The following is a 123,320-nucleotide window of genomic DNA, read 5'->3' as shown; positions in this document are numbered from 1 at the left end:
AAATGTTACTAGATAAAATGATACTAGATAAAATGTTACTAGATAAAATGTTACTAGATAAAATGTTACTAGATAAAATGTTACTAGATAAAATGATACTAGATAAAATGTTACTAGATAAAATGTTACTAGATAAAATGTTACTAGATAAAATGATACTAGATAAAATGTTACTAGATAAAATGATACTAGATAAAATGATACTAGATAAAATGTTACTAGATAAAATGTTACTAGATAAAATGTTACTAGATAAAATGTTACTAGATAAAATGTTACTAGATAAAATGTTACTAGATAAAATGTTACTAGATAAAATGTTACTAGATAAAATGTTACTAGATAAAATGTTACTAGATAAAATGCTGTCAACATAGCAGGAATTTACGCCTCGACTGAGATTTATTTTTATTCATTGAACAAAATTATTTGGCTCTTTTTTATTACCGAGCAGACATAGAATCTCGTGGCTGGCTCAAGACAAAATTGGTCTCCCCCACCTCATTATGTGGATGTAATCAAATGGGACATCAAAGCAATGGACATAAATGCTTACTAATGGAAAGACATAGTCTTAGACCGCACTAAGACTAAGACTGCTTTATTGATCCTTACGGAAATTTGTTGTGATTACAAGGACTCTTTTCTCATATAAAGACAACACAAAAGAAACATACACATAAATACAAGACACAACATAAAGAGTTCATTCAGCGACTACACACAGGCATCTTGGTGCTTTTCATGTTCCCTGACCAACGAGTGGCGTTGATAGAGTCTGACCGCAAAAAAGCATTGGCATCTGCTTTGGAAGAAAAGCGTTCCAAAAGAAAAAATGGCTGGCTCCTCTACCACCAAAGTGAATGTCACCTTAATCTGGGGTACATGTTGACGGAACGTCTCTTGAGACCTATAATTTGTCGGGGTGGGGAGACCATGCCAATTTTATGGTCTCAGGCAGGAGTTTGACCTTTCGTAGTTGGTATATTTAACATTTCTCAGTATTGAAGATTAATACTTCCTAGCCCAGATCTCACATGGAATGATGGTGGATTGCAGCGGGCAGGGTTCGAAACCAGGATTATCGAAATATGCCCAAAGCACATACCAACAGATAGAAAAGACTGCGTTTTGAACAAAATCTAGGGACATATCTCAAGTGCCTAAACCCTCCCAAAAACGAGCCAAAATCATATAATTCTTTTCTACAAAGCATATGCCTCATATGGGCGTTTGAGACATCTCTAAATTTCCCTTCATATAGTGCACTGGTGACTCTGCTCCCAAGAAGATATAAAAATAAAAATGTAACAAAATTAGTTCTAAGAGGTACATAACCCATATTTACAATTTCCCATATTTTGTTATTGGTTCTCTCCCTTTGACCATTCATCAAATTACACACAGACACAGACACTTTATGAGGGCTGTTTATTTGGCGCTATTTGTATTTTTTTTTTTTGCTACATTTTTGAAGAAGATGGCGGTTTCTATTGACTAATTAAATTTCTAATCAAAACCACTCTCCAACCTCATAAGGTGTAACACGTAACTCCGTACTTGCAAGTGTCCTTATCATGGGCGGACTGGCTATATGGGCAAACGGGCAAATGCCCGGTGGGCCGGGACCAAATGGGCCGGTCTGGTCGCGACCAAAGAAAAAAAAAATCAATGCAGACAACTTTTAAAAAAAAGTGACAGCAAGACACAAAGGTCCGAACACATTTTCTAGTTTTTTTTTAAATTCTTATTACAATTAATTTTGTTTGAAATTCAACAAGAATAAAATTTTAAGAATTACACTATACACTGTACGTGTTATCATTTGTAAAACGTTAGACCGTACTTTCTGCTATGCACGAGCGGCATGGCCTTCGACACTACTTTGATGTCTTCAAGACTGTCTTTGGCCTGATCATTTTGCTGGTCGGCATGGGCCTTTGATGGCACTCCTATTTTTGTTTTGCTCCTTCCCTCACCCGTTTTTTTATTGTTCCAGTGAAAGTTAACGAAAAAGAGGGATATGAGAGGTTAAGTTAGAAAACATTGATATAATGCGGCAAAGGGGGAGACAATTAGCTCTTTAACAAAACTTAATAGAAGTTAACTTAAACACATACACACATAAACACAGCCGAAAAATTGCAAATTTGCTTACATATTCATAGCTCAATATGGGTATAACCGTATAAAGTTCTACTTTCTGCGATTTGAAAAGAAAAAAGTAAGTTTGTTGTTGTTTATTTGTAATAACATAGATCTAGATCTAAAAATACTACACATAAATCTAGATCGAAATCAAGATTTGTACAGTTATGATTAATGGCAAATTTATGCTTAGTATATAGTCATTAATAATGAAAATTATTACAATAATTATAATAATTTATATACCATAGCGCTGTCACATCCAATATTTAATGCAGATTTAGAATCATTTATATTATTAATATCATATTCATATACAAATCGCGTTTTTGAGAATGTACTAGGACGAAGCAAAAGCTTTTCACATTAAGTAAGTACTTCTCTAACCGTTCTGCTTTCTCTTATCTTTTAAAGGAATATATATAAATAGTTCGTCCATCGTAGTTCGATTATGACCACTTTGTCATCCAGGGGGCTGAGGGCTTTGCACTGGGGTTTTATGTCTCCTCGTGTGGCTGGTGAGACTTATGTGAGCCCGGAATGTTCGGCCGCACACTGGGCAGGTTATTCCAGCTGGAGCTAGTGTCATTGGCCTTGCTTTTCTTCTCTGGCGTTTTTCTTCTGCCAGCTTTGTTCTCTTTTCCTCAGCAACATGTGCGCCAGTTTTCACAGCGCGACGTCATGATGTTCTGTCATGTGCCTCTGTCTCCCAGGTGGTTGGTTCTGTGCTGAACGCCTTCAGAGAAGCTTTGAGGGTGTCCCTGAAGCGATTTTACTAGACAACTGTCAGGACTGAGTTCTGGTCAGCCTGGGTCTCCTGTTTACTGTAGAGGAGAAGGGGGGCAATCCAGGTTGTTGGTTTCAAAACTGTTATTGTTTTGGGTTGTGTTTTATTTTGGTGAGATGTTTTGAAAAACATAATGTAACTCATGATAAGGGGTGTGTTTTTTGTTCCTAGTGCTGGACGGTTGGTTTTTTGGATATATAGTCTAAGTGTAGGGACTCTTAACTATTTTTGCTGTATGAGAGTGAAAATAATGGAATTAAAGATGTTTATATGTCGGTAAAGTGGCATTCTGAATCTTATTTTATCGTTGTATGTGTCATTATGATATTATCCAGGACTTGGGTACATTTAGCATGAAAATGAGTCTTTGACATTTTGGGGGCCTGTCCAAAACAACTACATGCGATGGATGCATCAATCTCCAGTGAAGTATCTGCTGTATCCAGACAGCATATATCTCTGAGTACTGCAACCTGAGGTATCTACTGCACCCAGACAACGCATATCTCTGAGTACTGCAACCTGAAGTATCTACTGCACCCAGACAACGCATATCTCTGAGTACAGTAACCTGAAGTATCTGCTGCACCCAGACAATGCATATCTCTGAGTGCAGTAACCTGAAGTATCTGCTGCACCCAGACAACGCATATCTCTGAGTACAGTAACCTGAAGTATCTGCTGCACCCAGACAACGCATATCTCTGAGTACAGTAACCTGAAGTATCTGCTGCACCCAGACAGCGCATATCTGAGTACAGTAACCTGAAGTATCTGCTGCACCCAGACAGAGCATATCTCCAAGTGTGTACTAATGAAAGAGTTCAAGTCCATAAGGAGCGGAAACTCGTCGTCTGTATTTTAGGCTGTTACTATCTAATAATAATGATTTAACATGCCGAATGTGTTCACTATTAGCAAGTAATAGTAGCACCCCTTCGTACGTCTAAACATAAGTGTATATGCATGGCCAATTTCGTTCCTTATAATTGGATTACCAATACGCTCATTCCTTAGATTATACTGAAGAAGCTGCTGCTGGATCTCATACTTATATGAATTTAACTTTTGTGGTACATTCTATTTGGATTATACTGAAGAAGCTACTGCTGGATATAATACTTATATGAATTTAACTTTTGTGATACATTCCAAGTACCGATACCGCGCGTAGGTATAAAGCCATGTTGGGATTACCTGTTGGATTATCTACCTGAAATAGACTAAGAGAAATCACATTATTGGATAACCTTGGACAATTGTCTTTAACCTGTTGGAGTACCAGTTGAACAACATAAGTAGGAACAGAGGTATTAGTATTATTTTAATTTTGCTTTAATTTTTTTTGTATGTATATCATTTTGTGAGGTAATATTGTAATAAAGGACACTGCTCTAGGAAAATGTCAGAGTTTATACCTCGTCCATTTGAGGAGATAGTAGCCCAGGCTCAGATGTTGGGGTTTAAGGGCAAAACGTTAAAGAAATTTATAGAGGCCCAACAGAAAATTGACTCAGATAGACTGACAAGGGAAGCGGAGGAGAGAAGACATATAAGAGAGATGGAGGACAAACAACTAGCAAGACAACATGAAATGGATAAGAAAGACATGACAGTTAACGACAACCCACAACAGAATAAACAGTTAGACAAAAACCTAAAATGCATGACAGACAACGAGGACTTGTTATTCTACTTAGAACTGTTCGAAACGACTGCTACTGCTAACGACATACCCAAGACAAGATGGCCACTTGTCCTCACTCACAAGTTAAATGAAAAACTAAAATTGTTTATGATACAAACAAAACTGATACATAACACTGACTATGATTTTGTTAAGGGGGAGCTCCTAAAACAAGCCCAACTCACAGAAGAAGCCTGTCGAACACTGTGGCATGAACTTTCCCCAAAGACGGACGATATGAAAGATTTTTATGTCCATTTGAAAAGGACATTTGACAACTGGCTTAAAACATCACAAACCCCAATGACAGTAGACGGTATAATTGACCTTATAATGAGAGACAGACTTTACAGTGTGCTATCTTCTGAGGCCCTGAAAGATATTTTGCTACGAAAGCCTACTTCAGCCCAAGAGGTCTTAGACTGTATTGATCAATTTAGAGATGCCACGAAAGGCTCCACACATATTGTAAAGGGAAGTAACAAAGTAACTAGTAACGATATCCCATATGTAGCTTTTGGTGCCACTGGTCAATCTAACAGTCGTCGCCCGAATAATATAAACACAGAGGGTACACAAGTGATATGCTATAGATGTGGAAAGGGCGGACACATTGCTCGATGGTGTCGGGTAAAGATAAATGAGAATAGAGGGCCAACACAGCAATGACTAAGAGTATTACCAGAAAGGGGGCAACAAGTGGGATTATTTGCATGTCACACTGATACATATAATTTTCTAGATTATAAAGATAAATCAGTTGGTGGATTGAAAATAGTTGAGGGATTTTTAGGAGATCGAAGGGTATCTGTCCTACGAGATACAGGGGCGAGCATAATTGGGGTCCGAGAAAGTTTGATAGAAGAAAGTCAGAAGATAGATGGGTTTTTCACTTTAAAATTAATAGATGGACAAACTTTTCAGTATCCACTTGCTTGGATAGACATTGATACTCCATTTTTAAAAGGAGTCTTTGTAGCGGCCATGTTCAAGGACCCAATAGCAGATATTATTATTGGAAATGTTGATCAGGCTAAAGCATTTTTATATGGGAATGCTGTTACTAGGGCCATGGCGAAAGCAGAAGACAATAGGGTCAAATCGGAAGATAATGACAGGATTGGTCTAAGTAAGTGGATGGAATTGGACAGTGATTTTAGAGAGGATCAAAGAAATGATAGTTCGTTAGTTAGATTATGGGAAAAGGCGAAAGCAGGAACGGTGGAAGATAAGAAAAAGGGATTGGTATCATTTATAGTGGAAGAAGGTCTACTTTACAAAGAATTTGAGAGAAAAGATACCCCTGGGGTAATAGAACGACAACTTGTAATCCCTACGAATAGACGTGAACTAATATTAGAAATAGCACACTCTACACCTTTAGCTGGACATATGTCTATAAATAGAACCAGATATCGGGTATATTCGCATTTCTTTTGGCCTGGGGTAGATAAAGATATAAAAACATACATTAAATGTTGTGACCTTTGTCAAAGAGGTAGACACCCAGGAAAAGCTGGAAAGGTAGAACTAGGGCGCATGAATATTATTTCCACTCCATTTGCTAAAGTTGCTATTGATATCATCGGACCACTCCAAATGACAGATCGGAAGAATAGATTCATTTTAACGTTGGTTGATTTGGCAACAAGATGGCCGGAAGCTGTACCACTACCTAATACAACAACACCAGTAGTAATAGAAGCTCTAAGTGCTATTTTTTCTAGAATAGGATTCCCGGAACAGATACTCTCAGACAATGGATCTCAATTCAGATCCGAATTATACAAAGAAATATGTCAGTTTTTTAAAATAAAGATTGTTAAATCAACACCATTTCACGCCATGTCAAATGGGGGCGTAGAACGCTTTAACGGGACTTTGAAGTGCATGCTGAGAAAGACGGCCGAAGCAGAACCTAAGAATTGGGATAGAGCTATAAACGCACTTCTGTTTGCGTACAGAGAGGTACCAAATGAGTCTACTAACATTTCCCCTTATGAAATGTTGTATGGAAGGAAAGTCAGGGGGCCTATGTCAATTCTAAAAGATCTTTTTACTAATCAACAGGTAGAACCAGAAATAAAGAATGTGTTTGACTATTTATTAGACCTAAAAAGTAGGCTGGCTGTGGCTTGTCAAATAGCTCAGAATAATAGCTCAAAACGTAAGGAAAATTATAAAAGGTATTATGATAGAAATAGCAAAGAAAAAGATATTCAAACAGGTGATTCTGTGCTTTTACTGAAACCACAGAGACAGAATAAGTTAGCCTTGCACTGGGAGGGGCCTTATAAAGTAGAAAAAAGAATTAACAAGTTTAATGTAAAAATAAAGAAAGGCAATCGAGTAAAAATCCTTCATGTTAACAGATTAGTAAAATATCATGAAAAAAACAACACGGAATGTACGGGTAAGGAAAATAGTGATCTACAACTCTCGGGAAGTGCGTCTCATGTCTTGTATGGGGGTCAAGGGGAAGAATTATTACATGCGTGCATAGCGTCCCTTGTAACCGACCAGGAAGATGATAACCAAGAGGATGAAGTTACTGAGTTACCTACTCTTGAGAGTACAAATTCCAGGGAACATATTAGTATCAATACTGAATTAACCGAATTCCAAAGAGAACAGATTCAGACGCTAGTTGAGAAGTATAAAGATATAATTACTGATATACCGGGTAAAGCGAAGGTTAAATCATTCAACATTGAGCTCACAACAGAAAAGCCTATTACACTGAGGCCATACGCAGTTCCTATTCATATGAGAGATGTCTTAGACAAGGAGATAGAGAACATGATTCAAATGGACATTATTGAAGAGTCTCAATCGCCCTATGCATTTCCTGTCGTTTTGGTTAAGAAAAAAGATTCAACAGTACGTACTTGCATAGATTTTCGGAAATTAAACGCGGTTACCAAATTTGACGCGGAGGCTATTCCAGACCAAGAAGATCTTTTCCTACAACTTAATAGTGCCAAATTTTTTACAAAGATAGATCTAACAAAAGGCTTCTGGCAAATACCAATAGAAGAGAATAGTAGGAAGTACACTGCATTCAGGGTACCAAGTGGTCACTTTCAATTTAAATATCTACCGTTTGGTCTGATTAATTCTCCTAGTTTTTTTAATCGGACTATTAGGACCATTCTTAAAGGACTGGAAAATGTTGTGTTTTATTTTGATGACATTTGTGTATTCGGGCATGACTGGTCATCACACTTAATAGCACTAGAGAAAGTGTTGTCCAGGCTAAAAGAATATGGGTTTACTATCAAGCCAAGCAAACTTGAAATCGCGTATCCTAAAATAACTTTCTTGGGTAATATTGTAGGTGAAGGAAACATATACCCAGAACCCAATAATAGAGACAAGGTATTAAATATAACAGCACCAAAAACGAAAAAAGAGGTTCGATGTTTGCTAGGTATTGCTAATTTTTATAGCAGATTTATACCAGCGTTCGCGGAAATAGTATTTCCAATTACTGGATTGTTAAAAAAAGGGACACCGACGAGGGTCAATTGGACTCCAGAATGTGACCGGGCATTAAGAAAAATTCAAATGTGCATGACACGGGATCCTATACTGAAATTACCAGACGTTAATAGACCATTTATTGTGCAAACAGACGCGTCGGACATAGCCATATCATGTTGCCTTTTGCAGGAAGTAAAAGGAATATTCCATCCTGTTAAGTTCTTGAGCAGAAAACTGTTGCCCAGAGAACAACGGTATTCTGTAATAGAGAGAGAATGCCTTGCCATTGTTTGGGGGGTGCAACGCTTGTCCAGATATTTATATGGCGCTAAATTCACAATTCAGTGTGACCATAGACCACTGGCCTTTTTGAAGAGCGCAACATATGGGAATAATAGAATTTGTCGTTGGGCTCTATTATTACAATCATTTAACTTTAATGTAGAACATCTAAAGGGCAAACTAAATGTAATTGCTGACTTTCTATCTAGACTAACAGAATAGACCAACATGACATTGATTACAGATAACTGACATTTAATATTTATTCATTTCAAAGTTATTTGTTTGCTAGGATTGGGGATATGTAATTAACCGCCTTCTACAAAAGGTAGAATATATGTTTGCACAATATTTTTTGTTTACATGTTGATATGTATATATATATATATAAATATAATTATAATTGCTTAGTATGTTGTATATAACATTTACATTTCGGAAAATATGCTTGTTCACTGACTATTTTTTTTGTTTACATATAATTATTATTGCCTAGCAGGTTGTGTATAGTATTGACATTTCATGTGGATACATCTTTTTTTTTTTGTGGGTTTTTTTTTTACAAACTGTAGGCTATGTTTTAGTACCAAGATTACTTTTATTTGCATGTTGATATATGTACGTTTGGAAAATCTCTTTATCGGAAGTTTGTCTGTTTTAAACGAACCCAGAAACAGACAAAAATTAGAGGGGGGAGAAATGTCAGGACTGAGTTCTGGTCAGCCTGGGTCTCCTGTTTACTGTAGAGGAGAAGGGGGGCAATCCAGGTTGTTGGTTTCAAAACTGTTATTGTTTTGGGTTGTGTTTTATTTTGGTGAGATGTTTTGAAAAACATAATGTAACTCATGATAAGGGGTGTGTTTTTTGTTCCTAGTGCTGGACGGTTGGTTTTTTGGATATATAGTCTAAGTGTAGGGACTCTAACTATTTTTGCTGTATGAGAGTGAAAATAATGGAATTAAAGATGTTTATATGTCGGTAAAGTGGCATTCTGAATCTTATTTTATCGTTGTATGTGTCATTATGATATTATCCAGGACTTGGGTACATTTAGCATGAAAATGAGTCTTTGACAACAACCTTGCGAGCGCTTTCTTCGCTTAGTTGGCCATTCAAGAGTCGTTTAGGGATGCGGTGGTCTTCCATTCTGCATACGTGTCATGCCCATCGCAGCTGGGACTGCATCAGGATTGTGTGGACGCTTTGCAGACCCGCTCTTTGAAGGACTTCATTATCTAGTATTTTGTCTTGCCATTTGACGTTCAGTATTTTTCATAGACATGTCATGTGGTAGTGATTCAGTTTCTTTGCATGCTAACTGTACACTATCCATGTTTCTGAGTCATAGAGCAATGTAGGGAGGACGACGGCTCGATAGACCCCTAGTTTTGTATTTGTGGTGATACCACTTTAAAGGAATGGGTTGCCTGAGTCAGCCAGGAAAACCAATGACTTAGCATATTTTAAGTCACAGATCAACATTCATGACTAGATTGACACGTGAAATGCGTAGGACCTAATTATTTTTATTTTTTATTGAAGAAACGTCTGTAATCTATAAGTAATACCAAAAAGTTTGAAACTCATTAAGGCTGCTATTGTAGTGTTTATAGTTTTCAGACTACATACATGTATAAATAGAATACATTGTTAGCCTACGAAAGCATACATCCAGTTTTCGATGCGTTATCACACTTTATATATTTTGAATAGATTTAGGCTTACACCTATGATAAAACACATGGGCGTAGCCGAGAGGGGAGGGGTTCAAACCATCACCGGCCTCAGATCTCATTGTCTGAAAGGGAAACTTTACTTACCACCCTAGTGCAGCCAACTTAAGCAAACTACAGTCACCAAATTTCATGAGCGTAGCCAAAAGGGGTTTTGTGGTTTCCACCCCCCCCCCCAATACAAAACTAAAGCATTTTACCTTTTTCTACCAGTCGCTGGACTGCAGTGAATAGAAGATTTAGTTTTTTATTTTTTTAGCGGAAGAGTAGCAGGCTAATTGCACTGTAGATACCTCAAAATATGCATTTTTTAAAGCTTAAAATAACGGAAATAATGTTTGGATCCGGGGCGAACCACTGGGGGAGCTTACAGCTCTCCCCCAGACTCCCTAGCTGTCCCTTGGCGGTGTGTACTGCCTTTCACTAATTATTGGAAGAGAGTATTCTAGGGTAGAAAAAACGTTTAAAAGAATGAAAGATAAGAATGTAATGAAGATTATATGCATATACACACACACTAATATATATATATATATATATATAAATTGTGGAGGGGATTAACCCCCCCCCAACCGAAAATATATGACACGACATTTATGGCCGGTTTATATGGTAATGCCCGGGCCGATTTTGATACCCAGTCCGCCCCTGGTCCTTATGTTGGCTGAAAAGCTGCCTTAAATATATCACTTTTCTTTACTATTGCTAAGCCCAGTAGAAAATATGCTTGTTTTGCAGTAATTTTGTTTTCTTGGGGATATTAGAATGTCAAAATGAACCTGTGATATGTCTCTCTCTCTATAGTTAATTAAGCGTTCCAGCTAAACCATAGCGCTTGACAATAGAGAAGTATTGCATCCAGAACTGACCTCTCTATGCTTGACTATAGAGAAGTATTGCATCCAGAATTGACCTCTCTATGCTTGACTATAGAGACGTATTGCATCCAGAATTGACCTCTCTATGCTTGACTATAGAGAAGTATTGCATCCAGAACTGACCTCTCTATGCTTGACTATAGAGACGTATTGCATCCAGAATTGACCTCTCTATGCTTGACTATAGAGAAGTATTGCATCCAGAACTGACCTCTCTATGCGGAAGTATCCAATCAACTAGTTGATCTTTTCATCCCACCCGTTCTTTGAAGAGCCGCTGCTTGTGATTACTACAATGTACCACCATTACCCTGACGGGGGACGCACCAACAGTCCGCGACCCTCTTGAATAATGTAGAGGCTAATTAGCACAATCTATATTATAGTCCAGAGGTCTCTGACTCACTTACGTACGAAAATTGTATTGAAATGTATATATATATAGGTCTTGAATAATTACTATATTTTAATGATCGAATAAGCGACGATTAAATTTACCAGAAACAATGTTGTATTTTTTTTTTCGAAAATTCGACCCAATTTTTTTTTCAATCCAAACCATGGAGCTATAGTTCCATGTCCAAACCAAAATTTTGTGTACTTCCTGTTTGCCCCATTCACAAATCGTAAACAATCAACATCTTTTCTTATATGTTACAGACGTTACTTCAAAAAAGAAGATGATTACGTCCTACGCGTCATGCATTTAGTCATGTGTATTAACCAATGACTTAAACTCCGCCAAGTCACTGGTTTTCCTGGCTAGCTCAGGCAACCCATTCCATGCTCTAATAGCACTAGGGAAGAAGGAGCTTTTGTACAAATTTGTCCTAGCATATGGAACGATGAATGTGCCTGTATCTTTGTATCTTTCTGAGTATTTTATTAGATTGTGATTTTGTATTTAAAGATTATGGTTCAGTGGTTTATGTATAATTGCTACTTTACTTTTTAAAGTCTTCTATTCTGATTTTACTAAAGGTGTTACTCTAGCTAGTCAAATGTGAATATTCGTTTGTTATGAATCTCACTGCTCTATTTTGTGTCTGTTCCAATTTCTTAATGTTTTCTTGAGTTGAGGGGTCCCAAACAGAGGATGCATATTATTATTGGCCTAACCAAGGTTAAATAACATTTTAGTTTTATGTTCTTATTTGATTTATAAAAATTTCTTCTAATAAACCCTAATGCTTTGTTTGATTTCTTAATAGTTTCATCAATATTGGGATTCCATGAGAGTTTTTCATTTATTGTAACACCTCTAGAGGTATTTTGCATTTTTAGTCTATGTCACTGGTTTACCATAAGATAAGTGGAATTAATTTGTTTTAGTTTTTTTGTTACTCTTAATAACTGGCATTTTTCTGGATGAAAAGACATGCTGCCACGTGATTCTTTATCTCTTCTTTACAAATTACTATCTAATTGTTAATATACAATGGCTATTACGTGACAGTTTTTTCGTTGCTTTACAATATTGTCAAGTGACTAAATGTTTGTTTACGATTGGTGAATGAGGTCCATTATTACATTTTAATTTAGATATATAGCTATAGAATTATACAAATGCACATCTAGGCGTAGAGCTTAAATTAATCCCAAGCTAGAGATTGTGAAGATTGTATCAAAAAATAAGCTATATGTGATGGAGACTCAGTATTTGTTCTGGTCGTTGACATTTCGGCCTGTACACTGACCAGCAACGTTGATGGTGTCTGAGGTATCCTCTTACCAATCGACCAGGAGTCCAAGTCGATGCTCACATCCTGTTTTATTTTTGTTTTCTACGTAGCCTTCTGTTATCAGTCTGTCTTCCTGTCTGTCTTTTTGCAGATTTTGTACACGTTTTATTTTTCCCACTTCCCTTTCCTGAATCATGTTGAAACTTTGCACAAATAAGTTGATGACTTGACATGAATCAATTAAAATACATTCGTTTATCAACTAGCGGTAATTAATATAGTATGTTTCATATAGGAAAAGAGAGTTAAACACTGCATTATTGAGACATATGGCAATTTTTTTTTTTGCGGTTCTTCCCCTAAGGTATTTTTTATTAAAATATTTTTTATATTTTGCTTTTTTAAGTTGTTCTTCGTTACACAAAATGTTAACCATTGTAATCTAACTTTCAGAATGGAGATTCGTTTATTGTTTTGTAGGCTCATTGAATACAATTTTGTTGTGCTGTTTCCTTTTATAAAGAAACGTTGTATAGTTACTGGCTTATATTTTCTAGAATATAGTTTCGTAATCTAATGATACGATCTTTATTGTAATTATTATTATTATTATCTATGCGTTATTTTTACAATGCTTCTATCAACTCACTCAGAGTGTCTAACTAGTAAAACGTTTGTACACCTTATTTCTCTCACACCTAAGCTCGAATCAATCTGAAATTTTGCACAAATATTTCTTTTACCTGAAAATAGATGAATCAATAAAAAAGTAACCAACTAGTTAATTAACTATTAACTATTATGTTTGGTATATCTAGCAAGGGAAACAAAGTGTACTTAACCGAAGTGGTGGTATAAGCTGAATTAGCCCCTTTCTATGTCTTCTATGTCTTAGTGAACACAAACATAAAAAAAGAACCAATAGATAGCTAAACAATCTTTCATGTTCGTAGACTCTTCCCTAGCAAAGTGATTAGCGTGTTGGCTTGAGAAGCCCGAAAAGGCCACGAGTTCAAAATCAGGTCATTCCATTTTTTTTATAAATACATTTAATAAACGATAACCCAACACTTAAATCCAAAATCTAATGGAAACAAAAAAATAATTGATGTTCACAAAATAAATGTATTGTAACACTGAAACAGATATACAACATCAATAGGTATTGTAACACAGAAACAGATATACAACCTCAATATGTATTGTAACACTGAAACAGATATACAACATCAATATGTATTGTAACACAGAAACAGATATACAACATCAATATGTATTGTAACACAGAAACAGATATACAACATCAATAGGTATCATTTTTCTATACACAGAATAAAAGTACAGGGAAAATTTGTCAAAGACGTCAAAACGTCAGGAATAGTACTGACAGTGAAATCCCTGTCAAATTAAAAACAACAGTCACTGACAGAGGCGACACACATAGGGGAGAGGGTCGACACACGGAGGTAACAGAGGCAACACACAGGGGCGACACACAGAGGTGACAGGGACGACACACAGAGGTGACAGTGGCGAAACGCAGAGATGACAGTGGCGACACGCAAAGGTGACAGAAGCGACACGTAGAGGTGGCCTAGTCAACACACAGGGGCGACACACAAAGGTGACAGAGACAACACACAGAGGTGACAGGGACGACACACAGAGGTGACAGAGTCGACACGCAGAGGTGACAGGGGCGACACACAGAGGGAACAGAGGCGACACACAGAGGATACTGAGGAGATACACTGAGGTGACAGTCGCGACACACAGAGGCGACAGGCGCGACATACAGGGGCGACACATCGAGGTGACAAAGGCGATACACAGAGGTGACAGAGGCGACACACATAGGTGACAGAGGCGACACACAGAGGCGACAGGGGCAACGCACAGAGGTGTTAGAGGCGACACACATAGGTGATAGGGGCGACACACAGACGTGACAGGGAACGCCCACAGAGATCATAGAGGCAAAACACAGAGGCGACACACAGAGTTGACATTTGCAGGACATTATCTTTAAAAAAAAAAGCTTTAAATCTGAAAATTATCCTCACAGCAAAGCCATTCGATAATCCAAAGACATCTATTGCTACCCTGCTTACTGGAACGTCTTGTATCAGCCATCGGGTTGGAAATTCCTCGCATTTCACGAAGTGGCCAGCCAAAGTACTGACACTGGTACCGGCTACATGCCTGAACCATTTCTACCCAGCCAACAAAAAGAACTCCCAGTGATCCTCCAAAAGTACTTTTATTGACTCCAGTTAAAAGGCAGCTCGAAGTCAGAGTGGGCCTCAATTTAATCGTTTATTGGCCCCAGTTCATACACTACGCTAATTCAATAACTTTCTATTTTGATTCCTCTGCTCTGTCCGAGACTCTAAGACTTTTGTTTCTTAACTTTGATATCGATTCTTTTTTTGTCCAATCATTGATCATCGCATTGATCTCCTGGGGCTCAATACTTTGTCCTAGACATCGCTTCCCTTGGTCTAATATTTGAGACGAACATCTCCAGTGGTTGAAGGAGGGGGAACAAAACACCCTCCATTTTTTGATTGGCGATGTTCGTGAGACTTCTGATTATAGACAGGGAACAAACTGGAAAAACAAAAAGTGAAAATAAGGTGTCCTCAGCTTTATCTGAGTTGTAATCCTGTTTCTGCTACCCATGGAGTAAGATGGAGTAGTGCTAATGGAGTTAGTCTCTACGTAAAAGAGATTGTTATAGTAAAGCTATTTGGAAGATGTATTTGTGATGAAAATTGCTTACATTAGAGTAAAACAAAACATTTCTCTGAAAGAAGTATGTTTTGATATACGCCATGCATAAGGCAATCCAATTCAAGCTAGTGCACTGTTAGAGACTAGACTGAGAAGGTGCGCACTGTTAGAGACTAGACTGAGAAGGTGCGCACTGTTAGAGACTAGACTGAGAAGGTGTGCACTGTTAGAGACTAGACTGAGAAGGTGCGCACTGTTAGAGACTAGACTGAGAAGGTGCGCACTGTTAGAGACTAGACTGAGAAGGTGCGCACTGTTAGAGACTAGACTGAGAAGGTGCGCACTGTTAGAGACTAGACTGAGAAGGTGCGCACTGTTAGAGACTAGACTGAGAAGGTGTGCACTGTTAGAGACTAGACTGAGAAGGTGCGCACTGTTAGCGACTAGACTGAGAAGGTGCGCACTGTTAGAGACTAGACTGAGAAGGTGCGCACTGTTAGAGACTAGACTGAGAAGGTGCGCACTATTAGAGACTAGACTGAGAAGGTGCGCACTGTTAGAGAATAGACTTGAGAAGTTGCGCACTGTTAGAGACTAGACTGAGAAGGTGCGCACTGTTAGAGAATAAACTTGAGAAGGTGCACACTGTTGGAGACTAGACTGAGAAGGTGCGCACTGTTAGAGACTAGACTGAGAAGGTGTGCACTATTAGAGACTAGACTGAGAAGGTGTGCACTATTTGAGACTAGTCTGAGAAGGTGCGCACTGTTAGAGACTAGACTGAGAAGGTGCGCACTGTTAGAGACTAGACTGTGTAGGATGTTGGCATTAGAAGGAAGTGAACGAAGTTCCCCTAGGTCTAGAGCTGATGAAGAGTCTGTGCTCAAGGCAGACATTGTTCTATGTGTTTGTCATGTTTTCCTGTGAATTGACATCTGTATATTTTGTAGTCGTCTCCCTTAAGTTATTACAATATCTATATAAAATAATGTTTATGTTTTTAGTATCATAGCTCTGTGTGTAGGCGCCTAACAAACAATTTGTGCATTTTTTAAAATTCCTACTGTTAGCTTGCAAAGTCATCATGGGCTCAAAAAAAAAAATCACACGTGATGGAAACTAGCCTGAAATTGGACAGGCCTTGCAAAAAGAACTCCAACGATTGTCTTCGAATTGAAACAATTTATGTAGCCTACGTCTTAGGAGAAAACGAACTAATTAGGGTGGAAATTATAGCTTGAGCGTTAACATTTTTCAAACAGAATCACCTAAAATTAAATTTGGCACAATTCTTTTTGTTTTGAACACGGCTTCACAGCGGGGATTCCCGAACTAATGTTTCTTTGTATGGAGTTGAAGAAATAAATAGAGGTTCATGAACATTTGGCACAAAGTCTAAACAGAAAACATTAGCTGGACTGTTAGCCTAATAGAAGAACTTGTTTGTGCAAAACTCTCTGGAAAGATTTCTTGCAATATTCCAGCATTTTACCTATTTCGCCTTCATCTCTCCCTTGGTCTGTTGAACCGTTGGGACACCACACATGATCCATCAATCGTCTTTGCTCATTTCTCTCTGTCTCTTGCATTTCAGTGACATTCACGTGAACTTGTCTTCCCATTGCTTTCTTTGGCTGCCTCTTTTTTTTTTCCTGGTACTTTTCCCTTAAGGAACTTATTTCGAGCCCTGATGACCTTGCGGTACGGTCATAATGAAGCATTAAAAAAAATATATAAATAGACTTACAAATAATAAAAAAAAAGGCTGGAATAAAAATGTATCTAGGCTTCGTTTTTGAATCCAAGCCTCCTTAGCCAACGGCCACCATGTTGACAACGTGACACCTTTGTTTACATTAGTTATAGAAATAGATGACCTGCGGTAAAGCGCTTGAGTTCCGAGCCGGTGCTCCCTGGGATTTTCAATTTCGTGATCTTTCGGCGCCTCTGAGTCCACCCAGCTCTAATGGGCGCCTCTGAGTCCACCCAGCTCTAATGGGCGCCTCTGAGTCCACCCAGCTCTAATGGGCGCCTCTGAGTCCACCCAGCTCTAATGGGCGCCTCTGAGTCCACCCAGCTCTAATGGGCGCCTCTGAGTCCACCCAGCTCTAATGGGCGCCTCTGAGTCCACCCAGCTCTAATGGGCGCCTCTGAGTCCACCCAGCTCTAATGGGTACCTGACATTAGTTGGGGAAAAGTCAAGGTGGCTGTTCGTTGTGTTGACCACATGACACCTTTGTGAACCGCGGGCCACAGAAATAAATGACCTGCACTATAGACCACAAAGTGAACGTGTGTCCTATAGGTTTTTAAGATAGTCCAATTATATTTTATTCATTGATTATTTTTTAGTCCATTTCTATTTCTTGATAAATGTCTCAAGTATCTCTCTCTTTTTCCCTTATTAGTCTCTCTGGATCAAATGATTTCTTAATATCTCAACATTTTTGCCTTTAAATTTATCTCTCGTAAATTTGACCATCATTTACACACACAAAATGTTGACATTCACAAATGAGAACTGACTCCTGATTTATATTCTTTCAAAAGGATTCATACACGTTTTAATAACATTTTTTTTGTTATCGTTCCTTTTTGTTGAATTACTTCCCTTTTTTTCGATTTCTTGTCTGTTGTGTTCTCTTTGAATGTGTCATTTTGTCATGTGTCTAGCATGCTATAGACAACACTCTTCCTCTCCCTTGGAAATCAACCAAGTTGACAGCATGAAATTAAGATCGCAATTAAGTTGGCATAATAAGTTGACCTTGGCGTGTTTTCTTGCCAACCCCCCCCCACCCTACTTCTTCTTTTTCTGTTTATTTGTTCTCTTATTTCTTTGTAAAACATCTCAAACAATAGAGGTATTCTTTTTTCATCTCAGTCAATATTCTTTCTCTGGTAGGCCTACTGGCATGATTAATAGTTGAATTTTGACATGACTGAGACATGAACTTTGACATGACTGAGACATGAACTTTGACATGACTGAGACATGAACTTTGACATGACTGAGACATGAACTTTGGTGCGGTCATGAAGTATGAATTTTGATATGGGCTTTATTGATATTTTAATTTTGATACAGGCAAGATTGAGATATAAATTTTAACACAGCCATGATAGAGATATGAACACATTTGATACGGCCATGATTGAGATATTGTTATAACCCCGCCATGCACCCCGTCATCTAAGATAGTGCAGACGGTGCGCACTATAAGAGACTAGACGGATGTTCACAGTAGAAGAGAGAACGATTTCCGCCCAAGTCTAGAGCCGAGATGAAGATGCTGTGCTCAAGGCAGATAATCCATGTGTTTGTCATGTCTCCTTGTAAATAAACACCTATATCTCATTGAGTTGCCTCCCTTCAGTTATTACAAACTTCGATACGGCCATGATTGAGATATGAACAAATTTCGATACGGCCATGATTGAGATATGAGCAAACTTTGATACGGCCATGATTGAGATATGAGCAAACTTTGATATGGCCATGATTGAGATATGAATAAAGTTTTATACGGCCATGATTGAGATATGAACAAACGTCGATACGGCCATGATTGAGATATGAACAAACGTCGATATGGCCATGATTGAGATATGAACAAACTTTGATACGGCCATGATTGAGATATGAGCAAACTTTGATATGGCCATGATTGAGATATGAACAAACTTTGATACGGCCATGATTGAGATATGAACAAACGTCGATACGGCCATGATTGAGATATGAACAAACTTTGATATGGCCATGATTGAGATATGAACAAACGTCGATACGGCCATGATTGAGATATGAACAAACTTTGATACGGCCATGATTGAGATATGAACAAAGTTTGATACGGCCATGATTGAGATATGAACAAATTTCGATACGGCCATGATTGAGATATGAACAAACTTTGATATGGCCATGATTGAGATATGAACAAACGTCGATACGGCCATGATTGAGATATGAGCAAACTTTGATACGGCCATGATTGAGATATGAGCAAACTTTGATACGGCCATGATTGAGATATGAACAAAGTTTGATACGGCCATGATTGAGATATGAGCAAACTTTGATATGGCCATGATTGAGATATGAGCAAACTTTGATACGGCCATGATTCAGATATGAACAAATTTCGATACGGCCATGATTGAGATATGAGCAAACTTTGATATGGCCATGATTGAGATATGAACAAACGTCGATACGGCCATGATTGAGATATGAGCAAACTTTGATACGGCCATGATTGAGATATGAGCAAACTTTGATATGGCCATGATTGAGATATGAACAAACTTTGATATGGCCATGATTGAGATATGAACAAATTTCGATACGGCCATGATTGAGATATGAACAAACTTTGATACGGCCATGATTGAGATATGAGCAAACTTTGATATGGCCATGATTGAGATATGAACAAACTTTGATACGGCCATGATTGAGATATGAACAAACTTTGATATGGCCATGATTGAGATATGAACAAATTTCGATACGGCCATGATTGAGATATGAACAAACTTTGATACGGCCATGATTGAGATATGAGCAAACTTTGATATGGCCATGATTGAGATATGAACAAATTTTGATACGGCCATGATTGAGATGAACAAATTTCGATACGGCCATGATTGAGATATGAACAAACTTCGATAACGCCATGATTGAGATATCAGCTTCGATAAGGGCATGAATGCTATATGAATTTTGATACGGACATGATTGGTATTTGAACTTTTGTACTGGCATGATTGATATTTGAACTTTTGTACTGGTATGATTGATATTTAAACATTTGTACTGGCATGATTGATATTTGAACTTTTGTACTGGCATGATTGATATTTGAACTTTTGTACTGGCATGATTGATATTTGAACTTTTGTACTGGCATGATTGATATTTGAACTTTTGTACTGGCATGATTGATATTTGAACTTTTGTACTGGCATGATTGATATTTGAACTTTTGTACTGGCATGATTGATATTTGAACTTTTGTACTGGCATGATTGATATTCTAAGTTTGAAACGAGTATGATTGTGATATGACCTCTGTTAATGGCATAATTGAGGCTTGAACTTCGGTACTGATATAATTGAGATTTGAACCTATTTCGGTACTGGCATAAGTGAGCTTTGAATAATGCGTGTTTAGAGGAGCTATTTTGGTTTGGAATTTGCGTGCCCTAAGCACTGAACTTTATGCTGCCCATAACTTCAACTGTTAAAGTATTTCCAGAATTTTGCAATCCGGGATCCACTCTGCTACATCTGCTATTGGAAATAAAAATTCCCGCCTTTTTTTTTAAATAACTTGTCTACTATGTCATGTATCCCCCTAGGGGGGGGGGGGGAATGTCACCAACCTAACAGACAATCTTCCCTTACGTTATGTTGTCTTACTTTTTAGGTTATTATTAGACCTGCATTCATGAATTAGCTCATTAGTCTAATTTATTAAGTACATTAAAACAAAACGAAGGTCAACTATTTCTTACGACATAAAGTTTTGTTCATTCTGAACATTTTTTTTTCAACTTTCAAAGCAACAACAAAAAAAAAAGACAAGTTTTTAGTCACACAACGAGGACGTAATCTTACAAAGGAGGACAAAAAAGAGACAGGACAAAAAGAGCACGCAATCTCAATAAGGAGGATAAAACGAGGACGTAATCTCAAGGAGGTCAAAACGAGGAAGTAATGTTACAAATGAGGACAAAACGAGATTGTAACTTTACAAAGGAGGACAAAACATGGAGGACACATAAATGACGACGCGAACATTAGAAGATCGGCTTAGATCTACACCATACCTTGACGCTTGTAAGTAGATTACCGGCTGTAAAATTACTAAGACAAAAGCTAAAAAAAGCAAAGTCACTTTTCGCATTAGTTCATCATTGGTAGTGAAAACATTGGCTACGTGAAGAGATATATCATGAACACTTGCTTTTTTTTCTGATAGCATTGTATGAGAAAAAAAAGGCATCTTATTGAGGCTATACAGAGTCTCTCTTCATTGTCCACTATGTATTGTCCAGTAAAAAACTTTTATCAATGTTGATTTTAGACATTTCTTATAGATGTGAAGATTGTTACTTAAGGAGATGACAGAGACGTGACTCTAACTTTGGCATCAGTCTTTCGGCATCAGTCTTAGGCATCAGTCTTAGGCATCAGTCTTAGGCATCAGTCTTAGGCATCAGTCTTTCGGCATCAGTCTTAGGCATCAGTCTTTCGGCATCAGTCTTAGGCATCAGTCTTTCGGCATCAGTCTTAGGCATCAGTCTTTCGGCATCAGTCTTAGGCATCAGTCTTAGGCATCAGTCTTAGGCATCAGTCTTAGGCATCAGTTTTAGGCATCAGTCTTTCGGCTATCTCAAGGAGAAACTAAACGGTTAGTGAACCGTATTGTTTTAAAAAAACAAGCAATAGAAAAAAGAATACTTTTTTTTAAACCAAAGATTATCTAAATATAATAACCGCTAATTACTACCATTTATCTGAAAATTACAGGGTCTAGCTCCCTTTCAGCTATATAAAACAAAAATAATTAATTAGTACTAAATGATTAACTAATTAGTTAATTAATGGCTGGTTTCGAGTATTTTTATCAGCTATGAATAATTACGCAAAATTCAATTTGATCCGAGAACGCAAAGTGGGAGAAAAAAACGTGTCAAAAAGTAATAAGGGGACTAAATCTACATCTCTCATTAAGTAGCATTTATCCCCTTTATTTTGAAAATAAAATATTTAATCACCAACAATTAATTAACAATTTTTTTTAAATATTTTGATATCACTAAACAAATATTTTAAATGTTTTCTTGTAACTTGCATTTACTATAGATTAAATAAATATTTCAACCCAAGACCAAACAATCAGTTATGACCTGTTCCCATGAGTTGAACTGGACAAACATGTGTAGAATCAGACAATCTCATAAATCTGGATTATAATTTAAAAAAGATTTAGATATATCTATCTACAGACATTACTTATGAGCATCATTTTGTTTCTTGATAATGAAATCGGTAGGGTCAATGACTTCTGAGTGGATGGTCATCGAAGCCAAATAATTGATCTCAGTTCACAGGCGCTTCGTCTCCCTAACTGAAGATTACGAAGAGCTGCAATCAAATGTAGTTTGGTGATGTCCAAAACACGAAGCGGAAACAGTAAGAGTTTAATTGAGCAGTCTTGAGATCGCTTAGTTTATCCATGGCATATCCATAGTTTATCCATGGCTTATCCATGAAAATCCAAAATATAAGAAACAGAGATGGGAGGTAAGTCGGTACTTCTCTGCAGACGAGAATGTCTTATTGAATTCTCAGAATATCAGGAATAAATGAGCCGAACACAATACAACGATATTAAATTTTTAGAACTTGCTTTCTCCTTCTTCCCAAGTGCCATTAGAGCATGAAACGGGTTGCCTAAATTGGCCAGAAACATTAATTCTTTAGCCTAAACAGAGTGTAAGTCTTTAATTTACTTTCACGAAGACATTAACACATGGGATACGCGAGGACGTAATTATCATCTGTTTTTTTTTTTAAGGAACGTCTGTAATTTATAAGATAAGATAAGAGCCGATAGATAAGACAGGTATTAACTTTAGTTTAGAGCTGGCGCTAGAGACGGCAAGAAAATGTCGCCGAAGGCGTCGCGTCTGGTAGGGCCTCCGTGTGCTAACTTAAAATATATACACTTGTTCACGAATAGTACACATCCCGAGCAACGCTTCTCGGCCTCGCCATGGCGCTCGGGTGGAAACGGTCGTTAGAAGAGACGAACAAGTCGATAGGGAAGTAAAAGAGAACCCCCTCCCTTTCCCGTTGGGGTGCTTAAGGACCGGGTCCATTGCATTGGCGGAGATGGAAGAAAACCACAAAAAACATATTGCTATCCATACACAATACTCAAGGGAAAGTTTTTAGGGAGGACACCTGCACGGTTGATGTTGTACAGAGGAAGAATATGGCCATTGGCCTCGCTTCTATTCCGAGCGCTTTTGGATATGAGGTATCGGTAATAGGGATGCAATCTACTTTCCCAGACAGAAGTTTGTTCAGACGGGCAGATGAAGATAATCTTCCAGAGGTTAAGAGTTCAAGGAGTCCTAGATTCTGTACTTATCATAATTACATTTATGACAATTACAAAGAAGAAGAAGATATTTACGAATGCCTGCTGATGTTTGGTATCCTTTCTCCCCCCCCCCTCCCTTCCCGAAACCTTTTCGACGCGATGGCTCTGTTCAGCTCTGTTCAGCTCTGTTCAGCTACCTTAAACAAGTTTGATTTGTTTCATATGTTTAGCTCCTGAACAGTATTCTCATAGAATGTAGCTGAATACAGTTAATCGTACAATTGGGACAGGATCTTTTGGTTCCTACTAACCGCATGGTTCGATTAATTGGACTCGTTTGTATATAAGAACTTGCTTCGGCGCCCTTAAGATTCTGCCCGAATAAGCGGCTGATCCGATAAACCGTATTCCTTGGTATTTTCTAGATGTTTAATTAACTCATGCTCCCCTTTCAAATCTTCTGCGCCGGCAATTCATCTCATCCGACAATGTCGAAATAAAAACATAATATTTTGTAGGGGAGTTCTCATAGCGAAGGAATGGCACTGTATTATCTCAGTAACGGTATGTGTCAGTTTCACCTCCGGGTATCCCTGTTTGATGAGGAGTTCCAACCACAAGAAGCCAGTGGCGTAGCATCCATGGCGCGAAGGGGTTCAATGAACCCGGGCCCACGACAATAGGGGCCCACAGCTGTGGTCTAGCAACCATGGCACAAAGGGGTTCAATGAACCCGGGCCCACGACCAATAGGGGCCCACAGCTGTGGGCAAGCAACCATGGCGCGAAGGGGTTCAATGAACCCGGGCCCACTACCAATAGGGGCCCACAGCCGTGGGCAAGCAACCATGGCGCGAAGGGGTTCAATGAACCCGGGCCTATGATTCTTGGCCAGATGGGGTTAGGGGCCCACCTTACAACTTAGGAAGAACATTTGTTCGTTCTTTAGAGACACTTTGAAGTCGTTGAACTCTGTTAAGAAGTTGCAAAAACATTGACTTTTAAGACATTATTACTTATTTGCAGTCCTAACTGAATCAAACGTTATGAAATAATTACTTATTTAAAAAAAAAAGGTACGATCTTTACATGGGAAAGTCTTTACGTTAAGATTGCTCTTTTATTCTCACACTAGCCCAGGCTCACGGGTCCCTTGCTACACCACTGGCTCACTACTAATGTGATATCGATAGTTACTTGTGTAGCAGGCTCCAGCGTGTCTTTATGGTCACTTAAGCTAGGTCTAATTCAGTCTCTAATTCAGTCTCTAATTCAGTCTCTAATTCAGTCTCTAATTCAGTCTCTAATTCAGTCTCTAATTCAGTCTCTAATTCAGTCTCTAATTCAGTCTCTAATTCAGTCTCTAATTCTTGTATTATTACCCAGGCTGCTATGACATTTGATAAATTGTTATGCTCCAATCAAGTGTTCTAACACACATGCCAGTCCGCACAGCTTTTCAGACGCTCTTGAAAGATTTGGATATCGTTAAAACGTTTATTTACATGGAAAATGGTCGTCGAGTCTTCTACTCAAAGAGTCTCTATTCTGCCTTCCCTAAAATCCGGCCCTGCTGCGATAGTTTACAATCAAAGCAAAAGCTCCTGCCTGCTAACTCTGGTCTGAATAGATCCGACGTGAACATGACCTCTATGATTTTATAGTTTTAGACTTTAAACAAGGAGACAGCAACATTATGTGTTTCTTTTCATGCTCATACCGAGGATGGACGAACAAAGATAGACTTGAATAATAAATAGAACTGCCTAGAATTAATCTTGTTTTAAGAAGCACACATAACTGAAATAAGGTTACATGCCAAAATTTCGTACAACAAAGTAGTGCTGACAAAATGATGTCTTTAAAATAGCGCCGAGAAAAAAAAAAGCGCGGACTGATAAACCTTGATCTAAAAACCATATTTATCTGGAGTCAGCAGAGGTTTGAATTCTGAGTTTTCCAGGAGGAACTCGTTACCTTTAGGTGGTAACCAATCTTTTGTCCTACATGCTAAGTACTAAACGTTATCACCGACAACACCTCGGGGTGGGATGGGGCTAGGGGGCGCGAGACAGCGGGTAGATTGGTCATGATGCCATAAGGTGAAAATCTGCAAAATCCCTAACTCAGATTTGACAATATATTTCAGAAGAGAAAAGGAATAAAATAGATTCTAGAACCAACATTTTAGACACATGAAGATCTAGGTATAATAAAAGACCAAAGACTGAATCATTTATTTCAAAATAAAATGCTGCACATACTTGAATGACTGGTTGTTGAGCGTCTCGCTAATCACACACAAGTCCTAGGTTCGATCCTTATACTAAACAATTTTTGTCAAGGACAAATAAAATATATATTGTTATGACTCTACATTGCGCACTGTCATTAGGTGCGAGACTGTGCACCATGAGACACAGGACAGAGACACGCTAAAAGATAGAGGAAGTCAAAGATAGCTGATAATTAGATCTAGGATGTAAACAAGAAAGATATGCTGCTATTATTGGTTACTCTAGTGGTATATTTGTTATCGCATTACTATTGTTCCATTATTAAACTGGATATATCCCTTTCGTTGAGGTTCTTTGGGCTCGCTGCTGGCTGAGTGACAGCACTAGGTTAAATGTTTTCTTGGAGGTTCAGAGTGTGCCGATTTAAATTATTCCGACAGCGGATTCCAGCGGTGGTTGATTTTGAAACCAATACGATGCCAATGCCCACACATTCTCATCGTATGACCTCAAAACCATCCATTCGAAGTTTTTTTTTTGTTTGTTTTCTTTCGGTGGTTGATTTTGAAACCAATACGATGCCAATGCCCACACATTCTCATCGTATGACCTCAAAACCATCCATTCGAAGTTTTGTTTTTTGTTTGTTTTCTTTCGGTGGTTGATTTTGAAACCAATACGATGCCACTACCTACTTATTCTCATCGTATGATCTCAAAACCATACATTCGAAGTTTGTCTGTTTTTTGTTATCGGTTTGAAAGCCTAACCTACAAGATTACAAAAGAGAGTTTGTGTTTGCTGTCAAGACCTTGATACCAGCTCTTGACGTCTAGAGTGGTTCTCACTACTTCGACTAATATAATCTACTAGCCGGACATTACCCGCCGCATGCGGGCCTTAGTTTGTGTTTACTAATCTAGTGGATTGGATTTAGATGTATGTTAAACTTAGCTAATGATCCTTTCAAGTTGTTCTCTTTTGCCACGAAAATAATTTTTTTTTCGCGAAAATTGGTTTACCCGTTAAGACGATACATTCATATCTATTAAAAAACGAAAGGAGCGCGAGATGAATGGGATATAAAGTACAATTAAAACGGGTTTACTCGATTTGCTAAACGAATGGTACGCCAGGACGTCTAAATTTGCAGATATAAGGAACGAATTTATGTAAAAATGCTTTTGAAGCACAAATTTGAATGCTAATTTCATTAAATAATGAAATCAATAGACTATATTTTACATTTTCATGTGTCAAAGTAAAAAAACTATCTGTGCTTTTAAAAATTAGATCTAGATCCTTTCGATCTAAACATGGTAAACATGGCCTTGATCCATAAAATAGTAACACTTTCTTAGAGTTGGAACTTTTTTTTTGAGGGTCTTAGGTTTGTTTTAGGGCTACATTACATACGTTACGGTTCCTGTTTGTACCCAAGGAACATTTATGCCAATTGTTATCAAAATTGGCCAAACGGTTTAGATTTCTATGTATGCGGGACATCCATACTGACGCCTTACTTCTACTTTATAGCATAAAATAAAGGTAATATCAGAGAGGACGATAAAGTCAACAAACACAATAGTCAATAGTTGTATCAATTCTTATCTCACACTCTGGACACATATTTGAAATTGAAATTAATATATTGATTTACAGCTAGGCGTTAACCACCAACACTGAAAATAATTAAATAAAAGTAAGTTGATGTTTATTAATATATCAAGTTAGCTAACGTTTCATACTACAGTAGGGATTACATGTAAAAAAATAGTAATATTAATATTATAAAGTGTTGTCTTTAACCTATGTGATTTCAGCACTAGAATATAATAAATCCTGAGACATTAATACTTGGCTACGATGGACTTTCTCTGTCTGCCCCTGTCTCTCTCTCTCCTGCACGGATTATGGAGAGAAACGTCACAGTCTGCGCAGTAGCCTACTAGTCAGTGGCGTATCATCCACGGTGCGAAGGGGTTTAATGAACCAGGGCCCACGACCAATAGGAGCCCACAGATGTGGCGTAGCAACCATGGCGAGAAGGAAGCCATGACTCATGGCCAGTTGGAGCCCACAACTTAGGTAGAACATTTGTTTGTTCATTCGAAACATTTTAAAGTCGTTTAACTCTGTTAAGAAGTTGTAAAGACATTGCTTTTCAAGACATTATTACTTTTATACAGTCCTAACTGAATCAAACGTTATGACATAATTACTATTTTTTTTCAAAAAAAGGTACGATCTTTACATTGCAATGTCTTTACATTTAGATTAATCATTTTTGTCACACACTAAATTTGTCTTATTGGTTGGAGGGGGGCCCACCAAGATGTTCTTGAACCCTGGCCCACGGGCACCTTGCTACGCCACTGCAAGGAGTCCAGGTATTTCCTCTGTTTCTCTTTCCAGCTTCTCCTTGCACCAAAAAAAAGCAGCAACATCTTTTGGAGCCATATCTTGTGACTCGAGCGACGCCTAGACAGCCTAAGAGTATAGTAATGATAGAAACATGGCGATAAAGGAAGCAGGTAAAAGAAACCCGAGCGCGCGTGTGTATGTGTGCCTGTCTGTGCGCGTGCATGTATGTGTCTGTGCGCGTCTGTGTGTTCGTCTGTCTGTGCACGTGCGTGTCTGTGCGCCTCTTTCTTTGTGCTTGCGGGTGTGTAAGATTTATGATGAATGTTGCCCTGGTTACATCGTTGAAAAAAAAATTGTATTCTATTTCTATAATTATTGGAAATTTAAATTAAAAAACCGAACAGTGTCAAGGACGTTCAATTCATTTCCCTTGCTGCCAACTACATCAAAACACAAGTGAGCTAGAAACTGAAGAGCTTAGAAAATGTGTGCAGTGCCCAAAAAGTGCTAAAACTTATTATTTAGCTTAACAAGGATACAACGACAGTTTGTGTGGAAACACAAACTCAGAATCGTCCCCCGAAGTGGTCCACCAAGGCAGGTAATAAGGCAGGTTTCAATATTTTCAGAAACAATATCAGAATGAAGTTCAATCAAAGGCAAATGACATAGGAATGGAGAAAGAAGGTAGACAGATCCTGTGTGGTGCCCCAACGATCAAGCAGACCAAGGGATAGGTGAAAGTGAAGGTGAAGCTAGATGTGACCCTAGCCTAAATGGTGTCATATAATGATTATCTAATTGATCTAATTGTTTTGTGAAAGGTCAGTCTCTTATTTAAAGCCTCAAGAAAAAAAATATTTTCGTTTAAAAAAAATAAATCTTTTAGTTACAATTCTGATGTGGCCGATGTCACGCTGCAGTTCTCACGATAATATGAAAAACTACTTATCATTTGTTGTTTTAAGTTATGTTCCACATATATGTATATTCAATAGATAATTTCTCTTTAAAAAGTATTTTTTTTTTTTTAAATTTACAGTCATAGAGATTAAAGTAAGAGAACTATAACAAATAAAACAGAACTAAGAGAGAAAAAAAAAAAACAGAGGAAAAAAAGAAATACGTAGAAAAAGGTTTTTTTTTTAATAAAGGGAGAGAAATTGATAATGTGGAAAGAAAATTTCGAGGATATTTCCTAGTGACATGAGAGAGAGAGAGATAGAGATAGAGAGAGAGAGAGAGAGAGAGAGAGAGATAGATAGATAGATAGATAGATAGATAGATAGATAGATAGATAGATAGATAGATAGAGATTAATAGGTATATGAAAAGTGCATTATAATCTCTATATTACCATATATACACTGGTTAACTTGCCAGTACTATGTAGCCCAAAACATCTTTTATAAGGTCTGCCCGCTGGTATGATCAATCTTGCCACCGCAATTATAATTTCAGGTTAGAAAGGGGAAAAATGTTATAACGTATAAAAACTGCCTACCAAATATTTGTTGACGTTTAGACCAGTTTAAGTGGGAGGAAAAAGAGGAAAAATGAAAGCTCCTCATTCCAGACCTTGTGATCTAGAGCGCAGATGATGTTCATCTGTTTTGGTGATTACAATTTTCAATTTGTATGGTTAAAGCCACTCTCTTAACAGAAACTAGGTTTCTGCCTTCTGAGACACTCCTTACAAACATTTGTTCATGAAATTATTTGGATTGGTACGCATGGAGATCAATGCTCCTAAACGCATGCGCCATCATTAAAATTTCACGTTTTAAAAATATAACGTAGCAATATTAACTTGAAACAACAAAGAGCTCACGACGAGATTTCCGCGAGATTTGGACGAGATATGCTCTTGTCGTGTTCCATTGGCTGAACTGAGGTTGAAGTCCATTAAAAGTAGAATATGTTTAATCTTCGGCCTGCCCTCTTTCTGCAGGTCATTGCTTTAGGTCTGCTTCTTCTTGAGGTTACCTCCCTTGTACGTTATTCTCACAACATTTCGGCGAACAAACAAAACAAAAATTAATCCAGATTTCCATCTCGATTTTATGTATAGTTTAATTATTTTTTCATGTCTTTTTTAAATTCGCAAGGTTTTTTTTTTTCCTTTTTTTTAAATTTTGGGGATACAGGAAAGTTATATCAAGGATTTTTTCTAACCGAAATGTTTTTCGCAATGTTATTATGAATTCAGCTACCCTATATGAACTTTAAAACCATTAGATAGCATAATAAATGAATGAATGAAGTTCAGCAGCAACATATAGTGATATATACAGATACTCCCTTCCTACCATGTCCATAAAAGAGCTGGAACCATAATGCATTGAGCTTGCAATAGCAGAAATGATACGCTAGACTAAAGCAATAATGTTTATAATAATGATTCTAACAGGCCTTGATATATAGACCATAACCCTAACCCTAACCCTAACTATAGTATGAGCGTTCTTACGTTTCAACTTAAAGCATTACATTACGATCTTGGCAGCAAAACCAACTGTCTAGAGTTTGAATCTCTTCAAAACGTGTGTGTCTGCTTTGCGCTTTTTTCGCAACGGTTGCAGCCACGTGCAAGAGAGACAGATAATGTCGACATTAGCGAGAGACCAACTATTCTGTATTGGCCCAAAAGAGATGTCAGTTTTTGCACTGGAACCTAACTTGATCTATATTACACTGATCCAGTGTTTAATATATATCATTTATTTATTATAAGCGTATAACATACTGAAACTTTGTCCACAACCTTGGCATGTAACAATAAACACACACACACACACACACACACACACACACACACAAACACACACACAAAGAAAGCATTTTTCCAAAACTCAAAATTGGTCACGGGCATATGCTTGCAAATCTTGGACCCTACCTGTCCCGTAATTTGTAAGGCCGGCCCTGGCACCGTCATTGGAGTTTTTTGTTTTCCACTTCTCTTCCTGTGACATCACTAAACCAGAGGATGTAGACTTTTGTTCTGAATCTTCTTTTTTACAAAGTTTATATCTACTAGCTTTGTCTGTCTGTCTAGTATAAAGTTTGTACACATTATTTCTAGGATCAATCAGAAATTTTGCTCAATTATTTCTTTTACCTGACAACACAAGAATTACTTAATTAAATAAAATTATTATTACTTAGTTAATTAGCTATTGGTAATTTTATTTTCTTCTTTGGTATCGAACAAGGGAAAGGAAAAGTACTTGACTGATGTGGTGGTATTAGCTGAATCAGTCCTCTTTATGGGTCGCCGGTTTAAAGTTGGAAACAATAATAATAAGGCTTGTCTTCGAGTCCAATAATTAGTGAGGAATGCAGTATTTCCCGTGGCTGAGCAGCCGCAGCTGTCACCTACATATTTTGCCACATCCAGGGTAAGCATAATCATTGTCCGCAGGTGATCCATTTAGATTTTCTTTTCGCCGTCTGAGTTTGTCTTCGGCAGCGGATTTTCTTTAGGTCTCAAATGTGTTCCCCGCGGCCTTCATGAGTGACCTCCAGCTGTCTCGTTCTGAGGCCGCATGCAACCAGGTGCTTTCTTTTATGTCAGCTAAGGAAAGTTGACGACTAAGCTGGTCTTTGAAGCGTTTCCGTGGGGCGCCTCTGTTACATCGACCACCTTTTAGCTCACCAAAGGAAGACTTCATTTGGCAAATTTCGTCTCCTAACAATGGATAACTATAAAACCTTCTATTTTCATAAGTGCCTCACTGCCACGGTGGTTAGCATGGCAGGATTTAAATGTATGGAAGCCTCGAGGCAAGATTTTTGTGGAGAGTCTTATGAATAAAAATATTTATTTTAAAAGAAGGAGCTACACTTTACAGCGTATGTTGCTCTGATACTTTTTTTTTTTTTTATTTAATATGAATATTTTAGTCTTAAAAAAGGTGTATTTTTTTTTTTAGTTTGTGGTGGGTAAGGCCCTTGGTAGAGGCACTGTCGTAAATCTGGAGCTGAACCGGTATTTACATATTCCGAGCATGCTACAACTACAAGCGGACACTTCTTCATCACGACATTGATGCCACCCGACGTAAGATTGAAACTGTTAGCGTTAAAAATTAGAAAAAAAAAAGTTTCTGACCTTCGAAATTCCGATATATATTTTTTTCTATTGTGGCGGCCCCTTTCTTGTTGAGCCCCCGGGGTTTAGCCCCGCCTGCCCTTCTTCAGTTCGGCCCTTGTGGTTAGCATGTCGGCTTGAAGAGGCTTGAACCCTGAGTTGTAATTCAGGTCTTCCCTTTCTTTTTTTGTTTTATAAATGCATTTCAAGCGATTATGGTATAATTTAGACATATGCCCCTTCTTTCTCCCTCTGCCCCCCCCCCTTTCCCAACTGGTCCAGATAACTGATAGGATCATATGGTATTGAGAAAGCTAAAAGCATGAAATAGCGTTAAACAAAAACAATTGGTGAAAGTATTTCTAATTGCAGATTTATTATTTTTAGTCTTGATCTATTACTCAATTGAATTCCATGACAGATCCAAACTAATTGATTCCACTACTCCTAGTATAAGCTTTGTTGTTGTTTTTTTAAAGTATTTTTTTTTTATATCTTTTTCTTGTTTCTCGTCTTTTCTTTTTGCTTTTCTTTTTCTGTTTTGTCTCGCTGGAGGGGTGGGGGAGTGGACTACTTAGGAATTGGCGTCGCACAGACATTTACAGAATTTTGCAGCCCAACTCAAAGTATGACTATTCCCAGACTTAGACGACCTACTTTTTCACAAGAAGAAATGTAACAAAACATACAAGATAATATAACGAAGCCTCTTACAAGAAAGGTTCAGATGCCTCTAGATATTTGATCAGGTCAGTAGTTACAATTATTCGCATTTTTTAAAAACTGTATTGGTTGTTTTTGTTGATGAAAGACTTACAACTGTGGGTTAAAGGCTTTGTCTTAAGGCCCAAGCAGATTATTGCTACGAGTGTTAACACCAACGAGCTTTGTTGAATACTAATTGGACTAGTTTCCTGCAGGTGTGGAAACATAGTGATGTTTGTCCATGAGTTTTGTTTACCTGTGTTGGCCTCCAATTTTCAAATACGTTTGTATCCGAGACTTTGTTTTATTTCCATACATTTAATAGGAATCACCTGGCTTAGGGGGAGGGGGAGGGGCTGGTCTTATTCGAGTGGAGAAATATTTCTCCTTCATCACATTCTCTTTGGACTTTCTACACTTCTCAACTATGGAAACATTCTTCATCCGAGGCTCCATGTGCATGAATGTGTACATGATGTCGTATATGGTTGTGTACATGATGTCGTATGTGGTTGTGTACATAATGTCGTATATGGTTGTGTACATAATGTCGTACATAGATGTGTACATAATGTCGTATATGGTTGTGTACATAATGTCGTATATGGTTGTGTACATAATGTCGTATATGGTTGTGTACATAATGTCGTATATGGTTGTGTACATAATGTCGTATATGGTTGTGTACATAATGTCGTATATGGTTGTGTACATGATGTCGTATGTGGTTGTGTACATAATGTCGTATATGGTTGTGTACATAATGTCGTATATGGTTGTGTACATAATGTCGTATATGGTTGTGTACATAATGTTGTATATGGTTGTGTACATAATGTCGTATATGGTTGTGTACATAATGTTGTATATGGTTGTGTACATAATGTTGTATATGGTTGTGTACATAATGTCGTATATGGTTGTGTACATAATGTCGTATATGGTTGTGTACATAATGTTGTATATGGTTGTGTACATAATGTCGTATATGGTTGTGTACATAATGTTGTATATGGTTGTGTACATAATGTCGTATATGGTTGTGTACATAATGTCGTATATGGTTGTGTACATAATGTTGTATATGGTTGTGTACATAATGTTGTATATGGTTGTGTACATAATGTCGTATATGGTTGTGTACATAATGTCGTATATGGTTGTGTACATAATGTCGTATATGGTTGTGTACATAATGTCGTATATGGTTGTGTACATAATGTCGTATATGGTTGTGTACATAATGTTGTATATGGTTGTGTACATAATGTCGTATATGGTTGTGTACATAATGTCGTATATAGATGTGTTCATGATGTCGTATATGGTTGTGTACATAATGTCGTATATGGTTGTGTACATAATGTTGTATATGGTTGTGTACATAATGTCGTATATGGTTGTGTACATAATGTCGTATATGGTTGTGTACATAATGTTGTATATGGTTGTGTACATAATGTCGTATATGGTTGTGTACATAATGTCGTATATAGATGTGTTCATGATGTCGTATATGGTTGTGTACATAATGTCGTATATGGTTGTGTACATAATGTCGTATATGGTTGTGTACATAATGTCGTACATAGATGTGTACATAATGTCGTATATGGTTGTGTACATAATGTCGTATATGGTTGTGTACATAATGTCGTATATGGTTGTGTACATAATGTCGTATATAGATGTGTTCATGATGTCGTATATGGTTGTGTACATAATGTCGTATATGGTTGTGTACATGATGTCGTATATAGATGTGTTCATGATGTCGTATATGGTTGTGTACATAATGTCGTATGTGGTTGTGTACATGATGTCGTATATAGATGTGTACATAATGTCGTATATAGATGTGTTCATGATGTCGTATATAGATGTGTACATGATGTCGTATGTGGTTGTGTACATAATGTCGTATATAGATGTGTACATAATGTTGTATATGGTTGTGTACATGATGTTGTATATGGTTGTGTACATAATGTCGTATATAGATGTGTACATAATGTTGTATATGGTTGTGTACATGATGTTGTATATGGTTGTGTACATAATGTCGTATATGGTTGTGTACATAATGTCGTATATAGATGTGTACATGATGTCGTATATGGTTGTGTACATGATGTCGTATGTGGTTGTGTACATAATGTCGTATATAGATGTGTACATAATGTTGTATATGGTTGTGTACATGATGTTGTATATGGTTGTGTACATAATGTCGTATATAGATGTGTACATAATGTTGTATATGGTTGTGTACATGATGTTGTATATGGTTGTGTACATAATGTCGTATATGGTTGTGTACATAATGTCGTATATAGATGTGTACATAATGTTGTATATGGTTGTGTACATGATGTTGTATATGGTTGTGTACATAATGTCGTATATGGTTGTGTACATAATGTCGTATATAGATGTGTACATAATGTCGTATATGGTTGTGTACATGATGTCGTATATAGATGTGTACATAATGTTGTATATGGTTGTGTACATGATGTTGTATATGGTTGTGTACATAATGTCGTATATGGTTGTGTACATGATGTCGTATATGGTTGTGTACATGATGTCGTATATAGATGTGTACATGATGTCGTATATGGTTGTGTACATAATGTCGTATATAGATGTGTACATAATGTCGTATATAGATGTGTACATGATGTCGTATATAGATGTGTACATAATGTCGTATATAGATGTGTACATGATGTCGTATATAGATGTGTACATAATGTCGTATATGGTTGTGTACATAATGTCGTATATGGTTGTGTACATGATGTCGTATATAGATGTGTACATGATGTCGTATATGGTTGTGTACATAATGTCGTATATACATGTGTACATGATGTTGTATATGGTTGTGTACATAATGTCGTATATGGTTGTGTACATAATGTCGTATATGGTTGTGTACATGATGTCGTATATAGATGTGTACATGATGTCGTATATGGTTGTGTACATAATGTCGTATATGGTTGTGTACATGATGTCGTATATAGATGTGTACATAATGTCGTATATAGATGTGTACATAATGTCGTATATGGTTGTGTACATGATGTCGTATATAGATGTGTACATAATGTCGTATATGGTTGTGTACATGATGTCGTATATAGATGTGTACATAATGTCGTATATAGATGTGTACATGATGTCGTATATAGATGTGTACATAATGTCGTATATGGTTGTGTACATGATGTCGTATATAGATGTGTACATGATGTCGTATATAGATGTGTACATGATGTCGTATATGGTTGTGTACATAATGTCGTATATAGATGTGTACATGATGTTGTATATAGATGTGTACATGATGTCGTATATAGATGTGTACATGATGTCGTATATGGTTGTGTACATGATGTCGTATATAGATGTGTACATGATGTCGTATATAGATGTGTACATGATGTCGTATATAGATGTGTACATGATGTCGTATATAGATGTGTACATGATGTCGTATATAGATGTGTACATGATGTCGTATATAGATGTGTACATGATGTCGTATATAGATGTGTACATGATGTCGTATATAGATGTGTACATGATGTCGTATATAGATGTGTACATGATGTTGTATATGGTTGTGTACATAATGTCGTATATGGATGTGTACATGATGTCGTATATAGATGTGTACATGATGTCGTATATGGTTGTGTACATGATGTCGTATATAGATGTGTACATGATGTCGTATATAGATGTGTACATGATGTCGTATATAGATGTGTACATGATGTCGTATATAGATGTGTACATGATGTCGTATATAGATGTGTACATGATGTCGTATATGGTTGTGTACATGATGTCGTATATAGATGTGTACATGATGTCGTATATAGATGTGTACATGATGTCGTATATGGTTGTGTACATAATGTCGTATATAGATGTGTACATGATGTTGTATATGGTTGTGTACATAATGTCGTATATGGTTGTGTACATAATGTCGTATATGGTTGTGTACATGATGTCGTATATAGATGTGTACATGATGTCGTATATAGATGTGTACATAATGTCGTATATGGTTGTGTACATGATGTCGTATATAGATGTGTACATGATGTTGTATATGGTTGTGTACATAATGTCGTATATGGTTGTGTACATAATGTCGTATATGGTTGTGTACATGATGTCGTATATAGATGTGTACATGATGTCGTATATAGATGTGTACATGATGTCGTATATAGATGTGTACATGATGTCGTATATAGATGTGTACATGATGTCGTATATAGATGTGTACATGATGTCGTATATGGTTGTGTACATGATGTCGTATATAGATGTGTACATGATGTCGTATATAGATGTGTACATGATGTCGTATATGGTTGTGTACATGATGTCGTATATAGATGTGTACATGATGTCGTATATAGATGTGTACATGATGTCGTATATGGTTGTGTACATGATGTCGTATATGGTTGTGTACATGATGTCGTATATAGATGTGTACATGATGTCGTATATAGATGTGTACATGATGTCGTATATAGATGTGTACATGATGTCGTATATGGTTGTGTACATGATGTCGTATATGGTTGTGTACATGATGTCGTATATAGATGTGTACATGATGTTGTATATAGATGTGTACATGATGTCGTATATAGATGTGTACATAATGTCGTATATGGTTGTGTACATAATGTCGTATATGGTTGTGTACATAATGTCGTATATGGTTGTGTACATGATGTCGTATATGGTTGTGTACATAATGTCGTATATGGTTGTGTACATAATGTCGTATATGGTTGTGTACATAATGTTGTATATGGTTGTGTACATGATGTCGTATATGGTTGTGTACATGATGTCGTATATGGTTGTGTACATAATGTCGTATATGGTTGTGTACATAATGTCGTATATGGTTGTGTACATGATGTCGTATATGGTTGTGTACATAATGTCGTATATGGTTGTGTACATGATGTCGTACAGGAAAAGTCCAAACTTATGAGAAAAGTCTCTAAAAAAGTAAAAACTCACTAGAACACTCCATGCCTACTAGAAAAGTCCAAACTCAGTGAAAATGTCTTAACTTCTAAATGGGTTTTCATCAAAATCAACAGCGTTAGCATTTTTAGCATGCTAGTCACGTGACACTCGGCCTTCCAATCGACGAGTCAAAGTTCACAATTCCGATGAAAGGTATGGAATTTGGGCTTCGGGGTTTTAAAGACTTCAGAGAGTCCGCAGAACTAATGGGTACCTAAAAGTGGGTCACACCTCGATAATCTTTGGGAGAACAGATAAGTTTGACATCATCTGCCCCACGGAAATAAAATGTCTACTTACTTTATATTGGGGTGTGCATTGACATTGAAACATAGACCCGCGTTTAACTCTTTCTCTCCTAATCGACAATATCATCGTTGATTTGACCTAATAAAATTAAATTAATATTTCATTTTTAAAACTTGACTTTGAATTATATAAAAAGAGCACGTATTTCCCTTTAATTTTACACTGAATACAACATTTCTGAGTACAAACAACAAAGCTAGTGAAGCCCAATCATAACAGGGGAGTGAAATAGTAAGGCGCAAAATGAGCAATTCCATTTCCATTCAAGTGTGGAAAAATAATTACGGAGAGAAAGAGTTAAGCTATATACATACATGCAGTTTGAGAATCACCTTTCTTCAATGTGCATAATTAAAAGGTATAAAAGCCTTTTCCTTGTCATTCAGAACAATGTACACTCAACAAAAAGATTATTTTTTAAAAATCTATTTCTCCCTTTGCTATCTCAACACTTGGCCAGTTGGTCAGTGGGTTAATTAAATGGAAGGTCCGCCAGGAAAGAACAACAAGAGAGAATTAGGCCGTTAGGTTGTGTCTGTGTGTGTGTGTGTGTGTATTTAAGTGTATTAGCTCTCAGCGTGTGGTGGTATAAGTTTATTAACTATTCCACTGTCTGAATCACATGACATAACCCACCAATGACAACACTGATAGGACAAAAGCTGTATTGAGACTACTAATACTTCCGTGATATTTACTTATGCTAATAGATTTTGGTTCTGTAAACACGAGACAGTGGTTTTAATATTTCACTTGATGCGCGTGTAGTTATTTTAACGGTGGGGTGGTAACAAAGTGGGTCTGGGTTCTTCTTTTAAGTAGAACTCTGAAAATAGTAAGTGGGGCATTGGGTCTTATTCCCTTACGGGATAATTTCAATAAGGTAAAAACAAAAAAGACTCAAATGTAAATGTTAAGAAAGTGTTTTTTCTTCTATTTAGGTCTCTACGACACTCTTCGTGAAGTCAGATTGAAATAAATAAACAAACAAATAAAAGAACAAAGTAATTGATAACAAGATTTAAAGTATTCGTCATTCGTCCAAGTCAAAAGTGGACTATTGGAGAATAATCAGACGTTCAAGCTAGGAGTAGGCAATTGGTGAATAATCAGATGTTCAAGCCAGGAGTAGGCAATTGGAGAATAATCAGATGTTCAAGCCAGGAGTAGGCAATTGGAGAATAATCAGATGTTCAAGCTAGGAGTAGGCAATTGAAGAATAATCAGATGTTCAAGCTAGGAGTAGGCAATTGGAGAATAATCAGATGTTCAAGCCAGGAGTAGGCAATTGGAGAATAATCAGATGTTCAAGCCAGGAGTAGGCAATTGGAGAATAATCAGATGTTCAAGCCAGGAGTAGGCAATTGGAGAATAATCAGATGTTCAAGCTAGGAGTAGGCAATTGGAGAATAATCAGATGTTCAAGCTAGGAGTAGGCAATTGAAGAATAATCAGATGTTCAAGCTAGGAGTAAGCAATTGGAGAATAATCAGATGTTCAAGCTAGGAGTAGGCAATTGGAGAATAATCGATTATCTTTAAAAGCTTGTGTTCATCTTCTTTTTCTTTTAGCTGCAAAATTATGCAATAAAATGTAAGCTATCCGGAATTGAATACTGAAGGTTCTTTAGTCGCAAAATTATACAATAAAATGTAAGCAGTTCCTAATTGAATACTGAAGGTTCCTTAGTTGCAAAATTATGCAATAAAATGTAAGCAGTTCCTAATTGAATACTGAAGGTTCTTTAGTCGCAAAATTATACAATAAAATGTAAGCAGTTCCTAATTGAATACTGAAGGTTCTTTAGTCGCAAAATTATGCAATAAAATGTAAGCTATCCGGAATTGAATACTGAAGGTTCTTTAGTCGCAAAATTATGCAATAAAATTTAAGCTAGCCGGAATTGAATACTGAAGGTTCTTTAGTCGCAAAATTATGCAACAAAATGTATGCAGTTCCTAATTGAATACTGAAGGTTCTTTAGTCGCAAAATTATGCAACAAAATGTATGCAGTTCCTAATTGAATACTGAAGGTTCTTTAGTCGCAAAATTATGCAACAAAATGTATGCAGTTCCTAATTGAATACTGAAGGTTCTTTAGTCGCAAAATTATGCAATAAAATGTAAGCAGTTCCTAATTGAATACTGAAGGTTCTTTAGTCGCAAAATTATGCAACAAAATGTATGCAGTTCCTAATTGAATACTGAAGGTTCTTTAGTCGCAAAATTATGCAATAAAATGTAAGCAGTTCCTAATTGAATACTGAAGGTTCCTTAGTTGCAAAATTATGCAATAAAATGTAAGCAGTTCCTAATTGAATACATAAGGTTCTTTAGTCGCAAAATTATGCAATAAAATGTAAGCAGTTCCTAATTGAATACTGAAGGTTCTTTAGTCGCAAAATTATGCAATAAAATGTAAGCAGTTCCCAATTGAATACTGAAGGTTCTTTAGTCGCAAAATTATGCAATAAAATGTAAGCAATTCCTAATTGAATACTGAAGGTTCTTTAGTCGCAAAATTATGCAATAAAATGTAAGCAGTTCCTGATTGAATACTGAAGGTTCCTTAGTTGCAAAATTATGCAATAAAATGTAAGCAGTTCCTAATTGAATACTGAAGGTTCTTTAGTCGCAAAATTATGCAATAAAATGTAAGCAGTTCCTGATTGAATACTGAAGGTTCCTTAGTTGCAAAATTATGCAATAAAATGTAAGCAGTTCCTAATTGAATACTGAAGGTTCTTTAGTCGCAAAATTATGCAATATAATGTAAGCCGCCGGAGATGTAATACTGAAGGTTCTGTTAGTTGCTGTCAGTATCCAAACATATTATACTGCAATATTATACAGCAGATATGTAGTACATATATACATTGATGATATAAAGATGTACCTGCAGATAAGCACTACAAAAAAAAAAAAAAACTAAACATCTTCTTTAAGGTTTGTAGCACAAAATAAAGACACAAGCTTTAATTGCAGAGTTCATTGTACAAACCTAAAATTAAACAAAAATAATAGCAATAATACTAAAACCCCATCTTCCTTAGCATACATAAACAACAGGAAGATAATTACAGTGAAGCAATGAGATTTATTCAAACTGTGAATACTGAACATGTCATTTTGTTCCACTAACCTCACCCCCGCCCCAGTTTTTCCATAAAAAAAAGTTATTTAATCATCAAAGGTCTAACTATTTTTATCAGAACAAAATATGTTAATCACCACTCATAAGGGTTCAATTACTTGCCCAGCACTGTCTATACACTCTGGCATAGTTCCCGACAATTATCTATATTTACAACGTAAACACAATTATCCATACATTGATCTGTTGCACCCACCCACCCCCCACACACTTTTTTTCTTCTTCCCCACTCCCCTATAATTTTTTTAAAGTGAGAAACATTTGACCTGCAGGAGATATTTCGGGAAGGAGGTCTACTATTTTTAGGCCATTCTCGGAGTGATACAGAGAATGATAAAAAGTACATTCAGAGGAAGAGTAAAGACAAAGATTGTTGGGGAAAGTTTCAGTCTTGACACGAACTCAAGTGGCAACTCCGAAGTCCGAACTGAGAAAAACATGCAACGATTTGGATTTTTTTACAAAACTTTTTCTGTTGTTGTTGCAGTGTTTCGTTAGCGGAGATTTTCACGCTGAAAATCAATTAAAGTAATCTGCCCTTTGTTTTCACTTGCACTTTACCTTCTTTATGCAATAAAATACAGTGCGATAGAAAAGAAGAGAGAAAGTGATTATCGGAAGACGACGATGTACTGGGACCTAAAGTAAGACGTAGAAAATTGAAAAAAATGAAGAAAGTTATGGAAAGATATATAAAAGAAGAAAGTTAGGAAACAATATATAAAAGAAGAAAGTTAGGAAACAATTTTTCGTTTTTTCCAACTTAACAAGCAAAGTATAAGAAGAAAAAAAACTAAGGGGATGAATTGAAAATTCACTGCCATATATCTCAATATTACATGAATAAGTTTCCTTTTTTTATTTAAATCAAAATTAATTACTACTAATTATTATAATAATTTATTATTATTATTATAGCATTTATATAGCGCTACTTTCATGCTTATAGTTTTCATGTTTTTGGTCCAATCTCATTTGTGGACCAGTGGGTGGGGGGGGGGGTATCTAGAAGTTGGTTTTCCGTGCTGCCTTTAGGCACTTGGCCTCTCGACCACGCTTCCCATAATTAACTAATATATTTTTTATTGATTCATGTATTAATTTCAACTATAAATAATTCTGCTAAATTTCAATTGGATCCGAGAACGTGAAAAACGGTGTGCCAAACCTCTAAAGAAGAATAACTCCATATTTACTCTACATCTCTCAATGATATTCTATAGCAAAGAAAATTATTAATTTATCAAAAATTAATTAACTATTTTTTTTATTGATTCATATTTTGTTAGGTACAATGAATAATTGTGTCAAGTTTCAAATTTGTCCGAAAATGCGTGTGGGAGAAGTAACGTGTACAAAACTTGTACTAGACCAGTGGTTCCCAAACTTTTTTGTCTCGTAGAACCCTTGCCATGGTTTCTGATTTTCCGTAGACCACCTGCTTAACTTGTGTTGCATCATTGCAAATCAATCAACATTTTTTAAAACTAATGTCTAACTGTATTGAGTCTAAGAGTGAAAAGGCAAGTTAAAGCTACATTTGAAGTTATACAGATTGATAACATTTAAATTTAAACCAATTAAAATAACAAAATATATATTTCTGGAATCAAACACACTGGAAATGTTGGGGTTTTTTTGTAGGCTCATCATCCATTGCTACGGATATTATGTTTCATATAGGAATTTGTTGTTCTATGAAATATTAAATAATAATTCAGTAATTTGCTATAGGGATTCTTGTAAACGTTTTCACAAAGAGCAGTTTCTCTTGTATTTCTGGATCTTTCATGTGTGGCTCAAATATTGAGTCCGCAAAATTGTTTTTCACTAACAGAAGAGGCGAAGGCGAGTAACTAGCGCCAAAACCAGTAAGCTTTGGACAGGCGGGCGCTTTCTACCTACCTAGCAGAAGAACTGAATTCAAACTTTTGCTGCCTTGCAGCTATACTCAAACATGGGAAAGGTTTTGTGAGTCAACCCTGAGGAAAAATAAGGAGCCAGCAACCCTTAGGCAGTTTGCAGCAAACAGCTCTACATCCTGTCAGAGCCTGCTAGACCGTTGATCCCAAACTGTATATGTTGTTTGCAAAGAATTACATTAGAAGCTTTTAATCCGATATGCCATTGAACTGTATTGTTGCTTTAAAAAAATTCATAATATCAGATGTAGGTTTGTGTAATACAAGTTTTTAAAACTACTTCAAGGGCAGGTAAAATCAATGTTTTACCTTTAGTGTTTTCCGAGACATTGTAAGACGCTCACAAACGCATCATCTTCTCTATATGATATCGAAGAGAGATTTTGTGGGTGTATTCTAAACTTTATCTTTATTTTTCATTTGAATAGCAGTATAAATATTTAAAGGATTAAAGGTACATTTACATATTAGTGTAGGAAATAATTGCATTAATGGGAGTGAAATTAAGGTCACAAATGAAATGAAATTCATTATCGTAGACCCCCATAGACATCTCATAGACCCCCAATTTATTTTTTCACTTTCGTAGACCCCTTGGAGGTCTTCGTAGACCCCTGGGGGTCTATATAGACCACTTTGGGAATCACTGTACTAGACAGACAGATAGAGTTGATACAAGCTTTGTAAAAAGAACTGTGTTACAAGCGAAAAGACATTGTATTCTACAAGCTGAAAATTGCTTACAAGTTAGTAAAGAGTTTATTTTTAAAAAAACTTGTTATCGATGCTTCAGTATTCTTTACAACAGATTTTGAACATGTACACCATAAAAGAAAGAAGGCTTGCTATTAAAGGATTTGCCTGTATGTATGACAATATCCAATTTCTCTTTAGTGGGAACCTCAACTCATCGACTTAGTGTGTAGACTGCCTGCACACACTATTGAACGCCAGTCCGCGCCTCTTATTGTGGTCGACATTACAAGAAGAAGACGAAGCTATTTTGGAGAGCTCAGGTGTCATGCGAGCCAAAACAAATATGAACAGAATATTTTGGACCTCATTAAACATCTCTATGACAATTTAAGAATAAATGCAAATCTTAAATCATCCTAGTCCTGTATATCACATTATGTTGGACGCGTGGTTTAGAGGCTTAGACCGTTTGGCTACATATCAACGAGACTCGAGTTAAAAATCCGACTTGGCATGGGTTGTATCTGCTAAGCGCGTCAAGTCAGAAACAAAAAAAAAGGTATACCAGATACCCCCTGCACTACACAAGAGACTACACCATAACCCGGCTCTGTCCGACATTGCTAACACTTTAGAAGTTGTTAGAACTAACTTAGAACTAGACTTTGGTTTTACCCGATAACTCAACTTTTCTGTAAGCTTATATTAAAACCCTGGAGCTACATAAAATGCCACACACACAAGCATTAACTCTTTCTCTCCTAACTGACGATACCAACGTTGATTCCACCACAATGTGGTACATAATTACGGAGAGAAAGAGTTAATTATAAAAGTTGTCAAGCACTTCTCAACGTTTACCCGTGGATTATAATGAGTATGTAAGAAAGATAAATGTTTGTAACAATGCCAATTATCTCCCTTTATAAATACAAACAGAAAGGATCCACTACATAAACTATCTCACAAGTAACGAAGCTCTCTCTTTTCTAAGAGGAATGTTTACAAACGTTACACTGTAAGTACCCATGGAGGAACAGATGCAGATGTCAGAACCAGCATTGGTAAAGCTCGAGCAGCCTTCATTCAGCTTAAGAACACCTGGGGATCTAGGGAAATAAGCACCACCACCAAGATCAGACTCTTTAACACCATTGTTAAGCCGATACTCCTTTATGGAGCAGAGACCTGGAGAACTACCATCACCACCATGAAAAAAAAAATCCAGGTATTCATCAATACCTGCCTTAGGAAGATTCTTATGATCCGCTGGCTAGACAAAATCCGAATGAGGAACTGTGGCAAAGAACAAAACAGCATTCCATTGAAGTAGACATCCTTCAAAGACGCTGGATAGGTCACACCCTTCGCAAGCCTGCATCCAACATAACAAGGAAAGCCCTAACCTGGGACCCCCAAGGAAAGAGGAAGAGGGGACGGCCCAGGAATACATGGCGCCGCGATCTGGAAGCAGATGCCAAGCAGATTGGCAAGACGTAGGGACAGTTGGAGAGACTCGCCCAGAACCGAGATACCTGGAGGAAGCTGGTTGGTAGCCTATGCTCCAGAAGGGACCACAGGCATAGATGATGATGAGATGATACTGTGAGTACACTGCCAATATAGTTTGGTTTATACATATTCTTCTAAATATAAGTGAAAATACCACACGAGATCTCTTAAACCAGCATGAAATTTCTTACGCAGGCTTCTGTTACCTCCTAGGTGCTCACTAAGAGCGCTTTTGCACAGATACGCAGCGTGACCGCCGTAATTTGCGAAAAACCGCAATCTCTTTCAAATCTTTGTATTTTATTGTCGGCATTTCCCCAACTGGCCGCAGTCTAATTAAGTCTAATTATAAATCATATTTAAAAATCACACTAATTTTGTATTTTTAAAGCTATTTTTCCCTAAGTCTACTTATTTTTAACATGTCTTACTTTATTTCCCCTTTTTTCAGACGCGGTCTAAATAAAAAAACAAAACCAATGCTAATAGAATTAATAAGATAGATCTAGAGTCTTTCTTTTTTTTTTCAATAGAGAGAGAGAGAGAGAGAGAGAGCAAGGAATGGTACTTTGTAACAATTTAAAAAAAAAAAAACGTATCCAAATAGCATTAAAAATGATAAATCTAGATCTATTGCCATTTCGCTACATACAAAAGGGGAGAGAAAAACTATTACAATAAATAAAACCAAATTGATTTCTTTTTATTTAGGGAACAAAATACCAAACTAAATGTAGACAGGAGAACGGGAATGGGGCCTTCGGAAAAAACATTTTTTTCCCTCTAGACCTGAAACTGATGGTATGAAGAAAGCTATGCAGTGTCTAATAGGCTGCCGTATATTTCTTTCATTAAGATCAAAGGTTAAAAAAAACTAAAACTAATGAAGAGGAGAAGAAGTAGCAATCGAAACATAATATGGATTCAATTGGGAAGCCGAAGAGACGTCCTATAGGGTACGAAAGACTAACTATTTGTTTGAGGCCAGAGTCGGAGGGGGGGGGGCGGATAATTGAAAGCGCTACTAGAATTAACGGGCCCAAATTATGAGTGAACCTCAACCCCCATCCGCACGGCTACGCCCATGGTTGATAGTTAAAATGACGCTCCATTATTAAAATTGAATACAAAGATAGAAAAGAAGGAGGTGCTATTACCATTAGAAACAATATAAAGCCTGGGAACAAATCAACGGGCGTAGCCGGCGCGTACTGCTCGTTTTATATTTATAAATGTGTTTACAGAATTAGAAATGGGCGTGTTACCCGCACTGCTACAGCCGCCTCTGCTACAGCAGTGGGCATGCTAATTACTTCCTCTTTTAGCAATCGGCACTCCAGCCTTAACGCAGGTAATCAAAGACCCCTGAACCTAGAGTGATTCCTCTTTCTAGTCAAGTTAATTCCCTCTGTCAACTAGTGCTGACTGACTCCCCCATCAGCCTTGAGCGTGCTGTCTTTAGACTTTAGGAATACATGGCCATTGCGTCTTTGATCCCTTGGGGGCGGGGGAGTTAATCCCTTAACAGTTCACAGCAGAAGGATTTGTTGGCCAAGTCAGCATACACGGTAATGGATCACTATTGATAGTCGAAAAACCGCCACCCCCGCACTACCGGTTTTCTTATTTAGGTCCACTATCATGTCCCACTGACCAATTAGGTCCTCTATCCTGCCCCTTAACCATTTAAGTCCTCTATCCTGTCATCCTGACCATTTAGGTCCCCTATCATGTCCCCCTTATCATTTAGGTCCTCTATCCTGTCACCCTGAATATTTAGGTCCTCTACCCTGTCCCCCTGAATATTTAGGTCCTCAATCCTGTCCCCCTGAATATTTAGCTCCTCAATCCTGTCCCCCTGAATATTTAGGTCCTCAATCCTGTCCCCCTGAATATTTAGGTCCTCAATCCTGTCCCCCTGAATATTTAGGTCCTCAATCCTGTCCCCCTGAATATTTAGCTCCTCAATCCTGTCCCCCTGACCATTTAGGTCCTCAATCCTGTCCCCCTGAATATTTAGCTCCTCAATCCTGTCCCCCTGACCATTTAGGTCATCAATCCTGTCCACCTGACCATTTAGGTCCTCAATCCTGTCCCCCTGAATATTTAGCTCCTCAATCCTGTCCCCCTGACCATTTAGGTCCTCAATCCTGTCCCCCTGACCATTTAGGTCCTCAACCCTTTCCCCCTGAATATTTAGCTCCTCAATCCTGTCCCCCTGAATATTTAGCTCCTCTACCCTGTCCCCCTGAATATTTAGCTCTTCTACCCTGTCCCCCTGAATATTTAGGTCCTCAATCCTGTCCCCCTGACCATTTAGGTCTTCAATCCTGTCACCCTGGATCCGCCAGTGCTACCCTGTCCCCCTGAATATTTAGGTCCTCTACCCTGTCCCCCTGAATATTTAGGTCCTCAATCCTGTCCCCCTGAATATTTAGGTCCTCTACCCTGTCCCCCTGAATATTTAGCTCCTCTACCCTGTCCCCCCTGAATAATTAGCTCCTCAATCCTGTCCCCCTGAATATTTAGGTCCTCTACCCTGTCCCCCTGAAAATTTAGGTCCTCTACCCTGTCCCCCAGAATATTTAGGTCCTCTACCCTGTCCCCCTGAATATTTAGGTCCTCTACCCTGTCCCCCTGAATATTTAGGTCCTCAATCCTGTCCCCTGAATATTTAGGTCCTCAATCCTGTCCCCCTGAATATTTAGCTCCTCTACCCTGTCCCCCTGAATATTTAGGTCCTGTACCCTGTCCCCCTGAATATTTAGGTCCTCAATCCTGTCCCCCTGAATATTTAGCTCCTCAATCCTGTCCCCCTGAATATTTAGCTCCTCAATCCTGTCCCCCTGAATATTTAGCTCCTCTACCCTGTCCCCCTGAATATTTAGGTCCTCTACCCTGTCCCCCTGAATATTTAGGTCCTCAATCCTGTCCCCCTGAATATTTAGCTCCTCAATCCTGTCCCCCTGAATATTTAGGTCCTCTACCCTGTCCCCCTGAATATTTAGCTCCTCTACCCTGTCCCCCTGAATATTTGGCTCCTCTACCCTGTCCCCCTGAATATTTAGCTCCTCAATCCTGTCCCCCTGCATATTTAGCTCCTCTACCCTTTCCCCCATAATATTTAGCTCCTCTACCCTGTCCCCCTGAATATTTAGCTCCTCTACCCTGTCCCCCTGAATATTTAGGTCCTCTACCCTGCACTAGCGGATCCAGAACTTTGGACTGGGGGGGGCGATTTTTTTCCAAACCCTAACCCTAACGCCCAGTAAACCCTAACCCTACGCATAAACGTGCGTACAGCACACACACACACATATGTATATATATATATATATATATATATATATATATATATATATATATATATATATATATATATATATATATATATATATATATATATATATATATATATATATATATTTATATATATATGAGAATATAAAAATGCAGCATTTCTCAACCTTCGGCGAAAAACAAAACAACTGGGGCAGCGCTTTAAGGTTCTCTTGTGGAGTTTGGGGCGAAGCCCCGACGCCAAAAGCGTTTTCTTGCTTTTTTCACTACAAAAACGTATTCTCCTGACATCTACAGCTCATTATTCATCAACGGAGTTCGGGGCGAAGCCCCGACGCCATAAGCATTTTCTTGCATTCTTCATTGCAAAAATGCATTCTCCTGACAAGTACAGCTCATTATTCATCAATGGAGTTCGGGGCGAAGCCCCGACGCCAAAAGCGTTTTTTTGCATTATTCACTGCAGAAACGTATTCTCCTGACATCTACAGCTCATTATTCATCAATGGAGTTCGGGGAGAAGCCCCGACGCCATAAGCGTTTTCTTGCATTCTTCATTGCAGAAACGCATTCTCCTGACATCTACAGCTCATTATTCATAAATGGAGTTCGGGGCGAAGCCCTGACGTCAAAATCCTTTTCTTGCATTCTTCATTGCAGAAACGCATTCTCCTGACATCTACAAATCATTAGTCATAAATGGAGTTCGGGGCGAAGCCCCGACGCCAAAAGCGTTTTCTTGCATTCTTCACTGCAGAAAAACATTCTCCTGACCTAAAGCTCATTATTCATACTATTAAAAAAGGACCTTTCGAATACTGTTGTACTTGAAAAATATTCTAATATGAATTTATAGGGGCCATAATACATTGCAAATAAGACCGATTTCTTCCTTGAAAAGATAGGATACCCCACGTATTTAGATTTTTGCTTTGAGGATCTCCGCCGAAAAAAAAACTTATTCGATAAATAGTACTCAAGAAAACTGTAGTATGAATTGTGAGTTATAGTTCCAAAATTTTTAGCTAGAAAAATAACAGATTGAGTAAAGGTTGGGAAAAGGCGACTATAAATACATTATTTGAGTTTAGAACTCATCTCAATCATGACTCTTATACTGAAAATTTTCGTTTGAATTCTAACTTTTCCAATGCAAAGTCTTTCTTAAAATAATTATGATAAATTCATGTGAAATTACAAAAAACTCTGTCTGGAAATGGGAATGGCGGTAGAGTGAAAACGATTAATCCTCGCTCCTTTAATAATTTCTGCTAAAGATTGCATTTGGCATTAAAGAATAGGGGTGGGGCGACTCGATATAAGAATTTAATTTATAGTATATATAAATTATATTAATGACAGATTTTTTTAAAATGTGTAATTTCTTAACTATAATACAAAAAGAAAAAGTATTGATTTGTTCGATGGGGGAAATACGATTGCATGTATCGCCCCTCCCACCTGGTACAACCCTTTTTCATTTAAATTTACTAATGATACAATTTGAGATTAGAGTGTGGTACGACATAATATACAATGGGTCACATATCAATATGTAGTTTATATTATATAGATATTCAACTAATTTTATTCACAAACTATGATTCTCCACAAAAATAGGACCGCCCCCCCAGCACTCAAAGGGCTAGAGTGGGGAGGGCAGTACATGCAATCGCCCCCCCTCACCCCACCGAATCGGCCAAAATACCAGAAAGGGAGCGACATAATATAAAATTTATATATTAATTCAAGTTCAACTAATTTTGTTCACAGACTATGATTTCTCCATAAAAACGGACCGCCCCCCCCCCACTCAAAGGGTTTAGGTGGGAAGGGCAGTAGAGGTATTCGTCCCCCTTCCCCCCCCCCCAATCGGCAAACAGGGAACGACATAATAAAAAGATCGGTTAAAATATAAAAAACAATTTTTAATGATATAGATATTTAATTGATTTTGTTAGCAAGCTGTGATTTCTACAAATAAATTTGACGCCCCCCCACTCGAAAGTGTAAGGGGGGGGGGCGGGATTGATACCATCGCCCCCTCCCGACCCCACCAAATCAGCCAACATACTAGAGGGGGGGCGAAATAATTTAAAAATAGGTTGAAATATAAATAATTAATATATATTTTTAACATAATTAATAAATTCGTATACAAATCGTGTGAATTTTATACTAAAGTTCGTCCGCCCCCTCCCCCCTTCGGGGGGGGGGGGTCGGCCGAGTGGGGGGGGGGGGCGATCGCCCCTACCGCCCCCCCCCTGGATCCGCCAGTGCTACCCTGTCCCCCTGAATATTTAGGTCCTCTACCCTGTCCCCCTGAATATTTAGGTCCTCAATCCTGTCCCCCTGAATATTTAGGTCCTCTACCCTGTCCCCCTGAATATTTAGCTCCTCTACCCTGTCCCCCTGAATATTTAGCTCCTCAATCCTGTCCCCCTGAATATTCAGCTCCTCAATCCTGTCCCCCTGAATATTTAGCTCCTCTACCCTGTCCCCCTGAATATTTAGCTCCTCTACCCTGTCCCCCTGAATATTTAGCTCCTCAATCCTGTCCCCCTGAATATTTAGCTCCTCTACCCTGTCCCCCTGAATATTTAGCTCTTCAATCCTGTCCCCCTGAATATTTAGCTCCTCAATCCTGTCCCCCTGAATATTTAGCTCCTCAATCCTGTCCCCCTGAATATTTAGGTCCTCTACCCTGTCCCCCTGAATATTTAGGTCCTCTACCCTGTCCCCCTGAATATTTAGCTCCTCAATCCTGTCCCCCTGAATATTTAGCTCCTCAATCCTGTCCCCCTGAATATTTAGGTCCTCTACCCTGTCCCCCTGAATATTTAGGTCCTCTACCCTGTCCCCCTGAATATTTAGGTCCTCTACCCTGTCCCCCTGACCAGTTTGGCAAGTATTCAGATAGCCACATCTCCAAATTTCTATTGCCTGTCATCTACATAGACCTCTAGATCTATTGATTCCATTTTTTCCCTATATTTTTTAAACTAGCTTTGACCGGAAGTATTTTGACCGTTGGGATTGAACGCTATATATAGTTTTAAAAAAACAAAAAAACAAAACATCTTCTTGTCTGGTACTGATTGCTATTTGAACAATGTAGAGAACTGATTTATCAAGAAAAATCGGACCCGGGTTGAAAAGAAAAAAAAAATGAAAGCCCCCATTGTTAGAAGAGGTTCACAGATGATGTTGAATCCAATCATTGACTCGGGACATTGTTGATAGACATTGTGTTGAATTCTGAACAGAATCACAAGAGACACGATGTTTGAAGATAATTATTTGAGATGCGGAGGCAACGGACGCAATGCTCGATGTATGAAAACTAAAAGAGATCAGCCTCTTTTTAAAATCATAGCACATAATAATATGAATGTCAGATAATTATCAGCATAGCACTTTGTCAAGACAGCATTTTAGCAATATCAAAGCAGTTTGATAACAGAATAGCGCTTTGTTTACACATAGACAGTACTCTGCTCAGCAAACTTTTCATAATACCTAGCACTTTGATAACAACATAGCGCTTTCATAACAGCTTAGCGCTTTGATAAAAGCATTTAGTTTCGTTATATTTTCCATATATTTCCTTTATAATTGTAAAAGCTCTTTATTTTCGCTAAAAAATCTTTATAAAGCTTTACCTACTAAACGCTTTCGATGGAAATAAAAGTACTATGCTCAGTTGCCTCACGCAATCTCTAACATTTGTATGTACTCTGGGGTAATTGTCGTGCTTTTTGCCTTTCACTTCTAGAGAGAGAGAGAGAGAGAGAGAGAGAGAGAGAAAGATGAATACAACTCAAGGTCTACTCTGTGGATAAACAGTATAATTACGTCCGTTAAGCTAAGAGACTGTAATGGTACATCCACGGATGCGATACGAAGACTTGGTTGAATCAAATTGTATTGAGAGAGAGAGAAAGAAAGAGAGAAAGAGAGAAACAAATGGCTACAAATAAAAAAGATAGAAAGTGAAAGATAGAAGTGAGGGAGAGAGAAAGAGTGGAAATTTGGAAGAGTGAAAAAGAAAGAGAGAGAGAGAAAAAGAGTAAGCATTGGAATGAATATAATACACGGATGCCTGAGATCTGATCAATTTCCATGATTGGACTTCTATTTCCTGATTTGCACTCCAGTCATTGCTCTATCACAAAAGAGGTTTTATTTAGTAACTATCTCACATTAGTCCTTATTCTCCTAGGCCCCTGACCTAAATCTTCAAGCTAAGATATAAGAAAACAACAGCATGTGTCGATGTGGAAACGTGGTACTGTCTGTAGTAATGTGGAGACGTGGTACTGTCTGTAGTAATGTGGATACGTGGTACTGTCTGTAGTAATGTGGAAACGTGGTACTGTCTGTAGTAATGTGGAGACGTGGTACTGTCTGTAGTAATGTGGATACGTGGTACTGTCTGTAGTAATGTGGAGACGTGGTACTGTCTGTAGTAATGTGGATACGTGGTACTGTCTCTAGTAATGTGGAGACGTGGTACTGTCTATAGTAATGTGGATACGTGGTACTGTCTGTAGTAATGTGGAGACGTGGTACTGTCTGTAGTAATGTGGAGGCGTGGTACTGTCTGTAGTAATGTGGAGACGTGGTACTGTCTGTAGTAATGTGAATACGTGGTACTGTCTGTAGTAATGTGGAGACGTGGTACTGTCTGTAGTAATGTGGAGCCGTGGTACTGTCTGTAGTAATGTGGAGACGTGGTACTGTCTGTAGTAATGTGGAGACGTGGTACTGTCTGTAGTAATGTGGAGGCGTGGTACTGTCTGTAGTAATGTGGAGGCGTGGTACTGTCTGTAGTAATGTGGATACGTGGTACTGTCTGTAGTAATGTGGATACGTGGTACTGTCTGTAGTAATGTGGAGACGTGGTACTGTCTGTAGTAATGTGGAGACGTGGTACTGTCTGTAGTAATGTGGATACGTGGTACTGTCTGTAGTAATGTGGAGGCGTGGTACTGTCTGTAGTAATGTGGAGGCGTGGTACTGTCTGTAGTAATGTGAAGACGTGGTACTGTCTGTAGTAATGTGGATACGTGGTACTGTCTGTAGTAATGTGGAGCCGTGGTACTGTCTGTAGTAATGTGGAGGCGTGGTACTGTCTGTAGTAATGTGGAGCCGTGGTACTGTCTGTAGTAATGTGGAGGCGTGGTACTGTCTGTAGTAATGTGGAGACGTGGTACTGTCTGTAGTAATGTGGAGACGTGGTACTGTCTGTAGTAATGTGAAGACGTGGTACTGTCTGTAGTAATGTGGAGACGTGGTACTTTCTGTAGTAATGTGGAGACGTGGTACTGTCTGTAGTAATGTGGAGACGTGGTACTGTCTGTAGTAATGTGGAGCCGTGGTACTGTCTGTAGTAATGTGGAGCCGTGGTACTGTCTGTAGTAATGTGGAGAAGTGGTACTGTCTGTAGTAATGTGGAGACGTGGTACTGTCTGTAGTAATGTGGAGACGTGGTACTGTCTGTAGTAATGTGGATACGTGGTACTGTCTGTAGTAATGTGGATACGTGGTACTGTCTGTAGTAATGTGGATACGTGGTACTGTCTGTAGTAATGTGGATACGTGGTACTGTCTGTAGTAATGTGGAGGCGTGGTACTGTCTGTAGTAATGTGGAGGCGTGGTACTCTCTGTAGTAATGTGGAGACGAGGTACTGTCTGTAGTAATGTGGAGGCGTGGTACTGTCTGTAGTAATGTGAAGACGTGGTACTGTCTGTAGTAATGTGGAGACGTGGTACTGTCTGTAGTAATGTGGAGACGTGGTTCTGTCTGTAGCAATGTGGAGACGTGGTACTGTCTGTAGTAATGTGGAGGTGTGGTACTGTCTGTAGTAATGTGGAGACGTGGTACTGTCTGTAGTAATGTGGAGACGTGGTACTGTCTGTAGTAATGTGGAGACGTGGTACTGTCTGTAGTAATGTGGAGGCGTGGTACTGTCTGTAGTAATGTGGAGGCGTGGTACTGTCTGTAGTAATGTGGATACGTGGTACTGTCTGTAGTAATGTGGATACGTGGTACTGTCTGTAGTAATGTGGAGACGTGGTACTGTCTGTAGTAATGTGGAGACGTGGTACTGTCTGTAGTAATGTGGATACGTGGTACTGTCTGTAGTAATGTGGAGGCGTGGTACTGTCTGTAGTAATGTGGAGGCGTGGTACTGTCTGTAGTAATGTGAAGACGTGGTACTGTCTGTAGTAATGTGGATACGTGGTACTGTCTGTAGTAATGTGGAGCCGTGGTACTGTCTGTAGTAATGTGGAGGCGTGGTACTGTCTGTAGTAATGTGGAGCCGTGGTACTGTCTGTAGTAATGTGGAGGCGTGGTACTGTCTGTAGTAATGTGGAGACGTGGTACTGTCTGTAGTAATGTGGAGACGTGGTACTGTCTGTAGAAATGTGGAGACGTGGTACTGTCTGTAGTAATGTGGATACGTGGTACTGTCTGTAGTAATGTGGATACGTGGTACTGTCTGTAGTAATGTGGATACGTGGTACTGTCTGTAGTAATGTGGATACGTGGTACTGTCTGTAGTAATGTGGATACGTGGTACTGTCTGTAGTAATGTGGAGGCGTGGTACTGTCTGTAGTAATGTGGAGTCGTGGTACTGTCTGTAGTAATGTGGAGGCGTGGTACTGTCTGTAGTAATGTGGAGGCGTGGTACTGTCTGTAGTAATGTGGAGCCGTGGTACTGTCTGTAGTAATGTGGAGACGTGGTACTGTCTGTAGTAAAGTGGATACGTGGTACTGTCTGTAGTAATGTGGAGACGTGGTACTGTCTGTAGTAATGTGGAGACGTGGTACTGTCTGTAGTAATGTGAAGACGTGGTACTGTCTGTAGTAATGTGGAGACGTGGTACTGTCTGTAGTAATGTGGAGACGTGGTACTGTCTTTAGTAATGTGGAGGCGTGGTACTGTCTGTAGTAATGTGAAGACGTGGTACGGTCTGTAGTAATGTGGATACGTGGTACTGTCTGTAGTAATGTGGAGACGTGGTACTGTCTGTAGTAATGTGGAGACGTGGTACTGTCTGTAGTAATGTGGAGACGTGGTACTGTCTGTAGTAATGTGGAGACGTGGTACTGTCTGTAGTAATGTGGAGACGTGTTACTGTCTGTAGTAATGTGAAGACGTGGTACTGTCTGTAGTAATGTGGAGACGTGGTACTTTCTGTAGTAATGTGGAGACGTGGTACTGTCTGTAGTAATGTGGAGACGTGGTACTGTCTGTAGTAATGTGGAGCCGTGGTACTGTCTGTAGTAATGTGGAGCCGTGGTACTGTCTGTAGTAATGTGGAGACGTGGTACTGTCTGTAGTAATGTGGAGACGTGGTACTGTCTGTAGTAATGTGGAGGCGTGGTACTGTCTGTAGTAATGTGGAGCCGTGGTACTGTCTGTAGTAATGTGGAGGCGTGGTACTGTCTGTAGTAATGTGGAGACGTGGTACTGTCTGTAGTAATGTGGAGACGTGGTACTGTCTGTAGTAATGTGGATACGTGGTACTGTCTGTAGTAATGTGGAGACGTGGTACTGTCTGTAGTAATGTGGAGACGTGGTACTGTCTGTAGTAATGTGGAGACGTGGTACTGTCTGTAGTAATGTGGAGACGTGGTACTGTCTGTAGTAATGTGGAGGCGTGGTACTGTCTGTAGTAATGTGAAGACGTGGTACTGTCTGTAGTAATGTGGATACGTGGTACTGTCTCTAGTAATGTGGAGACGTGGTACTGTCTATAGTAATGTGGATACGTGGTACTGTCTGTAGTAATGTGGAGACGTGGTACTGTCTGTAGTAATGTGGAGACGTGGTACTGTCTGTAGTAATGTGGAGACGTGGTACTGTCTGTAGTAATGTGAAGACGTGGTACTGTCTGTAGTAATGTGGAGACGTGGTACTGTCTGTAGTAATGTGGAGACGTGGTACTGTCTGTAGTAATGTGGAGACGTGGTACTGTCTGTAGTAATGTGGAGACGTGGTACTGTCTGTAGTAATGTGGAGACGTGGTACTGTCTGTAGTAATGTGGAGACGTGGTACTGTCTGTAGTAATGTGGATACGTGGTACTGTCTGTAGTAATGTGGAGACGTGGTACTGTCTGTAGTAATGTGGAGACGTGGTACTGTCTGTAGTAATGTGAAGACGTGGTACTGTCTGTAGTAATGTGGAGACGTGGTACTGTCTGTAGTAATGTGGAGACGTGGTACTGTCTGTAGTAATGTGGAGGCGTGGTACTGTCTGTAGTAATGTGAAGACGTGGTACGGTCTGTAGTAATGTGGATACGTGGTACTGTCTGTAGTAATGTGGAGACGTGGTACTGTCTGTAGTAATGTGGATACGTGGTACTGTCTGTAGTAATGTGGAGACGTGGTACTGTCTGTAGTAATGTGGAGACGTGGTACTGTCTGTAGTAATGTGAAGACGTGGTACTGTCTGTAGTAATGTGAAGACGTGGTACTGTCTGTAGTAATGTGGAGACGTGGTACTGTCTGTAGTAATGTGGAGACGTGGTACTGTCTGTAGTAATGTGGATACGTGGTACTGTCTGTAGTAATGTGGAGACGTGGTACTGTCTGTAGTAATGTGGAGACGTGGTACTGTCTGTAGTAATGTGAAGACGTGGTACTGTCTGTAGTAATGTGGAGACGTGGTACTGTCTGTAGTAATGTGGAGACGTGGTACTGTCTGTAGTAATGTGGAGACGTGGTACTGTCTGTAGTAATGTGGATACGTGGTACTGTCTCTAGTAATGTGGAGACGTGGTACTGTCTATAGTAATGTGGATACGTGGTACTGTCTGTAGTAATGTGGAGACGTGGTACTGTCTGTAGTAATGTGGAGACGTGGTACTGTCTGTAGTAATGTGAAGACGTGGTACTGTCTGTAGTAATGTGGAGACGTGGTACTGTCTGTAGTAATGTGGAGACGTGGTACTGTCTGTAGTAATGTGGAGACGTGGTACTGTCTGTAGTAATGTGGAGACGTGGTACTGTCTGTAGTAATGTGGAGACGTGGTACTGTCTGTAGTAATGTGGAGACGTGGTACTGTCTTTAGTAATGTGGAGGCGTGGTACGGTCTGTAGTAATGTGGAGACGTGGTACTGTCTGTAGTAATGTGGATACGTGGTACTGTCTGTAGTAATGTGGAGACGTGGTACTGTCTGTAGTAATGTGGAGACGTGGTACTGTCTGTAGTAATGTGGAGACGTGGTACTGTCTGTAGTAATGTGGAGACGTGGTACTGTCTGTAGTAATGTGGATACGTGGTACTGTCTGTAGTAATGTGGAGACGTGGTACTGTCTGTAGTAATGTGGAGACGTGGTACTGTCTGTAGTAATGTGGTGACGTGGTACTGTCTGTAGTAATGTGGAGGCGTGGTACTGTCTGTAGTAATGTGGAGACGTGGTACTGTCTGTAGTAATGTGGAGGCGTGGTACGGTCAATAGTATTATATATTTCTTTAATGAAAGCAGTATTAAATCTTTGAATAGAGAAGAGTATCAATTATTTATTATCCTACCTTAAATTTCATTGAGATTTATCTTTTCAGTTTTTCCTGGGTTAAACTTGCGTGGATTGTCTGGGTTATCCTGAGTTATTTTAGTTAGCATTAGTCGTTTGATTTATCCTGGGTTAAAATATTTATGTTGTTTGGACTATATAACCTTTTTAGAAATAAAATACTGCAACTTAGTCTTTAAAAACATGTATATTATTAAAATAAGCTCGCCACCCCATAAGGTCGACAATTTTTGCCACTGAGCTGTTCAAGTACTAATAATTAAAAAACAACAAGTGTCTGAATGGGATGGGGTGTTTAGTTAGTCAGCATTCGACACCTTTACAAAAGGAAATCGATTACATTTTAAAACATACAAAATAAAGTGTATCGTTTTCATAACTTTGAAAAACAATTACGATCAAATTTACTAGACTCGGAAAAAAAAAAAGACTTATATCAACGGAAATGACGCTTTATGAACGAGATCAAGTCAAAGCGTGACAAACGCCAAGACAACTTTGTCATTAAGTGCTCTCGGGGAACGGCTCAGTGACATTAAATATGCAACGAGAGAAGACAGGAAGTGATGTGTCAAGTTTATAAATAGCACCTTTCCTTTCCATCACGCCCCGACCAATCATTGCAACAGCCAATAGGAATAACTCCATAATACAGAAATGGGCAGCGTTCAAAGTAACTTCCCTTTGTTTTCGTGGTGCCAAAATTTAATGCTGCTGTGTTTGGTATGTGTGTATGTGTGATTTCGCTTAAATAATGGACACTACATCACGTGACTGCTATGCTGGTGCACAAAGCCCCTCTCTTTTCCCTTTAGTACTGTTCATTTAGTGTCACTATAAATGTGAAATTATTACTACTCTGGTTTATGCTAGGTATATTTAACCTCCCTTTCTAGCAATTGTAACAAAATGATTAAAAAAAAAAAACACTATTCCCCCTTAATCTCATAGGTAAGGTGGTTATTACAATGGTATCGGGTTGTGAAATTTAAACTTATGGCTGTAGATCTAATTATATAACAGATGCCATTGTTTAGGTTAATGGAGCTTTTCATTGCGAAATATACTGAAAAATTGTAAAATATTTTTTAAAATACTAAAATAGAAACAAAAAATATACTAAAATACTATTTAAAAAATACTACAATACTTAAAAAGAAGTACTACAAAATACTAAAATACACACACACAAAAACAACAGCTAAAAAAAAAATACTAAAAAAAATAATTCTAAAGTGCTAAAAAAAATAAAAATAAAAATAAAATACTAAAATAATTATAAAATAATAAATAGAAATAATAAAATAATACAAACAAAGAACGTGCATATATTGTATATTTCCCATTTCCAATGGAAATCAGAAACTATCTGCTTCCAATGGAAATCAGAAACTATCTGCAGCACAGTACGCTCGAGATTAGCAATGCTATGCGATATAAACTTCCATGCTAAGACAAATAACTAATGGCAACACACAGCAATTACATCAATTAACCTCGGGGCATAGGACACTTTAGTCACTTGTTGGATTTCCAACTAACTATATAGGTCTAACTGACTGGCTGATATTGGGATCTTAATAGTGAGCAAAAAACAAAAATAATTTATAGTACTCTGTACATCAGGTGCTATTTCGATGAGTGGTGGCGTGAGTAATGGATGACAAATTTAAGACTCTAGATGACAACGCAGTTGAATTTTTCGATAACGCAATCCACAAGACACCCTGGGCACTAATTGCACAACATCAGACATTTCCGTGTCTGTTGCGAGTTCCTTGCCTTGCTGGTGACTCACGCAATCTATGGTCGGCCCGGGATTTGAGAGTAAAGTGGTCACTAAAAGGTCGATCATTTGACTTTTTTGCATCCCACACACGCACATACACACACACATACACATATGGTAATGGTAGGAATGCTTAGACCAGCGGTTCTCAACCTTTTAAGCTCGGCGACCCCTTTTTACAATCCCCCACTCTGCCGCGACCTCCCTCCCCAAACACACACATACGGCAATAGAAAAGTAGACAATAACAATCCAAATTTTTGATGGTCTTAGGCGACCCCCTGGCAAATCGTCAATCGACCCCCAAAGGGGTCGCGACCCACAGGCTCCGAATCCCCGGTTTAGACCCACCTATAGAATAAGATATATCATTTTACTTTACACTATAAACTAGGTGGTAGTGATGTGGAATTAGATGAAGTAGAATTTGAAATAGATACATTATAAGTAGATGGAGACCTTATAGCGTATTATAGCTCAGTGGAAAATAAAACATTACATGCTTTAAGTTAAAGGATAAAATAATGAAACAGCTGTATAACGAGAAAAATATTTCAACAGTTTAATTATAAAATCTAGACTATAAAACAAAAAAAAACAACACTTATGTATTTTGAGTAATACATAAAGATCCACACTCAGCTTTGTGTTGAATATGCATTGCAAGAGTCGTACTCATTTCTATACACGAGTAATGTCCTACTGTCAGAGTTGTCAATCGCTATGGGGTTGTATTCAGGGGCGGACTGGCTATATGGGCATTTGGGCGAATGCCCTGTGGGCCGGTACCCAAATGGGCCGGTAGGGCCACCGAAATGGCCTGATCGAAGTCACTATGGCACATATCCAGTTGTTAAAGGTTTTATAATATTCTTATTATGTTATTATTATTATTATTATTATAACAGACCCTCTGATCGTCGTGTTTAAACAAATCTTTCACAGACATTACAGTGTAATACTCTTTTAATCAAACACATTTTCCGAAAATAAAATGTAGAATGTAGACAGTGTTACTAGTAGACTTCATCTTTTAGGGCCTACATAATTGCTGATTTAAAAAGACGCTATATTGCTTATTAAGATATAGAGTTCATTGTATGCATGCATATCGATACATTATCAAACTTAACAATGATTTTTAAGGACCGATACACCTAGAAATGGATGCCCATCACATGATAGAGAATTTGTGGGCCGAATTTTATAGAAATGCCTGGGCCGATTTTGACACCCAGTCCGCCCATGGTTGTATTAAACGTCATGTTAAAAGGTTCAACCTTAAGACGAGTGTCTGTTTTCATTAATATTGACGTCAATCAACTTTTTCTGTCGATAAATAGTCTTTTGTCCTACGTTACCAACTGGCACCTGTCTTTCGTGGGGGGGGGGGGGGGGAGATTATCGAGGCAGTCCTGTACTTTCACACTTGGTTTAGGCCCCTGAATGTCTGTCTGACAAACTGAGCGCGCTGCCATAAATGGTGCAAGTTGGAATAAACATCTCAGGAGAGACTAAGTCTAACTAGAGTCAGGCTGAAAAGTCTTATTTCTAGTGTACAATGCAACTGGCTGAATTAAAAGAAAGGAATGGTTTCAGACGTAAAAAAAGACATTGCTGCATCAGTTCGGACGTTCCGAAAGCTAAGTCCCAACTTCCTTCATGACGTCATGGGCTGACTTCGGGTACGATTTCTAACTCTGGATAATCGTAACCACATGATTGGTGTCTTATACTAGTAGTGGGTTAAACCACATGATTGGTGTCTTATACTAGTAGTGGGTTAAACCACATGATTGGTGTCTTATACTAGTATATTTCAAATTTTTCATTATTCTTCATCTTACCCATAATAGGAGTCCATTTTTGTAAGTTAAAAAAAATAGTTTTATCTAGCACCCCTGCCCAATCTTTTCACTCATAAAAACAGCCTTCCAGCCCCTGCATATATAAACGTAGTACGGAATGTTCCATCTATTCTTAAACTAAGGGCCCACGTCTTTCACGGGCTGGTAATGGCCTATAAGGGCCTACGACTTTCACGGGCTGGTAATGGCCTATAAGGGCCTACGTCTTTCACGGGCTGGTACTGGCCTATAAGGGCCTACGTTTTTCACGGGCTGGTACTGGCCTATAAGGGCCCAAGTCTTTCACTGGCTCGTACAGATTCAAGTTATCAAAAATACCCCATTGTTATATCAACCGTGAGGATAATGACAACTGACCTCACAGATACCTTCAAAGCCCTTAACATTCCTAAGAAGACTCTCGTTGCCTGTCAGAAGTCGGTACTTCTGCAGACCTGCTACATCACTAGAAAATTCCTCAGTGGACACTGATAAAAGGACTACAATGAAATTTGTTTCTCTTTAAGGAAACTCGACCCTGTCAGTGCCAGATTATGAATACTTGTTCATTTCTAACATAATAGTAATAATAAAAACAATAATAATTTTATTTTATTTTAAAAAATTATTTTGAGAAAAGAACACAGAACAAACTATTATAATGATATAACAGAATAACACATTTATGCTAGTTTCAATGGATCGCCTTTTACTGAGCGCCTAAAAGCAGCACGAAAAAAATTTCTCCCAAGTACCCCCTCCCCCCACTGGTTCACAAATGAGATTGGAACATAGCGCTCTGAGCATGCTATAAGCATGAAAGTAGCGCTATATAAAAGCTATAATTATGAATGGACACTACATGTGAAGTTATAAAGAAAGTGAACTTTTCTACATTGACATTCTATATATTTCTTTTCTCTTATGTTATGTTAACAAAGATCTCTTTTTTTTTTTCGTAAGAATTACTTATTTTAATTTTTTTATTAACGCACTACTAGTAGCCTATAAGACACCAATCATGTAGTTTAACCCACTACTAGTATAAGACACCAATCATGTGATTTAACCCACTACTAGTATAAGACACCAATCATGTGGTTTAACCCACTACTAGTATAAGACAAAAATCATGTGGTTTAACACACTACTAGTATACACCAATCATGTGGTTTAACCCACTACTAGTATAAGACACCAATCATGTGGTTACGATTATCCAGAGTTAGAAATCGTACCCGAAGTCAACCCATGACGTCATGAAGGAAGTTGGGACTTTCGGAACGTCCGAACTGATGCAGCATTGTCTCTTTTTAAGTCTGACACCATTCCTTTCTTTTAATTCAGCCAGTTGCATTGTACACTAGAAATAAGACTTTGCAGTCTGACTCTCGTTAGACTTATCCTCTCGTGAGATGTTTTACTGGTTCAATCAATAGTTTAATTAACTTTTACTCTCCGATTCTAACTCTCTATGTTTCAATTAGATCGCCATTGATTTCTCGGCTCATAACTAATTCATTTGTTTCTCTAGTATTTACATCTTATCAACTAGAAAGTTGATATTAAATGAATTAGTTCCAATTCATTTGGCATGTCTACACATTTAGTGTGTGCGTACATTGTGAAGTGACAATGTCTGTGAATAAATGAAGTGACAGTATTCGTGATGAAATGAAGTGACAAAGTTCGTGAATTAAAGACGTGTCAATGTCTGTGATTAAATGAAGTGACAAAGTCCGTGAATAAATGAAGTGACAAAGTCTGTGATTAAATGAAGTGACAAAGTCCGTGAATAAATGAAGTGACAAAGTCCGTGAATTAAGAGCCCAGGTATCACCGCATCACAAACAAAGAGATGAGAAAGGGGAGATCACAGCGGTAAATGTGCCCCACGTTAACCTGCTAGCCACAATCATAAAACGCAAACTGAAGGTATATGGCCATATCAAAAGGTTCTCAGGGTTCACAGAGGACTTCCCTCAGAGACTTGGGGGTAAAAAAGAGACAGACAGAGAAAGCGATGGGAAGACTACGTACAAGAAAGGACGGGGCTGTGATTGAGGAAGATTCCTTTCAAGGGAAAAGACAACGAGGAATGGATAATGCCCAAACGGTTCAACAGACTAAAGAATAGGTGATAGGTGATGTACAGTGGAGGTCAACCTTTTCAGTCCTAGGGTCCATGTACATTATAGACAGACGTGCCAATGACCGCATCATCAGGACAAGCTACCCTGCGGCCGCTTGAAGAAACGACTAAGCCAAAGATCAACAAATGGAAACTCTTTGGGAGTGCGTAAGGGCGCAATTGTCCAAACGACGTTTTTCAAGGGACCGTTTCAATGATAGCTAGTCTCGCACGGTAAGCCTGGCAAAGTATAGGAAAATGGTGTTGATCGCCGGTAAGCTTGACCTTTGACCACGTAATAGCACGTGAGTCAGGAGTGTCTAAACCACTGGAAATAGCAATGTTGACCATTTAAACATCTGCTTTGAACCTCGCTAGACAGAACTTCTTGTTCAGCTGGTAAGAGGGAGCTCTTGCTGGCCTAGAGTTTCATAAATCTTGTCTCAACTCTTAAAAACAGATCAAACTGGCCTCATCACAGTAGAAAAAAAAATGTCCGAGTCCTCTGAGGATTCATTATGCACTGTGAGCATTCGTTTCAAGTTGCCGGTCAGTATCGCGTCACTGGGCAGAATATGGCCCGCGGATAGTAGTTTGAAGAGCTCAGAGTAAAAAATTTTTGTCAAGATTGTCTGGTCCTTGGATAGATAGCTCTTTTAGCGTGACTGGTGTTGCCCACGTAGCTGCAATCCTAATTAATAACTGCATAACATTAGAAAAAATAAAGTAATATTATTATTATGATGTCTGATTTAGACTTTTATCATCGCGCGCCGTTCCGCGCATTGGGTGACAAGTCTCCGTAAAGATCAGTTGCTGGCAACGTCTGAAGGCTCTTCCCATCTAGTGTTTGTTGTTCTAAGGTCTTCCAGTAGGAGCGGCGCTAACTTATACGAGGACGCCTCTGTTTGCGCTTTCCAGGCACAGTCCTCCATGTCACTGCAACTTTTGAGTTATGGGATTCATTCTGATATGCCCCGCTAACCTCATTGAAAGCTCGGTCACAACCTTATTAGGTGGTCCAGTGTCAATTTGACCTAGAATATTTTTTTTCTTTGTAGTCCGATCTCTGTAACTGAATTCTTAAATCCGCCTTAGCTAATTAGATTATAACGTATTGATACTATTATTATCAAGACAGCCTTTTTGATTATATGCTTAGTTCTTTTAATGTCACTTTAGTTTTGCGATTATGCGAGATCCAGGCCTACTTAATATGAACTTAACTTTTCTACATTGTGCCTCCAACGTCACGTGGCATTCTGAAGTATTACGTGAAAGATGACGTATAGTTTAGCATTTTTTCACATTAACTCGTGACGTCACTATAATATATTGTAATTTTTTTATTTATTTTTTTATCTTTCATGCTTTGCTCTTGCATTCTATTTTTGAAGTCACCAAGTTCAAGGGCGAGTATTCCTCTCACGCGACAGCCTCGTAATGAAAACGAGACCAGGAAAGATGGATTAGTCTCACACTGACCAGTTGGTCCAGATCCGAGTGTCCGAGCAGCATGGTGGTCACGTGGTATGCTCCTCCCCATGTGCCCTTTCCCAACCGAGAACCCCGAAGTAGAAGATATGGGCTTTAGATAATAGGTTTTAGTGCAGACAAAGGATGAATGATATTTGGACCAGATCTGACAGGCGCTGATTTATTTCTTCTTTTTTTGTCTCCCCTTCAGCCGTACTGCATTGGTTCGCCTCGCATAGTCTAATTAAGTAAAAATACTGTAAACCTTTGACAACAGCCATTTTTCTGACTATCTCTTTATTTGAACTTTGCAACACAAGGTTATTACGGTTCTTCCTGTCAGCTCGCAAACTCTTTATGGGTTCATGGTAGGTGGACATTCACGGAAGGGATTTATTGAGGCTCTAACAATTTTCCTAGAAATTTGGAAGATTTTTTTGAGAAATAAAAATAGCCGCCTAATTGGCCACACAATGAAAACTCTGGTTTTACTGTTATAATTCTTCAAAATATAATCATCTTAAAATCAAATTTGGCTTGAACGGGAATCACCGCACTTGACTCAAATGTTTCTTTGTGTTCGGTAAACAATTGATTGACGAAGCTATATACTTTATATCTAGAGTGATTGTGCTATCTAATTTCGTATCAAATCGTTAATGTGCATAACTCATTTAAAGCTGTAACGAAGCTAGACTTATGAATCTTGGAAATCGCTCTTCTGTCTCGGAAAAGTAATGATCTTTAGTTTTCAATGTTTAGAAATAATAAAATCCCATTTCGCAGATATTAAATTTATAATTAGGCTTGTCTTCAAATTTAAAGATTAATGAGGAATGGATTTTTTTCTTTGGCTACGCAGCCCCAGTTGTTACCCACATAAGTTGCCACATCTAGCGCAGATTTTTCATTGAAGAGCCTATTAATCACATAACTATATATTCACGCAAATCTAGGATTAAAAGCTTATTTTCTTTTATTTCCACTGAGATAACAAAATCAGTCAAAATATGTCGCGTTTCGCAATTCTAGATCTAAATACTCCAAACCTGTTGATTTCAAGTATGTTACTATTTTAGATTAAACTTTTATTAGGTCTTTCTTGATCTATATCTGGATTCTGTATTTAAAAATTGCGTCATTTTAGTTTTAACATAACTTAGATCTAGATCTAATTTTTTATTATTAAATGTAAAAAAAAAACCCTAAGAAATGATAATCGATTTTCGTAGGGACAAGAAGGAAAATGATATTGTTTCTGTAGCTGGAGAGACTATTGAAATTGTGCAAACCTTTAAATACCTTGGTACTATCCTAGACAATGAACTAAATTTTACAGCAAATACTGATTATATCAGCAAAAAAGGTCAGCAAAGATTACGACTACTAAGAAAACTGTCCTCGTTTAATGTTAGCGAAAAGGTCTTGGCTATGTTTTATCACGCTCATATCTGCAATATTTTAAGTTTCAATATCACTGCCTGGTATGGCAATATGAGCATTAAAAATAAAAATAAACTTTATAGAATCCTAAATACTGCTGGTAAGATCCCCCATTTGGGCAGTTGTTTGAGACAAACATCTCTAAAAAAGCTAACAAGATCCTCGAAATAAAGAATCACCCTTTGTGTCAGGATTTTGTAATTTTACCATCACAAAAGAGATACAAGACACCGATAGCAAAGACAAACAGACACAAACACTCTTTTGTTCCCTGGTAATCAAATCATTAAATAAGAACAATCTGGTATAAACCTTGTCACATGTAAATTATGAGTGAGTCTGGTGTGAATGTATACTTTGGTTTCTTATAGTTATAATGTTTTTTGTTTGGTGTAATGCACAAATTGTAAGACAAATTTCCATACGGACAATAAAGATTATTATTATTATTATTATTATTATTATTAATATCTTGCATAGTATATGTTATAGAGGTTAGGGTCAAAAGACAATTACTTCTTATAACTACTTTACCAACCAACACCCTATTTCAGGACATTGTTGTGTAGTGTTAAAGAGATCACCGCGTCCAGGCTAGACAGTTTAGGGATATGGCTGTCTACGAGTTCAATACATATATATATTGTTATAAACCTGGTGGTGGCACAGATGGGGGTAGTGGTACGTGTGTAGTCAGCCGACGCAAATCGCCCCAGGCCAGCGCTAGACGAGCGGTCAACCGTGACGAGTTACCACGGTCGGCCGAGACGAGTGTCAACAAGATGGTTCGGGAAGGATCGACGTCGTGAACAGAGTTCAGGAGCGTCACGAGAGTTGTAGTCATCTGACCACCTAGAAATGTCGAGCGGCGTTCTGTCCGGTCCGAGAAGGCCAGTAGTGACCCTATATAAAGAGCGGAGGTGTCGCAGTCAAGACGGTTCACGACAGGGGTTCAGAGCCCGGTTCACTACAGTCCGGTCGACTACAGCACAGTTCAGCGGTGTGGTTCTGTACGGAGCATTACGACGGTTCAGTGCGGAGTACTGTCAAGTACAGTTAAGACGACTGGAGTCTTGATCTTGGTCTGCGATCGAGTCCGACACAACGAGCCTAGTGTGTGAAGTCAGTCCTGAACTGTTGAACCCAGTGCAAGCCCGGAACGAGACGGAGAGGCCAGTGCAAGAGTTGATACGGCGGAACGGTGTTATCGGAGAGATATTTGTACAGTGTTCGTGTTGCCAATTGAACAGTGTTGGCTGTTATTTATTCAACTATTAAAGTGTTACGTTACTTTGGAGCCCTGAGTTGTCAAGTTCTTTAAGTCGGTGTCGTGTGTTGCAGTTTGCCGAGAGCCTGGATAGTGAGATTTTGAGCACCAACTAATGTAAAAATTCTAAGACTATTAATAGGTCAACTTGGCTGTGCAAAGTTCACTGAAAAGACATAACCACAGACCTCTACATATTATAATAATAATAAGGCTAGTCTTCGAGTCCGAAGATCAGTTAGGAATGCAGTATTTCCCGAGGCAGCGCAGTCCCAGCTGTGACCTACATATTTTGCCACATCCAGACCAAGCATAACCATTGTCCACAGGTGGTCGATTTAGATTTTCTTTTCGCCGTCTGCGTTTGTCCAAGGCAGCGGATTTTCTTTTGGTCTCAAATGTGTATTCCGCAGCCTTCGTGAGTGACCTCCAGCTGTCTCGTTCTGAGGCCGCAAGCAACCAGGTGCTCTCTTCTATGTCAGAATAAGGAAAGTTGACGCCAAAGCTGTTACGTCGACCACCTTTTGGTGAGCTAAAAGGTGGTTGGCATACATATTATACCTAGACTGGAAAATGGAAGCAAATACTTATTCGATATTGATCAGATCCTAGACCTCTAGATTGTTATGTGCATAACTCTTTTTCAAGCTGAAAGGGAAGTCGTAGCGAATCTAAGAAAATCTATTCTGCTCTTTTTTCGATGTTATATTGGTTTGAAAACCTAAATTTACTTCGTATAACTACTTTAGAAAGCAATGCCTTGTTTTAGCTTTTTTGAATTTTTCACATTTTTGTGTAGTGCTAGAGATACCCATGTATCATAAAACATGTTTTATGTTTCTACTTGTAATAGCGCACTGTCCAGAACTAGTTTCATTGGCCTGGTTCACACCACAGCTTAGTAGACTTAGCTGAACTTCAGCTATACAAGCTATTTATAGATGAGAAAGGGACATTCTATAAATATAATAGGGTTAGGTAATTATATCGACATTGAGTTTATTCATTTCGATCATGTTTCAAGATGTGACGAGTCGTCTTTCTCTGTGCCGTCTCAGTGCAAGCGAAATCTCATACCAGTATGTCGTAATCTTCTCTTTATTTATTAATCATTTGTTTCATTAGAAAGACTGGGGCGCGGTAAAGCGATTGGCTTCCGAACCGGAGGTCCAAATGCTCAAATGCTGGTGAAGACTGGGATTTTAATTTCGGGAATTTTAGCTCGAGTCCATCTAGCTTATGGGTACTTTAGTTGGAGAAAAGTAAAGGCGGTTGGTCGTTGTGCTGGCCACATGACACCCTCGTTAACCGTAGATCGCTTTAAGCCTGAAAACTGACCTGTAACGCGGCAAGGTGTGGTCAGTGGAGACCAATGGCTAGGCATAAACGAAACCTTTTACACAGATCTTATTAAAATTAGTGATACTTTTTTTTCCATGCATTTTCAAACATATTGCAAACGTTGAAAGAGCATAACCGCTGATCAATGCACAGAGGGTAAAAACAAAAACAAAAAAACTAGAAATATACAGTCCATTGAATCAGAGAGTTGAGTTGCATCAGAGAGCAGTGTTCTTCTTACAGAGTACAATCTGTTTGTTGCCTGGTCATGTGGTAAGCGCACTATACTGTCAACCATCTTATAACAATAAAAATGGTAATGTTAAATCTTTTTTTTTTTAATTTTTTTTACAAAGCTAATCTTAACTTACGCTGTCTGTCTGTCCGGTATAAAGTTTGAACAAGTTATTTCTCCCACACCCATTCTCGGATCAAGTTAAAACCTTAAATTTATTATACCCAACAAAACACGATTCTTTTTTAAATTAACCAATTAGTCATGTATTTATTAGTAACTAATTTTTTGTAATAGTGAATAAAGAAATTTACTTTGCAATATTGAGAGATATAGTTGTAATTGCGGAGTTTTTCCCCTTAGATAAGCTTTTTTAAAAAAAGAAAAAAAGGATTTTTTAATATTTTGCTTCTTCAAACTCATGTTCCGACTTGTTTTATGAACCATTGATTTTTTAATGTCTTTTAACGCTTTTAACATTGTGTCCAGTGGAGCGAACTCGCTAACACATTCTGTAAGAGACGCTTTTAATGTGAACATTAGTTTCAATTAGACTAAATTAATGTATTTTTACAAAGGAATAAAATTTGTCGGTTGTCTTTCGTTTTATGCTGACAAAGTAATCGATCGATTCCTACATCTAATAGATCGATGCTTTATTAGAATAAGATACAAATTTAAACAGCCGTAGTAACATATCGATTCATAGATTTAAAAGAGCGATACTTTATTAGATGAAGATGAGACTCTTTAATTGTCATTGTTACATATCCATTCTAAGATATAATATATGCATGCCAGGTTCCTTTTTACTTGGCTCAAAGGGTACTTAGGTAAACTATAACTTGGATGACCTTAGTTGTAACTACCATAAATGTAATCCTTTGCTTGTAATGATGCAGTGTCTTCCCTGGTTGACCTTTACCTTTACCTGTCCCTTAGTCTGTTGGACAGTTGGGGCACCAAGCAAGGTTTGTGGACAGTCTTTCTCCATTCCTCTCTGACCTTTGCCTTTGATAGAGCCTCTTTCAATGGCAGGCCCGTCCATTCTTTTATGTTGTCTTCCCAACACTTTCTCTGTCTGCCTCTTCTTTTTTTTCTTGGTACTGTTCCCTGAAGGAAGGTCTTAGCAAGCCCCGAAGACCTTGTAATATCGCTATTGATTTTTAACTTGCGTTTTTTTTTAACGTTAGCATGTCATCATGGGGTCTAATGGCTGCAGTAACCCGTGTCTCTAATCTCTTGGTTTGTGATGCGGTCTTTGAATGATGACGTTAGCATGGGTTATTTATTTGCGGGTGGGTGGGTGGGTGGAGTGGAGCTTGAACTGTCATTCACTTACATCTAGAATAAGTCGTTACGATACACCAACAAAAAAAGTCCGATATTAACAGACATGTGATTTTATGAGCATAGAGAATAGAATCAAGAATAATAATACTATCCAGCTATATGCCGCTAGCCATACAAATATTTATAACTGTATGGCCTATATCCAATCACTAAGACATTTTAAGTTTCAAAATACCATATCTTTTAAAGTCTCTTATAGTCCTCTCTCTAGAAATCTCCAAAAGTAACTACTAGAATCACTGAGTTAATATATGGAAAAATCTCACATTAAAAAAATTTTGACGTTTATACTGATCACATTTATACTTTGGGATTTAAACAAAGGGATATAGCTCTGCCTGACCCAGACAATGCATTTACATTTATTGTTAAAATAAGCTGGGTTATGAATCGACATTGTAATGAAATGATTCCTTTGACCTAGAATATGCCTCTCGATACAATTAAAATAAGATGAAACTTAAAATTACCAATTCTTTCTTCAGGGTTCGGGGGAAATCTGGGTTTATTGTCATGCTACTGACGGAGCGAACCGGAAATATCCATAGTGTGGGAGGCGAGCAAACGTGCCCCCTGCCAGGAAGGGAAATATTGTCCAGAAATAGCCTGTGTATCCCGAGGCCCCGGTACTTGTGTTTAAGAAATAAATCTTAAAGGTCTCAAACAACGGAAAGTAAATCATTACAATGTACTGTGGCTAGAGGTAGAGATTGGCGTCAAAACAGATACACGTCTCAGAATATATCTATTGATCTCTGGTCAAAGTATGCATGCTAATTACTCTTGTATGCCAATATAAGAGTGTCTAAATGAGGGCGGCGCTTGAATCCCGGTGATAGTGACATAGGGACTATCCCTCGTGATCTAGGTTTTTTTTTAATTTCATCCCCCTAACTATTGTTATTTTTTTATATTTTTCTTGTTTACGTATGGGTAATTCAAACTACTTTTGGAAAAGGTCAGCGATTGGTTGTGAATGATATAACATAGGTGGCATTGTCCTCATTTGGACTTAGTTAGGGGAGACGACTCCAGAACATGAGACTGAAATGTTGTGTTATTGTATTGAGAGTTAGATTTTGTTAGATGATATTATTACAAAAGTCTATGACATTTAATTCCTTTTGTCACAAGCTGATTTTTGTTTCTATTATAAATAAAGTTCTATTTAGTTATGTTCACACGAGGACGTTATTCAAGTTACATGACGTTTTACTAGAAAACGTACATTACGCCTACAACGGTATAGTACCCCATTAACAGTTTGATGCTACAGGTCTACCACCGGTAACAACAGCTATAAAATATAAATACTATATAATTTGTTCCGTTATGATTTCAGACATAGACTTTCTTCATTTACTATTCAAATCTTGGGGAAACGCGGTGGTCGAGTCGTAAAGAATCTAGCTTCCGATTGGAGGGGTTTCGAGTTCAAATCCCGGTTAAGACTAGTATTTGATTCCGGATGTTTAGGACACCTCCGATGGCTTAGTTACGTAGGGGAAGTAAAGGCGGTTGGTCATTGTGTAGGCCACGTGACACTCTCGTTGAAATGTAGGCCAAAGAAACAGAAGAGTTTTACATCAGCCGCTCCCTAAGATCACAAGGTCTGAAAGGAGAATATTTATATAAAAACTATAATTCTAATAACTATTAAACTACGTGGATCAGATCTAATGAAAGATTGTATAACGGCAAAACGCTTTAATTAAAATCTTTTTTTTTTGTACAACTCAGTTCTGAAGTGAACACTAGCGAATTCTAAAATATCTGTTTTATATTAGTTAGATATATGCACGAAAAACATTAAAAGATTTTTTAAAAAGATAACACCTTCCTTTATACATTATCAAGATAAATATTTTCTAGTCCTCTATCCAAATTTAAATTATTTATTTTGAAACATTATAACAAGAGTGTGGCCAACATGCTAATAATTCATTTCCCAACGATATACAGCAACTGTTAAATTTCTAGGAAAATCGTTAGAGCCGTTTTCGAGAAACGTGTCCACCAACCCAGGTTTTTCTTACTCATTCAGAAGATGCGATTAGAATAGAGTTATCGCTAATAAAAGCAATTTATGTACAAGAATGCACGAATGTACTTTGGGCAAGTTCGAGAACAAAGAGTTCCATATAAACAAACTCTTTATAAGCATTTGCATTTTTTAGCAGTGCTCCATATAAACATAATCGCTTTATGTCAGTGTTTTGCATAGTAATTGTTTTTTCAGTGCGCTTGACAGTATAGCATACTCAGCCCGCTATGGCCTAATTTGACTTTTGGGGCTGTTTGGGTAGGGGGGGGTTACGTTCTGCCTTTAGGAGCTAAGCAAACAAGTCGCGATTCGAACTCGGGTCCCGCTTGATAGATAGCAAGGCGGTATATGCCAGTTACCCACTCATTTCTCCATAAATAGTCATTGTACTTAAAGTAGGAAGTTTACAACTAATGGACATGAGTTCTGTAAGGAAGTTAGACTTATTAACAAGTTTATACTAAGAGGTGAGAAATCAACTTGATCTAAACTCTTCAACAGCAACAAAAGTTTCTTTGTAATTCTATTCTTAGCGTATCTTATAATTACGGATTTAATCTTTTCCTTTTATCATATAGTTTTGCTTCTTCTCACATGTAATTTTGCTCTGCTATCCTCCAACCTAAACACTTCCATAAACACACAAACACAAACACACACACACACTTTTTTTTTCCGAAGCACGATCTCCAATAAACGTTTTCCGATCCATCAATCGGGGGAAAGCTCTTCGGGGGTCAAGGCCAAACTTTGACATGCTTTGCATTGATTAATAAAGTCTTCTCTGCCGGAGAATTGTAGGCCTATTAGTCAAAAGTGAAGAGATTTGGCATTTTAGTCAAAGAGAGAAGCGATTTGGCCTTTTAGTTAAAGTCAAGAGATTTGGCATTTTAGTCAGTGGATAGATTTGGTCTATTAGTTAAAGTGGATAGATTTGGTCTATTAGTCAGAATGAAGAGATTTTGCCTTTTAGTCAAAAGGAAAAGCGATTCGGCCTTTTAGTTAATGTCAAGAGATTTGGCCTATTAGAAAAGGCGAAGAGATTTGGTCTTTATGCATATTCCAGCTACCCGTCGCCTCAGCGTGACGCCTCCGGTGGAAACGTCTAGTAGTGGAACTAGATCGGCTAAGTAAGAGTAGCGAACCAGGCCCCAGCAGGATACCCTGGGCGAGCTTTTCCTTTTATTATCTCACTCGGGGTGAGGATTGAACTAAAGCCAGCAACCCTGTCCAAAAAGTCCGTCACGCCGTTCCATACAGGGCCCCGTCATCATTGTCCCATAAGTTCGAGTGACGGAACAGCGACGGTTACAGTATAGGAATATGAGGCAACCTCCCCATGGTAGGTGCTGCTCTCGGCCACTTGCAGCGAGTGGGCCCAGGACCGGGGGCGGCGCGGCGTGTACGTGGTACTGCCCCTCATGCCCAGACAATATGGCCGTCAGACAGGAAAGGGGTGAAGAGCCCCTTGTCCAGGCCGGGTTGCTGGATAAAAGCCTTTCTTACAATCAACGGGATGATGGCGCAACAAGCGTATAATTATAAGTATAATATAATTTGACTTCTTTATTACTATTTGACTTATCTAGTACAGCTGGTCTGAGCTGGTCTATGGTTAATGTTATTAGTACTAAATGCACGTTACGAAACATGTATATGTACTTATATTTTATCCAGCTATTGTTTATTTCTTGGGTAATTCTGCCTTGTTTTTAATGCATCCCCAATATAAATAACTATGTATTTGGTCTCTACTGGTTAACACCATTGTAGTGTAGTTTGTTGCTAGGCAACAAAGAAAGATAACCTTTTTTTTCTAAGTCAATTTATTTAATAAAAAATAAAAGGTTTAATTAATCGAAAACTAAGATTAACTGAATAAAAATACATGCAGTGTAAATATTTTTTAGATTTCAATGTTTTAATCAATGTTTTGCTGTAATCATGTGAGTTGAATTTGAGATGAGATCTTTTCGCTCTGGTTCAAGAAACATTAAACATTAGGAAGTGATGGTATCTACACATTTACACAGACATTTACGATTACGAAATAGACATATACATAGCTTACTAAATAGCAACCTTGGGGGAAGAGAGACAGAGAGAGAGACAGGATAGACATGTCGATAAAATAGAAAAGAGATATATGAAGAAAAAGAGGGAAAGAAAGAGAGAAGAAGAGAAAAAAGAGAAAAAAAAGAGAGTTACAGGCTGAATTTGCAAGTATAAGTAGGTTAACAAAGACCATTAATCTCCAATATGCCACACTAGCATCTAGAGTACCATATGGTGGCTCTACAATCTAACATGACCAGTCTGCAATTCAATAAAAGGAAAACAGCGACCCAAAGCTGATCATCGACAACAAACGTCTTCTCCAAAAGAACTACTAGAAACAAAGACGCAACCACTGACCTATATATATATTTTATATCTAGACTGGACATGCAGATCTCTAAAACTACACAAAAATGTCGTGAAAAACGTCAACAAGCTGAAACAAGGCGTTGATTTGTAAAGTAATTATAAGTCAGTTCGGAGATATTTGTGAAAGTGTAACCTACGTGACATATAATTAAATGTTTAGATTTAGATCTAGTAGTCATATCGAAAATGAGAGTACTGTCGTCTCATAAATAGAAGGAAAATAATTTCTTTAAAGGGAGATTAAGCTAATTTACATTTCATTACAAAGCATTTTTATAATTTATTAATACACTTACAGTTAATAAAACCTTTAATATTTTATTTTATTATAGTTATCTTTAAATTCTTATCATCTAATTCTCTAAAAAAAATCTTATCTCCCTTCTTTACTACGTTTTTAAGCGGCCCCCGAAAGGGGAAAAGACGCTATTAGTTTTGTGTGGCCTGTATGTCCGTCCATCCATTTTCTCTGTTATTTGTCTTTGATAGAACTTCATTCTGATGTCCTTTCTGAAAATATTGAAACCTGCCTTTTTACCTAACTTGGTGGACCACTTCTGGGTCCGATTTTGAGTTTGTGTTTCCACTCAAACTTTCTTTGTAACCTTGTTTTTACATATTCTATATTAAAACAAAATTAAATAATTAGAACTAATTGATAATCTAATTGTCTCATTTTGTTCATGTGTTGTAATCAATCATGTGTGTGTACACGGAGATTGAGTGGATGAGGTCGAAATATCGATTTGCGAATCTCCATGACAGGTACAGAACGAGTTCATAATAACAATTAGCGTTATAAAAATAAGTGTCCAGCATTCACTTTTTGTTTTAGAGTAAAACACTGATAGCTACGCAGCCAGACTACAATGTCAGAAATATCTGGGTTTTTTTTTTTCTCGTAGTTGTTGAGTTTTCGACTTGTGTAGTTTAGATTGAGACCAGGGCCGGCCTTAGGCCACTGCAACCTATGCGACCGCAGTGGGCCCCGCTATTTCATAGGCCCCACGCTAAGCCTAGGTGTAAATTATTAAATGAAACCATTTTATAACTTATAACAGATTTCCCGCGGCCTCCTGATTTACCAGGAACTTATGGAAATCTGAAATTGCAAAATATACGAAAAAGTCCTGGAAATCTGAAATTGCAAAATATACGAAAAAGTCCTGGAAATCTGAAATTGCAAAATATACGAAAAAGTCCTGGAAATCTGAAATTGCAAAATATACGAAAAAGTCCTGGAAATCTGAAATTGCAAAATATACGAAAAAGTCCTGGAAATCTGAAATTGCAAAATATACGAAAAAGTCCTGGAAATCTGAAATTGCAAAACATACGAAAAAGTCCTGGAAATCTGAAATTGCAAAATATACGAAAAAGTCCTGGAAATCTACGGAAGTTATAAAATTGTTTTGAAAAAATCTCCTGAAATATAGACAAAAATTGACGTTTTGGGGTGTTATTCAATATGGAAAACGCCAATCCTACGCACGATAAAAAACGACATTATGTGGAATCAAACTAATGAAGAATTACTTGAGGACAACAATTCTCAAAGATAGATTCAAACATTTGGTAATTCTTGCTATTAAGCGTGATCTATGTAGGAAACATAATTATTATGATATACCGTATGGTTCGTAAAGTAAATTCTGTACGTAGTTAAGAATGAATAAAATGCAAAGACGAATTTATTTTCTAATACAAACTCTTAATTTTCTTTTATTATCCGTATCCCTACCCAAACTGGGCCCTGTGCATAGTTTCCCATAGCGCCCCGCAAAGGTTAAGTCCGGCCCTGAGACCAAGTTTTGACAATGAAGAAAGCCTTTGCTAATTGTAGGAATAACTATTCAAAGAAGAATGTTATTACATATCGAAATCATACTTGATATTGCCGAGTGTCTGTTTCACGCTGAGTCACTTTTAAAACAACATTTTGTGTGTGTTCTTTTTCTAATTAGCTTGTCTCACGGTGAGTCGCCATCTGTGGATATACAGGGGCACACGAATCCATCCATCATTTCTTTTTTACACAACTCTGGAAGGACACTAGAAGATGGAGTTGACAAGGGCAGACAACTCCCGGTGGAGTCCACTCTTTGTTCGTCTGTTGGCTTCTAATAGATTCCCCTTATTTACCTCGAAGCCTCGCACTCTGAGCCCGCCAAACGGAGAGTTAGACAAATACGCCATTGATCCGTTGCCCGTATGTATTGAGGCCAGTCCATACTTTTTTGTTCGTTCATATTGTCGATCAGTGATCCATATCAAGTTAATTATTGAATATCTTACCTGCACTGGCCTTTCTCCCTGAGATTAATTAAATTATCGACTTTCATAAATAGGTTAAAACGATGACTGAATGTATAATGTATTAGTTGACTGAATGTATAATGTATTAGTTGACTGAATGTATAATGTATTAGTTGACTGAATGTATAATGTATTAGTTGACTGAATGTATAATGTATTAGTTGACTGAATGTATAATGTATTTGTTGACTGAATGTATAATGTATTTGTTGACTGAATGTATAATGTATTAGTTGACTGAATGTATAATGTATTTGTTGACTGAATGTAAAATGTATTTGTTGACTGAATGTATAATGTATTAGTTGACTGAATGTAAAATGTATTTGTTGACTGAATATATAATGTATTAGTTGACTGAATGTATAATGTATTAGTTGACTGAATGTAAAATGTATTTGTTGACTGAATGTATAATGTATTTGTTGACTGAATGTATAATGTATTTGTTGACTGAATGTAAAATGTATTTGTTGACTGAATGTATAATGTATTTGTTGACTGAATGTAAAATGTATTTGTTGACTGAATGTATAATGTATTTGTTGACTGAATGTAAAATGTATTTGTTGACTGAATGTATAATGTATTAGTTGACTGAATGTATAATGTATTTGTTGACTGAATGTATGATGTATTATTGAATATCTTACCTGCACTGGCCTTTCTCCCTGAGATTAATTAAATTATCGACTTTCATAAATAAGTTAAAACGATAACCGTATGTACGAGGAATTGGATGACGGAATGTGCAATGCATTAGTTGACTGAATGTATGATGTATTAGTTGACTGAATGACTGATGTAATTGATGAATGAATAGATGATGCATTAGTTGATTGAATGAAATTTGTATCAGTTCAACTGCCTCTTTAAATAAATAAAAAACTGTCAAATATATTTTCATAAGTCTTCTTTGCAATATTATTCATTATTTTGTGTTGATATTATTTGTATATTTCCATTTACGATTATGATTGTGAACTATGGACAGACTCTACAACCAGACGTTGAGACTAGTATCTACCATTTGCGTCTTCTGCTTGAATAAACCGGTTTAAACACATGCGTTAGTCAATTTTAATTGACATAAATCTACTATTTTGGCGACAAATATGGGCCTACAGCAATAATTATTAGTATTGCTGTATCACTATCTCAGTATGTTCGAAAATTGAAAATTTTATAAAATAACAAAGTATAAAAAATCTGACATTGAAAGTTGATTTGAATTACAAAATATCCCATTTTGCATTTTGGAATACATCAGGTCCATTGTTGTATTTTGTAAGACTCTTACATACAATAGAACGGCAGCAGAATAGGGGGACTTGTGTTTACATTCGTAAAACTTTAAAAAAAAAAAAGAATTATTCGTTTACATATTTAAAAATCCTTTAACGGCTATAATATAGTTACTATCAATTAAGAGAGAATGTTAAAATGATTGAAGTAAAAAAGAATTAATATAAACCAGTCTATAGATCGCTATGTTAATGTATAATGCAAACTAGAATTTAAACCTGTCAATAGGACCACATATGGAAGCGCTCTTTTAGGTCCTATAACTGGCTTGTCTGATCTACCGGATTCGAACTTACATTAGGATATGTTTTATTATTTTATGTCCCGATAACAGGCTGCTACATTAAAGCGGAGCTTTGATTAATTAAATAATATTGTCACACAATAAAAACATAAAAACATGCTGTATAAATATGTAGGCTCCACAATATGTTTCTCTTTACATTTTCAAACATATTGATTATAAATCAAACTACAAATAAGCTCTCATCTGTCTGAATATACCCATCCAATTCTTTACAGGCTTCAACTACTAGAATATATAGTGCATATCGAATATACAGGAGAGAATTGTCTCCCCTTCATTGATTCAAATAGTCACTTCTGCTTAGTTCGTGCCTTTACGCATGGAATCATTTGTGACGTCAATAATGTCAGTAGCACAGCTTCATTCAGACCCCTTCATTCCTACCATTAGACTATTTATACTGCACTCTTCCTTAGCTCCGAAAACATAGTTATTGCCACTATTAGTATTATAATAACAGCTCCGGCTTTTACCCTCTATTACCTCCCTTGGTCTAGATCACTTTTAACAACGTTAAAGCACGAAGGGCGATTTTCTTAAATGGAGCATTTGGTGTATCCGGTGTGAAAAATAAATAAATTATCATATTGGTTAGTCTACTTCTTCTTTGTTCTCGTCTGGTAAGTGAGTCCACACAGTTCGGTTGTCATGCGTGATAACAAAGTCAACACGTCACATCATTAGCAGGCCTCAAATCTGACATGTGACGTAGCAACCTGTGGGCAGTGGAGATCGAAATCTCGTTGCTACATTACAGGTTGTGAAGTCATACCTGTGACGTGTCAACGACCTATTGGTCGCCACTGCCTACAGGTGGCGACGCCTCGGGTCACTGTTAAAGCCTACCATAACTATGGTCTTTATATGATCAACGGGTCGCTGCTTAAGCATCAAGAAAAAATCTAGGATTAAGAAGTCTGGACAACTATGTAATAAGCTCTGTATACACATCGTATTATAACAAACAATGTTACATGTCAGAAAACTTTTTTTCTAAACGCTCTATAACAAACCAGGTAGAAGTAAAATGACAAATGTTATCAGATAAAAACATTTTATTCAATCAGATATCTACACATCGTACAATTAATTCTATAATTGAAGACGTTGTTCTTACCTATAATTTTAATGACCTGTTTGTGAGTCAAAGCCTTGCCGCCCACGTCACGAGAACAGAAGATTGACAATCTATGTTGTTTTTTTCTGTGCAACTGACTGATTATCATTTATGGTTCAAAATAGTCTGCGAAGAAACTAGGTCTAGAACAAAATCGTGACTTACTTTTGTTCTAATAATTTATGTTCCTATCTATCTATCTATCTATCTATCTATCAATCTATCTATCTATCTATCTATCTATCTATCTATCTAATCTATCTATCTATCTATCTATCTATCTATCTATCTATCTATCTATCTATCTATCTATCTATCTATCTATCTATCTCTTCTCTCCTCTCTCTCGCTCTCTCTCGCTCTCTCTCTCCTCTCTATCTCTCTCTCTTCTCTCCTCTCTCTCGTTCTCTCTCTCTCGCAATCTCTCTCTCCTCTCTATCTCTCTCTCTTCTCTCCTCTCTCTCCCTCTCTCTCTCCCCTCCCTCTCTCTCTCTCTCCTCTCCTCTCTCTCTCTCTCGCTCTCTTTCTCTCTCTATATATATATCTATATCTCCTGATCAGTGTGATGTGAGTTCTGAATGAAGAACATTACGAAACACAGTCATGTCATTTCCACATTGCTGATGTCATGTGTGGGCCAGTAGGGTCACTCGAGTGACCAATGAGAACGCAAAGAGGGTAGTGGGTGGATTGTGTTGGCAAATAGTACTGTATGGCGAAGACCTTCGTGGGTAAATCAAGGACAAACTAATTCCCCCACCGTTTTAGGCTATTGCAAAGTAAACATTTCGATTGTTGCTTGATTTATACTACAACGGAACTAGAGTTTGACCATAACTGATAATAGCATATACCATCAAAATGGAAGAGTTAAAACTTGTCTCTATCTATTAGTATCTATCTATCTATCTATCTATCTATCTATCTATCTATCTATCTATCTATCTATCTATCTATCTATCTATCTATCTGTCTGTCTGTCTGTCTGTCTGTCTGTCTGTCTGTCTATCTATCTATCTATCTAATTATCTCTCTCTCTCTCTCTCTCTCTCTCTCTCTCTCTCTCTCTCTCACTCTCTCTCTCTCTATATATATATATATCTTGCTTAAGAATTCAAGGTCCTTTCAGTAGGGTAGGAGGGAAAGAAAAGATAGGTGCTGAAGTTTGTGTTCCCCATAATTGTGTTATTTAGTTTCTTACATTAAGTACGTACAATTTATACCAGTTATATATATATATATATATATATATATATATATATATATATATATATATATATATATATATATATATATATATATATATATATATATATAAGATAGATAGATAGATAGATAGATAGATAGATAGATAGATAGATAGATAGATAGATAGAGATACATTTTTTTAATTATAGGTTTTTGTAAAACAATTTTTATCATTCATAAAGATATCCCATGGTTAACAGATAGATAAATGGAAACACAATTGATTTTCTCGATGACCTCTTCATACAAAATGTCTGTGTTTGCGATAATTCCCACTCATAGAACTCTAGCGGTCTTATTCTACATATTTAGTTCTGTGCTCATAGACACCAGTGGCAGCGTCTGGAATGGAAGACAACTGTAAATAGAACTGCTTTAGATCAGACGATTCAATTAGAGCAGACAATTAAAAAATAAAACTTTCTTCGGAAAAATATTGTTTGTTTGTTTAACAAATAATGTCTTTCTTGACAATCATTGAAGTAAATTGAGGTTATTTTCTTGTTACATCGGCAACACACTGTTTATCATTCTATCAATTAGCTTAAAAAAACAAACTCCAACGATTAGAAAGAGAGTTTTTGTTTTCAAATAAACTCAGGGGTGATCTCTGAATGGTACACTAATGGGTTATCTCTTTTGTGCGCGATGCATTTAAAAAAAACGAAAGATTTCAATATTTTCTGCGCAAAAATCAGAAGCAATAAAATATGCAGATATCAACAACCATAATTCTACATTTCTCCATAAAAAGACACCCAAAAAAAAATTTGTTACACCTTTTTAATGACAGAAAACAAAAAAGTAGTGATTATTTGTTGTTTTTTTTTAAATTATTACTATGTCAACTAAAAATATATGATATTCAAAATCTTTTATCACATTTATGCTTAAAATCGGGCGCAATGTATAATTGATTGGCATGAAGAGATTGGCTACCTATTAAAGGGGCTTGAACTCGACACCCAACTCGAGCTGAGTTGTATTTGCTGAGCGCCTACGGGCAGCCCTTCTCATGCCTACATGCCCACATCTCCACAGAAGAGATTTGACCGTAGCGCACTGAACATGCCATGGCCAGAAAGAAACCGTGTCTTGTATTCTGTTTGACTGCCCCAGACTTGCTGATCTCTGTCTCGACAGGTTTGGCAAACCAAAAATTCTCGACCTGTATTGTGACATGTAAGCGCTACGCAAGACAGCAGGGATTATGTCCAGGGCTTTTGTAAGAAAGGATTTGAGCCCCTCAAGCCCTCACTCAAATGGAGTTTGATGATGATGATAATTTTCTATGTTTGATCTGTATTTCAACCACACGATTAAGACAAGGGACAATAAAGGTTTAGGTTAGGTTTAGGGTTAGGGCTCATTTTTAATATGGCTCTCTTCTTCTTCTTCTTTCTCATTTTTATGTTGGAGCGTTCAGATGACTAGACCAATATATGAGATGAACTGCGCAGTGGTTTCCAAATCAAGGAGCTCTCCATATAGTTTTCTTTCTATTGGAGTGTTTTGGGGCCAGTGTCTTGTACGGGCCTCTAGGTAAAGAGAGCAGTTTTGGAGGACATGGTCAGCATTCTCTGGTGACACTCCACATGGGCAGATTTCACTGGTTCCAATTTGAGCTTCCGGTACATAAGATGTCACCTTCTGTTGTGTCTGGTCCTGAGTCGTAAGAATAGACATTGATCTTGTCGGGATAGCTTATAATAGGCATCATGTTTCTTGTGATTTGGATGAGAGCTTGTCCATTTCTCATTTATTTTATTTATTATTAGTTTCTTCATTTCTTCTGAATAGAGTGGCTCGCTGAGGCCAATGCTTTTTCGCTCTATATAATTGTTCTTTGTCACTCGTGAGATGAACTCTACTTGGTAGACTGGAGGGGCACTATTTCTCTCCACATAGTGAGGTTAAGGGCTATGTCTCCCAGGGGGACAACATCGATGTTCACTTTTTTGAGGTCCCATTCGATTACATCCATATACAGGAGATATGAACGGCCAGTTGTCCATAAAATGCGACTTTCTGGATACGTTCCTCCTCCATCCGGCAGACATGACCAAGCCAGCGCTTGCGGCGTTGTCTGTGGTTGGTATGAAGGCTAAACATATTGACATAATAACTAATTCATTCAAAATGGTTGACAATTTGTTGCAATTTTAATAAAATAAGGCCATGTCTCTTAAGATGTTCTGACTAGTAACGAATTAAAATAGTCGAAGTTTGAACCAATAAGTATGAGCGAGTTCATTTTACGAAATTGCATGAAAAATATTTTTTTTAAGTCTTTAAGTCGAAATACAATCGAGATATCATACGAGAGAGATTCAAGGATAGAAGAAAAAATGTTAGAACTGAAAACGTATGAGTGGCCCGAGGCAAACTCTCATGCAGATATCAGCTTACAGTCTAGGACTTACATTTCCATCAATGCAGGATGAAAGTAAGAAACACTATCAGTGTTACATTATCTGGGTTTTATTAACTCTATTAGGTTGATCTTTGATTTCAAAGGAAACATAGGAATGGGTTTTATTCATTTGATAGTTACGTTTGTAAACTAAGGAAAGAATAGTTGTTGCTATTTTTTTTTAAATGTAACTTGTTAATACTTTTTAATAGATTCTATTAACTTCAACACAGGCAATGTGTGTACTTCAATTGAATTAGAAATAGAAAGTACATTTGTTTTTAAAGCAACGTTCGATTTACTTTTAATGAAGTGAATGAGAGTTACTCAGAGCCGGATTTAAGGCCGGGAAGGTTAGGCTACGTCCCTGTGACTCAACAAAAAATGATCCTCCCTAAAAGAGATTTTAAAATTCTCAAAATATAGACGGTTTATCAACTTTTTATTCTTTATTCGAACTTTTTTCCCGCATTTTTGTACCAACAAAACCTGAAATCTTACGGTACACAACAATTGCTGCAAAAGTTTTCCAATTCATTTTTGTCAGTCTAAATGTAGGCTGCTGTTTTTCTTCAATTCATATATTTGTCTAAGTGACCACTCACTGACTGACCGAATAACCAAGGGATCTTTGAAATTGTCGTCCCTTACATTGTCATTATTCACATTAAATTCTGTACAAAGGTTCCTTTTACCTCCAAGAATTTAAGTCATTGGTTAATATGCATGACTAAATGCATGACGCGTAGGACGTAATCATCTTCTTATTTGAAGTAACGTCTGTATTATATAAGATAAGATAAGACGCTTGCTTAGAACCGAAAGCATAAAAGAAAAAGCACCAAAAAATCCGAATCTTTAAACCAAATTCGTTCTTTTCCCCTAAGTCAAAGTTTAATAAGCCTTACGTCATTTCCGCTTCCTTTTAGACCCGGTCTAAATAAAAGAAAAAAGAACCTAACAGTATTAAAAATAATAGATCTAGAATGGGATGCTAAAAAAAAAACAACTTTTCATAGATATAGATTCAAAAGCTGAAAGGTGTGTGGTAAAGGGTCGATCGATTGGAGGATGCTAAAAAAAAGGTGGGGGGGGGGGTAGTCATTGTTTTTGTTGTAAGCGAATGGGCGGGAACCGAAGGTGTAAAGAGTATAAATTAAAGTTATACTAGAGTTCGGTTCTTGGTCACTTTATCCCCAATCATTTCATCCCGGCCACTTCATTCTCGGTCATTTTATCCCCGGTCACTTCATCCCGGCCACTTCATTCTCGGTCATTTTATCCCCAGTCACTTCATCCCCAATCATTTCATCCCGGCCACTTCATTTTCGGTCATTTTATCCCCGGTCACTTCATCCCCTGGTCATTTTATCCCCGGTCACTTCATCCCCTGGTCATTTTATCCCGTTCTTTTCATCATCTGATCATTGTATCTAATAAATAGTAATTGTGAAAATAAATAAAGCAATTAATAAATAAATTAGCAATATTTAATATATTCATTTTTATTTGCAAGACAAAAAGTGTTCATCTACATAAGATAGATAGGTAAGATAGATAGGTAAGATAGATAGGTAAGATAGATAGGTAAGATAGATAGGTAAGATAGATAGGTAAGATAGATAGGTAAGATAGATAGGTAGGATAGATAGGTAGGATAGATAGATAGGTTTATTGATTGTAAGTACAGAAGACGATCCATCAATTCAAATTACTTAACAAAGTTTTGTAATTCTCTTTGCCTATAACACAATTTACAACATTAATGTTTCAAAGAAATAAAAGCAAAACTTATATAGGCAACATGATGTCCTAAGGATGAGTGAAGTCAGCCTTTAGTAGAAAAAAAAAAACACCTTATTTCAAGGCTAAAAAATGACGCGCCCATTTTCAAGAAAGAAGCGATTGAAAAATAAAATAAAGTGAAAGATGGTCGTCAGGAGTCATCAGCGGCCTGATTATAATTATTCTAGTCGTTCTCATCTCTTAAAAGATGTCCACTACTTCCACCACACCTTAGACTTTGATCATTACGTCAGGCGCAGGATAATATTATAATATTATATTCCCCACATTCAATAGAAGCGCTATAGCTAAGTACACACCCAGATTTACAATTATAAGATTTCTCATCAAGAATGTAAAGTGGAAGGAAAACACTATAAACGCATTAGTAACATGTCTAAAAATATTAAAAAAAAAAACATTCTACATAATCATATTTATATATTAGATGAAATGAAAAAGTTATGGAAATATCTGGAAATTATTAAAATCTTTTGAAAACTAAAAAAAAATTGCAGAAATAAGAGAGTGATCTTTCCATTACTTCTTTTTCTCGTCTAAACTCTTGTGGGAAGAAGAGAATTATATATATATATATAGATATATCTGCAAGCGAGTTTTTTTTTTCTCTTTATAGTTAATATTGAGTTCATTTTTCAGTTTCACCGAGTCCATGGAAAGTAGTTGTTTGTTTGCTGTACAAAATAGTGTTGGTGCACTTCATGGGTCAACATGACGAAACTCTGCTAATACCCACTATTCAGAAGATCAAACAAAACTAATCCGGAAGTTACTTAGTACTTGACTTCTGACCAGTTCGACGTCATGTTTTGGAAGATTAGAAGATGGAATCAATTTATTCAGTGATCAGCAAAGCTTCATGTGGGTGTCTTGAAGTGTCTTCAAATAATTTTAGCGAAGACTGGACTGAAGACAAACATAGAAAAGTAAAAAAAAAAAAAATTGAAATGAAAATAGTTGTTTGTTTGAACTTTTAACAAATATGTTTGATTAACGGAACTAAATGAACAACATCTGCGACGCTAATCTTTACTAATGAAATATGTGCACTCTAAGGGAGCTTTCGGCTCAAAATAATGTGTTGATTATAATATTTTTTATCATTATTACATATTTTGCTATCAAAACGCAAACAGCTGAGCACTTTGAGAAATTCAAAATTGTAAACGAAAAGGTGGTTGAATTTTATAAAAAAAAAAAAAAAGAGAAAAAATTCCGACTGGTCTAGGTGTCAGGAGTTCGAACCAATGGACTTAGGATTAAGTCCAGGTAGATACAGATTAGTAGGGGTCAACCCAAGTGATACTAGCACATAAACTAAAAGATACCTCTGGCTACAACCACACGACGGAAGGGAATGCATCTATTTGTTTACATCGGAGGAAAAGAGCCTCATTCTCAGCTCTAGTACTCAACTACAATAAAGGTAGCAGGAAAAAATAGTTATTCTTGGAGAGAGAGACTCTTGGTGCGCATTAGAAGTTCAGAAGCAGATTGGGACAACGAACCTTTTAGTTTGTTTATCGTTGTTGCGGTTTTTATACTGAATTAAGATTTATATTGAGAAAGAGAAAATATTTTGAATAATTTTTCCCGGATGGCGGACGTTGCTAAGTAGTACAAACCTCTTGGCTACCAAAGTGAGGGGCTCTCTTAAAACCAATGTAGATTATCTCAGGCCTAAGCTCTGTCTACAGATCAGTGTAGATATAACAATGAGATGCCCCTGTACCTTAGAGAACTGATTACTCCATATGTCCCCCAGAGAGCCCTGCGCTCAATGGACTCAACGCTTTTAGTGGTGCCACGTTTCTCCCTCAAAAGCTACGGTCTGCGGGCTTTTTCAGTGCACGGACCAAAGGTTTGGAACTCACTCCCCATTGATCTCAGACAGACAACATGCTATACCACTTTTAAGAAGAACATTAAGACCTACTTGTTTAAAACTTTCTTAGATTAGTTTTTGATTGCTATTGTCGTGTTTGTGTTTGTAATGTTATTACAGCGCCTTGAGCCTACATTTTGTTTGTTAATAGCGCTTTATAAATAAAATTATTATTATTATTATATCTGTCTGAATCCAGAACGCCAAAAGCATGGAAGATGGGCTATTTTTAGAATTAGTTTCAGATTCATAACATGACGTTCTTTAGACAGGACCAAGAGGGAACAAACATTCGCTTTCCCACTACAAATATTTTGTCTTGCCCTAGGATTTGACTGACATAGATTAACGTATTACAGACGTTAATTTCATCATGCGTTTGATTTTGCGAGTACTTTAAATGTTATGCATTTTATTCAAAACTAGAAAACTAATCAAGATATTAAGAAAATATAACATATAACATTGGATTGTTTTTTACGTACTGACAGTATTTCATAGGTGTAACTACATTATAGTTACGTATCTTCAAGTGGATAAAAAAAAATTTATGCACTTTTAGCACAAGAAAGTAAAATTTCTGACTTTCATTTATACAAAGCAAACATTCCGCTTTCAGGATTTACGATGTAATTATACTTTTCTTTTTTTTTTTTTAAAGTTACCTTATATTGGCCACACATTACTCCGTATTCTTTTTCTTCTTTTTCAATGTATTTAAATGACTTAACTAATTTAAACCGGACCTAAACAAAAAAAAATTAAAATCGAAAACTAAACAAAGAGGAGATAACTGCGTTTAAACGGTAGTGTGAAAATGTGTTAAACATTTGAAAACGAGATTGGTAGATGTGAGAATCCCGATGTAAGAGTCCGCAATATACTTTTTATTAGATATCCATTTCATTTTTCTAACTTTTTAAAAATAAAGATTCAAAGAAACAAGAGTGAATAAAAATTAGAGAAGCGGAAAAAGTCTCAGAATGTTGTTTTCTCACGATTTTTAACTACAAAATTGACGCGTATTAGTAAATGGCTAATGCTGAGATGGTCATTCATATACATCTGATGATATTTAATCGTCTCCCTTCAAACATTCTTCAATCTCATTAAAATGTGCGAAATTTATTTTCACAGAAACTTGAAATGAACAACATTCAGATGAAGTTAAATTACAATTATTTCTTTCCCTGTCTCTATCACCAGTAATCGAGCAGCTGCATATAAGAAAAAATTTGCGTTTTTATGAGGAAAATTATTTATTTTAAGAAATGAAGAATTCATACACATTTTGGTTAATATATATTTATAGAAACGTTATTCTGAAATCATGTATTTCTTCAAGTGCAATTAGATCTAAAGGCTCCAATTTTTTTTTTCTAAATGGAAAATAGTGTGTGTGTGAAAGAGAGGGTGGTTCTGTGCTAGCATTGTGGTATATTATAATATAAGTTCATAAATAAATCACCTGCTTCCAAATTTCTATTTTTATTTGTTTAAGTCATAAATAAAATGCTACTATGGTCATGGCGGCAGGATGGATGACAAGGCTCACACAGCAAAGGTTTGAGTTCTATTTCTTCAGTAATCTACTCCTGATTTCAGTGAACCGAAATATCGTCCCTCCACAAGTCCAGACTTAAATGTCATGGATGTCAGTGTTTGGGGCTTGTTATTATCAAAATTCTTGACGTGACACATAAACTCTATTTGAAAACGAGCGTGGCAAGAGCTAGGAACGAGATATCACAAGTTGCCCTTCAAAACGCTACGCGAACTTGGATCTCTAGGTTAAGACACTGCTCTGAAGAGCTTTATAGAAATCTCTATTATTTATGAGTGTAATGTAACACATGCCTTTAAAAACTTTGTAAAATTTATTTTGGTAACATATTGTAATTTCGTTTTGTACGGAATCAATATGGCAACGTTTTTATTATAAAAACAAACGGTATAAAGAAATAGATAATAATTGCGAAAAATACATAATGGTGGTGACGTTAGAGAGACCATATGAAAACAAGAATTATCATTTAATGTTTACTGCGTAGGCCTTCAATAAGACCGCTCCTCTTTTTTACAACATAAAAGAAATAGTGTCAAGAAGCTGAACTATTTACTTCCGCATAATCTACCGTACGAGGATTCTCAACATTAAGTGAGAAGACAAGATGTCTGAGTCTTCCGCTGAGCAGCTATGAAAAGCATCCATACCATCCAGATGCAACAGCAATGGGCAGTCACGCCTGCATGAGACATCCTTCCCACTTCGCAAAATGGATCCTTTAGAGCCCGATAACTAAAGGGACGCAAACTCAAAGTGGTTAAAGGAAACATTTCAAGGGCAGCCACAAGTTTATCCTGAGCTCCTAGAAGAAGGAAGGAAATGAAAGAGCATCTTGACGCCGCGCTCTGAGAACTGGCTTGAAACTTGCCTGGAAAAAGAAAACAGTTGTGGCGGAGTAAAAATGTCACAGAAGAAATACACTAAATGAACACAAAACTCCAGCTGGATTACTTTGCTAAGTGTTATATACGTATATGGCCAGTTCTGTCTCGGAAGATATGGATACACCCAGATGAGTCACTGGTTTTGGTTTTGAGATGGGGCAGAATCTTGTTTGACTAATTTACCAAGTATACAGCCGAAACTTTCAAGCTGTAGGCCCCAGCAGTCACATAAGTAGGTACGAAATTACAGTGCAAAGGTGTCATCCAGCTCCACCCTGAAGAGGGCATTGATTTTCATGGGATTACGATGTACGTATTTTGCATATGTTGATTATATGGAACAGTAGGCCTATTCATTCGAACATAGTAAAGTAGTTACTTATTCTAGTCCTGTCATCGCCAGCTCATAATGAATTGCTCATATTAAATTGCTTATTCTGCTTATAATCTTCTGTTGAAATATGATCAGCTTAACATAGAGGCTCACGCAGACGCTATAACTACCAGCTTAGGCGCCAACTTTCTTTAGCTGACATTGGAGAGAACTGCTTGCAGTCGGCTTTGGAACGAGATAGCTGGAAATAATACCGAGGATTACACATTTGAGACCAAAAGAAAACCCACTGCGAGAACAGATGTAGACGGCGAAAAGAGAATCTAAATCGACAATTAGCGGACAATAGTTATGTCTGCGCTGAATGTTGCAAAACATGTAGGTCACAGCTCGGGCTGCGTAGCCTCATGAAATACTGCACTTCTCAATCTTAGGACTTAGAAGACAAGTCTTATGATTTTTTGTGTAGAAACCGCATTAATACTATATCTATCTTACACACAGTTTATCTTTCTAGGTAACTGTTCACCCCCCACCCTTCCCACTCCTTAATTCCTACAGGAGATAATTTTATTTGTCTCTCAGTCACTCACTCAGAGGACCCTTGGTCAGTTTCATGGTGGATAGGGGTGCATTGGAATATTTAAGCGACAGGAGGGCCAACCAGTTCACGTGTTCCATTTTTATTTCTGGAGAACTTTGTCCGATGCCAATAACAAGAAAAAGGTCAAATTTCAAATGAATTCCCATCAGACAATTTAGAGCGGCGCCCAGTTGGACAAAAAAATCAATTACTTCAACAAAATTGGATCAGAGTCCTCGCTTTGGACGCACTGGTTAGTTCGTCAATTTATAAAGATTCGTATTTAAGTATGTCATTGTAAACTTTGATTTGGCTTAAATGTATACTTTGAGCAGATTTTCTAAGAGTTTTCCGTGAGGGATGTTAGTGCAGAGCCGGTGACATGAAGCGGAATCCGAGCAAAGGCGACAGCCTAAGACTAAGCCTAGGAAGAGAGTCCGGAAAACAAAATTGTGGATGTACAAGACCCTTAACTCTATTTGAACTTCCTCCCCCTTCCCTTTTTTCCCACACTGGTTCTGATACGAGTTGCTCCGCCCATGACTTTCTGTATAACTGTTTGAGAAGTTGTACAATTATGAATATCAAATTTGTATTTCTGCTCTTTCTTTCTAAATACTTTTCAAGCAGACCACTTTCATTATGCATTTGGCGACAAATATTGGCAATATCTTAAAAGTATGCAAAGAATTTTCTATAAATTCTGTTTAAATGAACTAACATAAACATGGTGTTGTTTCTTAAGATTACTCAAAATTCTTTCTCTCCGTAAATTATTTTCCTCGTTTCGATAGTATTATTCATTTCGCTCATTTGTATTTCTTTTTCCTGTTAGGATTAAACTCCAATAACTTTTTTGTTTGTTATCAGAAAATGTTATGTTGGGTATGAGCTTGTAGGGGAAAGCATGCACTTTTTACACAACACAAATGATCAAAGTTGGCATCGTCAATTAGGAGAAAAAGATTACTTTGGTTCCGATAAATTATAAACTAAACAATGATAACTCTGCATGTGTCTGTGTCTGTGTGTGTGCGCGCGTGTGTGTGTGTGTTTATAATGTTTCTATTTCTGACCAAATCTGCCAGAGTTCTTGAACTTCAGCTTCACTACTAATGAAGTAGCTCGTATTGCAGAGAGAGACCTGATCCGACACGCAGACAGTTTCCAAGTGGGTTGATAGAACAAAGTAATGATAAACTCTGTCCTAGGTTAGGATTACAGTCAGGATAATGTAAATAGATTAGCTATGAAAAAAAATGGATGTTACAAGGTAGAATTGTGATTATAAAAATATAAGCAATACATCTTCATCTTGCATTTAGACCCGATCTATTTGTGTGTGTGTGTGTGTGTGCTTAGGTCAAAATGATATAATTTATTTACTAATAATATGACACCACTGGAAATATAAACAAAGGTCTTCGATAGTATCGTTTTATTGCCTTTTTTAATATCTCGTGATTGCCTCCACAGAGACATGATTATCTTTCATTCATTCTTCTACTTTATCATCAGTATTCAATTCCTTCAACTGGGTCGTTGGTTTGTTCGTACGCGTAACAAATTCCTAAACTCTTTCCGGTCAGCAGCTTTCCTTCGCAGAACTTCTAGAGAGAAGTTGGTCACTTCCTTCACGTTGTCCAGCAGCTTTCATAGCAGAACTTCTAGAGAGAAGTTGGTCACTTCCTTCACGTTGTCCAGCAGCTTTCATAGCAGAACTTCTAGAGAGAAGTTGGTCACTTCCTTCACGTTGTCCAGCAGCTTTTCTTTGGACTACCTTTTCTTCCTACTTCATCCACTGCACACTGAAGGATGACTTTTGACAGTGAGTCAAGTCTTAAAACAAGACCCAACTCTCTCAGCTTTCACACTCTACCAACACATTTTTTGTCTGATTCTCAGACGTTTTCTGTGGCATTTTCTCTCAAAGGGTTAAATTCTTTTTTCATCCTTAACGCTCAACTTCCACAACAACGAAAAAAAGCAAAGGAAACATTTTAAATTTGACTTGGAAGCTGATTTCGATGTTTCTTTCACTCTTCTCATAATGTACTCAATTATTTGACTTATGAAATCCCCCCACACACCGCTGAAAAAAAAAAACTACCTAACACTCCTCCACTTACTCCCACCAAGTAAATGTGTGTCTATTACATCTCTAATCATTTACATTTGTGCCTGAAAAAACAAGTCAAATATAACAAAAAAAAAAGTTTTGAAAAAAAAAAAAAGCTAAGCATATATTATTACATCCATTATTGTAATCAGTCATGTAATTAATTTTTAAATCATCTAAACTATCATAGACTAACAATTATACATTTATTCGATTAAAAATATCTTTATTATTTGTTTTATTTAAGTGCTATCTCATGTTTATAGAATGTATAATACGCAATCACTCTTCTGGACCACTTGGTGGTGGTGGGGGGGGGGAGTTTATCTGGGAGGTTTCCATGCTGCTTTTTATAAAAACGTTTTTTTCTGAATTCAAACTTGACTTCTAGAGCCTCCATAATGGAAGGCCAAAGCGTTAGCCACTGAGCTATTCAAGTACTTATAAATATAGAAGATTTTATAGTGTAAAATTTTAAGTAAACGACATAATTCTCTGCACAAGGCTTATCTCCCCTTAGCTTATTACATTCTCTATATACAACAAAATTAATTAATTACGACTAATTGATTAAATAATTTGTTAACATTTATTGATATATGTGTTGTCATCGACAATGAATAATTGTTTCAAAGTTCAAACATGATCGCAGAATAGGATGTTTGAGAAACAAAAAAGTGTAAAGGATCCAGACAGACAGACAGACAGACGGAATAAGTTCATATAAGCTTAGTAAAAAAAAATTCAACCAAGTTTTATTCTGTCCATTATAAGAGAAAGTGATGGTATAAAGTTATTTCTCTTGGACTTTTAAAAGGAAACATTGCTAATATTCAGCTTCAACGTTGATGATAATGGAACGGGGAGGAGTTTTAAGTAGAGAATTTAATGACCTTTTATTTCTGACTACTAACCATTTCTATATCTGATCATGACTAGATCATAATCTCTTTAGAGTTTAGAGCTAAAAAACTAAAGAGACAATGTTACATATACAAAGATAATTGATGTCACAGTAACTTGATACCGGCTTCGTGATTGACTTACGATATGTTTTGTTGATATTATTAGCACTTAGTACAAGTTATTGCAAATCTTGAGGAAAAACTTTGAAGATAGCTGTGTTCTTGAGGCCTACATATCTAATATAGAAACTGCACTTTGTTTATTGTTATTTTAGGTGTAGTTTGTAATTGTCTCCGTAAGATTGTTATCACCGAAAGCGCTAATGGTTTCAAGAGCCCCATTGTCTATAAAATGCTTTCAATATCATGCGTCTCACATAGTCGCTGACAAACAGTCCAATCCCTGGCCTTCGTGTGTGGCTCAGATCTTGAGACATGGGGAACTGTTATCACTAACACAAGACGGGGCAAAGGCGAGCAACTGTCGATTACCCCATTTCATTCAAGAGGGGGGGGGATTTTTTTCCTCTCCCCCCCCCCGCGAAATTTTTTTTTTATATGTATTTATGTGTGTGTGTGTGTACATAATCTTTATTGCATTCGGACTCTTCATTCTTTCGGAAGACGTTTATTGTGCCCTAGAATAGGTTCTTCCATGAGTTAGTGGAAAAATTGTAGATTCCCGCCAATACTAGCAAGGGGGTCTGGTGGAGCGCTAGGAGCTCCCCCAGCGCGGGGCGAAGCCCCGCCGCCAAGCACTATTTCTGATATTGAAAGCCAACAAAATGCATATTCTGAGTTATCTACAGTGCATTTTCCTGCTATTAAAAAGTTTTATTTCAAAAACCTAATGTGCTATTCTTACTGACTTAGACCCTCCCGCGCCGTTTGGCGCATTTGCCATCAAGCTGTTTCCATAAAATTGTAGATTCCCTGCCATTACTAGCAATGGGGTCTGGGGAGCGCTAGCGCGGGGCGAAGCCCCGCCGCCAAGCAATATTTCTGGTATTGAAAGCCAACAAAATGCATATTCTGAGGTATCTACAGTGCATTTTTCTGCTATTAAAAAGTTTTATTTCAAAAACCTAATGTGCTATTCTTACTGACTTAGACCCTACCGCGCAGTTCGGAGCATTTGACGTCAAGCTGTTTCCATAAAAATCTGACACTGGTTATGTCTGAAGCCTCTTCCCACCTGCCATGAGGACCTCCATGAATGAGTGGAGTCAAGTTGTACTAGGATATCATTGTAACCCTTCTTATGCGTAATTCATTTTGTCGGAGAACATGTCCCGCAAACCTCATGCGTCGCTCTCTCACAATCTTACTAAAGGGTCGACTCCCAGTTCGGCATAGGATTTCCTTGATTTAAACCCGATCTCTATAACTGACTCCTAAAATCTGTCTTAGCCATCTTTGTTGAGCCACATTTAGTGTTTTTCAGTTTCGGCACATGACTATTCACTGCAGTTTATTAAGGGAGCCCTGCCACTGGTAAAAATGTGTAACCACTCTTGAATACGCTCTTGGAATTAAGTGACTGTAGGTTGCTTTAGATTTTATATCGAAAAGAGAAGTTTTATCGTCAAAATCATCTGTTGGGGGTTTTCCACCTCAAAATGCTCTGTAGGGGGATCTTAAACTCAAAACCATCTGGAGGGGTTTTAAACTTTAAACAAACGCCATCTGTAGAAGAGGGGTTTAAACTCAAAACCCTCGATTGGATTGGCTACACTCAAATAATTTTAGTGTGTAATTTGCTTTTTTTTTATATTGAAGAGGTATTTTTAGCATTAAACTCCTCTGAATGGGGGTTTAAACTCAAAACTCCTTTTGGCAACGCTCATAGCATTTTGAGTGCATAATTTGTTTTTTTCTTCTTACACTGAAGATGTATTTTTTAGCCTCAAAACCCCTTTGTCTGCGTTCATAGATTTTAGTGTGAGTAATTTGCTTTTATTTATATTGAAGAGGTACTTATTAGTTTCAAACTCCACTGGAGGGGAGTTTAAACTCAAAACCCCTTTGACTACATTCAAAACATTTTGAGTGTATAATTTGCTTTGTTTTTATTATTAAAGAGGTATTTTTTACCTTCAAACCCCGCTGAAGTGGGGTTTAAACTAAAAACTAAGACAAAACCCATTTAGCTACGCTCATAACATTTTGAGTGCGTAATTAACTTTTTTTTTATATTGAAGAGGGGGTTTATCGTAAATTTTGGTGGGGGTTTTAAAATTAAAATCTCCCTCAACTGTGCTCTTGGAATTAGAGGATTTTCGTTTGCATTTTTGTTTTGTTTTGTTTTCTAGAAGGGGGGGGGGTAACTGCAAAAACCCCAGGTAGGGGGTTTAAAACTCAAAACCCCTGGTAGGGGGTTTTGAGTTCCTAGTAAGGGGTTTTAAACTCAAAACCCCATTGGTTGAGCTGGGGCAATTGATGGTTTAGTATTAAAATCTCACCTAAAATAAACAAAATCAAAGCAAAAAATCATTCACTAAATTCCGATTCCCCCCCCCCCCAAGGAGGGATTTCATTTAATTCCGGGGGGGGGGGGTTGAACCTCAAACCCCCCTCCCTTACCATGGTTACGCCCATGGTATATATAGTATAGTCTAGTATATATAGTATAGTCTAGTATATATAGTATAGTCTAGTATATATAGTATAGTCTAGTATATATAGTATAGTCTAGTATATATAGTATAGTCTAGTATATATAGTATAATCTAGTATAATCTAGTGTATATAGTATAGTCTAGTATATATAGTATACATTCTTCCCATTTTCCCCGAAAAAGTTTGTAATAATTTTGACTATTTCATGAATGCATCTTAGGAACCTTGGAGGGCTGCCTGGTCGCGTGGTAAAAACTCTGGATGGTCACGTTTTAGAGACTATGCCCACTTGTTGTATACGGTCATTGACGTTTAGCACCAAACTGCTGGCAGACAACTAAACAGCTCTAGGCTTATTATATCTTAATTTATAAAATTTAAAATGGGGCGCGGTAGCTAAATGTTTAAGCACTTGACTTCTAAACCTGGGGTCCTGGGTTCGAATCTTCATGAAGAATGGGATTTCGAATTTTGGAATTTTTATTGTACCGCTGAGTCCACGCAACTTTAATGGGTACCTTACTTTATTAGGGGAAATTAAAGGCGGTTGGTCGTTGTGCTTGCCACATGACACCCTGCTCATTTTAACCGTTGGCCAATGATACAGATGACCAAAGCATCATCTGCCCTATAGATCGCAAGGTCTGAAAGAGGAACTCTATAAAACTTAAAATAATTTGAATGACTAATTTATGAACATATATATATATATATATATATATATATATATATATATATATATATATATATATATATATATATATATATATATATATAATTTTATTACATTATATACAAGTTCAACCTGAGATGAAATGCAATAAATATAGTAGACTTTAGTGATAATATAAAATGGTATTCTGAACAAAATCAAACTTACTACAAAACAAGGTTACAAATACAGTTTGTGTGAAAACACAAACTCAAAATCGGCCCCCGAAGTGGTCCACCCAGGCAGGTAAAAAGGCAGGTTTCAATATTTTCAGAAAGAACATCAGAATGAAATTCTATCAAAGACAAATTACAGTGAAGAATGGAGAAAAAAGGTTGACAGATCTTGTGTGGTGCCCCAGCGGTCCAGCAGACCAAAGGATAGTTGAAAGTAAAGGGCTGACTGGTTATATGGGCATTTGGGCAAATGTCCGGTGGGTCTGTACCCAAAAGGGCCGCATTGATTCCACTATGGCATGTAAGAAATTGTTAAAGGTTTTATAATATTCTCTTATAAAAAGGCCCCCTGAGCGTCGTGTTTAAAAACAAATCTTTCACAAACTCTACAGTAAAATACCATTTTAATTTAACACATTTTCCGAAATAATGTAATAGCCTTCATCCGTAGACAGTGCTACTAGTAGGCTTCACACTTTTAGGGCCTATATACTTAGTTATTAAAAAGCAACCAAAGGCCTATAGTTCCTATAAAGATATAGAGTTCACTGCATACTTTCATATCGATACATTATCAAACATAACATAATGGCTTTGAAGACAGGTAGACCTAGAAATGGATGCCCGTCATATGATATAGAATTTGTGGGCCGAATTGTATAGAAAAGCCAGGACCGATTTTGACATCCAGTCCGCCCCTGGTGAAAGTGAATGTGAAGTTAGATGTGAACCTGGCCTAACTGATGTCTTATATTGAATATCTAATTGATCTATTTGTTTTGTAAAGATCCAATCTCTTATTCAAATCCTCAAGAAAAAAACATTTCCATAAAAAAGAAATTCATTTAGTTAAGTGTTTTGTTTCCACTGACCAGCAATGCAGTTCACGCGACAATATGAAAAACTATTTATTAATTGTTGTTTTAAATTATGTCCAAATTATATGTATACTAAATAGATTTTTCCTCTTTAAAAAAAATCTTTTTTGTGTGACAACGTAGTAGTTAGTAGGACAGAACTTATATAACTTAGCAATACAAATGTAATAAAAATTTTTTTACAAAAAACATAAAACAATAAAAACCATAAAAGACCAAACTTTGACTTTCGGTGTCATCGTTGCGTGGAGCAATAGGAACTCGTGTCACCACCCACCAAGACTTGTTGATCTCTGTCTCGACAGGTCTGGAAATAACAAATTCTAAACCTGTATGGTGACATGTATGGTGACATGTATGGTGTCATTTATGCACTACGCAAGACAGCAGCGTTTCTGTCCAGGGCTTTAGCAAGAGAGGATTTGAACCTCTCAAGCCCTGACTCAAACGGAGTCTGATGACGATGACGATGATGATGAATGTGAATAAAACACTGTTCGCCAAAACATCCATCGATACATTGGCTGCGCCAAAATGTCCTGTTTCGCTTAGAGGTTACCTGATTGAAACTTTCTTTAAGGTTACTCCTTGTCAAACAAGCCCATATCGCAACAAGCATTCTTTAACTTAAAAATAATCTAGAACAATGCAATTTAAAAGAAATTAAATAGGCCTACTAAATAATGTCTATGTTCTTCTTCTAGCCAGCTTTATGGCTGCTGAGCTGTCAGCTCTTTTGCAGACTGTGCCAAGGAAAAAGAGTGTGCTGTTTTCTTCAGTTGTTCAGCACTGCACTGCATTGTTTATTTTAAGATACTGTTAATAACTAATGCCATGCAATTGTTTTGCAATTAAATCTAAAAGTTGAGATTTTAGATAGTAGTAATTCTATTTATGTTACAAACTTTTCAAATCGAAAATGAGTCGGTCGAGGGACAAAGAGGTGAGTGATGGGATAGATTAATATAAAAGTGATTCATAAACTTTCCGGATGTGACACTGCAATATAGCAACAGGAGCAACCTTGACCTATCAATCTCTTTGTTAGAAGATCTATCCAGGGAGACAAGTCAGAGATCATTCGTTCAAGTCATGATTACCGGTAGTATTGGGGAAAAAAAAAGTCGAACTGAAATCTATTGAGGGTGGAGTACCCCCGTACACAACAGCGGCTTTCTACTCTTCAACGGGACGTCCAACGGATAGATGATGCTGATGATAACGGCGTGTTGCAAACGAATAACGACAAAATGGCGTCTGCTCGGCTCTAGACATTGTATGAGAACAAAACGCACTTACTTAATCTTACTTTATCAGACTTCATCTTATATATTGCAAATTAGGAACACTAAATACTAAGTCATTGGTTTCCCTGGCCGAGACAACAAGACCTGTGCTCTCCACCACTCTACGGAAGAAAGACCACTTAAAGGAATTCGTTCTTGCATATGTCCAGTGGCGTAGCTAGGAATTTACCATCATTTGGGGGCCAAGGGGGGGGGATGGCTTGACCTCTTTGTGGGCACTGCATTTTGCGTAATAGTTAATATTTAATGTAAAAAAAACAACACTCACTTAGGGACCCAGCTCAAGTGGAGGCCCGGGGGGATTTTCGAATTCTCCCCCCCCCCCCCTCCCTCCCTCACCCTAGCCTCGACATATGTCTGACTATTTTATTTTACATTGTGTTTTTGTATTTGTAGATTAAAGTTGAGTGTTTTAGGTATTTATGACATGTTCCATCTCCACTTTGTCAATGAATAAAGGGAATATCCAAATCTTGAAATACCTTCACAGATGTGCTGTGGATACTTTTGGTAACAGTCGATAACACAATGTGAGACCCGCTGACTGATGACAGAAAGAATTATGTAACCAAACGATTCTTTACGCTTAGCGACTATTGCACACAGGCGTAGACTTAAGCTTAGACTTAGCTCAGACTCACACACACACATTAAACACACTCTCGTCTATCAAATGACCGACATTTCTTCGCTTAAGTCCTCATCAAAGAGACCAAATCAATATGTTATATCTCGCAGTGATGATGACCTAGATGACCGCCGGCCGATGGCCTTCGCATTCCCCTCCCCAGGGGAAATGGAGAAAAAAAAAGAGGGGGGAGAGGAGAAGGCAAGGTCAAGGCGGTGACAGGTTCTACTGTGTCAGGAGACGTTGGGGGGGGGGGGGGCTACGCCATCTCATTACCGGAGATTGACCAGATATATGGAGAGAATGGACATGATGGGAGAAGACACCGTGTGCTCACTCTTACTATCCACATATCAACCCATTTGACTCACAAATATTTAAAAAAGAATATAATATTTTATATATCTGTATATATATGTAAAGTGGAGCTTATTCTTGCCATGTCTTAAGACAGTTGTGTAAGTTACAGATCCAGTCATCATGTCAATATAGGAAAGGCATATTTAATTAATCTAACAGCATATTTAATCAAGGCTTCTTTTCGTGTATTGTAATTACGTATGTAAAGTATGTCGCCTAGCCGATGAACTGGTCGAGTTTAAAATCTTTTCTTAGCACGTTCGAATAATTTAACACACGTCCTTGCGCAGGACGCATTATTCTATTTTTAGATTATTGGAGCAAAGAGAGATAACTCTAGGCTATTTACACCACTGTAAACTAAGTGTAAAGTATAAATCACAACTTTAAATTATTTCTAGAACATATACATTTCCCTGTAGATAATATTTTTCAAGGATTGCATTTCCCGTCATAATTAACTGTCATAGCAACGAAAAAGTTGAATGCATTTTGTTTCTATTGCCACAACACACATTCATTCATACTCTGAAATAAAACCTTTGTCCACACTGTCCCTGCCCCCCACCCACACATACACCATCACTTAATATCGCACATCACACCATTTCATCCATCCTGACCATCCAACTTTTTTATTGATTTCACTTTATATAGCAAGCCCTGACACTGACAGCATGCATACTATACATAGGCCTACATTACAATACCATGTCTACCATGTATATATGCAAATAACTGGATACCACAATATTGTCATCTGGCGCTAGCGTTAATTTCATCATCGTCTAATGGGCTGAAGTAGTAGCAGACGGCTCACCAATAATCCACCTAACACATGTTGGTCCAGTAAGTCACTTGTAGTCCTTAGTTCCAAAGCCATGTCTCTAGCATATATTTTTCGTGAAGACCCAAGATGATCGTTGCGAAGTGTCAAAAATATCGCCTGGGCAAACATATCTAGTTAATTAGCACGCGCTTCCGAAATTGCACTTCCGGTTCAATGATGTCACTCTAAAATATCATTGAAATGATTTGAAGCGAACGATTAAAACCGCCAAAGATCACGTGAGTTGCGTCACGTGTCGCTTGGCAGTAAACGAAAAATATATTTTATGTTGTATGTCGTTGTTTGGGATTGCTGCGAAGCATTCTGTACACAATTATCTCCCTTTTTAGTTGGTTTTCTATTTCTATGTTCCGGTTTTGACTCTTTAAGCAATCAGAGACAAAAACATAGGAAATAAAGGCAAGCGATATAGAGAAATGTGTGAGTGTGTGGATGGGGAACATAAAGCAACCTAAAGAAAAACAAAACAAAATAATAAAAGAGATTGGAAAAGATTTGGGAATAAAGTAGCAATGTCAAGGTAATGAAGCAATGTCAAGGTAATGAAGCAATGTCAAGGTAATGAAGCATAGTCAAGGTAATTAAGCAATGTCAAGGCAATGAAGCAATGTCAAGGTAATGAAGCAATGTCAAGGTAATGAAGCAATGTCAAGGCAATGAAGCAATGTCAAGGTAATGAGGCAATGTCAAGGCAATGAAGCAATGTCAAGGTAATGAAGCAATGTCAAGGCAATGAAGCAATGTCAAGGCAATGAAGCAATGTCAAGGTAATGAAGCAATGTCAAGGCAATGAAGCAATGTCAAGGCAATGAAGCAATGTCAAGGCAATGAAGCAATGTCAAGGCAATGAAGCAATGTCAAGGCAATGAAGCAATGTCAAGGCAATGAAGCAATGTCAAGGCAATGACGCAATGTCCAGGAAGTTATATTAATAAAAAAAAAGTCACTGTTGCCAACTAATTCATGAATTTTCCTTTGTGTTTAAAAATTTGATTACAGAATTCTAAAACGAATACAAAATTTGGAATACATTCTTTAAATACATAGGTTATTAACATTTGGTATATATTCTCTGCACAAGAAGCATAACTAAATATTTTTATTCGCCATAGTTACGAATCTCTAATGTTTAAATTTGAAATTCTAGTATGAATATTTTTGGTAAATCAAAGAGCTCTCTAATGAACCCTAGTTAGGCGTGTTGAAAGTTCTAGTGGAATGAATATAATTCAGTCTTCTATATTACCGCGAAAGTGACAATTCTACTTTAATAGTAGAAATATATTTGAAAAAATCAACTAAGCATTAGACAATAAAGTGGAAACTCAAGCTACTTTACACTTTACTTCTAAAAACTGTTCAGGATTTCTTTTTGCCGTTCTAGTTTTAACATTCACCGCTGAGACATTTAGATCTCATTTGAGAACCACTCTCTTTAAAAGAACTGCATATCCTCGCTGCTAAACAGCTAGAAACTGGGACATCCCAGACTGACAAGAGATAGCATCTGTTTCCGTTTCCCTCAACTATTGAACCGTGACGACCATTCATTACAGGGGATTCCTATCATGCCATTCAGTCATGTCGGCAGCAACAGCAACAGCAATCTTATAAACAATGTTGTCTGAGAAACATTGGGATTGTGGTAGAGATTAAACAATGCGGCTTTCAAATCTGTAGGTATTGAGTTTCAAATTAAATCTTTCATCACGACTACTTCGGTATCTTCCGTTTATTTAACTTTGGAGATAAAAATATTTCTTGGTTGTGTTTGGAGGCCAGCACAACAACCAACTGCCTTTTACTTTCAGAGATAACGATAAATAGTATGAAGTTAATAAGTATTTAAATGTAGCTTTACTCATTTGTTTTTAAACTGGAGTTCTAATTATCTAATCTTATCTTACCATCTTATCTTACCATCTTATCATATCTTATCTTATCATCTTATTTTATCATTCTCAATAATAATACTGGTTAAAATAGTGCACTGGTTAATACACTGGTTAAATAATACAGATTGTCTTAAATCTACTCAAAAATGTCAAGGTAGTATCTCGTTTGGCTGATCGAAAACGACAAATGATAGATAACAGGTACAACGATACCTGCCCGGACGAAGCCTCCAGATGTCAGGGGTTTTAATTATATATACTTGACTCTTGTTCTTGTGTTTCTTGACTTGGCTCGTTAGGGGTATGAATACTCAATTACACTTATTAATAATTGCTTAGTTACTCACATAAGAACAATTACTACAAGATACACTGAAACTCCAACTATAGATATCCATTGAAATACGAATAATACTTTAATATTCAATAAGCACATAATGAAATCAACTCTCAAATACTATTAATCAACAATCACCAGTCCATCGACTTTCATGTTATATTCATATATAAACACCAGTCCAGGAAGCAACGTCCAACCTTCCTGGACCGGGAGCAAGACCTTACTGACCTAACACACTCTCTCGCACATTCAACGAAAACTTAATCACTCAGTTCACAACACGTGCAACACTTTGCATTCATAACAAGGGGATATAACAATCATATCAAAATATCAAACTAACATTCATTCTCGCCATACCTCCCCCTGACAATCATCTTATCTTATCATTTTATCTTGTCATCTTATCTTATCATCTTATCTTATCATCTTATCTTATCTTACAGACAATACTTCAAAAAGAAGATAAAGCATTTCAAGTGTCAATCTAGTCATGCATATTAAATTGGCACACACAATTGAAATCCAAAGGCAAGTATTGGAGATACATGGTGGGAAATAAACTATAAATAGCAAGCCTTTTGGTGTATCCGGCGTACAAAATGAAAGAAGTGTTTGATAAGATCTGCTATTTTAAAGGTATACGATTACATCTGTGTACACTTAGGCACTGCAGAATAAGATTCTCCAAACACTTCCATTTGTAATACAAAATACTTTGGATGTTTAGTGTTTTCAAACTTTCACTCTCTGACTAAAAACTTTCTATAAAATAAATGGGTAAACTAACTAGCGGTGATAAAGGAGATTTGATACAAAGATCAATTGCCACCAAATGAAATATCGTTCAAATTATAGCTCGACCTTTACTTTGTCGTGAAACTCTTCAACATTATTATCTTGTATTCTTATCATTTGAGTCACATCAAGATTAAATTCTGAATATACCCATCCCCTGTTGGACTGGTACTAACAAAGTGTCAAGCCTGCAGCGTACACTCTGTGTGGGACATTTTTGTCGGCGAATGTTCTACTTCAGCCGACTCTAACGAATTCTATACTACCAGAGTAAAATAAAGTAAAGTATCATTTTCAGAACCTGCGAACATCTATTTATATAGACGACGGTTAGTACAATGACCGAATTCATTTACTTGACCCAAATTTTGTAAGTTATCTATTACAGTTAAGAAGATTCAAGGACGTCCTAAAAATTCCTTTGCCGAGTTTCAGTGTAGAGACCTCTGTTCGGACGATCATATAGCTAGCGCCTGTTCGGGGGGGGGGGGGGGGGGAGGGGGAGAATGCTGTACTAAGAAGAACAGGTCTCTTGGCGACCTTAACAAAATATCGAGCCTGCTTAGTACATTCTGTGCGGGGCCTTTATGACAGCGAATGTTATTTTTTTGTATTCTATACCAATATTTACAGTTACCTTTTACCTATCTCTTAATTTGTTGGACCGTTTGGGCACCAAGCAAGATTTGTTGACCGTCTTTCACATTTCTTCTCTGTTCCTTGCCCTATCCAGAACCTCTTTCAATGACAGGCCCGTCCATTCTCTTATGTTTGTCTTCCCATCGCTTTCTTTGTCTGCCTCTTCTTCTTTTTCTTGGTACAGTTCCCTGAAGGAAAGTCTTTGCGAGCCCCGAAGACCTTGTAATATGGCCATAGATTTTTTGCTTGCGTTTTTTTTACGATAGTTAGCAGGTCATCATGGGGTCCAATTGCTGCAGTAACCCTGTCTCTAATCTCTTTGTATGTGATGCTGTCTTTAAATGTGATACCTAGGATCCTTCTGTAGCATCTCAATTCCATTGCTAGGATCCTCCTCTCTAGCTCTGCAGTCAGCGTCCAAGTCTCGCAAGCATATAAAAATGTGGCCATGACCAGGGAGCGCATCAGTCTGATTTTGGTGCCGTAGGGCTAAGCCTTTGTCTTTCCATAATATTTTAAGTTTTGAAATGGGTTACTGTGGACTGTGCGATTCGGGCCAGTAGTTCAGGTTTTGTTCCCTCATATGAGACAATAGCCCCGAGGTATTAGAAACTACAGTAACTAGTCAGCTGTTCACCTCCAATACTGACCGCCCATTTTGAAGCCATGTTGGCTATTATACCAATACTTGTTGACCCACGGCAAAGCATACGCCGCCATTTTGCAGGACCGGTCTTATGCCACTGCAACCTATGCGACCGCAGTGGGCCCGCACTTTCAAAGGTCCCGCGCTAATTCTAGGTATAAATTCTAACAAATTTTTCGCGGCCTCCTGGTTTACTGTGGTACTTGTCGAATAACAGGTTTCACTTTGAACTGAATGAAAAAGTAAGCGCACAAAAAACAGGTTTCAAAAATTTAAATAAACAATGCATCCGTAAGGTTTCTTCGTCAATTTATAACCAACTAGTGACACTCCAACGAAAATAGTGCATCTAATGCTACCATGATATTGTTACAAATACTCTGACGGCGCGGGTAGAGGTGGACTTGCGTGACTGGTCGATACATGTGGCCGAAGCCAGTGTACTACGAACAATCAAGCGTAACGAGAGAACGGACATTCGGACACTGTTTTGAACACACGGCGTTACAACAGAAGATGGCTTTCCTGGCTGATTCAATACTGTAATGGCAAAGGGAAGGAGAACTTGTCCTAGCTTATGGAAGAAATCTACCTTTATCTTTCTTGAGTTTGTGTGTTTTATTTTTGTGTTTAAGATAAGATAAATTGAGATAAATTTATTGGAAATGGAAATGTAGTTTTACTACAACTCATCCCTACTACTAGAACAATATAGATGCAAACATGTTATAGAGTTGTGTGTACGTTTCCAAGGTGATGAAGACAGGGAGACGATCTAGAGACATGAAAGAGGAAAAGCGTGTTTTCTTTAAGAGTTAGGGCCTATATTTTGTTTAAATATTATATAACTCGATTTCATTACTATTAGACACATATCTCATCTTAAAATTAATTCTGTGTATATTTTGTTAAAAGTTATATTTAGTTTTTGTTCACAAGTGAAGTTTGTTCAATTTATTATAAGTTCATTTCTTTAAAATATAATACGCCTACATCGGTTCCGTTAAATGAAAACAAGCGACCGACCCATAACAATACACGAACAAATCTCATACACACAGTGATAATTGTTTAGTGTTATATGTATTATTGCCATTTTTAATTTATAGTAGTCTGTTCTAACGTATCTCTAATCTTAGTTATTCTACTAATAGTATTACCCTAGTCAAATGTAAATATTTATGTTATAAATCTCACGGCTCTATTTAGCATCTGTTCTAGTCTCTTTGTTGTTTGTGTGTATTGATCTGCTATTTTTTAATTATTTTGTTTTTGTATCCTATGATCCTAGACATAAATAAATATAGACTTTCCGAAGAAAGTAACTTCATGTAACTTCAAAACATTGATCTATTGTTGTCGGATTTCCGAATTATGAAAAATTGCATGATCTTGATTCTTAGAGATTAAACAAAACTACATTGCCTCCTTATTTACAATATATATAGGTGTGTATCATTGTGTATATTAAAAAGAAAGTTAAAAAAGCACTTATACTGCTCATAAATGCTGTATAATAAAGTACACAAATTTGCAAGTCACAAATTTTCGTTTCATAAAACTCTTTAATCGGCCAGTCTATATTTATTTATGTCTATGCCTATGATATTTCTGTGCACTTTTTAGCACGGAAGAATCAACAATTTTTTCAGCTCTCCCATTTGTTACTTCAATACAGAGACAAAATATGAGACTTTCCCTCTAAGTCTTCAAACTAGCAGTAATAACAGGAGAGCTGATTCAAAGCTCCACTGCTAAGCATTGAAATAGTGTTCACATTCACATTGTTATTTCTTTAGTTAGCTACAATGAATGTAAATTAGTGTTCTTAACTGTTTAGTTTGACATGATAATTTCTCTTAAAGATTAACATAATTTTTAAAAAGTAACCCTTTCTGAATTTGTGCTCTAGAGCTCAGATGAACTAAAGATCATTGTTTCTATAGCCGACGGAACGAGACCATTCGCTATAGGCCTCAAAACTGACCTGCGACGTCACGACCTATGGACTGTGGAGACGTCGTGATGTGGCAACAAACTCATTGCACAACAGGTTGTGACGTTGTAGGCCCGTGTTCAGGCCTTTTAAGACGAGTGGTCTCGGTTAAAGAGGGTGTCAAGAGGCCAGCACAACGACCAACCGCCCCATTAGAGTTGGGTGGATTCTCGGGTCTCCTAAAAATCCCAAAATTAAACATCACAGTCTTCACTGAGACTCGAACCCGAGACCGCTAGGTTAGGAAGCCAAAACTTGGACAAACTGTGACTTGCATGCAGGAGCTAACTGAACAGTAGGCCTATTTTTCAACATCATATACCCCAAGAGATATTACCACAAAACCATGCTGTGGGTGTAGACCCTATGTATGTAATATGGATCACCAATAACTTATCTTCATATTAAAGCTCACCCCAAGCATGACGATGTCTACCTGGGCGTGTGGAATGTCGCAATGATTGTTTCAAGGTTGAAACCTGCCAACGTCTTTCTCACGGCTTCCTTTCGTGTAATCATCTTGAGTTGTGAGGGAGCGACCAAAAGAGTACAACAAAACATGAAACACACACACAAGCACACACACACACACACAAGCACACACACACACACAAGCACACACACACACAAACACACACAAACACACACAAACACATTTATTATTTTTAATCTCAAGCTTGAGCTACTTTTTGAAATTTTTTTCCTTGTTTTTATGAACTGATTTGAACTCATTAGATTTGTTTTGTTCACATTGACAGATCGATACAAATGGATTGTGTTTTTTAATTAACAGTGCCTCCATAAATGAACACGATCTCATTTTTTTTAAATATTGAACCAAGAAATGTAAAAAAAAAAAAAGTATTTGCTTTTTTTTTCTTAAATTTTAGAGACAACCTCGAAGTCAGGCTATGGGTAATTTATATATTACATATTTTTAAAAAATGTAATCACCGAAAGACATCTTTTAATATCCTTCAATTTTTTTTTTTTAAATTCCTATTCTGTTAAAATGTTTTGATCAAACAATATTGCCTGGTTGAATATTAATCTTAAGTCAGACAAAAGAGATGAGATATGACCACAATCGATTCAGCCTGTCCTTGGTTAGTTCCCAAAGGGCACCAAAGAAACTCACTATATGTCAGTACGGGGAAAAGAGAACCTAAATCGACCACCAAAGCTAAGACAATATTCATTTCAACTGCTCAAGGCAATGATTGTTTTGGGCAGCCAGGCTTCAAAGAATTGCTTGAAAGATGTTGTATCTGTTCCTACTCCTAAATTTAAATGTCTTCCTCGCAGTACAGCTACCAGTACGGTATTTTGTTCGGGTGAATTATGAACAAACATTGGAAAGGCCTGGACTGAATGATGAACAAATATTGGAAAGGTTTGAACTGAATAAAGAACAAACATTGGAAAGGCCTGAACTGAATAAAGAACAAACATTGGGAAGGCCTGAACTGAATGAACAAACATTGGAAAGGCCTGAACTGAATAATAAACAAACATTGGAAAGGCCTGAACTGAATAAAGAACAAACATTGGGAAGGCCTGAACTGAATAAAGAACAAACATTGGAAAGGCCTGAACTGAATAAAGAACAAACATTGGAAAGGCCTGAACTAAATGAACAAACATTGGAAAGGCCTGAACTAAATGAACAAACATTGGGAAGGCCGGAACTGGATGATGAAAAAAAAATGGAAAGGCCTGAACTGAATGATGAACAGACATTGGAATGGCCTGAACTGAATGTTAAACATTATTATTATAAATAATAACGATTGATTCAAAATAATGGATGCAATTTCACTCAATAGAATCATTTTTATAAATATTGTACTTTTATCGTCCATTAGCTTCATTTTTTCCAGAGAGGTCACATCGTCAGTAGGTCACATCGTCAGTAGGTCACATCATCAGTGGGTCGCATCTTCAGTAGGTCACATCATCAGTGGGTCTCATAGTCAGTAGGTCACATTATCAGTAGGTCAGTTCGTCACTTTGTGTATAATTAGTTTTAACCACCATCTCTTCAAAGCCATTAATAGAGTAGATATCGAACGTTAATAGTCCCATGAAATTGTAACTCAACACTTTTCATCACATGTTTTAGCTGCTTTACTTTCTTTTTATTTGTTTCTAGAAACTAATTGAACACGATGAATGAGGGGATTTAGACCCAGTAAAAAAAAGTATTACTTAATTTAGGACTGAACTTTGTACGAATCAGTTCAACCAAATGTCAGTCCCAGTTTGGACTTCTCGTGGGACACTTGGTTCTATTTATAGAATTATTTTCCCTTCAGTTGGTCGTCTTGTTCAATTATTGGGTTGAAAGCAGCTCCCCCACTCACCCCCCCCCCCTAAAAAAAATCAATTAAATAACACAAATTAACAGAACGCCCATGAGTTGATTGTAATTTATTGTCAAATTGTTTTTTCATTTTCACTCCATTACCTAGCTAAAGTAGGCTCAAGTCTTTTTAAATAAGACTCAGCAGATCAGAACTTATTCTACATGGCATTCTCTCCTGATTGACGATATCATTGTTGGTCTAACTTCATTAATATAATTTATGTTTAACTTTATAAACTTGACTTTGTGTTCTATAAAAAGAGCAGGCAATCCCCTTTAATACTAAACTAAATCAAACAGTTTCTGATAACAAACGACAACGCTATTGATGCTAAATCATAACAGGGGAGTGAAATAGCAATGAGAAAAAATGAAGAATTCCTTCGAAACGTGGAAAAATAATTACGGAAAGAAAGAGTTATATTAATGGCAATGTCTTTGGTTACAAAGATTATGGATGAATGCTGTGTTTCACATAACTAAGCAAACTCAAGTTTCGACTTACATATTCTTCCGCATCTCGTGCAGACAAAGCCGTAGTCCACCGGGCGGTCTATTTAAGTTTTCTTTCCGTCTTCTGCGCCTGTCTTCCATAATGAGTTTCCTTGGAGTCTCAAATGTGTGTTCTGAAGCCTTTAGGGGAGATCTTCAACTTTCTCTTTCAGAGACAATCTGCCACCAGCTGTTTTTTTTTCTCGAAGAGGGCAAAATGGCGCATGAGCTGATTTTTATAACGCTTACGGGGGGTGAGGGGCACCTCTGTTACGCCATGCTCCTCTATTAAGGTCGCCAAAGAAGAAGGCCTTTTGGCGTGCGGTCGTCTCTCATGAGAGATACGTGTCTGACCAGCGCAGCTGTCGAAGGATAATTAGTGCCTCTTTATCGTCCAATGCGGCCTCCAGCAGAACATAATTATGTGTAATGTAGTCTTGACAGCATATGCTCATTACGGAGCAAAGGCAGATCCGAAATTAGTTATTTCATTGTTGGGTTTCTTTGTTTGTTAAAGTACGCGAGGCTCTTTGTAAACAAGAACTCTCTCGTGTCAAGTGATAAAATCAAGATATTTGAAATATTGTTTTCTAATCAACGCGTTCTACAAAAAGTTTTTTTTTTGATGCTCATTACTTCTATGTAAAATATGTTTGAGTATATTTTTATATGCAGTTGAAAGTATAGTATTCAACAAGATACCTTTTTAAAAAATATTTGATAAAATCTACAGGTTCACAAGTGAATCAAGTGTTCTGATTTAATCAAGCCGATGACTTCGTTATTACTTAGAACACTTCGCCCCTACTAAAGTACTGGACGCCAACAATACATCTTCATAGTCCCCTGTCATGGTCCATTCTTACCAACTTGTTTCAGGAGTAAACACACGTTTAAGTGCCTGCCTCTAGTTTTCCTAAGCCCGGTGCTTCTAGCACGCCTTCTCTCTTTCTCTCCGATGACATTGGAAGCAAATTTATTTATAATACAATTTTTATGGTAATGTTAGATCGTGGGCATATATATATATATATATATATGCAAAACCTGCGATCGCAGCTGTGTATCAAGGATTGGCCTCTTTAGTCACACAAAAAGTTGCAAAGGTAAAAGATCGTCTCTCGAGACGTAAAATGCCACAGAGAGAGAGAGAGAGAGAGTTAGATCGTGATATTAGAATGTGTTTTTTTTCTGTCAATAAAGTTATTACTAGACCTGATCATAATACTACACGATCATTGTACTGTTACTGTTACTACACGATCATTGTACTGTTACTACATGATCATTGTATGTTACTGTTACAACATGATCATTGTACTGTTACTGTTACAACATGATCATTGTAGTGTTACTGCTACAACATGATCATTGTAGCGTTACTGTTACAACATGATCATTGTAGTGTTACTGTTACAACATGATCATTGTAGTGTTACTGTTACAACAAGATCATTGTACTTGTGACAAGTCAAAAACTCGCTGTCAGAGTCACTCAAATTTGTCACAGCATTAATTATTATTTTTCATTATTTATTTATTTTATTTCAATTATTTCTCCATCCTACCCCTAAATTATTCACCCGCCACACCTTTTCCTCTCTACCAGGCTAGACTTAGTCCACCACCTTGGAGAAAATTAGGCCAGTCCTTTCATTTATCTTCCCTTGACCGGGGCAAAGATACGCTTAGACTCTTTGATCTCATCGGCAGGATGTCTGACGCCGCAATTGACTCCCCCCCCCCCTTTTCTTGGGTGGAAGGTAGGTCACTCTTTCCCCCCCCCCCCCACGTCTCTCTTTGATCTAAGAGATTACACGGGTCAACGCACCGCGTGATACTCCAAGGTGCGGCTCAAGTCTACTTCACCCACGTGTAAGATAATGCTAAGCCTAGGACATTTCCGGTGTCCGCCCACACTTTTCAGGCATATATATATAGTAAACCAACTCAAATCACCCTCTCTTTCGCATTCGAGCTGAGCTATCGAGTCTGGACTATATCACTTATTCTTTCTCCTAGAGGAATACCTGGTGGTAAGCCGAACTTAATCACAAGTTCCATCTTAATTACTCTGTGTATATTTCCATTGGATTTTATCATGTGTATTTTGCTTAGTTCATTTATATTTAATTAGTGCATTGTGTATTTCTCACTGGCGTAAGTAGAAAACATAAACTTGTGCTATGTATTTATTTATGTATTGCATTAATCTATTAATGCTACGTTGCTCAATTGATCGTTGGTGCAACCATGTATGTATATATTTGTACATCCATTTTATTTCCTTTATCTCGGTTGACCGCCTTGATAACTTTACTAGCGCACGGATACTGCGTCTAGAAAAGAGATAGGAATTATCTCCCCTGTAAGGAATTATCTCCCCTGTAGTCATTCTACTCTTATGAGAGTTACCCCGCTTGAACGGACACACTCCCCATTCAAGCGTGCTCCATTGTTCTCGACCCATGGTCATATGTAAACAATCATCTGGGTCGCTGACCACCGCCCAATTCAACCCCCCCCCCCTTTTTTCTTTCTCTATCCACCTGTGTTGTTCATTTGAGATTATTATTTCCCCTTCTATGTACATTTTATGTTATTATTTCCCCTTTTATGTACATTTATATAATGCTACTATCTGCCATCTATTTTCCAAATCCCATTTGTCATCATCTCCTCATTGTGCTCTAAAGCAATTTCATCAATCTGACGAATGCACCTCAGTCGAGGGCATCGATAAGATGTATAAGAGACATGTCCTAACTTGTCTTTATTTATCCGCAGCCTCCCTCAGGTGTCTGCCTATTTATTTGCTATTTGCTGTTCAGTGTCTACTCGACGCCACTCAACTACTGCCTATGTGCTTAGTGCTATTCAGCACTGCACTTGCCTACTGAGATCTACTCAACTCTACCACTTGGCGCTATCGGCATTGCCCGCCTATTCGACAGCCCACCTGTCGAGCTATTAGGTGCGGCGTCCCTATAGATTCAGATCTGTGTGAGACGTCATAGCTACGCCAACCCCCTGCAACTCACTGGACATATCCTGTCAACTACGCTGCCCACGGCAGATCAGCTCTGCCCGCAGTAACCTTGTGCCCACGGTAGCCGGCCACCCGCCCTACTGTGCCCACTACAGATATTAGATTTTGGGGATTGAGACTCCACAAGAACTATGTCACCGGCGTCCCTCTATCCGCTAGAGCGCCACCTCCAGCTGCAGAACCTCAAGCCAGGACACAGCCAGCTGCGACATCAACAGGAATACCAGCTAAGTCAGAGGACAAAGTGACATACTCTCTTATTAGGTGCAAGAGTGATGATTAAACATAGAATATACTAGAGATAGATGCAAACCCTCCCCCTTTTTTATCCTTATATGTATATTTATGTAAATAAATATTCTTTATTTTAACTTTAGCATCTATCTTTCATTGCTTTGTCTCGTTGCGTGTCTGCTCCCGATTCATATGCTGATAAGTGGGGGTGTGATAGCATTAAAAATAATCATCCCCTAGACATAAAACGTGCCAAACACACGTCACATTTCCCCACCTGTCACATTTTGGCGAGCCCGTCCGTGGATTTAACCCATTAGTACAGCAGGCACAAACAGGCAGCAATAACTAAATTCCATATCAATATTTTTTCTTAGAATATTTATAAGTATCATCACTTCGCATTATCAAGAGTGTCACTTCTGTCATATTTTATTTAATTATTATTATTGCATTTCATGTGTAATATTTTCTTGCAGGAATTTTGTGATTAACGTAGGCAGACACCGCATTCCTTTTGCACTCTTTCCTATATCCAGCGACTCACTTTCAGTAACCCATTTTCTTTAATTCTAGCTCAATCCTGTTATCCATTATATCTGCCCTTCCACCATCCTAGTACCTCTCATTACCCACCCCTCACCACTATGGCCAGTGGCACATTCTCCAAAGAGCACTCTGACTTAATGCAGAAAATAGCTGAATTCAAAGAAAGAGCGGCCACCCTATATAATGATGAGGCAGAACGAAAAAAATATGTGAGGGAACGTTTTGAGGCATTTAGAAGAGAAGCTAAGGAAAAGGAAGAGGAAGAAGAGGAAGAGGAAAATAGGAGATTAGTCAGGGAGCGTGAGCTAAAAATGAATGCGATTAGGCAGGAAATACTAGAAATCAGACAGCGCTATAGACCGCAGAGTTTGGAGCTGAACAGCACACCCGCAAGACTAGACCAGGAAACAGAGGAGAGCGAAACCACAACTCATGTCCAAATTGAGTACCCTGCCCAAACGGACTCAGAAGTTGCTGCTAAGGATGAAATTTTCATACCTGATATCCCTCCTCTCGACGATTCCACATTGTCTACCCAGCCCAACCCTCCTGCTCAGTCCAATAGTCCTGCAAACTGCGTTGCCCCAAACAAGCCCACTTCTCCTAGCAAACTTGCTCCTCCTCGCCCACCCACTCCTTCTGCTAAACCTCAGCACCACAAAGCGCCAATCCAACAGCCAGCCGCGCACAAAGACTGCAACTACCCAGCACGTAAGCCTTGTCATAACCAGAACAACCAAGCCCACCGTGACTGCAACAACAGCACGCGTGGCAACAAAACTAACCGTGCCTACCGTGACTGCAACGACAGCCTGCGTAGCCACAAACCCAACCGCCAAAAGCAGCAGGCCTCACAGCGCATTTCAGTAATGACCGCGGTCCCCAAACCCTCTGTGTCTAATCAGCAACCACGTACTGATAGAACAGCGGGCGACCCATACGTCATATCAACACTGACTGTGGCCCCTGAACACAATGCCCTTGGCCCTATGAAAACGGAAGTCCTACCGGCACTTCCTCACCCTGTCTCATCTTCCCCCGGGATAGAGACCATTCTGGTTAACGGGCGGTACGTCCGGTCCCTATTTGACACAGGCTGTGCAGTAAGCTCAGTTATCTGCAAAGCACTGGTTGATCCGGCTGATCTCACAGTTAGAACTGTGACGATTCAGTCCCTTGACCGTGAGATTCCTCCAAAGGTTCTTCCTATTGCTAGGGTCCACGTAGAATGCAAGTACGTACATGGCACCATTGACGCAGCCGTCATGGACACGCCAGTGTATGACTTCATTCTAGGCTCAAAATATGTTCCTCTTGGAGTAGTCAAGAAGCCATACTTCTCTCTGCCCGTCGGTAGATCGACGAAGCAGAAACGTGGCAGCAACCAGCTGGTTGGAAGCCCTGGTCACCACGCTAACACGCTCAGTCCCGACTCATCAGCAAAGCTCAAACCACTCTGCCCTGGCATTGACACTGCTGGGAAGTCACGAGTTAAGTCGTACACCCGCGCTCGTGAGGATCTATTTGACCCAGGCTACTCAGCCACAATCATGCATCCTTCCTCTGACATTGACAGTGTCAGAATGCCCCGAGGTAAGATGAACCCTTGCTCTCGTGGACTCACTCCTTTTCATGGCTCCTCAGCCACCATTCCGAATCAGCCTCCCCCTGGCATTGATAGTGTCAGGAAGTCACGAGGTAAGCCGAACCCTCGCGCTCGTGAAAACACTTCTCACCATGGCTCCTCAGCCACCAATCATTATCAACCCTGCCCTGGCATTGACCGTGTCAGGAAGCCACGACGTAAGCCAAATTATAGCACTCGTGGGGACGTTCCCCGGCAGAACTCCACATTCTTTATCAGGCCACTCTTCCCTGACATTGATCGTATCAGACGATACCGAGGTAAGCTGACCACTTACTCTCATGAAGAAGCGCCTCACAGCGGCTTCGGAGGTAAGCCCCAACGTGCACACGTGCCTTGGGCACCCCGCCTAAGCCCTAATCACGCTCCCCAATCCGCCCCAGGAAGGAATTATTACTCACCCAGTCGCCCAATCTACTCTCCCAAGCAGCCCCAAATGTTTCACCCAGGTGATTACATACTCAGGGACGGGAAGTAGACCACGGACAGACTTGACGGACCCTCCTCCTAGCATGGCTATCCCTTTAATTTTCCAGATTTTTTTTTTCTAATGCTGTGATAACAACTGATCTTAAAGTTAGAGTGACATCAGTCTGCTCGCACTTTATGGATCTTTCTGCGATAGATCCATCTTGGCGGCGGCGTATGTGACAAGTCAAAAACTCGCTGTCAGAGTCACTCAAATTTGTCACAGCATTAATTATTATTTTTCATTATTTATTTATTTTATTTCAATTATTTCTCCATCCTACCCCTAAATTATTCACCCGCCACACCTTTTCCTCTCTACCAGGCTAGACTTAGTCCACCACCTTGGAGAAAATTAGGCCAGTCCTTTCATTTATCTTCCCTTGACCGGGGCAAAGATACGCTCAGACTCTTTGATCTCATCGGCAGGATGTCTGACGCCGCAATTGACTCCCCCCCCCTTTTCTTGGGTGGAAGGTAGGTCACTCTTCCCCCCCCCCCCCACGTCTCTCTTTGATCTAAGAGATTACACGGGTCAACGCACCGCGTGATACTCCAAGGTGCGGCTCAAGTCTACTTCACCCACGTGTAAGATAATGCTAAGCCTAGGACATTTCCGGTGTCCGCCCACACTTTTCAGGCATATATATATAGTAAACCAACTCAAATCACCCTCTCTTTCGCATTCGAGCTGAGCTATCGAGTCTGGACTATATCACTTATTCTTTCTCCTAGAGGAATACCTGGTGGTAAGCCGAACTTAATCACAAGTTCCATCTTAATTACTCTGTGTATATTTCCATTGGATTTTATCATGTGTATTTTGCTTAGTTCATTTATATTTAATTAGTGCATTGTGTATTTCTCACTGGCGTAAGTAGAAAACATAAACTTGTGCTATGTATTTATTTATGTATTGCATTAATCTATTAATGCTACGTTGCTCAATTGATCGTTGGTGCAACCATGTATGTATATATTTGTACATCCATTTTATTTCCTTTATCTCGGTTGACCGCCTTGATAACTTTACTAGCGCACGGATACTGCGTCTAGAAAAGAGATAGGAATTATCTCCCCTGTAAGGAATTATCTCCCCTGTAGTCATTCTACTCTTATGAGAGTTACCCCGCTTGAACGGACACACTCCCCATTCAAGCGTGCTCCATTGTTCTCGACCCATGGTCATATGTAAACAATCATCTGGGTCGCTGACCACCGCCCAATTCAACCCCCCCCCTTTTTTCTTTCTCTATCCACCTGTGTTGTTCATTTGAGATTATTATTTCCCCTTCTATGTACATTTTATGTTATTATTTCCCCTTTTATGTACATTTATATAATGCTACTATCTGCCATCTATTTTCCAAATCCCATTTGTCATCATCTCCTCATTGTGCTCTAAAGCAATTTCATCAATCTGACGAATGCACCTCAGTCGAGGGCATCGATAAGATGTATAAGAGACATGTCCTAACTTGTCTTTATTTATCCGCAGCCTCCCTCAGGTGTCTGCCTATTTATTTGCTATTTGCTGTTCAGTGTCTACTCGACGCCACTCAACTACTGCCTATGTGCTTAGTGCTATTCAGCACTGCACTTGCCTACTGAGATCTACTCAACTCTACCACTTGGCGCTATCGGCATTGCCCGCCTATTCGACAGCCCACCTGTCGAGCTATTAGGTGCGGCGTCCCTATAGATTCAGATCTGTGTGAGACGTCATAGCTACGCCAACCCCCTGCAACTCACTGGACATATCCTGTCAACTACGCTGCCCACGGCAGATCAGCTCTGCCCGCAGTAACCTTGTGCCCACGGTAGCCGGCCACCCGCCCTACTGTGCCCACTACAGATATTAGATTTTGGGGATTGAGACTCCACAAGAACTATGTCACCGGCGTCCCTCTATCCGCTAGAGCGCCACATCCAGCTGCAGAACCTCAAGCCAGGACACAGCCAGCTGCGACATCAACAGGAATACCAGCTAAGTCAGAGGACAAAGTGACATACTCTCTTATTAGGTGCAAGAGTGATGATTAAACATAGAATATACTAGAGATAGATGCAAACCCTCCCCCTTTTTTATCCTTATATGTATATTTATGTAAATAAATATTCTTTATTTTAACTTTAGCATCTATCTTTCATTGCTTTGTCTCGTTGCGTGTCTGCTCCCGATTCATATGCTGATAAGTGGGGGTGTGATAGCATTAAAAATAATCATCCCCTAGACATAAAACGTGCCAAACACACGTCACATTTCCCCACCTGTCACAGTACTGTTACTGTTACTACACGATCATTGTACTGTTACTGTTACAACATGATCATTGTAGTGTTACTGTTACAACATGATCATTGTAGTGTTACTGTTACTACACGATCATTGTACTGTTACTGTTACAACATGATCATTGTAGTGTTACTGTTACAACATGATCATTGTAGTGTTACTGTTACAACATGATCATTGTAGTGTTACTGTTACTACACGATCATTGTACTGTTACTGTTACAACATGATCATTGTAGTGTTACTGTTACAACATGATCATTGTACTGTTACTGTTACAACATGATCATTGTAGTGTTACTGTTACTACACGATCATTGTACTGTTACTACATGATCATTGTACTGTTACTGTTACAACATGATCATTGTAGTGTTACTGTTACAACATGATCATTGTACTGTTACTGTTACAACATGATCATTGTAGTGTTACTGTTACAACACGATCATTGTACTGTTACTGTTACTACACGATCATTGTACTGTTACTGTTACAACATGATCATTGTAGTGTTACTGTTACAACATGATCATTGTAGTGTTACTGTTACTACACGATCATTTTACTGTTACTGTTACAACATGATCATTGTAGTGTTACTGTTACTACACGATCATTGTACTGTTACTGTTACAACATGATCATTGTAGTGTTACTGTTACAACATGATCATTGTACTGTTACTGTTACAACATGATCATTGTAGTGTTACTGTTACTACACGATCATTGTACTGTTACTACATGATCATTGTACTGTTACTGTTACAACATGATCATTGTAGTGTTACTGTTACAACATGATCATTGTACTGTTACTGTTACAACATGATCATTGTAGTGTTACTGTTACAACATGATCATTGTACTGTTACTGTTACTACACGATCATTGTACTGTTACTGTTACAACATGATCATTGTAGTGTTACTGTTACAACATGATCATTGTAGTGTTACTGTTACTACACGATCATTTTACTGTTACTGTTACAACATGATCATTGTAGTGTTACTGTTACAACATGATCATTGTACTGTTACTGTTACTACACGATCATTGTACTGTTACTGTTACAACATGATCATTGTAGTGTTACTGTTACAACATGATCATTGTAGTGTTACTGTTACTACACGATCATTTTAAATTTACTGTTACAACATGATCATTGTAGTGTTACTGTTACAACATGATCATTGTACTGTTACTGTTACTACACGATCATTGTACTGTTACTGTTACAACATGATCATTGTAGTGTTACTGTTACAACATGATCATTGTACTGTTACTGTTACTACACGATCATTGTACTGTTACTACATGATCATTGTAGTGTTACTGTTAGTACATAGAGGTTTGTTTGTTTTTACAAGTTTTGAATGCTCCTTTCAGATCTGAAGATTATCACACCCTAGCCTAATCCCCCAGAATGACTGAGGGCGAGGATCGAGCCTGGGACCTTTGAGACAATAGTCAAGAGCGCACTCCAGACGAAACATCAAGAAATAAAATCGAAATAAACGTAACGGTTTTGTTTTATTTCTTCAAATCAATCGAAATACTTTCATGAAAACATTAAAAAAGCTAAAAATATTTTTTTTTTAAATAACATGACAATGTACACATTACAAAAACATGACAAACATTCCCTAACTTTAGCATTTACAGAGACTTAAAGCAAAACCAATTGTTGAGTATAGGCGTCACTGCAGAAGTGTGACGTGGCAACGAACCATTGGTCTCCACTGACTACTCGTTGCCACGTCACAGGTCTGCAGCCATGTCTACTATAATGACTGGTTCCTCCTCGCGCCATTGGTATTTTGTATACAATGCGCTGCTGAGGCATGTAAAATACATTTATTCAAAATGTTTACGTCAAAGAATATAATTTACTATTCTTCACATTCATCCAATATGTCTTCGCTTATTAAAGCTAAATTTTACAGCAACTCGGCAGTTTAGGTCTCCATCTTGTCGGCCATGTTGAGACATGCGTGATAGCGATGTCATAATTTTATTTCCTGTATGCCAGATTTTTACAGAGTTTTATTTCTAAACACATAGAAAAGAAATTTTGAAGCATAATATGTATCTACTGTTGTGTCTAGGTTTGTGTCTGTTAAATCCACACAAGAACAGTATGACACTTTATCCATTGAAATATATACAGAGTGATGTCATCGAGACATTTTATATTCCTTCACTTTAATGTTATTCCGATCCATGAATAAAAAAAGGAACATTATTTGCAAACATAATATTTTCATTTACGAATTCAGGGGAAAATCGTGAGATAGTGTGCAGACATTTCAGCATCACTTCTTATTCAGTAAATCTAGATTTTTTGTCGAAATTCTGTTGCAGAGGTTCCCAAACTTTTTTTTCGTAACGGAACGCTTCGCACATTAAGTGTATTTAGCGGAACACTTTGATTATTTTTTTAAAGAGAGATTAATTCACGTAGTGGCTTACTAGTTAATTATTCCAGTAGTACACTTGTCACGCTTCGTGGAATACTAGGGTTACGAGGAACAAGGTTTGGGAAATACTGTCTATTACAATGTCGATAGAAAATCATTGTTAAGGGTTCTTAAGGTTTGTTAAAGGTTGTTAGGTGTTGTTTTTTGGTGGGGGGGGGTTAAATGTAAAATATAGATAGATATAGACAGTAAAATATCTGTGAGGCAGACGATGAAAAGCCATCTGTTTCTGTTGCAGATTGTTAACGAAGGTGTCAAAACAATGACCAACAGACTTAACTTTCCTTAAACTAATGTAGGTACCCAACAAAGTTCAGTGGACTCAGGGGCGCTTTAAAAAATCCCGGAACTCAAAATCCCAGTCTTCACCATAATTCGAACCCAAAGCCCCTCGGTTTGGAAGCTAAGCACTTTCCCACTCAGCCACTACGCCCCTACAATTGGTAGAAATTTTTTTTCCGTATACAAGCTATCTCTGGGGGGGGGGGGGGCAACGACTAAACCTTTCTTTCTAGCAAGCCGAAAATTATGATCGATAACAGAAAAGCTTGCCTAGTCTTTCTCTCTCTCTATATATATATATATATATATATATATTTATGTGTGTGTGTGTATATATATATATATATATATATATATATATATATATATATATGCAGAGACAGACAGAAGATAAGAAATAGAGAGTCAGAGAGAGACAGACAGAAGAAGAAAAAGCTAGAGAGAGAGAGAGTGAGAGTAAGAGAGTTAGAGTGAGATATATAGAGAGAGAGAAAAAAAAAAGAAAGAGAGAAGAGAGAGAGAGAGTTAGAGCGTGAGAGTTAGAGAGAGATAGAGAGAAAAAGAGAAAGAGAGGAGAGAGTTAGACAAAGTGTGTTAGAGCAAGAGAAATAGAGAGAGAGAGAGAGAAAGAGAGAGAGAAAGAGAGGGAGAGAGAGAGAGAGAGGATGGGCTTAAGTTGACCTGAGCTTTCTTTAGTTTAAGTTGATCTGTGTTTCCCACAAGTCCCACTAGGCCGTTACATTTAAGTCGTATGCGTCTCTCTCCCGCCTTTAAGTGGATTTTTTTCAATTACCGAGAAGTTGTTAGCATTCTAAAGTTTTACATCAGCGATTGGTGAACATCTTCAGTGAAACTAGTGAACTGTCTCTGTCAATCAACATTCTCTCATATTTCTATATTCTACGATAATTTTACAACAGAAAATTTTTTAATGTTTCATCTCTGATAACAAATTTCAAACAGATTTAACTTATATATGAATAAATATTGTGGATGCAG

At 37.8% G+C, this 123,320-nt stretch overlaps 2 protein-coding genes and 1 long non-coding RNA gene across 3 annotated transcripts; 1 reads left to right on the top strand and 2 right to left on the bottom strand.

The window, feature by feature from the left end:
* Nucleotides 1-18,786: 18,786 nt before the first annotated feature.
* On the bottom strand, nt 18,787-20,100 carry LOC129923749 (uncharacterized). Its single transcript, XM_056016265.1, has one exon. The coding sequence runs from the start codon at nt 20,098-20,100 to the stop codon at nt 18,787-18,789; it is 1,314 nt and encodes a 437-aa protein (XP_055872240.1).
* Nucleotides 20,101-27,602: 7,502 nt separating this feature from the next.
* Nucleotides 27,603-39,838, top strand: LOC129923692 (uncharacterized). Its single transcript, XR_008775692.1, has 5 exons — nt 27,603-27,863; nt 28,191-28,309; nt 32,072-32,199; nt 32,872-32,978; nt 39,264-39,838. It is a non-coding gene; the product is annotated as an uncharacterized LOC129923692 (long non-coding RNA).
* Nucleotides 39,839-47,285: 7,447 nt separating this feature from the next.
* LOC129923748 (ribosome-binding protein 1-like) lies at nt 47,286-102,169 on the bottom strand. Its single transcript, XM_056016264.1, has 4 exons — nt 102,107-102,169; nt 51,191-51,799; nt 48,325-48,783; nt 47,286-47,885 (listed from the first exon to the last, which is right to left on the bottom strand). Exons 1-4 carry the CDS (start codon nt 102,167-102,169, stop codon nt 47,286-47,288), a joined length of 1,731 nt encoding a protein of 576 aa, XP_055872239.1.
* Between the last annotated feature and the right edge of the window lie 21,151 nt (nt 102,170-123,320).

The sequence above is a fragment of the Biomphalaria glabrata genome, chromosome 17 (genome assembly GCF_947242115.1).
Source record: "Biomphalaria glabrata chromosome 17, xgBioGlab47.1, whole genome shotgun sequence".
Taxonomy (NCBI): domain Eukaryota; kingdom Metazoa; phylum Mollusca; class Gastropoda; family Planorbidae; genus Biomphalaria; species Biomphalaria glabrata.
This window is presented reverse-complemented; position numbering and strand designations above follow the sequence as displayed.

Bases quoted from the DNA above. Each gene is read 5' to 3' on its own strand.
- LOC129923749 (XM_056016265.1), bottom strand. From the start codon at position 20,100: ATGGCGTTATCGAAGTTTGTTCATATCTCAATCATGGCCGTATCGAAA.
- LOC129923748 (XM_056016264.1), bottom strand. From the start codon at position 102,169: ATGGCTTTGGAACTAAGGACTACAAGTGACTTACTGGACCAACATGTG. The intron at 48,784-51,190 runs GTAGCACTGGCG...CTAAATATTCAG, and splicing joins TAAATATTCAGGGGGACAGG to GGGGACAGGGTAGAGGAGCT. The intron at 47,886-48,324 runs GTAGAGGAGCTA...CTAAATATTCAG, and splicing joins TAAATATTCAGGGGGACAGG to GGGGACAGGGTAGAAGAGCT.